This window comes from Gouania willdenowi, chromosome 5 (genome assembly GCF_900634775.1).
Source record: "Gouania willdenowi chromosome 5, fGouWil2.1, whole genome shotgun sequence".
Lineage (NCBI taxonomy): Eukaryota > Metazoa > Chordata > Actinopteri > Blenniiformes > Gobiesocidae > Gouania > Gouania willdenowi.
Window position 1 is genome coordinate 18,941,954 of NC_041048.1, and position 142,521 is coordinate 19,084,474.

Sequence of the window (142,521 nt, forward strand, 5' to 3'; positions counted from 1 at the left end):
AACGTTTACCTGATTATTATTAATTAAAGAGTGAACAGGTTCACATTGTTGCGTGCTGTTCTGCCACACAGAGAGCAGGAGTGTTGCACCGACAAGTCTGTAACAGTACACTGATATAAACGAGATAGGCACATGGTTTTTATTAGGGATGTCCCGATCTGATATTGATATCGGATCTTGGTCCGATATCAGCCAGAAAATGAATATCGGATTTTATCGGACTGCATCTAAAATCTCTGATATATATTATATTTAATTATTCAATTGTAGAATACTGTAGATATTATGTTGATGGTTAAAATGTATGTCACCAATTAGTTATTAATAAATGGGTCAGTTTTTCTCATACCTACTGTTGCTGACTATTGTTCTCTGTTTGAGTAACATTACTTGATCAAGTCTTTTCTAACATTCCACACTACAAAATAAGTCATAAAAGTATGTATGATTCGTGCTGATATCGCATTGGATCATTATCGTATCGACCAATACTCAAGGCTGCAACATCGGTATCGTATTGGAAGTGAAAAAGTTGTATCGGGACATGCCTAGTTTTTATTCACAAATAAAGGTAAGATCATACATGATGTATTTTTTTTTCAGCCCCTAAAAACCCTGTTAAAATGTAAAAAAATAAATAAATGTAATAATCATATATGTCCTATATAATCTTATAATAAATCAGACATGAACCTCTCCACTCATCCCTGGTTTAGAGATAAAAGAAAGCTGCTTGTTTTAGCAGGTTTTCCTTCTCCTGTCCCATACGTGAGAAGAGCAAGTCATTTTCATCCAACGTCAGTGCCTGATCTTTAAATGTTCTTTCTACCCATGATACATCTCACAGGAGTTATTGAAGCAGAAGCAAAGAAAGGGGAGTGCAGACGTCCTTTAACTTTAGACAAATGTCTCTGACAATGAGGCTACTGTATATGAGAATATTGGAACTTATTTTATGGAGATTAAAAAAGTAGTAAAATGTCTTTTGACAGATAATCAACATTTAAATGACAACTTCATCATTAAAATGAAAAGCAATATTTGAGTTTAAAAAGTGAGTTGACTTTTCCTGTGCAGTGTTAAATTAGTTTTCTTGTCTCTACAGGTCAACCTCTGGTGTATGGAGGTAGATTTGTGTCTTTATTATTCAATCCAGGGATCAATGGGGGGGAGATGAGTGCATGTGTTTAAATGGTGGATTGCATTTGGATAAAAGCAAACTTGTAGCGGCTTTCAAACAGTTAAAAACGAAGAATTTGAAATTAATACAAGAAGTAACAAATGAATCGAACAGGAACTGTGCATGAAATACTGTAGAGTGATCAAATCCGTGCAATGTTGTAAAGTGTCCTTTAAGATTACAGCGTAGAGCCCCAGGACAGTCCAGGCTAAGAAAAACTGAGCAATCAACCTTTTTTCCTCCACTTTCTCACAGCTGGTAAAGCTTGAGGGATTGATGGTTTAGCTCCATTAAAGCATTTATAAAAACGACACAACTTATATATGAAAAAACAACAAGAGTTTATAACAATTTTGGTTAGGCTTTGCTAAATAGGGGAAAAAATACATCTGCATGACATGAAATTTCATCCACGATACATCACAATATCTGTGTTACTGAAGAAATTCAGAATTTATTTACTGCACTGAATCAATTTCACAGGAATTTCAAAACATTGTCAATCAATTTCACATGAATGACAACCAAGTAAATCAAAGTATATACTGCACAGTGGCTCTTAAGGTTGTGAGCAATATACTGATGCGACCGAATAAAAAAATCATTAATTCGGAAAACAGATTTTAAAAAAATTAATTCGGAAAACAGATAAAAAAAAATAAATTAATTCGGAAAACAGATTTAAAAAAAATATTAATTCGGAAAACAGATTATTTTTTTTTCATTTATTTGGAAAACGGATTTTAAAAAAATATATTAATTCGGAAAACGGATTTAAAAAAAAAAAAGATTTTTTTTTTTTTCACTGACTTCAATGCTCCATCTTAAAAGAATGTTCCTTCAATAAAAAAGTATATTAATAAAGAAAAAAAGTGTTAAAATGGAAATAAATATTTGACACCCCAAAAATCTGCATTTGAAATTTTTTTCTTTGATTGAAAATGTTTATTAAATTGAAATTTTATTTCAGAATCAGAATCAGAATTCTATTATTAATCCCAGGGGTAAATTGCTTTTGTTACAGCCAGTTAAGAAAAAAAAAATCACAAATAAAAGAATAAAACGTTTCACAAAGACAAAAGAAAGAATAAACGTGAAATAAGTGTATAATTAAGTAAAAGACTGTTGAAAATAAGGATCGGATACACACACATTATATTCATGAAAAAAGTAAGATTTATAATAATAATATCAATAATAATAATAATAATAATAATAATAATATACAGATATTTACAAAAAATAATACAAATGGACAAATATGATACAGTTATTTACAACAATCAAGCTATTTAATTTATTTAATTTGAAAATAATAATTTTGATTGAAGTAATCTTATGCCATATTATGGGTAGGGCAGAGTTTTTTTTTTTGTTTTTTTTTACCTTGGGATTTCCTAAAATGTATAGTGTTTGATAATAATAAAGAATAAAAAATATAGTTTTAAAATGTTTAAATTATTCTTCTTTCTCAAATTAAAAAACACACACAATCTTAAATAACTGCTTTCAATACTTTCACTTTCTCAAATATAAATCTAGTTCAAATAAAATGCAGTATAAAAATGTCACATTTTGTCACGTGTCTCTTTGAGCACTAATTCTGGCCTACTCTGTATTTTTAAAGCAGTAAAACAAACATTATCAAAATCTAATTCTAGGGGGAAAATATGTATTTAAGGTCATCAGAAATGTATGATTTCAAAATGGGGTTACAACCCAATAAAGGTTGGGAACCACTGCTTCATCCACTTTAGACAAAAACAAATACGTTGCTTTAAAAAAAAAAAAGCATTTTTTAAATACACGTTTTCCATGGCAACCGTGACGTCTCTCACCCTATATAAGCGGTTAGAAAGAAAACAAACAGTTTTCCAACAGTCTCCAAGACAGAATAATTTGTGGCGGATGTTTTTCTCCGTCTACAACAAGGAAAACACTCTCAAAAATCACCAGCGACCTTTTCTGATCATCATCATCCAGACATTCTCATATTACTACCTTGTTCTCAAGAAACAAAGTAAGTTTTTTTTTTTTTTTTTTGCACTACAAGCAGCCCGGAACCTTAGTTATTGCACAAGTTCCCGATATACCCATAATACTGATGCACACACAGGGAGACCCAGATGAGACGTTTGCGTTAATTTTTGTTTTAATTAAAACACTGGAGGGAAAACAAAAGCACAGTTGTTTGCACATTGTGCAAGAAATAGTTTACTTTGCTTTTCAGCTCCCGTTAGCACCTCAGTGCTAAACATGTAGCATACAGCTAGCTGCTAGCATAGACGTTATATGGCTGCTAGCACCTCAATGCTAAACATGTAGCATACAGCTAGCTGCTAGCACCTCAATGCTAAACATGTAGCATATAGCTAGCATGGACACTCGGACAGTGGTAGCTACATGCTCCGAGGTTGCCGTGTCTCCAATCCACACTCGACAACATGACAGGGTTCAGAGCCTAAATGAATACGTCCATCACTGACTAATGAACAAAGTCACTGGATAAATGCTTGTAGTGGACAGTCGACCACTCTCGGTGGTGGAGGATGTGGGGCTAGAAACGGTGCTACAGAATATGGGGCGCATGCTAAAATAAAACAGTAACATTTAGCAACAAACCATGTTTAAAAAAACGTATGTGATTTTTTTTTATTGTGTATGAACGTAGATTTGTGTCTTTATTATTTAATAATAAGAATTGAAAAAAAAAAACAACTTTTCATTAATATAAAAATAAAAAAAACTTAAAGCCCGTTTCAATTAAAAAAAAAAAGTTTAATCAAAAATAAATATTTCAATTAAAAAAAACAGTGTTTAAATGCAAAAAATATCAGAGACCCAAGTAATTGCATTTGAACACTTTTTTAGTTGATTTTTTTTATTTTTATTGAAGTCATCTATTTTTCGTATTTGGGCCATGTTATGGGTAGTATATTTGTGTATTTATTATTCAATCAAAAAATAAAACATTTCAATCAAAGAAAAAAAATCAACGTTTAAAGTTAAATATTAAATCTAAATGAGATTTTATTGTGGTACTTAAGGGGAATTTGCATATTACCTAAATATTTAGTTTCACCCATGACATTTAGATTTAACATTCAGATTGTGTGTGTAAATAAGTTTCCCATTGGGGATTAATAGAGTTTCTCTAATCTCTAATATATATATATATATGTGTGCATGTACGCAGTATTTATAGAAACACAGATGTGTATGTATATATAGTATAAATACTGTTATCATATATACATATAGTCTTAGGAAGCAGGATTATAATATGTGATTATTAAATGATGGAGAAGGATTAGATTAAATATGTTTTACGTCTTTCTAGCCCTTTTCATACATTTTATGCTGGATATTAAAGGTAAACACATCTTTCTATTCTAAGAGTCAGTGTTAAAAACTAACTAAACAATGCAGAGAACTGTCCTGTAAAATGTTCTTATTTTATTTTTTTTAGTTATAATGCAAGAATTAAACTTTAATATCCAGATAAGACAATACAAATAAAGGTGATATCCAGTCACATGGCTGCTTATACTGTATTTGTCTGCTGTGTGAGTTTAGTCTAGGTCTGTGTTAAATGTTGGTTCTCATGCATGAGCCTCAGCAGCTTCTTTATTCTCTTTACTTTGTGTCACAGGAGACCAAAGACCATCCTGATGGATCTTTTGGACGAATTCGAGAGCTTCGTCCAGGAGGAGGAGTTGAACAGTCTCCTTCCTGAGGTTGATGATGTGTTGGAGCTCTTTCCAGAGATCGCAGATGTGGTGCTCTGGGCTTCTAACCATATGGTGTCATCTCCTCCTCCTTCTCCTCCTCCTCCTCCTCCATCTCCTCCTCTTTGTCACTATCCTGCTCCACCACCAACTGGACTCCAAGTAAGACATCACCCAAACACATGGAGCCAATCTGGGCAACATCCCAGCATGCATTTGTTCATCCATCAATGAAAATATCTGTTTTAATATTTTTTTCAATGGTAAAATATGTGAAAGCTTGATTATTTTATATATTTTAATAATTGTTAACTATACATATGTGTTTAACTGTACATAGAACTGTAACACAGTTCCCCAGGTTTGCGTTAAATTATGATTGACAATTTTTATAGGATTATCATGGCAATTACAGTTGCAAAGTCAATTATCTGAGCTAAATTACAGATATGACAGTGACATATTTTAAAAAATGCAATTACAATTATAACTACACCATAATTGTAATTAATTATCAAATACCATACAGGTTATAATTATAATTGACACCAACCCTGGTGTTTAGTTTGTTGGTGGATGGTTGATACCATGACAGAGTCTAATATTTATGTTTTTGTGTCTCCAGTCTGACAGCGTTCCATTCCTCATGCCTGAAGGAAACAATTTTTTTCACCTTTTTGGAGAACGGTAAGAAAAACAAACAAACAAACAAACAAACAGACTTGATCGATCACAGATGTTGGTCCACATGTTTGTGACATGATTTCTCATCCAGCGTGTTTATGTTTTTATCTTTGTAGAGATTGCGATGGTGTAGTGGCTGCCATGACATCAGAGGCCGTGGAACCCGTCCCAGTTCCAAAGTGAGTGTCCTTGAGTTGTTTTAATTGTCTTTTTTCTGAGAAACTCTAGATCAGAGTGTCTCATTGCTCTCTCTCTCTACTACTCTCAGCTACTGTTTCCCTGCCCTGCTCACTGTTTGCATTTTGTTTTTCAGGAAAAGAAAGCATAAGGAGGATAAGAGGACGTATATCAAGAAACCTCCCAACGCGTTTATGCTTTTCCTCAAAAGCCAGAGGAAGACGGTACAGGAAGAGCTCGGCATTAAGAACAGTGCCGTAGTAAACAAAGTTCTTTCTGAACGCGTACGTTTGTTTGTTCCTTAATGAATGATCCGTGATCTTCACATTTTTGTCTTCAGTATGTGTGTGTGTGACACTTTGTTATTGTTCATCCACAGTGGAAGTCATTGCCAGCAGAACAAAGAGACGTCTTTAAAGCAGAAGCCGAAGCCAAAGCTAAAATTCATGCTCTGAATAATCCCGGCTGGAGCAACAAAGTGAACTACGTAAGTCTACTCTGCAGAAATGTTTACACATCAACCTTAGAGGTGATGATGCCATGACTGTGGAAGTGTTTTATCAGCTGACTAGAAGTTGCATGTGTCTGTTTTTAGGGGAAAAAGAGTAAAAAGTCCAACGCTAAAGCTCCACCTCTGCCTCCACCCTCCTGCTGATGGGACTGTATAACAAACATCGCTAACAACTAACGGTAAGTCTCATTACTCAAAACATCACTTCATTTCATCATCATTTGATTTTACATTTGTTTCAGCACAAATGTAAAATCAGGTAATCAGTTACTATAAAACAAGACTACTGTGTATCTAAAGTGATGTGCAGACACAGACACACTCTCTAACCACAGGTTTAATCTCAACTGTGTGTTTATTTGTCTTAGTCTAAGTGTCAAACTAATTTAAAGAGAAGAATAATATCAGTCACTTATTGTTTGGATATTGTCGGTACCACCGTATTTTATACTGGCCCAATAAAGACCAAACTGGTCCTAATTTTGCCCCTGAACTAAAAAGAGTTAAAATAATTATATATAATAATGAATCAATAGTTTTAAAACAAAAATGAGGTGCACCTTAAAGTGATGTGCAGACACAGACACACTCTCTGAGAACAAGTTTAATCTCAGATGTGTGTTTTAATGTCTGTCTAAGAGCATCAAGGTTTGCATCAATTTAACTTCAAATAGTGTCTGTGCTCTCCATAGATTGTTTGAATTGCATATATCAGCCATTTAAGATGGTCTTTAACCCTTAGTTTATGTTGTATTCTATCATAGAGACTCACCTAGAAACAAGCCTGCAGTAGAATCAGAAAACTCATCAGCTGTTCTCTATATTTTACTAGCACCAAGGACAACAATGACAACGACAACATCAGAAGCAACATCAACAGCAACTACAACATCAGCAACAACAACAACAACAACAAGGGCAACGTCAACACCAACATCAGCAGAAATTAAGTGTCTTTACTCAAATAATCACTTTATTTTACTTATTGTTTTATTTCAGAATTAGTGTAATCAATAATAATAATCATTTTGTGTAATCAATCACTTAGTTCATGATGACTCAGCTTTTGTTAAATGTTTTACTAGCACCAAGGACGGCAACAACAACGACAGCAGCAAGGTCAGCAGCAACAACAACAGCAACATCAACAACAACAGCAACCTCAGCAACAACAACAGCATCAGCAACAACAACAGCATCAGCAGCAGCAACAATAAGGGCAACGTGATTGATGTGATTGATGTTTTCAGTCGGCCTTTAAGAGTTTGTTTTTTTTTTTTTTTTAATTGCTTTCAAATGAACTTTCTAATGAAATGTCCACAGGGGCAGACCAGTCTAGGATCATGCAGGAGCAGATGAGCGGTGCTGCCATGGCCATGCCTGCAGATACAAATAAAGCTTTCAAAGTATGCTCGCTCCTGTCTTTACATTTGGCTCCTGGAATGTCTGCAGTAGTTTTCTAATAAAATGATCTTCCTCCATTGTATTTCAGGCTGAGTGGGAGGCACTTGAACTCACCGACCACCAGTGGGCGCTGGAGAACGTAGAGGAGGACCTGATGAACAGGGAGCTCGTCTTTGAGGGGATGTTTAACAGGGAGCTCCCCAGTGGCATTTTCTGATCATGGCCTGATCTTTTTTTTCCCTTGAAGCCTTTGAGTTCTTGTTGTTTTAAAAACCAGTATAAAAGTCTGTCAGTTGTCAAAAGGATGCAAATGCTTTTGTAAAAGTCCAATTAAGTTACATTGCTTTTTGTATCTGCCTTGTGTTTTGTATTTTATTAAAACTGATTAAGAGGGTTTCTATTGTGTGCAATTTTCTTTATTTATTCATGATCTAACAATCTCCTCCTGTACAGCGTACATCAGCAATTACACACTATATTTCATATTTTGGAGCCTCACAAACTCTCAGTGAAGTTGACATCAATCAGTTGGTTTGAGAGGAACAGTTTGTTAAACATTGACACGTGTTCAGTTTAATTACATCCTCAGTCCAAAGGCGATGATCTGCTCAGGAAACACTGATCACTCTAAATGCAGTGGTTCTCAACCTTTTCAGCCAGAGACCCCCAAAATAAAGGTCCCAGAGACCGAGGATCGACCCCCACTGTACCTGAAGATGGTTGAACACAGACATGAACATTAAGAACAATCATGTGGAGACAAGGTCATCAATAAGGGGGGATACAGGGGAGAGATTTTTAGGGCCCATCCATAAAGTCAGCAAAATGATGGTCCATTGTTCTATGAATCTATAATAACCACATTTATATCTGAATAATATCCACTGTTATCCAGGAAGTGTATTATTTACACCATAATGTATAGTCATCTTAAAGATGTAAATCCTTGTTTTAATCAGAAATAACATGGGTCATAAATATGAGGTAGTAATAAATAGGTATCATTCTAAGTCCTAATTATGAGATAGAATCTGAAAATTATGACTTCAGATTTTTTTTAATCATTATTTTACTATTCCTAGCTTCTTTTTTTTTTAACTTGCAGAAATGGGCTTCCATAGGATTGGCCATTCTGGAAATGTATACATAATTTTATTGATATGGCCAAATATAATCATAAAAAATAACGTTTACCTGATTATTATTAATTAAAGAGTGAACAGGTTCACATTGTTGCGTGCTGTTCTGCCACACAGAGAGCAGGAGTGTTGCACCGACAAGTCTGTAACAGTACACTGATATAAACGAGATAGGCACATGGTTTTATTAGGGATGTCCCGATCTGATATTGATATCGGATCTTGGTCCGATATCAGCCAGAAAATGAATATCGGATTTTATCGGACTGCATCTAAAATCTCTGATATATATTATATTTAATTATTCAATTGTAGATTACTGTAGATATTATGTTGATGGTTAAAATGTATGTAACCAATTAGTTATTAATAAATGGGTCAGTTTTTCTCATACCTACTGTTGCTGACTATTGTTCTCTGTTTGAGTAACATTACTTGATCAAGTCTTTTCTAACATTCACACTACAAAATAAGTCATAAAAGTATGTATGATTCGTGCTGATATCGCATTGGATCATTATCGTATCGACCAATACTCAAGGCTGCAACATCGGTATCGTATTGGAAGTGAAAAAGTTGTATCGGGACATGCCTAGTTTTTATTCACAAATAAAGGTAAGATCATACATGATGTATTTTTTTTTCAGCCCCTAAAAACCCTGTTAAAATGTAAAAAAATAAATAAATGTAATAATCATATATGTCCTATATAATCTTATAATAAATCAGACATGAACCTCTCCACTCATCCCTGGTTTAGAGATAAAAGAAAGCTGCTTGTTTTAGCAGGTTTTCCTTCTCCTGTCCCATACGTGAGAAGAGCAAGTCATTTTCATCATCCAACGTCAGTGCCTGATCTTTAAATGTTCTTTCTACCCATGATACATCTCACAGGAGTTATTGAAGCAGAAGCAAAGAAAGGGAGTGCAGACGTCCTTTAACTTAGACAAATGTCTCTGACAATGAGGCTACTGTATATGAGAATATTGGAACTTATTTTATGGAGATTAAAAAAGTAGTAAAATGTCTTTTGACAGATAATCAACATTTAAATGACAACTTCATCATTAAAATGAAAAGTAATATTTGAGTTTAAAAAGTGAGTTGACTTTTCCTGTGCAGTGTTAAATTAGTTTTCTTGTCTCTACAGGTCAACCTCTGGTGTATGGAGGTAGATTTGTGTCTTTATTATTCAATCCAGGGATCAATGGGGGGGAGATGAGTGCATGTGTTTAAATGGTGGATTGCATTTGGATAAAAGCAAACTTGTAGCGGCTTTCAAACAGTTAAAAACGAAGAATTTGAAATTAATACAAGAAGTAACAAATGAATCGAACAGGAACTGTGCATGAAATACTGTAGAGTGATCAAATCCGTGCAATGTTTAAAGTGTCCTTTAAGATTACAGCGTAGAGCTCCAGGACAGTCCAGGCTAAGAAAAACTGAGCAATCAACCTTTTTTCCTCACTTTCTCACAGCTGGTAAAGCTTGAGGGATTGATGGTTTAGCTCCATTAAAGCATTTATAAAAACGACACAACTTATATATGAAAAAACAACAAGAGTTTATAACAATTTTGGTTAGGCTTTGCTAAATAGGGGAAAAATACATCTGCATGACATGAAATTTCATCCACGATACATCACAATATCTGTGGTTACTGAAGAAATTCAGAATTTATTTACTGCACTGAATCAATTTCACAGGAATTTCAAAACATTGTCAATCAATTTCACATGAATGACACCAAGTAAATCAAAGTATATACTGCACAGTGGCTCTTAAGGTTGTGAGCAATATACTGATGCGACCGAATAAAAAAATCATTAATTCGGAAAACAGATTTTAAAAAAATTAATTCGGAAAACAGATAAAAAAAAATAAATTAATTCGGAAAACAGATTTAAAAAAAATATGAATTCGGAAAACAGATTATTTTTTTTCATTTATTTGGAAAACGGATTTTAAAAAAATATATTAATTCGGAAAAACGGATTTAAAAAAAAAAAAGATTTTTTTTTTTTCACTGACTTCAATGCTCCATCTTAAAAGAATGTTCCTTCATAAAAAAGTATATTAATAAAGAAAAAAAGTGTTAAAATGGAAATAAATATTTGACACCCCAAAATCTGCATTTGAAATTTTTTTCTTTGATTGAAAATGTTTATTAAATTGAAATTTTATTTCAGAATCAGAATCAGAATTCTATTATTAATCCCAGGGGTAAATTGCTTTTGTTACAGCCAGTTAAGAAAAAAAAAATCACAAATAAAAGAATAAAACGTTTCACAAAGACAAAAGAAAGAATAAACGTGAAATAAGTGTATAATTAAGTAAAAGACTGTTGAAAATAAGGATCGGATACACACACATTATATCATGAAAAAAGTAAGATTTATAATAATAATATCAATAATAATAATAATAATAATTAATACAGATATTTACAAAAAATAATACAAATGGACAAATATGATACAGTTATTTACAACAATCAAGCTATTTAATTTATTTAATTTGAAAATAATAATTTGATTGAAGTAATCTTATGCCATATTATGGGTAGGGCAGAGTTTTTTTTTTTGTTTTTTTTTACCTTGGGATTTCCTAAAATGTATAGTGTTTGATAATAATAAGAATAAAAATATAGTTTTAAAATGTTTGAACTTATTCTTCTTTCTCAAAGTAAAAAACACACACAATCTTAAATAACTGCTTTCAATACTTTCACTTTCTCAAATATAATCTAGTTCAAATAAAATGCAGTATAAAAATGTCACATTTTGTCACGTGTCTCTTTGAGCACTAATTCTGGCCCTACTCTGTATTTTTAAAGCGTAAAACAACATTATCAAAATCTAATTTAGGGGGAAAATATGTATTTAAGGTCATCAGAAATGTATGATTTCAAAATGGGGTTTACAACCCAATAAAGGTTGGGAACCACTGCTTCATCCACTTTAGACAAAAACAAATACGTTGCTTTAAAAAAAAAAAAGCCTTTTTTTAAATACACGTGTTTCCATGGCAACCGTGACGTCTCTCACCCTATTAAGCGGTTAGAAAGAAAACAAACAGTTTTCCAACAGTCTCCAAGACAGAATAATTTGTGGCGGATGTTTTTCTCCGTCTACAACAAGAAAACACTCTCAAAAATCACCAGCGACCTTTTCTGATCATCATCATCAGACATTCTCATATTACTACCTTGTTCTCAAGAAACAAAGTAAGTTTTTTTTTTTTTTTTTTTGCACTACAAGCAGCCCGGAACCTTAGTTATTGCACAAGTTCCCGATATACCCATAATACTGATGCACACACAGGGAGAACCCAGATGAGACGTTTGCGTTAATTTTTGTTTTAATTAAAACACTGGAGGGAAAACAAAGCACAGTTGTTTGCACATTGTGCAAGAAATAGTTTACTTTGCTTTTCAGCTCCCGTTAGCACCTCAGTGCTAAACATGTAGCATACAGCTAGCTGCTAGCATAGACGTTATATGGCTGCTAGCACCTCAATGCTAAACATGTAGCATACAGCTAGCTGCTAGCACCTCAATGCTAAACTGTAGCATATAGCTAGCATGGACACTCGGACAGTGGTAGCTACATGCTCCGAGGTTGCCGTTGTCTCCAATCCACACTCGACAACATGACAGGGTTCAGAGCCTAAATGAATACGTCCATCACTGACTAATGAACCAAGTCCTGGATAAATGCTTGTAGTGGACAGTCGACCACTCTCGGTGGTGGAGGATGTGGGGCTAGAAACGGTGCTACAGAATATGGGGCGCATGCTAAAATAAAACAGTAACATTTAGCAACAAACCATGTTTAAAAAAACGTATGTGATTTTTTTTTTATTGTGTATGAACGTAGATTTGTGTCTTTATTATTTAATAATAAGAATTGAAAAAAAAAAACAACTTTTCATTAAAATAAAAAAAAAAAACTTAAAGCCCGTTTCAATTAAAAAAAAAAAGTTTAATCAAAAATAAATATTTCAATTAAAAAAACAGTGTTTAAATGCAAAAAATGTCAGAGACCCAAGTAATTGCATTTGAACACTTTTTTAGTTGAATTTTTTTTTTTTTGAAGTCATCTATTTTTCGTATTTGGGCCATGTTATGGGTAGTATATTTGTGTATTTATTATTCAATCAAAAAATAAAACATTTCAATCAAAGAAAAAAAATCAATTTAAAGTTAAATATTAAATCTAAATGAGATTTTATTGTGGTACTTAGGGGAATTTGCATATTACTAAATATTTAGTTTCACCATGACATTTAGATTTAACATTCAGATTGTGTGTGTAAATAAGTTTCCCATTGGGGATTAATAGAGTTTCTCTAATCTCTAATATATATATATATGTGTGCATGTACGCAGTATTTATATAACACAGATGTGTATGTATATATAGTATAAATACTGTTATCATATATACATATAGTCTTAGGAAGCAGGATTATAATATGTGATTATTAAATGATGGAGAAGGATTAGATTAAATATGTTTTACTTCTTTCTAGCCCTTTTCAGACATTTTATGCTGGATATTAAAGGTAAACACATCTTTCCATTCTAAGAGTCAGTGTTAAAACTAACTAAACAATGCAGAGGCCTGTCCTGTAAAATGTTTTATTTTATTTTTTTTGTTATAATGCAAGAATTAAACTTTAATATCCAGATAAGACAATACAAATAAAGGTGATATCCAGTCACATGGCTGCTTATACTGTATTTGTCTGCTGTGTGAGTTTAGTTTCAGGTCTGTGTTAAATGTTGGTTCTCATGCATGAGCCTCAGCAGCTTCTTTATTCTCTTTACTTTGTGTCACAGGAGACCAAAGACCATCCTGATGGATCTTTTGGACGAATTCGAGAGCTTCGTCCAGGAGGAGGAGTTGAACAGTCTCCTTCCTGAGGTTGATGATGTGTTGGAGCTCTTTCCAGAGATCGCAGATGTGGTGCTCTGGGCTTCTAACCATATGGTGTCATCTCCTCCTCCTTCTCCTCCTCCTCCCCTCCTCTCCTCCTCTTTGTCACTATCCTGCTCCACCACCAACTGGACTCCAAGTAAGACATCACCCAAACACATGGAGCCAATCTGGGCAACATCCCAGCATGCATTTGTTCATCCATCAATGAAAATATCTGTTTTAATATTTTTTTCAATGGTAAAATATGTGAAAGCTTGATTATTTTATATTTTAATAATTGTTAACTATACATATGTGTTTAACTGTACATAGAACTGTAACACGTTCCCCAGGTTTGCGTTAAATTATGATTGACAATTTTTATAGGATTATCATGGCAATTACAGTTGCAAAGTCAATTATCTGAGCTAAATTACAGATACGACAGTGACATATTTTAAAAAATGCAATTACAATTATAACTACACCATAATTGTAATTAATTATCAATACCATACAGGTTATAATTATAATTGACACCAACCCTGGTGTTTAGTTTGTTGGTGGATGGTTGATACCATGACAGAGTCTAATATTTATGTTTTTGTGTCTCCAGTCTGACAGCGTTCCATTCCTCATGCCTGAAGGAAACAATTTTTTTCACCTTTTTGGAGAACGGTAAGAAAAACAAACAAACAAACAAACAAACAGACTTGATCGATCACAGATGTTGGTCCACATGTTTGTGACATGATTTCTCATCCAGCGTGTTTATGTTTTTATCTTTGTAGAGATTGCGATGGTGTAGTGGCTGCCATGACATCAGAGGCCGTGGAACCCGTCCCAGTTCCAAAGTGAGTGTCCTTGAGTTGTTTTAATTGTCTTTTTTCTGAGAAACTCTAGATCAGAGTGTCTCCCTGCTCTCTCTCTCTACTACTCTCAGCTACTGTTTCCCTGCCCTGCTCACTGTTTGCATTTTGTTTTTCAGGAAAAGAAAGCATGAGGAGGATAAGAGGACGTATATCAAGAAACCTCCCAACGCGTTTATGCTTTTCCTCAAAAGCCAGAGGAAGACGGTACAGGAAGAGCTCGGCATTAAGAACAGTGCCGTAGTAAACAAAGTTCTTTCTGAACGCGTACGTTTGTTTGTTCCTTAATGAATGATCCGTGATCTTCACATTTTTGTCTTCAGTATGTGTGTGTGTGACACTTTGTTATTGTTCATCCACAGTGGAAGTCATTGCCAGCAGAACAAAGAGACGTCTTTAAAGCAGAAGCCGAAGCCAAAGCTAAAATTCATGCTCTGAATAATCCCGGCTGGAGCAACAAAGTGAACTACGTAAGTCTACTCTGCAGAAATGTTTACACATCAACCTTAGAGGTGATGATGCCATGACTGTGGAAGTGTTTTATCAGCTGACTAGAAGTTGCATGTGTCTGTTTTTAGGGGAAAAAGAGTAAAAAGTCCAACGCTAAAGCTCCACCTCTGCCTCCACCCTCCTGCTGATGGGACTGTATAAAAACGCTAACAACTAACGGTAAGTCTCATTACTCAAAACATCACTTCATTTCATCATCATTTGATTTTACATTTGTTTCAGCCAAATGTAAATCAGTAATCAGTTACTATAAAACAAGACTACTGTGTATCTAAAGTGATGTGCAGACACAGACACACTCTCTAACCCAGGTTAATCTCAACTGTGTGTTTATTTGTCTTAGTCTAAGACACGTGTCAAACTAATTTAAAGAGAAGAAATATATCATCACTTATTGTTTGGATATTGTCGTACCACCGTATTTTATACTGGCCCAATAAAGACCAAACTGGTCCTAATTTGGCCCCTGAACTAAAAAGAGTTAAAATATTATATATAATAATAATCAATAGTCTAAAACAAAATGAGGTGTACCTTAAAGTGATGTGCAGACACAGACACACTCTCTGAGAACAAGTTTAATCTCAGATGTGTGTTTTTAATGTCTGTCTAAGAGCATCAAGGTTTGCATCAATTAACTTCAAATAGTGTCTGTGCCTCCATAGATTGTTTGAATTGCATATATCAGCCATTTAAGATGGTCTTTAACCTTAGTTTATGTTGTATTCTATCATAGAGACTCACCTAGAAACAAGCCTGCAGTAGAATCAGAAAACTCATCAGCTGTTCTCTATATTTTACTAGCACCAAGGACAACAATGACAACGACAACATCAGAAGCAACATCAACAGCAAACTACAACATCAGCAACAACAACAACAACAACAAGGGCAACGTCAACACCAACATCAGCAGAAATTAAGTGTCTTTACTCAATAATCACTTTATTTTACTTATTGTTTTTTTCAGAATTAGTGTAATCAATAATAATAATTTTGTGTAATCAATCACTTAGTTCATGATGACTCAGCTTTTGTTAAATGTTTTACTAGCACCAGGACAGCAACGACAACAGCAGCAAGGTCAGCAGCAACAACAACAGCAACATCAACAACAACAGCAACCTCAGCAACAATAACAGCATCAGCAACAACAACAGCATCAGCAGCAGCAACAATAAGGGCAACGTGATTGATGTGATTGATGTTTTCAGTCGGCCTTTAAGAGTTTGTTTTTTTTTTTTTTTAATTGCTTTCAAATGAACTTTCTAATGAAATGTCCACAGGGGCAGACCATCTAGGATCATGCAGGAGCAGATGAGCGGTGCTGCCATGGCCATGCCTGCAGATACAAATAAAGCTTTCAAAGTATGCTCGCTCCTGTCTCTACATTTGGCTCCTGGAATGTCTGCAGTAGTTTTCTAATAAAATGATCTTCCTCCATTGTATTTCAGGCTGAGTGGGAGGCACTTGAACTCACCGACCACCAGTGGGCACTGGAGAATGTAGAGGATGACCTGATGAACAGGGAGCTCGACTTTGAGGAGATGTTTAACAGGGAGCTCCCCAGTGGCATTTTCTGATCATGGCCTGATCTTTTTTTTCCCTTGAAGCCTTTGAGTTCTTGTTGTTTTAAAAACCAGTATAAAAGTCTGTCAGTTGTCAAAAGGATGCAAATGCTTTTGTAAAAGTCCAATTAAGTTTACATTGCTTTTTGTATCTGCCTTGTGTTTTGTATTTTATTAAAACGATGAAGAGGGTTTCTATTGTGTGCAGTTTTCTTTATTTATTCATGATCTAACAATCTCCTCCTGTACAGCGTACATCAGCAATTACACACTATATTTCATATTTTGGAGCCTCAAAAACTCTCAGTGAAGTTGACATCAATCAGTTGGTTGAGAGGAACAGTTTGTTAAACATTGACACGTGTTCAGTTTAATTACATCCTCAGTCCAAAGGCGATGATCTGCTCAGGAAACACTGATCACTCTAAATGCAGTGGTTCTCAACCTTTTCAGCCAGAGACCCCCAAAATAAAGGTCCCAGAGACCGAGGATCGACCCCCACTGTACCTGAAGATGGTTGAACACAGACATGAACATTAAAGACAGTCATGTGGAGACAAGGTCAACAAAAAGGGGGGATACAGGGGAGATTTTTGGGCCCATCCATAAAGTCAGCAAAATGATGGTCCATTGTTCTATGAATCTATAATAACCACATTTATATCTGAATAATATCCACTGTTATCCAGGAAGTGTATTATTTACACCATAATTATAGTCATCTTAAAGATGTAAATCCTTGTTTTAATCAGAAATAAATGGGTCATAAATATGAGGTAGTAATAAATAGGTATCATTCTAAGTCCAATTATGAGATAGAATCTGAAAATTATGACTTCAGATTTTTTTAATCATTATTTTACTATTCCTAGCTTCTTTTTTTTTAACTTGCAGAAATGGGCTTCCATAGGATTGGCCATTCTGGAAATGTATACATAACTTTATTGATATGGCCAAATATAATCATAAAAAATAACGTTTACCTGATTATTATTAATTAAAGAGTGAACAGGTTCACATTGTTGCGTGCTGTTCTGCCACACAGAGAGCAGGAGTGTTGCACCGACAAGTCTGTAACAGTACACTGATATAAACGAGATAGGCACATGGTTTTTATTAGGGATGTCCCGATCTGATATTGATATCGGATCTTGGTCCGATATCAGCCAGAAAATGAATATCGGATTTTATCGGACTGCATCTAAAATCTCTGATATATATTATATTTAATTATTCAATTGTAGAATACTGTAGATATTATGTTGATGGTTAAAATGTATGTCCCAATTAGTTATTAATAATGGGTCAGTTTTTCCTACCTACTGTTGCTGACTATTGTTCTCTGTTTGAGTAACATTACTTGATCAAGTCTTTTCTAACATTCCACACTACAAAATAAGTCATAAAAGTATGTATGATTCGTGCTGATATCGCATTGGATCATTATCGTATCGACCAATACTCAAGGCTGCAACATCGGTATCGTATTGGAAGTGAAAAAGTTGTATCGGGACATGCCTAGTTTTTATTCACAAATAAAGGTAAGATCATACATGATGTATTTTTTTTTCAGCCCCTAAAAACCCTGTTAAAATGTAAAAAAATAAATAAATGTAATAATCATATATGTCCTATAATCTTATAATAAATCAGACATGAACCTCTCCACTCATCCCTGGTTTAGAGATAAAAGAAAGCTGCTTGTTTTAGCAGTTTTCCTTCTCCTGTCCCATACGTGAGAAGAGCAAGTCATTTTCATCCACACGTCAGTGCCTGATCTTTAAATGTTCTTTCTACCCATGATACATCTCACAGGAGTTATTGAAGCAGAAGCAAAGAAAGGGGAGTGCAGACTCCTTTAACTTTAGACAAATGTCTCTGACAATGAGGCTACTGTATATGAGAATATTGGAACTTATTTTATGGAGATTAAAAAAGTAGTAAAATGTCTTTTGACAGATAATCAACATTTAAATGACAACTTCATCATTAAAATGAAAAGCAATATTTGAGTTTAAAAAGTGAGTTGACTTTTCCTGTGCAGTGTTAAATTAGTTTTTCTTGTCTCTACAGGTCAACCTCTGGTGTATGGAGGTAGATTTGTGTCTTTATTATTCAATCCAGGGATCAATGGGGGGGAGATGAGTGCATGTGTTTAAATGGTGGATTGCATTTGGATAAAAGCAAACTTGTAGCGGCTTTCAAACAGTTAAAAACGAAGAATTGAAATTAATACAAGAAGTAACAAATGAATCGAACAGGAACTGTGCATGAAATACTGTAGAGTGATCAAATCCGTGCAATGTTGTAAAGTGTCCTTTAAGATTACAGCGTAGAGCCCCAGGACAGTCCAGGCTAAGAAAAACTGAGCAATCAACCTTTTTTTCCTCCACTTTCTCACAGCTGGTAAAGCTTGAGGGATTGATGGTTTAGCTCCATTAAAGCATTTAAAAAACGACACAACTTATATATGAAAAAACAACAAGAGTTTATAACAATTTTGGTTAGGCTTTGCTAAATAGGGGAAAAAATACATCTGCATGACATGAAATTTCATCCACGATACATCACAATATCTGTGTTACTGAAGAAATTCAGAATTTATTTTACTGCACTGAATCAATTTCACAGGAATTTCAAAACATTGTCAATCAATTTCACATGAATGACAACCAAGTAAATCAAAGTATATACTGCACAGTGGCTCTTAAGGTTGTGAGCAATACTACTGATGCGACCGAATAAAAAAATCATTAATTCGGAAAACAGATTTTAAAAAAATTAATTCGGAAAAGATAAAAAAAAATAAATTAATTCGGAAAACAGATTTAAAAAAATATTAATTCGGAAAACAGATTATTTTTTTTTCATTTATTTGGAAAACGGATTTTAAAAAAATATATTAATTCGGAAAAACGGATTTAAAAAAAAAAAAGATTTTTTTTTTTTTCACTGACTTCAATGCTCCATCTTAAAAGAATGTTCCTTCATAAAAAAGTATATTAATAAAGAAAAAAGTGTTAAAATGGAAATAAATATTTGACACCCCAAAAATCTGCATTTGAAATTTTTTTCTTGATTGAAAATGTTTATTAAATTGAAATTTTATTTCAGAATCAGAATCAGAATTCTATTATTAATCCCAGGGGTAAATTGCTTTTGTTACAGCCAGTTAAGAAAAAAAAAATCACAAATAAAAGAATAAAACGTTTCACAAAGACAAAAGAAGAATAAACGTGAAATAAGTGTATAATTAAGTAAAAGACTGTTGAAAATAAGGATCGGATACACACACATTATTCATGAAAAAAGTAAGATTTATAATAATTATCAATAATAATATAATAATAATAATAATATACAGATATTTACAAAAATAATACAAATGGACAAATATGATACAGTTATTTACAACATCAAGCTATTTAATTTATTTAATTTGAAAATAATAATTTTGATTGAAGTAATCTTATGCCATATTATGGGTAGGGCAGAGTTTTTTTTTTTGTTTTTTTTTACCTTGGGATTTCCTAAAATGTATAGTGTTTGATAATAATAAAGAATAAAAAATATAGTTTTAAAATGTTTAAATTATTCTTCTTTCTCAAATTAAAAACACACACAATCTTAATAACTGCTTTCAATACTTTCACTTTCTCAAATATAAATCTAGTTCAAATAAAATGCAGTATAAAAATGTCACATTTTCACGTGTCTCTTTGAGCACTAATTCTGGCCTACTCTGTATTTTTAAAGCAGTAAAACAAACATTATCAAAATCTAATCTAGGGGGAAAATATTATTTAAGGTCATCAGAAATGTATGATTTCAAAATGGGGTTACAACCCAATAAAGGTTGGGAACCACTGCTTCATCCCTTTAGACAAAAACAAATACGTTGCTTTAAAAAAAAAAAAGCATTTTTTAAATACACGTTTTCCATGGCAACCGTGACGTCTCTCACCCTATATAAGCGGTTAGAAAGAAAACAAACAGTTTTCCAACAGTCCCAAGACAGAATTTTGTGGCGGATGTTTTTCTCCGTCTACAACAAGGAAAACACTCTCAAAAATCACCAGCGACCTTTTCTGATCATCATCATCCAGACATTCTCATTACTACCTTGTTCTCAAGAACAAAGTAAGTTTTTTTTTTTTTTTTTGCACTACAAGCAGCCCGGAACCTTAGTTATTGCACAAGTTCCCGATATACCCATAATACTGATGCACACACAGGGAGACCCAGATGAGACGTTTGCGTTAATTTTTGTTTTTAATTAAAACACTGGAGGGAAAACAAAAGCACAGTTGTTTGCACATTGTGCAAGAAATAGTTTACTTTGCTTTTCAGCTCCCGTTAGCACCTCAGTGCTAAACATGTAGCATACAGCTAGCTGCTAGCATAGACGTTTATGGCTGCTAGCACCTCAATGCTAAACATGTAGCATACAGCTAGCTGCTAGCACCTCAATGCTAAACATGTAGCATATAGCTAGCATGGACACTCGGACAGTGGTAGCTACATGCTCCGAGGTTGCCGTGTCTCCAATCCACACTCGACAACATGACAGGGTTCAGAGCCTAAATGAATACGTCCATCACTGACTAATGAACAAAGTCACTGGATAAATGCTTGTAGTGGACAGTCGACCACTCTCGGTGGTGGAGGATGTGGGGCTAGAAACGGTGCTACAGAATATGGGGCGCATGCTAAAATAAAACAGTAACATTTAGCAACAAACCATGTTTAAAAAAACGTATGTGATTTTTTTTTTATTGTGTATGAACGTAGATTTGTGTCTTTATTATTTAATAATAAGAATTGAAAAAAAAACAACTTTTCATTAAATAAAAAAAAAAAAACTTAAAGCCCGTTTCAATTAAAAAAAAAAAGTTTAATCAAAAATAAATATTTCAATTAAAAAAACAGTGTTTAAATGCAAAAAATATCAGAGACCCAAGTAATTGCATTTGAACACTTTTTAGTTGATTTTTTTATTTTTATTGAAGTCATCTATTTTTCGTATTTGGGCCATGTTAGGGTAGTATATTTGTGTATTTATTATTCAATCAAAAAATAAACATTTCAATCAAAGAAAAAAAATCAACGTTTAAAGTTAAATATTAAATCTAAATGAGATTTTATTGTGGTACTTAGGGGAATTTGCATATTACCTAAATATTTGTTTCACCCATGACATTTAGATTTAACATTCAGATTGTGTGTGTAAATAAGTTTCCCATTGGGGATTAATAGAGTTTCTCTAATCTCTAATATATATATGTGTGCATGTACGCAGTATTTATATAACACAGATGTGTATGTATATATAGTATAAATACTGTTATCATATATACATATAGTCTTAGGAAGCAGGATTATAATATGTGATTATTAAATGATGGAGAAGGATTAGATTAATATGTTTTTACTCTTTCTAGCCCTTTTCATACATTTTATGCTGGATATTAAGGTAAACACATCTTTCCATTCTAAGAGTCAGTGTTAAAACTAACTAAACATGCAGAGAATGTCCTGTAAAATGTTTCTTATTTTTTATTTTTTAGTTATAATGCAAGAATTAAACTTTAATATCCAGATAAGACAATACAAAAAAGGTGATATCCAGTCACATGGCTGCTTATACTGTATTTGTCTGCTGTGTGAGTTTAGTCAGGTCTGTGTTAAATGTTGGTTCTCATGCATGAGCCTCAGCAGCTTTCTTTATTCTCTTTACTTTGTGTCACAGGAGACCAAAGACCATCCTGATGGATCTTTTGGACGAATTCGATAGCTTCGTCCAGGAGGAGGAGTTGAACAGTCTCCTTCCTGAGGTTGATGATGTTGTGGAGCTCTTTCCAGAGATCGCAGATGTGGTGCTCTGGGCTTCTAACCATATGGTGTCATCTCCTCCTCCTTCTCCTCCTCCTCCTCCTCCATCTCCTCCTCTTTGTCACTATCCTGCTCCACCACCAACTGGACTCCAAGTAAGACATCACCCAAACACATGGAGCCAATCTGGGCAACATCCCAGCATGCATTTGTTCATCCATCAATGAAAATATCTGTTTTAATATTTTTTTCAATGGTAAAATATGTGAAAGCTTGATTATTTTATATATTTTAATAATTGTTAACTATACATATGTGTTTAACTGTACATAGAACTGTAACACGTTCCCCAGGTTTGCGTTAAATTATGATGACAATTTTTATAGGATTATCATGGCAATTACAGTTGCAAAGTCAATTATCTGAGCTAAATTACAGATATGACAGTGACATATTTAAAAAATGCAATTACAATTATAACTACACCATAATTGTAATTAATTATCAAATACCATACAGGTTATAATTATAATTGACACCAACCCTGGTGTTTAGTTTGTTGGTGGATGGTTGATACCATGACAGAGTCTAATATTTATGTTTTTGTGTCTCCAGTCTGACAGCGTTCCATTCCTCATGCCTGAAGGAAACAATTTTTTTCACCTTTTTGGAGAACGGTAAGAAAACAAACAACAAACAAACAAACAGACTTGATCGATCACAGATGTTGGTCCACATGTTTGTGACATGATTTCTCATCCAGCGTGTTTATGTTTTTATCTTTGTAGAGATTGCGATGGTGTAGTGGCTGCCATGACATCAGAGGCCGTGGAACCCGTCCCAGTTCCAAAGTGAGTGTCCTTGAGTTGTTTTAATTGTCTTTTTTCTGAGAAACTCTAGATCAGAGTGTCTCATGCTCTCTCTCTCTACTACTCTCAGCTACTGTTTCCCTGCCCTGCTCACTGTTTGCATTTTTTTTTCAGGAAAAGAAAGCATGAGGAGGATAAGAGGACGTATATCAAGAAACCTCCCAACGCGTTTATGCTTTTCCTCAAAAGCCAGAGGAAGACGGTACAGGAAGAGCTCGGCATTAAGAACAGTGCCGTAGTAAACAAGTTCTTTCTGAACGCGTACGTTTGTTTGTTCCTTAATGAATGATCCGTGAATCTTCACATTTTTGTTCTTCAGTATGTGTGTGTGGACACTTTGTTATTGTTCATACCACAGTGGAAGTCATTGCCAGCAGAACAAAGAGACGTCTTTAAAGCAGAAGCCCGAAGCCAAAGCTAAAATTCATGCTCTGAATAATCCCGGCTGGAGCAACAAAGTGAACTACGTAAGTCTACTCTGCAGAAATGTTTACACATCCAACCTTAGAGGTGATGATGCCATGACTGTGGAAGTGTTTTATCAGCTGACTAGAAGTTGCATGTGTCTGTTTTTAGGGGAAAAAGAGTAAAAAGTCCAACGCTAAAGCTCCACCTCTGCCTCCACCCCCTGCTGATGGGACTGTATAACAACATCGCTAACAACTAACGGTTAAGTCTCATTACTCAACAACAATCACTTCATGTCATCATCATTTGATTTTACAATTGTTTCAGCACAAATGTAAAATCAGGTAATCAGTTACTATAAAACAAGACTACTGTGTATCTAAAGTGATGTGGCAGACACAGACAACACTCTCTAAACCACAGGTTTAAATCTCAACTGTTGTGTTTATTTGTCTTAGTCTAGAAGTGGTCAAAACTAATTTAAAGAGAAGAATAATATCAGTCACTTATTGTTTGGATATTGTCGGTACCACCGTAATTTTATACTGGCCCCAATAAGACCAAACTGGTCCTAATTTTGCCCCTGAACTAAAAGAGTTAAAATAATTATATATAATAATGAATCAATAGTCTTAAAACAAACAAAAATGAGGTGCAACCGTAAAGTGATGTGCAGACTCACAGACACACTCTCTTGAGAACAGTTTAATTCTCAGATGTGTGTTTTTAATGTCTGTCCTAAGAGCATCAAGGGTTTGCATCAATTTAACTTCAAATAGTGTCTGGCTCTCCATAGATTGTTGAATTGCATATATCAGCCATTTAAGCATGGTCTTTAACCTTTAGTTTATGTTGTATTTCTATCATAGAGACTCACCTAGAAACAAGCCTGCAGTAGAATCAGAAAACTCATCAGCTGTTCTCTATATTTACTAGCACCAAGGACACACAATGACCAACGACAACATCAGAAGCAACATCAACAGCAACTACACATCAGCAACAACAACAACAAACAACACAAGGGCAACGTCAACACCAACATCAGCAGAAATTAAGTGTCTTTACTCAAATAATCACTTTATTTTACTTATTGTTTTATTCAGAATTAGTGTAATCAATAATAATAATCATTTTGTGTAATTCAATCACTTAGTTCATGATGACTCAGCTTTTGTTAAATGTTTACTAGCACCAAGGACAGCAACGACAACAACAGCAGCAAGGTCAGCAGCAACAACAACAGCAACATCAACAACAACAGCAACCTCAGCAACAATAACAGCATCAGCAACAACAACAGCATCAGCAGCAGCAACAATAAGGGCAACGTGATTGATGTGATTGATGTTTTCAGTCGGCCTTTAAGAGTTTGTTTTTTTTTTCTTTTTTAATTGCTTTCAAATGAACTTTCTAATGAAATGTCCACAGGGGCAGACCAGTCTAGGATCATGCAGGAGCAGATGAGCGGTGCTGCCATGGCCATGCCTGCAGATACAATAAAGCTTTCAAAGTATGCTCGCTCCTGTCTCTACATTTGGCTCCTGGAATGTCTGCAGTAGTTTTCTAATAAAATGATCTTCCTCCATTGTATTTCAGGCTGAGTGGGAGGCACTTGAACTCACCGACCACCAGTGGGCACTGGAGAACTGTAGAGGATGACCTGATGAACAGGGAGCTCGATCTTTGAGGAGATGTTTAACAGGGAGCTCCCCAGTGGCATTTTCTGATCATGGCCTGATCTTTTTTTCCCTTGAAGCCTTTGAGTTCTTGTTGTTTTAAAAACCAGTATAAAAGTCTGTCAGTTGTCAAAAGGATGCAAATGCTTTTGTAAAAGTCCAATTAAGTTACATTGCTTTTTGTATCTGCCTTGTGTTTTGTATTTTATTAAAACTGATGAAGAGGGTTTCTATTGTGTGCAGTTTTCTTTATTTATTCATGATCTAACAATCTCCTCCTGTACAGCGTACATCAGCAATTACACACTATATTTCATATTTTGGAGCCTCAAAAACTCTCAGTGAAGTTGACATCAATCAGTTGGTTTGAGAGGAACAGTTTGTTAAACATTGACACGTGTTCAGTTTAATTACATCCTCAGTCCAAGGCGATGATCTGCTCAGGAAACACTGATCACTCTAAATGCAGTGGTTCTCAACCTTTTCAGCCAGAGACCCCCAAAATAAAGGTCCCAGAGACCGAGGATCGACCCCCACTGTACCTGAAGATGGTTGAACACAGACATGAACATTAAAGAACAGTCATGTGGAGACAAGGTCAACAAAAAGGGGGGATACAGGGGAGAGATTTTTGGGGCCCATCCATAAAGTCAGCAAAATGATGGTCCATTGTTCTATGAATCTATAATAACCACATTTATATCTGAATAATATCCACTGTTATCCAGGAAGTGTATTATTTACACCATAATTTATAGTCATCTTAAAGATGTAAATCCTTGTTTTAATCAGAAATAAAATGGGTCATAAATATGAGGTAGTAATAATAGGTATCATTCTCTAAGTCCTAATTATGAAGATAGAATCTGAAAATTATGACTTCAGATTTTTTTTAATCATTATTTTACTATTCCTAGCTTCTTTTTTTTTTAACTTGCAGAAATGGGCTTCCATAGGATTGGCCATTCTGGAAATGTATACATAACTTTATTGATATGGCCAAATATAATCATAAAAAATAACGTTTACCTGATTATTATTAATTAAAGAGTGAACAGGTTCACATTGTTGCGTGCTGTTCTGCCACACAGAGAGCAGGAGTGTTGCACCGACAAGTCTGTAACAGTACACTGATATAAACGAGATAGGCACATGGTTTTTATTAGGGATGTCCCGATCTGATATTGATATCGGATCTTGGTCCGATATCAGCCAGAAATGAATATCGGATTTTATCGGACTGCATCTAAAATCTCTGATATATATTATATTTAATTATTCAATTGTAGAATACTGTAGATATTATGTTGATGGTTAAAATGTATGTCACCAATTAGTTATTAATAAATGGGTCAGTTTTTCTCATACCTACTGTTGCTGACTATTGTTCTCTGTTTGAGTAACATTACTTGATCAAGTCTTTTCTAACATTCCACACTACAAAATAAGTCATAAAAGTATGTATGATTCGTGCTGATATCGCATTGGATCATTATCGTATCGACCAATACTCAAGGCTGCTAAACATCGGTATCGTATTGGAAGTGAAAAAGTTGTATCGGGACATGCCTAGTTTTTATTCACAAATAAAGGTAAGATCATACATGATGTATTTTTTTTTCAGCCCCTAAAAACCCTGTTAAATGTAAAAAAATAAATAAATGTAATAATCATATATGTCCTATATAATCTTATAATAAATCAGACATGAACCTCTCCACTCATCCCTGGTTTAGAGATAAAAGAAAGCTGCTTGTTTTAGCAGGTTTTCCTTCTCCTGTCCCATACGTGAGAAGAGCAAGTCATTTTCATCCAACGTCAGTGCCTGATCTTTAAATGTTCTTTCTACCCATGATACATCTCACAGGAGTTATTGAAGCAGAAGCAAAGAAAGGGGAGTGCAGACGTCCTTTAACTTTAGACAAATGTCTCTGACAATGAGGCTACTGTATATGAGAATATTGGAACTTATTTTATGGAGATTAAAAAAGTAGTAAAATGTCTTTTGACAGATAATCAACATTTAAATGACAACTTCATCATTAAAATGAAAAGCAATATTTGAGTTTAAAAAGTGAGTTGACTTTTCCTGTGCAGTGTTAAATTAGTTTTCTTGTCTCTACAGGTCAACCTCTGGTGTATGGAGGTAGATTTGTGTCTTTATTATTCAATCCAGGGATCAATGGGGGGGAGATGAGTGCATGTGTTTAAATGGTGGATTGCATTTGGATAAAAGCAAACTTGTAGCGGCTTTCAAACAGTTAAAAACGAAGAATTTGAAATTAATACAAGAAGTAACAAATGAATCGAACAGGAACTGTGCATGAAATACTGTAGAGTGATCAAATCCGTGCAATGTTGTAAAGTGTCCTTTAAGATTACAGCGTAGAGCCCAGGACAGTCCAGGCTAAGAAAAACTGAGCAATCAACCTTTTTTCCTCCACTTTCTCACAGCTGGTAAAGCTTGAGGGATTGATGGTTTAGCTCCATTAAAGCATTTATAAAAAACGAAACAACTTATATATGAAAAAACAACAAGAGTTTATAACAATTTTGGTTAGGCTTTGCTAAATAGGGGAAAAAATACATCTGCATGACATGAAATTTCATCCACGATACATCACAATATCTGTGTTACTGAAGAAATTCAGAATTTATTTACTGCACTGAATCAATTTCACAGGAATTTCAAAACATTGTCAATCAATTTCACATGAATGACAACCAAGTAAATCAAAGTATATACTGCACAGTGGCTCTTAAGGTTGTGAGCAATATACTGATGCGACCGAATAAAAAAAATCATTAATTCGGAAAACAGATTTTAAAAAAATTAATTCGGAAAACAGATAAAAAAAAATAAATTAATTCGGAAAACAGATTTAAAAAAATATTAATTCGGAAAACAGATTATTTTTTTTTCATTTATTTGGAAAACGGATTTTAAAAAAAATATATTAATTCGGAAAACGGATTTAAAAAAAAAAAAAGATTTTTTTTTTTTTCACTGACTTCAATGCTCCATCTTAAAAGAATGTTCCTTCAATAAAAAAGTATATTAATAAAGAAAAAAAGTGTTAAAATGGAAATAAATATTTGACACCCCAAAAATCTGCATTTGAAATTTTTTTCTTTGATTGAAAATGTTTATTAAATTGAAATTTTATTTCAGAATCAGAATCAGAATTCTATTATTAATCCCAGGGGTAAATTGCTTTTGTTACAGCCAGTTAAGAAAAAAAAAATCACAAATAAAAGAATAAAACGTTTCACAAAGACAAAAGAAAGAATAAACGTGAAATAAGTGTATAATTAAGTAAAAGACTGTTGAAAATAAGGATCGGATACACACACATTATATTCATGAAAAAAGTAAGATTTATAATAATAATATCAATAATAATAATAATAATAATAATAATAATATACAGATATTTACAAAAAATAATACAAATGGACAAATATGATACAGTTATTTACAACAATCAAGCTATTTAATTTATTTAATTTGAAAATAATAATTTTGATTGAAGTAATCTTATGCCATATTATGGGTAGGGCAGAGTTTTTTTTTTTGTTTTTTTTTTACCTTGGGATTTCCTAAAATGTATAGTGTTTGATAATAATAAAGAATAAAAAATATAGTTTTAAAATGTTTAAATTATTCTTCTTTCTCAAATTAAAAAACACACACAATCTTAAATAACTGCTTTCAATACTTTCACTTTCTCAAATATAAATCTAGTTCAAATAAAATGCAGTATAAAAATGTCACATTTTGTCACGTGTCTCTTTGAGCACTAATTCTGGCCTACTCTGTATTTTTAAAGCAGTAAAACAAACATTATCAAAATCTAATTCTAGGGGGAAAATATGTATTTAAGGTCATCAGAAATGTATGATTTCAAAATGGGGTTACAACCCAATAAAGGTTGGGAACCACTGCTTCATCCACTTTAGACAAAAACAAATACGTTGCTTTAAAAAAAAAAAAGCATTTTTTAAATACACGTTTTCCATGGCAACCGTGACGTCTCTCACCCTATATAAGCGGTTAGAAAGAAAACAAACAGTTTTCCAACAGTCTCCAAGACAGAATAATTTGTGGCGGATGTTTTTCTCCGTCTACAACAAGGAAAACACTCTCAAAAATCACCAGCGACCTTTTCTGATCATCATCATCCAGACATTCTCATATTACTACCTTGTTCTCAAGAAACAAAGTAAGTTTTTTTTTTTTTTTTTTTTGCACTACAAGCAGCCCGGAACCTTAGTTATTGCACAAGTTCCCGATATACCCATAATACTGATGCACACACAGGGAGACCCAGATGAGACGTTTGCGTTAATTTTTGTTTTAATTAAAACACTGGAGGGAAAACAAAAGCACAGTTGTTTGCACATTGTGCAAGAAATAGTTTACTTTGCTTTTCAGCTCCCGTTAGCACCTCAGTGCTAAACATGTAGCATACAGCTAGCTGCTAGCATAGACGTTATATGGCTGCTAGCACCTCAATGCTAAACATGTAGCATACAGCTAGCTGCTAGCACCTCAATGCTAAACATGTAGCATATAGCTAGCATGGACACTCGGACAGTGGTAGCTACATGCTCCGAGGTTGCCGTGTCTCCAATCCACACTCGACAACATGACAGGGTTCAGAGCCTAAATGAATACGTCCATCACTGACTAATGAACAAAGTCACTGGATAAATGCTTGTAGTGGACAGTCGACCACTCTCGGTGGTGGAGGATGTGGGGCTAGAAACGGTGCTACAGAATATGGGGCGCATGCTAAAATAAAACAGTAACATTTAGCAACAAACCATGTTTAAAAAAACGTATGTGATTTTTTTTTATTGTGTATGAACGTAGATTTGTGTCTTTATTATTTAATAATAAGAATTGAAAAAAAAAAACAACTTTTCATTAATATAAAAATAAAAAAAACTTAAAGCCCGTTTCAATTAAAAAAAAAAAGTTTAATCAAAAATAAATATTTCAATTAAAAAAAACAGTGTTTAAATGCAAAAAATATCAGAGACCCAAGTAATTGCATTTGAACACTTTTTTAGTTGATTTTTTTTATTTTTATTGAAGTCATCTATTTTTCGTATTTGGGCCATGTTATGGGTAGTATATTTGTGTATTTATTATTCAATCAAAAAATAAAACATTTCAATCAAAGAAAAAAAATCAACGTTTAAAGTTAAATATTAAATCTAAATGAGATTTTATTGTGGTACTTAAGGGGAATTTGCATATTACCTAAATATTTAGTTTCACCCATGACATTTAGATTTAACATTCAGATTGTGTGTGTAAATAAGTTTCCCATTGGGGATTAATAGAGTTTCTCTAATCTCTAATATATATATATATATGTGTGCATGTACGCAGTATTTATAGAAACACAGATGTGTATGTATATATAGTATAAATACTGTTATCATATATACATATAGTCTTAGGAAGCAGGATTATAATATGTGATTATTAAATGATGGAGAAGGATTAGATTAAATATGTTTTACGTCTTTCTAGCCCTTTTCATACATTTTATGCTGGATATTAAAGGTAAACACATCTTTCTATTCTAAGAGTCAGTGTTAAAAACTAACTAAACAATGCAGAGAACTGTCCTGTAAAATGTTCTTATTTTATTTTTTTTAGTTATAATGCAAGAATTAAACTTTAATATCCAGATAAGACAATACAAATAAAGGTGATATCCAGTCACATGGCTGCTTATACTGTATTTGTCTGCTGTGTGAGTTTAGTCTAGGTCTGTGTTAAATGTTGGTTCTCATGCATGAGCCTCAGCAGCTTCTTTATTCTCTTTACTTTGTGTCACAGGAGACCAAAGACCATCCTGATGGATCTTTTGGACGAATTCGAGAGCTTCGTCCAGGAGGAGGAGTTGAACAGTCTCCTTCCTGAGGTTGATGATGTGTTGGAGCTCTTTCCAGAGATCGCAGATGTGGTGCTCTGGGCTTCTAACCATATGGTGTCATCTCCTCCTCCTTCTCCTCCTCCTCCTCCTCCATCTCCTCCTCTTTGTCACTATCCTGCTCCACCACCAACTGGACTCCAAGTAAGACATCACCCAAACACATGGAGCCAATCTGGGCAACATCCCAGCATGCATTTGTTCATCCATCAATGAAAATATCTGTTTTAATATTTTTTTCAATGGTAAAATATGTGAAAGCTTGATTATTTTATATATTTTAATAATTGTTAACTATACATATGTGTTTAACTGTACATAGAACTGTAACACAGTTCCCCAGGTTTGCGTTAAATTATGATTGACAATTTTTATAGGATTATCATGGCAATTACAGTTGCAAAGTCAATTATCTGAGCTAAATTACAGATATGACAGTGACATATTTTAAAAAATGCAATTACAATTATAACTACACCATAATTGTAATTAATTATCAAATACCATACAGGTTATAATTATAATTGACACCAACCCTGGTGTTTAGTTTGTTGGTGGATGGTTGATACCATGACAGAGTCTAATATTTATGTTTTTGTGTCTCCAGTCTGACAGCGTTCCATTCCTCATGCCTGAAGGAAACAATTTTTTTCACCTTTTTGGAGAACGGTAAGAAAAACAAACAAACAAACAAACAAACAGACTTGATCGATCACAGATGTTGGTCCACATGTTTGTGACATGATTTCTCATCCAGCGTGTTTATGTTTTTATCTTTGTAGAGATTGCGATGGTGTAGTGGCTGCCATGACATCAGAGGCCGTGGAACCCGTCCCAGTTCCAAAGTGAGTGTCCTTGAGTTGTTTTAATTGTCTTTTTTCTGAGAAACTCTAGATCAGAGTGTCTCATTGCTCTCTCTCTCTACTACTCTCAGCTACTGTTTCCCTGCCCTGCTCACTGTTTGCATTTTGTTTTTCAGGAAAAGAAAGCATAAGGAGGATAAGAGGACGTATATCAAGAAACCTCCCAACGCGTTTATGCTTTTCCTCAAAAGCCAGAGGAAGACGGTACAGGAAGAGCTCGGCATTAAGAACAGTGCCGTAGTAAACAAAGTTCTTTCTGAACGCGTACGTTTGTTTGTTCCTTAATGAATGATCCGTGATCTTCACATTTTTGTCTTCAGTATGTGTGTGTGTGACACTTTGTTATTGTTCATCCACAGTGGAAGTCATTGCCAGCAGAACAAAGAGACGTCTTTAAAGCAGAAGCCGAAGCCAAAGCTAAAATTCATGCTCTGAATAATCCCGGCTGGAGCAACAAAGTGAACTACGTAAGTCTACTCTGCAGAAATGTTTACACATCAACCTTAGAGGTGATGATGCCATGACTGTGGAAGTGTTTTATCAGCTGACTAGAAGTTGCATGTGTCTGTTTTTAGGGGAAAAAGAGTAAAAAGTCCAACGCTAAAGCTCCACCTCTGCCTCCACCCTCCTGCTGATGGGACTGTATAACAAACATCGCTAACAACTAACGGTAAGTCTCATTACTCAAAACATCACTTCATTTCATCATCATTTGATTTTACATTTGTTTCAGCACAAATGTAAAATCAGGTAATCAGTTACTATAAAACAAGACTACTGTGTATCTAAAGTGATGTGCAGACACAGACACACTCTCTAACCACAGGTTTAATCTCAACTGTGTGTTTATTTGTCTTAGTCTAAGTGTCAAACTAATTTAAAGAGAAGAATAATATCAGTCACTTATTGTTTGGATATTGTCGGTACCACCGTATTTTATACTGGCCCAATAAAGACCAAACTGGTCCTAATTTTGCCCCTGAACTAAAAAGAGTTAAAATAATTATATATAATAATGAATCAATAGTTTAAAACAAAAATGAGGTGCACCTTAAAGTGATGTGCAGACACAGACACACTCTCTGAGAACAAGTTTAATCTCAGATGTGTGTTTTAATGTCTGTCTAAGAGCATCAAGGTTTGCATCAATTTAACTTCAAATAGTGTCTGTGCTCTCCATAGATTGTTTGAATTGCATATATCAGCCATTTAAGATGGTCTTTAACCCTTAGTTTATGTTGTATTCTATCATAGAGACTCACCTAGAAACAAGCCTGCAGTAGAATCAGAAAACTCATCAGCTGTTCTCTATATTTTACTAGCACCAAGGACAACAATGACAACGACAACATCAGAAGCAACATCAACAGCAACTACAACATCAGCAACAACAACAACAACAACAAGGGCAACGTCAACACCAACATCAGCAGAAATTAAGTGTCTTTACTCAAATAATCACTTTATTTTACTTATTGTTTTATTTCAGAATTAGTGTAATCAATAATAATAATCATTTTGTGTAATCAATCACTTAGTTCATGATGACTCAGCTTTTGTTAAATGTTTTACTAGCACCAAGGACGGCAACAACAACGACAGCAGCAAGGTCAGCAGCAACAACAACAGCAACATCAACAACAACAGCAACCTCAGCAACAACAACAGCATCAGCAACAACAACAGCATCAGCAGCAGCAACAATAAGGGCAACGTGATTGATGTGATTGATGTTTTCAGTCGGCCTTTAAGAGTTTGTTTTTTTTTTTTTTTTAATTGCTTTCAAATGAACTTTCTAATGAAATGTCCACAGGGGCAGACCAGTCTAGGATCATGCAGGAGCAGATGAGCGGTGCTGCCATGGCCATGCCTGCAGATACAAATAAAGCTTTCAAAGTATGCTCGCTCCTGTCTTTACATTTGGCTCCTGGAATGTCTGCAGTAGTTTTCTAATAAAATGATCTTCCTCCATTGTATTTCAGGCTGAGTGGGAGGCACTTGAACTCACCGACCACCAGTGGGCGCTGGAGAACGTAGAGGAGGACCTGATGAACAGGGAGCTCGTCTTTGAGGGGATGTTTAACAGGGAGCTCCCCAGTGGCATTTTCTGATCATGGCCTGATCTTTTTTTTCCCTTGAAGCCTTTGAGTTCTTGTTGTTTTAAAAACCAGTATAAAAGTCTGTCAGTTGTCAAAAGGATGCAAATGCTTTTGTAAAAGTCCAATTAAGTTACATTGCTTTTTGTATCTGCCTTGTGTTTTGTATTTTATTAAAACTGATTAAGAGGGTTTCTATTGTGTGCAATTTTCTTTATTTATTCATGATCTAACAATCTCCTCCTGTACAGCGTACATCAGCAATTACACACTATATTTCATATTTTGGAGCCTCACAAACTCTCAGTGAAGTTGACATCAATCAGTTGGTTTGAGAGGAACAGTTTGTTAAACATTGACACGTGTTCAGTTTAATTACATCCTCAGTCCAAAGGCGATGATCTGCTCAGGAAACACTGATCACTCTAAATGCAGTGGTTCTCAACCTTTTCAGCCAGAGACCCCCAAAATAAAGGTCCCAGAGACCGAGGATCGACCCCCACTGTACCTGAAGATGGTTGAACACAGACATGAACATTAAAGAACAATCATGTGGAGACAAGGTCATCAATAAGGGGGGATACAGGGGAGAGATTTTTAGGGCCCATCCATAAAGTCAGCAAAATGATGGTCCATTGTTCTATGAATCTATAATAACCACATTTATATCTGAATAATATCCACTGTTATCCAGGAAGTGTATTATTTACACCATAATGTATAGTCATCTTAAAGATGTAAATCCTTGTTTTAATCAGAAATAACATGGGTCATAAATATGAGGTAGTAATAAATAGGTATCATTCTAAGTCCTAATTATGAGATAGAATCTGAAAATTATGACTTCAGATTTTTTTTAATCATTATTTTACTATTCCTAGCTTCTTTTTTTTTTAACTTGCAGAAATGGGCTTCCATAGGATTGGCCATTCTGGAAATGTATACATAATTTTATTGATATGGCCAAATATAATCATAAAAAATAACGTTTACCTGATTATTATTAATTAAAGAGTGAACAGGTTCACATTGTTGCGTGCTGTTCTGCCACACAGAGAGCAGGAGTGTTGCACCGACAAGTCTGTAACAGTACACTGATATAAACGAGATAGGCACATGGTTTTTATTAGGGATGTCCCGATCTGATATTGATATCGGATCTTGGTCCGATATCAGCCAGAAAATGAATATCGGATTTTATCGGACTGCATCTAAAATCTCTGATATATATTATATTTAATTATTCAATTGTAGATTACTGTAGATATTATGTTGATGGTTAAAATGTATGTAACCAATTAGTTATTAATAAATGGGTCAGTTTTTCTCATACCTACTGTTGCTGACTATTGTTCTCTGTTTGAGTAACATTACTTGATCAAGTCTTTTCTAACATTCCACACTACAAAATAAGTCATAAAAGTATGTATGATTCGTGCTGATATCGCATTGGATCATTATCGTATCGACCAATACTCAAGGCTGCAACATCGGTATCGTATTGGAAGTGAAAAAGTTGTATCGGGACATGCCTAGTTTTTATTCACAAATAAAGGTAAGATCATACATGATGTATTTTTTTTTCAGCCCCTAAAAACCCTGTTAAAATGTAAAAAAATAAATAAATGTAATAATCATATATGTCCTATATAATCTTATAATAAATCAGACATGAACCTCTCCACTCATCCCTGGTTTAGAGATAAAAGAAAGCTGCTTGTTTTAGCAGGTTTTCCTTCTCCTGTCCCATACGTGAGAAGAGCAAGTCATTTTCATCCAACGTCAGTGCCTGATCTTTAAATGTTCTTTCTACCCATGATACATCTCACAGGAGTTATTGAAGCAGAAGCAAAGAAAGGGGAGTGCAGACGTCCTTTAACTTTAGACAAATGTCTCTGACAATGAGGCTACTGTATATGAGAATATTGGAACTTATTTTATGGAGATTAAAAAAGTAGTAAAATGTCTTTTGACAGATAATCAACATTTAAATGACAACTTCATCATTAAAATGAAAAGTAATATTTGAGTTTAAAAAGTGAGTTGACTTTTCCTGTGCAGTGTTAAATTAGTTTTCTTGTCTCTACAGGTCAACCTCTGGTGTATGGAGGTAGATTTGTGTCTTTATTATTCAATCCAGGGATCAATGGGGGGGAGATGAGTGCATGTGTTTAAATGGTGGATTGCATTTGGATAAAAGCAAACTTGTAGCGGCTTTCAAACAGTTAAAAACGAAGAATTTGAAATTAATACAAGAAGTAACAAATGAATCGAACAGGAACTGTGCATGAAATACTGTAGAGTGATCAAATCCGTGCAATGTTGTAAAGTGTCCTTTAAGATTACAGCGTAGAGCTCCAGGACAGTCCAGGCTAAGAAAAACTGAGCAATCAACCTTTTTTCCTCCACTTTCTCACAGCTGGTAAAGCTTGAGGGATTGATGGTTTAGCTCCATTAAAGCATTTATAAAAACGACACAACTTATATATGAAAAAACAACAAGAGTTTATAACAATTTTGGTTAGGCTTTGCTAAATAGGGGAAAAAATACATCTGCATGACATGAAATTTCATCCACGATACATCACAATATCTGTGTTACTGAAGAAATTCAGAATTTATTTACTGCACTGAATCAATTTCACAGGAATTTCAAAACATTGTCAATCAATTTCACATGAATGACAACCAAGTAAATCAAAGTATATACTGCACAGTGGCTCTTAAGGTTGTGAGCAATATACTGATGCGACCGAATAAAAAAATCATTAATTCGGAAAACAGATTTTAAAAAAATTAATTCGGAAAACAGATAAAAAAAAATAAATTAATTCGGAAAACAGATTTAAAAAAAATATTAATTCGGAAAACAGATTATTTTTTTTTCATTTATTTGGAAAACGGATTTTAAAAAAATATATTAATTCGGAAAACGGATTTAAAAAAAAAAAAGATTTTTTTTTTTTTTACTGACTTCAATGCTCCATCTTAAAAGAATGTTCCTTCAATAAAAAAGTATATTAATAAAGAAAAAAAGTGTTAAAATGGAAATAAATATTTGACACCCCAAAAATCTGCATTTGAAATTTTTTTCTTTGATTGAAAATGTTTATTAAATTGAAATTTTATTTCAGAATCAGAATCAGAATTCTATTATTAATCCCAGGGGTAAATTGCTTTTGTTACAGCCAGTTAAGAAAAAAAAAATCACAAATAAAAGAATAAAACGTTTCACAAAGACAAAAGAAAGAATAAACGTGAAATAAGTGTATAATTAAGTAAAAGACTGTTGAAAATAAGGAACGGATACACACACATTATATTCATGAAAAAAGTAAGATTTATAATAATAATATCAATAATAATAATAATAATAATAATAATAATATACAGATATTTACAAAAAATAATACAAATGGACAAATATGATACAGTTATTTACAACAATCAAGCTATTTAATTTATTTAATTTGAAAATAATAATTTTGATTGAAGTAATCTTATGCCATATTATGGGTAGGGCAGAGTTTTTTTTTTTGTTTTTTTTTACCTTGGGATTTCCTAAAATGTATAGTGTTTGATAATAATAAAGAATAAAAAATATAGTTTTAAAATGTTTAAATTATTCTTCTTTCTCAAATTAAAAAACACACACAATCTTAAATAACTGCTTTCAATACTTTCACTTTCTCAAATATAAATCTAGTTCAAATAAAATGCAGTATAAAAATGTCACATTTTGTCACGTGTCTCTTTGAGCACTAATTCTGGCCTACTCTGTATTTTTAAAGCAGTAAAACAAACATTATCAAAATCTAATTCTAGGGGGAAAATATGTATTTAAGGTCATCAGAAATGTATGATTTCAAAATGGGGTTACAACCCAATAAAGGTTGGGAACCACTGCTTCATCCACTTTAGACAAAAACAAATACGTTGCTTTAAAAAAAAAAAAGCATTTTTTAAATACACGTTTTCCATGGCAACCGTGACGTCTCTCACCCTATATAAGCGGTTAGAAAGAAAACAAACAGTTTTCCAACATTCTCCAAGACAGAATCATTTGTGGCGGATGTTTTTCTCCGTCTACAACAAGGAAAACACTCTCAAAAATCACCAGCGACCTTTTCTGATCATCATCATCCAGACATTCTCATATTACTACCTTGTTCTCAAGAAACAAAGTAAGTTTTTTTTTTTTTTTTTTTGCACTACAAGCAGCCCGGAACCTTAGTTATTGCACAAGTTCCCGATATACCCATAATACTGATGCACACACAGGGAGACCCAGATGAGACGTTTGCGTTAATTTTTGTTTTAATTAAAACACTGGAGGGAAAACAAAAGCACAGTTGTTTGCACATTGTGCAAGAAATAGTTTACTTTGCTTTTCAGCTCCCGTTAGCACCTCAGTGCTAAACATGTAGCATACAGCTAGCTGCTAGCATAGACGTTATATGGCTGCTAGCACCTCAATGCTAAACATGTAGCATACAGCTAGCTGCTAGCATAGACGTTATATGGCTGCTAGCACCTCAATGCTAAACATGTAGCATATAGCTAGCATGGACACTCGGACAGTGCTAGCTACACGCTCCGAGGTTGCCGTGTCTCTAATCCACACTCGACAACATGACAGGGTTCAGAGCCTAAATGAATACGTCCATCACTGACTAATGAACAAAGTCACTGGATAAATGCTTGTAGTGGACAGTCGACCACTCTCGGTGGTGGAGGATGTGGGGCTAGAAACGGTGCTACAGAATATGGGGCGCATGCTAAAATAAAACAGTAACATTTAGCAACAAACCATGTTTAAAAAAACGTATGTGATTTTTTTTTATTGTGTATGAACGTAGATTTGTGTCTTTATTATTTAATAATAAGAATTGAAAAAAAAAAACAACTTTTCATTAATATAAAAATAAAAAAACTTAAAGCCCGTTTCAATTAAAAAAAAAAAGTTTAATCAAAAATAAATATTTCAATTAAAAAAAACAGTGTTTAAATGCAAAAAATATCAGAGACCCAAGTAATTGCATTTGAACACTTTTTTAGTTGATTTTTTTATTTTTATTGAAGTCATCTATTTTTCGTATTTGGGCCATGTTATGGGTAGTATATTTGTGTATTTATTATTCAATCAAAAAATAAAACATTTCAATCAAAGAAAAAAAATCAACGTTTAAAGTTAAATATTAAATCTAAATGAGATTTTATTGTGGTACTTAAGGGGAATTTGCATATTACCTAAATATTTAGTTTCACCCATGACATTTAGATTTAACATTCAGATTGTGTGTGTAAATAAGTTTCCCATTGGGGATTAATAGAGTTTCTCTAATCTCTAATATATATATATATATGTGTGCATGTACGCAGTATTTATATATACACAGATGTGTATGTTTATATATAGTATAAATACTGTTGTCATATATACATATAGTCTTAGGAAGCAGGATTATAATATGTGATTATTAAATGATGGAGAAGGATTAGATTAAATATGTTTTACGTCTTTCTAGCCCTTTTCATACATTTTATGCTGGATATTAAAGGTAAACACATCTTTCTATTCTAAGAGTCAGTGTTAAAAACTAACTAAACAATGCAGAGAACTGTCCTGTAAAATGTTCTTATTTTATTTTTTTTAGTTATAATGCAAGAATTAAACTTTAATATCCAGATAAGACAATACAAATAAAGGTGATATCCAGTCACATGGCTGCTTATACTGTATTTGTCTGCTGTGTGAGTTTAGTCTAGGTCTGTGTTAAATGTTGGTTCTCATGCATGAGCCTCAGCAGCTTCTTTATTCTCTTTACTTTGTGTCACAGGAGACCAAAGACCATCCTGATGGATCTTTTGGACGAATTCGAGAGCTTCGTCCAGGAGGAGGAGTTGAACAGTCTCCTTCCTGAGGTTGATGATGTGTTGGAGCTCTTTCCAGAGATCGCAGATGTGGTGCTCTGGGCTTCTAACCATATGGTGTCATCTCCTCCTCCTTCTCCTCCTCCATCTCCTCCTCTTTGTCAATATCCTGCTCCACCACCAACTGGACTCCAAGTAAGACATCACCCAAACAACATCCCAGCATGCATTTGTTCATCCATCAATGAAAATATCTGTTTTAATATTTTTTTCAATGGTAAAATATGTGAAAGCTTGATTATTTTATATATTTTCATAATTGTTAACTATACATATGTGTTTAACTGTACATAGAACTGTAACACGGTTCCCCAGGTTTGCGTTAAATTATGATTGACAGTTTTTATAGGATTATCATGGCAATTACAGTTGCAAAGTCAATTATCTGAGCTAAATTACAATTTAATTACAGATACGACAGTGACATATTTTAAAAAATGCAATTACAATTATAACTACACCATAATTGTAATTAATTTTCAATTACCATACAGGTTATAATTATAATTGACACCAACCCTGGTGTTTAGTTTGTTGGTGGATGGTTGATACCATGACAGAGTCTAATATTTATGTTTTTGTGTCTCCAGTCTGACAGCGTTCCATTCCTCATGCCTGAAGGAAACAATTTTTTTCACCTTTTTGGAGAACGGTAAGAAAAACAAACAAACAAACAGACCTGATCGATCACAGATGTTGGTCCACATGTTTGTGACATGATTTCTCATCCAGCGTGTTTATGTTTTTATCTTTGTAGAGATTGCGATGGTGTAGTGGCTGCCATGACATCAGAGGCCGTGGAACCCGTCCCAGTTCCAAAGTGAGTGTCCTTGAGTTGTTTTAATTGTCTTTTTTCTGAGAAACTCTAGATCAGAGTGTCTCATTGCTCTCTCTCTCTACTACTCTCAGCTACTGTTTCCCTGCCCTGCTCACTGTTTGCATTTTGTTTTTCAGGAAAAGAAAGCATAAGGAGGATAAGAGGACGTATATCAAGAAACCTCCCAACGCGTTTATGCTTTTCCTCAAAAGCCAGAGGAAGACGGTACAGGAAGAGCTCGGCATTAAGAACAGTGCCGTAGTAAACAAAGTTCTTTCTGAACGCGTACGTTTGTTTGTTCCTTAATGAATGATCCGTGATCTTCACATTTTTGTCTTCAGTATGTGTGTGTGTGACACTTTGTTATTGTTCATCCACAGTGGAAGTCATTGCCAGCAGAACAAAGAGACGTCTTTAAAGCAGAAGCCGAAGCCAAAGCTAAAATTCATGCTCTGAATAATCCCGGCTGGAGCAACAAAGTGAACTACGTAAGTCTACTCTGCAGAAATGTTTACACATCAACCTTAGAGGTGATGATGCCATGACTGTGGAAGTGTTTTATCAGCTGACTAGAAGTTGCATGTGTCTGTTTTTAGGGGAAAAAGAGTAAAAAGTCCAACGCTAAAGCTCCACCTCTGCCTCCACCCTCCTGCTGATGGGACTGTATAACAAACATCGCTAACAACTAACGGTAAGTCTCATTACTCAAAACATCACTTCATTTCATCATCATTTGATTTTACATTTGTTTCAGCACAAATGTAAAATCAGGTAATCAGTTACTATAAAACAAGACTACTGTGTATCTAAAGTGATGTGCAGACACAGACACACTCTCTAACCACAGGTTTAATCTCAACTGTGTGTTTATTTGTCTTAGTCTAAGACACGTGTCAAACTAATTTAAAGAGAAGAATAATATCAGTCACTTATTGTTTGGATATTGTCGGTACCACCGTATTTTATACTGGCCCAATAAAGACCAAACTGGTCCTAATTTTGCCCCTGAACTAAAAAGAGTTAAAATAATTATATATAATAATGAATCAATAGTCTAAAACAAAAATGAGGTGTACCTTAAAGTGATGTGCAGACACAGACACACTCTCTGAGAACAAGTTTAATCTCAGATGTGTGTTTTAATGTCTGTCTAAGAGCATCAAGGTTTGCATCAATTTAACTTCAAATAGTGTCTGTGCTCTCCATAGATTGTTTGAATTGCATATATCAGCCATTTAAGATGGTCTTTAACCTTTAGTTTATGTTGTATTCTATCATAGAGACTCACCTACAAACAAGCCTGCAGTAGAATCAGAAAACTCATCAGCTGTTCTCTATATTTTACTAGCACCAAGGACAACAATGACAACGACAACATCAGAAGCAACATCAACAGCAACTACAACATCAGCAACAACAACAACAACAACAAGGGCAACGTCAACACCAACATCAGCAGAAATTAAGTGTCTTTACTCAAATAATCACTTTATTTTACTTATTGTTTTATTTCAGAATTAGTGTAATCAATAATAATAATCATTTTGTGTAATCAATCACTTAGTTCATGATGACTCAGCTTTTGTTAAATGTTTTACTAGCACCAAGGACAGCAACGACAACGACAGCAGCAGCAAGGTCAACAGCAACAACAACAGCAACATCAACAACAACAGCAACCTCAGCAACAATAACAGCATCAGCAGCAGCAACAATAAGGGCAACGTGATTGATGTGATTGATGTTTTCAGTCGGCCTTTAAGAGTTTGTTTTTTTTCTTTTTTTAATTGCTTTCAAATGAACTTTCTAATGAAATGTCCACAGGGGCAGACCAGTCTAGGATCATGCAGGAGCAGATGAGCGGTGCTGCCATGGCCATGCCTGCAGATACAAATAAAGTTTTCAAAGTATGCTCGCTCCTGTCTCTACATTTGGCTCCTGGAATGTCTGCAGTAGTTTTCTAATAAAATGATCTTCCTCCATTGTATTTCAGGCTGAGTGGGAGGCACTTGAACTCACCGACCACCAGTGGGCACTGGAGAATGTAGAGGAGGACCTGATGAACAGGGAGCTCGTCTTTGAGGGGATGTTTAACAGGGAGCTCCCCAGTGGCATTTTCTGATCATGGCCTGATCTTTTTTTTTCCTTGAAGCCTTTGAGTTCTTGTTGTTTTAAAAACCAGTATAAAAGTCTGTCAGTTGTCAAAAGGATGCAAATGCTTTTGTAAAAGTCCAATTAAGTTACATTGCTTTTTGTATCTGCCTTGTGTTTTGTATTTTATTAAAACTGATGAAGAGGGTTTCCATTGTGTGCAGTTTTCTTTATTTATTCATGATCTAACAATCTCCTCCTGTACAGCGTACATCAGCAATTACACACTATATTTCATATTTTGGAGCCTCAAAAACTCTCAGTGAAGTCGACATCAATCAGTTGGTTTGAGAGGAACAGTTTGTTAAACATTGACACGTGTTCAGTTTAATTACATCCTCAGTCCAAAGGCGATGATCTGCTCAGGAAACACTGATCACTCTAAATGCAGTGGTTCTCAACCTTTTCAGCCAGAGACCCCCAAAATAAAGGTCCCAGAGACCGAGGATCGACCCCCACTGTACCTGAAGGTGGTTGAACACAGACATGAACATTAAAGAACAGTCATGTGGAGACAAGGTCAACAATAAGGGGGGATACAGGGGAGAGATTTTTAGGGCCCATCCATAAAGTCAGCAAAATGATGGTCCATTGTTCTATGAATCTATAATAACCACATTTATATCTGAATAATATCCACTGTTATCCAGGAAGTGTATTATTTACACCATAATGTATAGTCATCTTAAAGATCTAAATCTTTGTTTTAATCAGAAATAAAATGGGTCATAAATATGAGGTAGTAATAAATAGGTATAATTCTAAGTCCTAATTATGAGATAGAATCTGAAAATTATGACTTCAGAATTTTTTAATCATTATTTTACTATTCCTAGCTTCTTTTTTTTTAACTTGCAGAAATGGGCTTCCATAGGATTGGCCATTCTGGAATTGTATACATAATTTTATTGATATGGCCAAATATAATCATAAAAAATAACGTTTACCTGATTATTATTAATTAAAGAGTGAACAGGTTCACATTGCTGCGTGCTGTTCTGCCACACAGAGAGCAGGAGTGTTGCACCGACAAGTCTGTAACAGTACACTGATATAAACGAGATAGGCACATGGTTTTTATTAGGGATGTCCCGATCTGATATTGATATCGGATATTGGTCCGATATCAGCCGGAAAATGAATATCGGATTTTATCGGACTGCATCTAAAATCTCTGATATATATTATATTTAATTATTCAATTGTAGAATACTGTAGATATTATGTTGATGGTTAAAATGTATGTAACCAATTAGTTAATAATAAATGGGTCAGTTTTTCTCATCCCTACTGTTGCTGACTATTGTTCTCTGTTTGAGTAACATTACTTGATCAAGTCTTTTCTAACATTCCACACTACAAAATAAGTCATAAAAGTATGTATGATTCGTGCTGATATCGCATTGGATCATTATCGTATCGACCAATACTCAAGGCTGCAATATCGGTATCGTATCGGAAGTGAAAAAGTTGTATCGGGACATGCCTAGTTTTTATTCACAAATAAAGGTAAGATCATACATGATGTATTTTTTTTCAGCCACTAAAAACCCTGTTAAAATGTAAAAAAATAAATAAATGTATATATCTAATAATCATATATATCCTATATAATCTTATAATAAATCAGAGATGAACCTCTCCACTCATCCCTGGTTTAGAGATAAAAGAAAGCTGCTTGTTTTCGCAGGTTTTCCTTCTCCTGTCCCATACGTGAGAAGAGCAAGTTATTTTCATCCAACGTCAGTGCCTGATCGTTAAATGTTCTTTCTACCCATGATACATCTCACAGGATTTATTGAAGCAGAAGCAAAGAAAGGGGAGTGCAGACGTCCTTTAACTTTAGACAAATGTCTCTGACAATGAGGCTACTGTATATGAGAACATTGGAACTTATTTTATGGAGATTAAAAAAGTAGTAAAATGTCTTTTGACAGATAATCAACATTTAAATGACAACTTCATCATTAAAATGAAAAGTAATATTTGAGTTTAAAAAGTGAGTTGACTTTTCCTGTGCAGTGTTAAATTAGTTTTCTTGTCTCTACAGGTCAACCTCTGGTGTATGGAGGTAGATTTGTGTCTTTATTTCTCAATCCAAAATTAATTTGGAAAATGGATTAAAAAAAATATTAATTCAGAAAACTTATTTTTTTTTATCGACTACAATGCTCCATCGTACTATAGCCTAACCTCAGAAAAAAAAATCCATTTTTTTCCCATTTTTGGTTCATGTCTGATTTATTATAAGATTAAATAGGATATATGTGATTATTAAAAATATACATTTATTTATTTTTTTACATTTTAACAGGGTTTTTAGGGGCTGAAAAAAATACATTGTGTATGATCTTACCTTTATTTGTGAATAAAAGCTAGCGATGTCCCGATACAACTTTTTCACTTCCGATACAATACCGATATTGCAGCCTTGAGTATTGGTCGATACGATAATGATCCAATGCGATATCAGCACGAATCATACATACTTTTATGACTTATTTTGTAGTGTGGAATGTTAGAAAAGACTTGATCAAGTAATGTTACTCAAACAGAGAACAATAGTCAGCAACAGTAGGGATGAGAAAAACTGACCCATTTATTATAGCCTTACCTTAGGAAAAAAAAATCATATTTTTTCATTTGTATGCCTTACTATAGCCTGTGGCCGCTAGATGGCAGTGCTGCGCCACCAAAACAACAGCTTTCAGCAAGTATACAGGCATAAACACTATGTATAAGTGTGTTTTTTAGATTTAATGAGTCCACTAAAGCTATCAGACATGTTCGTTTCACATAATATGAAGACAAAGAGTACAAAGTGTTTCAAACTTGTTATACCTACAGTAAATAATCACAATCACCTCATTAGTTCTTTTAAACATAAGAGTCTTTATTGTAGAAGACTGTGAATTATACGTGCGTTCATGCAGAAGTCTCAACATTTTGAGCTATTGATCTATATTCTTTAGTCTTTCCTTGGGGTGTAAATCGTGGTTATATTCAATTAAAATCAAGGGGACGACTTATCCAATGATGCAAACTATTTGTCAATGTTTTTTCTCCAACAGTCTAGAGGGTAAAATATTTCTAAAGGGTCAAATAAATGAAAGTCTGCATAAAAGGAGTTTATCATATAAAGACCTAAAATTAGCTTTAAAACGTCGTAAAAACAAAACAAAAAAAAAAAAAAATCCTACTTTGATTCAATTTATGAGCGAGACGTATTTGTGAATGACTCACGTGGATAAGGCGTTGACGCAGCCCAGCGTCATGACGTCAGAGGGCGTGTCTCAACAGAGGGCAGAAGGGACTCCACGATGGGAGGTTTGTGTCTGTTTTAGGACCCTTAAATGTTCACTTCTGTGTGTCGTGTTTGTTTCTCCGCGCTTTGGTTGTCACGTCCACTGCTGTGGGACTATTTCACAGATATTTTCACAAAGCTCACGAGGTGAAAGGTTGTCTTTGTTTACTTTAAAGACGGGGAAATGTCCCTCTGCTGGTGATGTTGTCGGAAAAGTTCCTTACGTCAGGTTTGACAGGATAAGAGTTGGATATGAGACAATGTCTCACCACATAAGCTTAAAATGTGTTGGTCGTGCATTGTTTGCTGTTTACGCACTCTTTGTGTAGCCCTAGAAGATCATATTGGGGTACTAGAACAAAGCCTGTTCAGTGTCAGTTGTCACCTGGATCCATCTTTGACTGACTTTGTGTTGTGTGTTATTGTGGATCCACAGATAGTTTCTGTGAGCAGCTGATAGAGGACACTTCATTCCTCAGAGCTGAACACAGACTGGACACTGAGCTGCTGGACAAACTCATCCTGCAGCTCAACAGGATCTACCCACAGATCCTCTCAGACAAGGAGGCCACCAGAGTGAGTCCCTCACCCCAAAGTCCAGCTTTATTCACCTCCATAGCAGAGATTCATGTCAGTATTTAGAATGATCAGAGCACTGATATATCCTAGAGCTGGGAAATATATCGAGATTAAATTCTATTTTGACGATACAAAAAATGACAACATCGCATATATCGAAACAAGCCCCACTACAGAACTCACTCACACGTGCTGTCCCTCACAGGAGAACAAGACTAAAGTGGCACATCATTTACAGCTGTTTTGTTAATAAACGTCCCATTGTGTAATTTTTTCTACTCATTTTGTGTCTTTTGCGTATTGTTGTTCTTTGGTGCATTTCTCCATTGGTTTGTATTTTGAAAATTTTCATAGGTTATTTTTTTTTGTGTGTATTTTTGTTGTCCCATCGTGCATGTTTTTCTCCTTTTGTGTATTTGTTGCCCTTTTATGAATTTGTGTTGTTCTTTTGTTAGTTTCTGTTTCTGTAGTCATTTTTTTTGCTGACTCATGTTTGTGATACACGCACAAGTTATTTAATTTAACCAATCTTTCGTTAGCGTGTGTGGCATTTAGAATCAGCAAATTTCACCTAGAATTGTCTTTTTGGCTAAACTTTATTTGAATTAAAATATCAAGATTTATATTGCATTTCACCATTTTGAGCAAAAAAAAAATCAAAATATGAATTTTATTATAATATATCCTACTCAAATAGACGTACTGTTACTTGATTGAAATTGTACTCCATTACTAGTACAACTAAGTCATACATAAAATACTCAAGTACAAGTAAAAAGCAGCTCAAATTCATTTGTACTCAAAGTAAAAGTTACTCGTTACTTCCACCCCCCATGTTTATTTCTGGAAATAAATTTTGCCCTGGTTCCCTTGTAAAATTTAAAAAGGAAGAGATGAAATCTTGCACGATTGGAACTTAATTTATTTTCTGTGTATAAAAAAAAAAAAAAAAAATAGTCAAAATGTACCATTCTTTTTTTTTTTAATAAAATAACAATGAATTCAATTCAAACATTAAAAAAAAGCTCAGGCTCTACGTATTGCTAAATGTATGAACTCTAGAACAGTGCCATGTCAAATGTGCTATGTGGGTAACAACAGAATAGGTGGAACCCACAACCTGAACCATAGAAAGTGGCTGCGTGTTATTCAGAAAAGGCACGACTGAGAACATCTGGATATAGACCTGAGGTCAGCAGTTTATGAAGAGACCATGAAACAGAAATTAAAAAAAAAATAATTATCACAGAAAATACTAATATACTTAGTCACAGTTGGGTGTAGAAATGTAATAAATTACTTAAGTTCAAGTAAAATGACTGATTTAGAAACAAGTACCCACAACAGCAACTCAATTACAGTAACACTCATTACTTTCACATCTGATAACAACCATTGGAGCATTACCACAGGAAAGAACTAAAGGTTTTTGTTGTTGTTTGGTGCATTTTCAGTCATTTTGCGTGATTTATTCCCATTTATTTTTCCATTTCCATTCTCCTATTGTGTTAATGTATATTTTTCTGTTATTTTTGTGTGTTTTGTTGTCAACTTTTGATTATTTTAGTTGTTATTGGTGTAGTTTTGTAGTCATTTTGTGCTCTGTAACATGTACATTATTTTTAAGATGTTTTTCTCTCTCTCCACAGTGCTGACTAAATCCTGTATAATCCCCCAAAAACTAAATGCAAATTCAACCTAATACAGAACACTATATCATATTCGGTTCAAAGAGTAAAGATCTTGTTATTGTCTCGTGACTTTATTCAGTTTAGAAACGTGGACGTCTCTACGAGCGCTCGTGTGGGCGAGCTGTTGATCCACCTGCAGAGGAAAGGAGAGGAAGCATGCAAAGAGTTTTATCGAGCGCTTCACCTTCACGTAGAGGAGGTTTATTACAGCCTGCCCACACGGCTGCGCCTCAGAGGTGAGACCTGCTATCATGTTATTATATGCGAGTATGGATATAAAATGACGATGGCGTATTAGGGCCACATTCAAATATTAAAAAAATACTGGGCGCTGCGAGATTTTAGTCGTATTATTTCGAGAATAAAGTTGTATCTTAATAAAATGGTCATTTTATGAGATTCATTTAATAATATTTCAAGATTCAAGTCATAATATTTTGAAGTATAAAGTTGTAATATTATGAGAATAAATTTAAAATACAAACAGGTTCTTGTTTGTTGCGGTCACTCGTGCGTCATGGAGAATGTGGAGCATTCCATAGAAGTAGTCGATTTAAGGGCTGTCGCTGTTGGTTACGTTCACTTCAACTGGGAATTCTGAGCGCCATACCATCACGAGTTTTTTAAGATACGTCTTTATTCTCATGAAATTATGACTCTATTCTCAAAATATTACAACTTTAATAGAATTACGACTTTATTCTCGAAATACTACGACTTTAATCCCGTAGTGCTCAGACCTAATATGTTGTCTTCCAAAATAATTTGATCCATGTGTAATGTTTAATGTTGCTTCCCAATGTGTGGCAGATTCAATGGATCCTCTCGCTTTTCCACCATCTTATCAACAGAGACATGTTCTGAATGAAAGAGGTGATCTTAAAGCTGACTAACAAATGACTTCATGATGATCTCGTATTAATACACACTATTTTTCCAGGTCCAGTCTTCTACGTCGGCTGCTTCAGCTTTGCTTTGGGAATGGCTTTACTTTATTACTATGGCGGTAATTTATCTCTCGTTTGTCTACACATTAAAACCTATATCCACCCGTGTGGCTAACCCCCCCCCCCCCCCCCCCTTTTTTTTTGTTGTTATAGAAACCAAAATGTCTGGAGGCAGCCGGGCCCTCGGGATGGCCGCTCTGGGCCTGAAGAAAAAAGCTCAGGAGGTTCTCATATGGTACTCTGAAAAGGGCCTCAGGAAGTAATTTACAGGTGCTCAGGCAGTGCTGCACCAATGAAAACCACCTTCTCCAAAGCGATCACCTTACACTGCAATGCAATACCACAGCACTGTTAGAATGGACCATATGTGTCCAGCTCAAGGATTGGGATCCAAATTTGATCAGTCAGAGCATCTAATCTGGCCTGCAGATTGTTTTTACAAAGAGTGGAAATGACAGGGAACGCATTGGTCACTAAGAAAAATGATATTATATTGACGTACTATTTATTTCCAGATACCGAATGGTTTGGATCGTAGTTGATTGAGAATATGTTGCCTTATAAGATTGTTGATTGGGCTTTTTTCAGGTTGGCACACAAAGGAAAAAGTAGAGCCACAATCAGCCCCTGGAATACAAGAGTTTGAGACCATTGCCTTAAATTCTAGCGTCCTGTTGTCAGATTTTTACAGGTAAAGCTACTGGTGCTGTAGGTGGCAGTGTTGTTGTGTTATTTGTATAAAACTCATGCAAATACCTGCAACATATTCATTTGACAGGAACAGATATTCTTAGCAGAGCTGTTGTATGGGATTCTGCTCTGGTGTAATGCTAGTTTTTATTATTCCAGTAATTAACAAGTGGTACAAGTTATCAAAAATATTTTTTTATTTGCAAACAAGATACATTTTTTATAAGAACATTTAAAAAAAAAAAACATAACTTCAAGCTGCCATATGTTGTATCCACTAACTGTATTTATACAATACAGTAAATTACATATTTACAGTTGAATGTTGTGACAAACTACAATAGCTCCCATTGCTTTATGTGGTAGTTGGTTACAGTCTGTCTAATAACAGATGACTAGTTTTACCTTTTGACGCATACATGTCTAATGTTTTGGGTTGCACTTCTGCACAGAGTATGCAAAATGCTTCTCAAAGAAACAATATCAAAATCCACCATTATACAGTATGACACCACTTCACACAGATGGTCAGAAATCACTTATGGGAAGATGAACTGGCAAGTTTGATTCAAACCAGGATAAGCCTCTTCAAAGTGTAAATGCAACCATAAAGTTTGAGTAAATGTCCACTTATATTTAGGTTATGATTAAAAAAATGAGTGTCATGGTTAGGTTTGAGGACATCTGGGAGCTTGTAGATTTTAGATCCAGGTTTGATTATCATGTAGTGTACATATTTATCAAAAGTTTCTACACTGAGTTTAGGGGTGATGGGGTTCATGTTTATTTGGTTTCTAAATTGTCTGATGTCATGACCTGTCTCAGGTGTGCCTTGTTTTTTGGCCAAAGTAAGATTATTTGAACACTCTGATCCTTAACAGCATGAACATGTGTACTAGAAGGTGGTCCCAATTTGTATTAAATATGTAAACAGTCTTTCTTCTCTCTTTTTTTTCTTCTAATATAACCAGCCTTCTTAAACTGCATTAAAGCCATAAACATGAATATTTTTAAAATCACTTCAAGCTCCAATAAAGGGAAAATTTTCAATAAAAATATGCCGTTTTGTCCATTGACTGTTATTGTATATATATGTGGATATATGCTTTGCATTTTTAGTCAGTTGTTGTTTTTATGTTTGGATTTCTCTGTTCTGTTTCTTTTGACTTGCTTTGAAATTTGTGGTGTATGTTAACTTGATGGGTACATTTGATGATCATTTTCCTTGTGCTGAACACATATTGCACGCATTGGTTTCCCTCTGGGGTCAGATTGACCCCAAGAATAAAATGTGTTTGTAATATTTGAAAAATAACAGGAGGGTTAAGTACAATTCTATTATGTTGACATACAGTACTATTTATCCATCCATCTGACCTGCTTGATCTTTGTCAGGATCCAGAGATTCACATTCTGTTTATTGGCAGATATTTGCACCGAATGGTTTGGACCTTAATGGATTGAAAATATGTTTGATTTTTTTTGTTTTTTTCCAGTTTGGCACACAAAAAATAGTAAATTGGGGATCAGCTCCTAGATGACGATAGTTGTCAGATTTTTACAGGTAAAGCTTCTTCTGCCTGTGGTGTGGTTTGTTAACCTGGCTCTAAAGAACACATAGTGGGCTGGTGGACTCATTGGTGGAGTTTCTGCCCAGTCTGTCAATGCTTAATCCATCCAGATGTGGAGAAAAGACAGTTACATTATGAAACACTTTCCACCCTCTACAGAGGCAACTTCAGCTCCTTCTATCTAGCTGTGGTCTGCTGGCCCCCAAGAACAAAACAAAGGGGTACAGACAGAGTTTTGTGCTTTCAGGAATCTACCTTTTAACTTAGCACTAGTTAAATTAGCTCTCTTTATCTCTGCACACGGACACTTTTAGTGACAGCTGCATTAGTTTAATTGGTGGGATGTTGTTTTATTTGTATTTTATCTTCCTGATGTTGATCCTGTGAGGTTCTTTGTGTTATTCTTGTATTTTTCATGTCTTTTTCCCCCTATGTTTATTGTTGGACCTCTGTATTGATCCCGCAGAGGGGAAATGTGCAGACATGACAGCTCACATCATATAAAGTGCAATAAAAAGTCAACAGACGGCAACACACAGAAAACACAAGACACCCGAAAAATAGTGCAATGAAGATAAAATAAACAATACAATAATAGAAGCTTCGTATATATAAACAGAAATCGAACAAATTAAAAGTATAAAGGATACTTTTATATACATATTTTATTTTACCTCTTGGTACATATTATTTATGTATAATGGATAAATAATAATACATAAATAATATAGTACATATTATTTACGTACCAAGTTATGAATTTTATATTTTGATCATTATCAAAAAGCGCACTGAGATGACTTTGTTGTAATTTGTGCTGTACAAATAAAGTTGAATTGAATTGACATAAAGAAACCTAACCTTTTACCTCTATCGGTATTTAATACTTGATGTGTATTTATGTGGGTGATAGTGTTGTGTTATGTATATATTTATAGATTAGGGATATTTAGGATTACTTAAACTGCTGAAAGTACTTATTCAAATACCTGCAACAGCATAGGAAGATTTTTTTTCCTGACACGTGGGTGCCCTCTGGTGGCTTTAAAAATAATTTCATCACAACGGCGCTTATTTTCTTCTCATTTCCAAATAGTTTTCATAATCGTTGCTCCATGTAATAATAATAATAATAATAATAATAATGAATTGGCTGTATTATAAATAGTATCTTGCGTTTAATTAGGTAATTGTACAAATATATCTGGCGATTGTGTTTTTGAGAAATCACGTGACTCAATTGACGAATGAGGTAGCAAGGCATCGCGCGGTGCATTATGGGTATTATAGCAACTAACTTAAATAAATGCACAAAACAACGTTGTTTGTTGCAATACGAACACCAATAATGAGAATTACATCGCACGAATACAAAACGAAACCAACATAATACTACTGTGGATACCTTTTTGGTACACCGTGAGTGAAAAATATGCTCATCCGTCGCTGGTATATAAGCGAAGTATTCTCACAATATTGTTGTGTTGTATGAAAGGAGAGAAGGTTAGCACTCCCCTTGACAAGGATGGAAATGGCCCCTGTGGCCTGCAACACATATACGGTTAAGGCACTGCCACCTACTTCGTGGCATCTCTAACCAAGTTTTTTTTTTTTCAATTCCTCTCTTTGCTTTATAGTAAAACTTGTTTTGAACACAACTTAGAACAGGAAGTGTGTATTAAGCATTTCCCCATCTGAAATTTTTTAACAAATAGAAAAGATTTTGAATTTATTTTAATTATTAATCTTTTTTTTTTTTTTTTTTTTTTTTTTTTAACACAATCTTAAATAACTGTATTTCTACTATACTTTTACTTTGTGAAATATAAATCTAGTTTAACTAAAATGTAGTAAATTTTTGATCTTGTGTGTGCACTGTTAAGCGCTTTATTTTGTTAATGTAGAGGAGCCAAACGTTCTATTATTGGAATTAATCAATCACTGAAGCACTCAAAATAATTAATTTCACACTTGTTGTGATCTAAAGCCTTAGATTTACTGGGAGACAAAGAGCAGAACCAATGTGCTTAGGTGATGCCTTCCCTCAGAGGAAACCTGAGAAGGAAAATGTGTGGTTTGTGTCTTCATTAATTCCTCTGAATCCTTTACCTGTGTTTTCCAGGTAAACTTTGAAAATCACACAAAAATACGGCCGAGAGTGAAAAGTCTTGTAGCCAGAGTTAGACATGGTTTTTGAATGTGTTTTGTCGTTACGAGCGGAGGTAGCTCACCGCGCGGCGCTACTTCAATGTATGTTGCGATCCATGTTTCTGTGGCTTCCTGTACACGTTATTAGTATGATTTATGAAATGTATTAACAGTATTTACTTTTTGAATGGAATTACTGAAATGATGTTCTAATTTTATGACCAGCACCTGTATATCTGGTTAATGCCTGTGAGGAAATTGATGTGTGAATGGGTGAAGGACCATATTGCTGTGTTTAAAGTGGATTGAACAGACTGTGAACTAAACAAAAGGACATTGAAACAGACGCACAATTGTTAAAAAAAGACAAGTTGAGTTGGATAATGAAAGTTTACTAACTCCATGTAATAAAACAGATGAAACCTGAGAAGGGAAAAGTGTGGTTCGTGTCTTCATTAATTCCTCTGAATCGTTTACTTGTGTTTTCCAGACACTGAACCAAAATGTTTTTGTTGCTGTGGTCTGTAAGCCCTAGAACCCGTAACAGTTGCTTCAATGTCTAAATATTCTCTCTCCTGTCAGCATCACATTAGATCCACACAATGATCCTCCGTTTATTGGACAGCTCGTGTTCTAAGAGATCTGATTGATCAGGAGGCAGAACTTTAGCACTCGCTAAGATCTTAGCCAGAGAAGAACCTGGTGCAAACCAGGCTATAACCAGCATAAGTTGCCATGGTGATTTAGCTCCGTAAGACGTTAGCGAGCTTCGTAGTCCAGGACACACTGATTAAATCTTGGAAGTTAGCGTGAGAAAAGGTCATCTTGCTTCGTAACATACCCCCCTTGTGTTAACTCTTGTCTTAGTGTTCCAGGTATTCATGCTCATGTCTCCACCTCCCAGTAATGTCAGTGTGTTTGGGTCGTGACTGGTTAGCTGCCTCATGTCTTGCATCCATGGGCGACCATGGATCAGGTGGTAGTGGGTCGTCTTCTGATCGAGAGGTTGGGGGTTTGATCCCAGTACCTGACCATGTGTCGAAGTGTCCTTGGGCAAGACACTGAACCCTAAGTTGCTCCCAGTGGTCGACTAGCGCCTTGCATGGCAGTCCTGTCCCACTGGTGTGTGAATGTGAGAGTGATTGGGTGAATGAGCTGATATGTAAAGCGCTTTGAGACTGCTTCAGTGTGGTGATAAAGCGCTATATAAATCAAGTCCATTTACCAATTACCATCCAGGTGTGGCCCCCACCCAATCAGACTTCCTGCACTATTTAGCAGAGCGCTTGGACACTGAATGATTGCTGGTTCGTCATTGATGTCAGCCTCCTCGTGTTCTGCTGTGTTTTGTTCCATGGTTTCTTCGTGCCTTTTTGGGTTTTGTTATTAAAATATACTGGACTCACCAACATTCTCTCTGCCTGCTGCCTCCACCTGTCTCTGTATTTGGGTCTGCATCCACACAGCGTGACAGAACGAACCAGCCATGAGTGGACCCAGCGGAGATGAACCTGGTGGAATGGGATTACCTATTGGCAGAGCTTCCTCCTGGAGGCTAGGGTGGGCAGGATTCAACAAGAGGAAGTTCCTGCCAGGGACCCCTACCTGGGCACTTGACTGGCCTTCGGAGGACCCCGGAGCCTCCAAGGTAAACGCCCGTCTAAGAAGACAGCCCAGCCCTACAAGGTCCAGGCTAGCGTCCCCGACTCTCCTAGCTTCCAGGCTAGAGTCCCTGATTCTCCTAGCTTCCAGGCTAGCGTCCATGATTTTTTTTGTGTGTAGTACCCTGGCCTGGACGCATTAGCGCCACCTTCTGCGTCGGAGACTAACTTAATAAAAATTATCCTCGCAGCTGCTCAAAACTTACCTATATACACACACATTAAAATAATATATAAATAATATGAAATACATTTTGTCTTCCACTAATGTTGAATGCATTTCATATGTGACCCAATCAAATTGTTACTGGTGATTACAATTTACTGATTATAAATGACTGATTACTATTTATTTGTTATAATCTATTACGTATTTGGTGAAGTACCCTGAGATCTGATTGTATTTTAGCATGTGTTACATGAATTCAGTTTATCTGTAAATAATTCCGATTTAAAACAACAGAAATAACAGGACTTTCATTCTTAGCATGTACTTACTTAATTCTATAAAGCTGTACTTAAGAAATGTTTTTACGTTATGTTTACTTATAAACAAATATAGTTCCATTTACTCAAAAGTTATTAGTTAAAAATACTTAAAAAGCCAGGACATGCTACAAAACTTGACATAAGTAAGTTAGTAAGTTGTGTGTGTGTGTGTGTGTGTGTGTGTGTGTGTGTGTGTGTGTGTGTGTGTGTGTGTGTGTGTGTGTGTGTGTGTGTGTGTGTGTGTGTGTGTGTTCCTAATCCATATCACACTTTACATCCACTGTTTACATAAATGTGCGTGAGTTGGTCTCCTGATCCCCCCACCCCCCCACCCCACACACACACACACACACACAGGTTATATAAAGTCGACCTCCGTCACGCACACAAACACACCGCTCCAGGGCTTGGTGTGCGTGTGGTTGTTGATCACAGCAGCACCATGATGGTCATCGTAGACCTGCTGCTGATGCTCCTGAACCTGACCTTCTCCATCCTGAACGCGGTCATCCAGACCTTCCTGCGGCCTCGGCTCAAGTGCGTAGACGGAGAGCTGTGTCTGATCACGGGGGCCGGGGGGGCGCTGGGGCGGCTCTTTGCCCTGGAGTTCGCCAAAGAAGGCGCAGACTTGGTCCTGTGGGACTGTAACTCTGACGCCAACGAGCACACCGCCCGATTGGCACGGGAGCTGGGCGTGCAGGTGCGCGCGTACACGGTGGATCTTTCCAAGCGGGAGAGCATCTACGAGGCGGCGGAGGAGGTGCGGGCGGACGTCGGGTGCGTGTCCATCCTGGTCAACAACGCCGGGGTGGTGGCCGGACGCAGACTGTTGGACTGTCCTGATGAGCTGCTGGAGAGGACGCTGCTGGTCAACTGCCACGCGCTTTTCTGGGTAACGCATCTTTTACGCACGGACACTTGACATCCACAGCGCGCGACTTCCTCTATAGGCGCCAAACAAACTGGCTCAATCATGTACCAGTGTGACACAGATTATGTAACAACCATCCTCTCCTCTGGTGTGCGTCAGTGTTTGTGCAGCCATGTGTGCACGGATCAGGGATCAGGGATCAGGGATCAGGGCGACCTGCCCCACAGCAGCCCGCCTGGCCCACCTACACTCTAAGAGCAAAGGACCCCACATAGGCATGCGAACCTACATCTGATCCGCTTACTGCCTCCATCATAGAAAAAAAAAAAGGATAAACAGTTCATTAACATCATTCATTGGGCCGCAGCCCCAGGTGTGGCCCCCGAATGAGGGCCAACCTCTGAAATGTGTCAATCGCGCACTGATGCAACATAATTAAGGGTTCGAATCCCACCTCTATCCATATCTCGCTGCTCTAAAGCAGGGGTGCCAAACTCATGTTTGTTCAGGGGCCAAATGAACCAGTTTGAGTTCAATTGGGCCACAGACTTTAGGTTGGAAAACAATTCATCTCAAAATAATTTTCCCTACACCGACTTCCTTCTACATAACTATGTATGGCACATATATTATCTTAAGTGACAGATACCTCCGGATCATCACTTTAAATTGTATTGATTTTGTGCCAATTTCTGTTCTGAAATAATGTGAGGAAAAGTGGAGGGTTTTGGAGGAATTGAGAGTTCTTATAACAATTTTCGATTAAAAATGACAGCCATCATGTGATAGAGGCTTTGGAATAATCCAAGTCCAGCAAATATTACGTTTATTGAATTTGTGTATTTGGAGGGGCTGAAATATCTTTGACTAAACTAGTGCATAATTTTACAAACAATGCTTAATGTTTTCTCTGTCATTTTTACTTTCTCCTACAGGCTGAATTGGATTGTTCCAAAGGGCCAGATTTGGCCCCCGGGCCTTGAGTTTGACACATGTGGTCTAAAGATTGACAATTTTTCAGTAAATATTTGACTATAAAAACAGCACAACATAAACACCACATTATTACCATGTAACCCAATTTTCAATTACTTTTTTTGTTTTTTTTTTTAGAATTGATTTTATTTTTCCAAATCGTTTTACGCGTGGCTGGAAACTACACTGAACAAAAAAAATAAACGCAACACTTTTATTTTCCCATTTTTCATGAGGTGACCTCAAAGATCTAAAACATTTTCTATATACACAAAAGACCTATTTTTCACAAATATTGTTCACAAATCTGTGTTCGTGAGCACTTCTCCTTTGCAGAGATAATCCATCCCACCTGACAGGTGTGGCATATCAAGATGCTGATTAGACAGCATGATTATTGCACAGGTGGCCACAATAAAAGGCCACTCTGGAATGTGCAGTTTTGCTTTATTTATTGTTGATTGTGGCCTGTGGAATGTTGGTCCACTCCTCTTTGGCCATTCAAGAACTGGGATGTTTTCAGCTTCCAGGAACTGTGTCCAGATCCTTGTAACATGGGACCGTGCATTATCATGCTGCAACATGAGGTGATGGTTGTGGATGAATGGCACAACAATGGGCCTCAGGGTCTCATCATGGTATCTCTGTGCATTCAAAATGCCATCAATAAAATGCCACCTGTGTTCATTGTCCATACGTCTGCCCATACAATACCCCACTGCCCCCATGCATGGGCCACTCCATCCACAACGTTGACATCAACAAACCGCTCACATACACGACGCCATACCCTGAACAGTGAAAACCCAGATTTATCCCGGGAAGAGAACACTTCTCCATCGTGCCAGACGCCATTGAATGTGAACATTTGCCCACTCAAGTCGGTTACGATGACAAACTGCAGTCAGGTCGAGACCCCAATGAGCAGATGAGCTTCCCTGAGACGTTTTCTGACAGTTTGTGCAGACGATCACGGAGGTGAACATGCTGGATGTGGAGGTCCAGGGCTGGTGTTGTTACACGTGGTCTGCAGTTGTGATTCCTGTTGGATGTACTGCCAAATTCTCTGAAGCGCCTTTGGAGACGGCCATCTGTAGCATTGTGCTGTGTGATTAAACAGAACATTTTTAGAGTGGCCTTTTATTGTGGCCAGCCTACGACACAACTGTGCAATAATCATGCTGTCTAATCAGCATCTTGATGTGCCACACCTGTGAGGTGGGATGGACTCTCTCTGCAAAGGAGAAGTGCTCACTAACACAGATTTAAACACTTGTGAACAATATTGGTGAGAAATTGGTCTTTTGCGGATATAGAAATTTTTTTTTTAGATCTTTTGAGTTCAGCTCATGAAAATAGGAAGCAAAAACAAGTCCTTCTGGAGCCGAAAAAATACCATCTCAATTAGGACAATAGTGTATAAAAGTTGATATACAGTTAACATTTTCTATATTTTATTTTAAAACTACAAATAATAAATTTAATTTGATGACACATGATCCCGTCAGTCAACACATGCCAATTTCTAATTTCTTGCCACATATCAAACATGCATATTAAGCGGGCACGTTGGCAGTTAAACTAAATTGTCCCCACACAATTAAAATCTCCATCTTCCAGTTTTTTTTTTTTTTTTGGTTTAATCGTCTTACCAGGCATTTAAAACTTAAGGTTAGCCACAGATGCAAGGAAAGTTGATAGGAGGCAAAGTAGGAAGGTGGCAGAGTTATTGAAATGTGATTTATTTTTAAGTTTAAGTCTATAGGAAGTCATTACAAAACAGTCAAAGAGCCACAGGTTGCAGAACCACTGCCATATATTATACTGATAACTTTTTTTTTTTTTTTTAGCGTAGTTTTACTGCGGTTGGCATCTACGGCAAGGAGCATTACTGCCCACTAATATAACTTTGAGTAGCCTACTGTGTTTTATTTAGTTTATGGTATTTCATTTCTTGCATTTAACAATTGATATAAAAACAATATTTTATACATTTTATTTTGTGCAACATTAAAATGTTTGATATGTTTTATTTTCTAAATTTGGGGCTTTTCCCCCCACTGTAGGTTTGGTACCACAATGACTAACTTTCTACTGTTTTTTTTTTTTTCTTAATCAACTTTACTGGCAGATATCACCACAACCAACTCATTTCAGGAATGTTTGATCTGCACATGTTATGTATACTTTGTTCACTTTACCCTCAAAATGTTTTAAATTCCAGCCATGCAAATATTACAAATCTCAAGTGGCAAATATTTTTATTGTGTAAAAAATTAAGCACGAAAGTGCCAAAAACAGTCCCTGAAAATCAAGACCTCTATTCCCAGTGGGAATTTAAACTCATTTAATTTCTCCCCACAGATGACCAAAGCCTTCCTGCCTCAGATGAAAGTCAAAAACCACGGTCACATGGTAACGGTGGCCAGTGCTCTGGGATTGTTTAGCACTGCCTGTGTGGAGGTACTTTATCACAAACTGCGGTTTCACAATCAAAGACAACCATTCACCGTGTCCTCATTCTACTCCTCCAGGATTACTGCGCCAGTAAATTTGGAGCCGTTGGTTTCCACGAGTCACTGACACACGAGTTGTTGGCAGAGAACCTGAGCGGCATCAAAACCACTTTAGTGTGTCCTTATATTGTCGACACAGGGATGTTTGCAGGCTGTGAAATCAGGTGAGACAACACTAACCTTTGCAAATTTTGATGCAAATATCAGTAAGTCAAGTGTTTTGTCATGTGACGTCCACCAGGAAGGAGCTCCGTGGACTGATTCCTCCTCTGGAGCCTCTCTACACAGTGCAGCAGGCCATGAAAGCTATTTTAGCAGAACAGCGAATGATATGCATTCCTCGCCTTATGTACATCCCCTTCCTTACAAGAGCGTAAGTATTGGACCACGTATTTGTATTTCCTTTAAGTATGACACCAAACCTTGTGCATTGCATTGCTAAACTTACGGTTGCTTCTTTTCTTTCAAAGGTTGTTACCCTGGGAGGCCAACGTTGCAACATATCGCTTCATGGGCGGTGACAAGTGCATGCTGCCCTTCATCAAGAACATTGAAATGAAAAACTCCAGTCATGTTCAATCACCTTTAGACTCCTCAAGCCTCTCACAGCCAGGCTTATTTATGGACAAATGCAAAGACCAATAGCTGATTTACACATCTGTGAAATTTGACACCAAAAAAAATTCAGCAGTGTACTGTATATTGTCTACTTTGTGTTAGAGTTGTATTTATTAGCTGTGAAAAAACCTTAAATCACAAAGACTGTTAATATAAGATCTATACAAGTGCCTCTTTTTTCACAAACTGTGCAGAAACGAAGCTCAAACCTAGACAAACTTACGAGAAACAATCAAAGGAAAAAGCCTAATATTTGCTTTGATGCATGCGTGATATAAGCCTTTGTCACACAGCAACCCAAAGAAAGTCATGAATCACCAATCACCTTCACACCAGGACTTTAAAAACAGTAAAAATAGAGAATCTGTCGGAGCAAAGCCTGAATTGATCAGGGAAAGTGATTTTTTTAATTTTATTTCTCTGGTAAACAGATATCTGTCAAATCACAACAAGTCTGTCACGTCTCACAGGTCTATTGTTTGACCTGCGGAGGGAGATGATCACATCAGTCTTAAACAAGCTGCACCGTGGCAGCGTGCAGGTATCCTTGGAGGAACTTCAGAGCTTCTGCATTTAGGCTAGTGCTCAGCATAGAAGGAACCTGCAACACAGACAAAGAGCCAATAAATTAGACCTTTGCTAATGATCATTTAAACACACTGCTTCATTACAGGTGGAGGTAGGGATGCATGATTATGGGAAAAACAAGAATGATAAATAGTCAAATTTACTCAACAATGAATTTACTCTGGACTAACTATAATAATACATTGTTACAGACTCAGAGTGCATCTCCTTGAAAACAATTACAGCGTATAAATAAAAGTTAAGATAAAACTTAAGCCTATAGGTTTTGGGCAAGAAACACCAGCCTGTCAACATTTTCTGGCTTGATTGTCTGCAGGAGATAAACATGGATTGTGTGAAGCAACATTAGCTTTAGCCTTTAATGTATTTAATGTATTTGAGTTTGCGATGGTTTTTCAGGTGGTTGAACCGATTAGTTGTGTTACCCTGTGGCGCACACAACTTTGCTACACTTTTTACACATGACCTGAAGTCAAGATTAGGGATGCTCATGGTCAACCAGTAGCAAAAACTTTAACCGATTAATACTAATTAACTGGCTTTACACTATCAGGATTTTTGGGCCAATCACCGATCAGTGAGCTAAAAAACAAAAAAAAAAAACGATCACCGATCCGATCATATGAATTTGGGTTGTTTTTTAGGTATCGACCGAATTCCTTCGGTACTCCTGATACAGATTCACAGAAAATCAAACTCTACATGTTTCAGGACCTAAACGCAGCCTTGTGACTGTGTGGGAGTGGAAGAGTTAAAGAATTTCTATGCAGGACCTGAACATAACATTTGTTGATAGTGTGTGTGGGCACTCGACCAGTGTGAGGGAGCATTTGTGACCAGAGCAGATCGATTATAAACTGTATGCCATTGTTGAGTGATTGGCAAAATAAACGTTGCAGCTGTGTAATTAAACCGGAGTCCCGTGTCATACTCAATGACTGCTGTGAATCAACTACAAGAGAGTTGGAGATGATCTACTAAATTATATGGTAACACTTTACCTGAAGTTTTATACATAGGGCTGTTATTACGCTGTCATTATTATGACATGACACCTGTCATGAGCATGAATAAGGTGTCATTAAGTGTTGTTGGTTACCATAACCCTACTCAAACCCTCTAGATCCTTCCACCTAACCCAAAAAAATGCCAACATAGCTCCAAAGGTGTCATAATTTAGCGAACGACACTTATTTACATGTAACTTATGTCAGTCAACTCATGGGGGTGTGCAGCCCTAGGTGGGGGGCAGCACATACCCGTCCAGGACAGGCCGTAGAGAGCTTGTGCAGCGACTGGGCTAGTAGGATTTTTGGATTTCCAACAATGTTGGAAATCGGGTCGTGCTCTTTCTTGCCCGCGAAGGCCAGCTGTGAGAAAGCCGTCTGATATCCGGGTGTGTCTTCGATGTCGATGAAATGCTCATCGTCTGGGATGCTGTCGTCTTCTGGTAACTCAAACAGGCCAATGAGGGCCTGCAGCAGTGGAATCCTGCACAGACGCAGTCAGAGAACCAGCTCATTAACAGCATGTGTGTATTCAGATCAAACATTCTTATTAGGAATTACAGATACAAACTGAAAGAATCAGATGGGCTTTAGTTTACAATACTGAATGTTAAATGGCTCGTATACAGCACTTTGAGGGTTATTTAAACAGTTCAATTCCTTTCCTTGTCAACAACAATAAGAAGAAAAAAATCCACCGCTTTACACATTTGTCATCCAGTAATTTGGATCCCAATCTTAACATTCAAAAACTCCCTACAGTAAGTTAGATTTAACTATTAAAGACATTAAAGGCGATCCATTTGGGAAACTACAAATATGAAGAAACAAAAGCGATTTCAAAACATTTCAGGAGGCTTGAAATATTTTTCACAAGTTTCCATAATTTAAATCCCCCCATCTCTTATTTCTGAATCCAAGTATAAAGCATAATGATAGAACGAATGAGGAAAAGACACATTTTCATGAATCAAATTTGAATGAAACAATATTTAGTGCCAATATAAAGCTATATTTCCATAGTTTTAGTTATTTCTGGTCATCTCCCACCTGGTGTAGGACCAAGACTGTTTATTGTATTTTCAGTTCATGTTTTAATGAAGATAATTTACTTCATCATTATAATGATTATCATTAACTAAAAAACTACTTTATAAATCCCCAGTTTTAAATGCTTTCATTTGTTAATTTTTAACCCTCGCTCTCATGTATCCCCTGTAGTGCATTCATGTACACCCTAGGTTGTACACGTACCCCCATTTGAGAAACTCTAATTTAAATGACAACGAACATGACATGAACCAGGTTCATCATAAAAATATGTAAATGATGTCAGGCTACAAACAGATCACTAAAGTGGGCATCCCACTTCACTTCACTGCCAACAGCAAAGCATTGTGGGTACAAATGTCCTTTAAAATGACTGCAACATTTGAGCCAAGTTGGCTACAATCTGAGGATGATTCTATCAAGACAGAAGCCTGTATGACTCAGCACACATGCAACAAAGCTTTTAGATGCAATAATAATATGCCTGCAGAAGATCCAGGAGATGGTGAAAAGCCAATTAAAACCAAGTTCTCTCCATCTGCGGCCATCCATCCATCTTACCACAGTTTGGTGTACTCCGTGTCCATCATTGACGGACACTCTGTGAGGATCTTCGTGATGCCCACAGCACAGATCTTCTTCTCAACTGGTCCCGACACTTTCTGAACCTCAGGAATGAGAATTTTTTCCAACACCATGCCGAACATTCTGCAAGACAGAAATACAGAGATGTGTTTCACCTTGGCTTTAAATCAGCATTAGTTTAACAAGTACCTGTTCTATTCATGTTTACAATATCACATTTTATGTAATTCAAATAAATAATAGATGTGCATATTCAGTTAAAAAAAAAAAGTTTGTGAACATTTTTATTCCTTAGAACAATACTAATGGGAAGCAGATTTTTCACTTGATATCCGTTTTAGATGTACTTTTCTCCACATTTCTTTAAAATATCGTTTTTATTTATTACACATAAAACAAGGATGTGCGGCTACTTTCAGCATTTCTGGAGCTGTTACTGTGGACTTCAGTTACACCAGAAGTTTTCAACCTTTTTTGGGTCTTGATCCAATTTTCATAACACAAATTTCTGGCAAGGTATTTAAAATCAGATTTCTTATACTGTGTTACAAATACAGAGTAGTAAGTGCACAAAGTGAAAATCTTTGTTCAGATATTGTTATACTGCATTTTATTTGAACTAGAATTATATTTGAGGAAGTGAAAATATACAATACAGTCGTTTAGGATTGTGTGTGGAATTTTAATTTGAAAAATAGTTATTATTTGAGCTTTCTGCCTCTTCCTGCACTGTATATCTGTTCCTGTGATATTGTTTTTTTATTGTGCATAATAGATAATTAAAAATAGATACAAAAAACATAATATAATTTTAATCAGTAATTTATTTCAGGCGACCCCATTTTATTTCCAGGTGACCCCAAGGTTAAAAAACCCAAAGTTACACACATGACATGCTGCTGCTCACTAGAAATGAGATCACCAACAGTCCATGATGGAGGTTGACTGTCCCTTCCTGACGACCACTTTTTTTTTTTTTTACTCCTGGCTTCTTAACAAGGAGTTATGACAAACGTCACCTGACGAAATCCCTAGTATTACACAATCTAAAGCTTACAATTTAAGTTCACTACATGGACTCACAGAGTTTAAACAATAGTTTAAGAAGCAGGTAAATGATGAAAAAACTGGACCTTACTTGAAAATAGCACTGTAGAAACAACTTCTCTTTATGTAAATGCACAATTGACTGGAAACTTCCATGACATGTTAAACTTCATTAGGAAAGCAGACTTACTTTGGCTGGATGCCATCTAAGATCTCCTGAAGAGCAATGGCTCCGTACTTCACACAGTACAAACAGATGAACACCAAAAAACCTGTTAGAGAAACATTTAAACCGTAAGGTTCCATGGGGCGACCATGGCTGGGGTGGTAGAGAGGGTTGTCTTCTAAGCAAGAAGTTGGGGGTTCAACCCCAGTCAATACTGGTCTATGTGTTGAGGTGTCCTTGGGCAAGACATTGAACCCTAGATTGTTCCCAGTGGTTGACCAGTGCCTTGCATGGCAGCTCAGTCTCACTGGTGTGTGAATGAGCTGATATAGTAAAGCGCTTTGAGACTACTTCAGTGTGAGGATAAAGCGCTACATAAATCAAGTTTATTTACCATAACAAAAAGATCTGAACAGTGGAAACGACAACAGCAAGTTTGGTTGATAACAACATTGTGCATCTTGTCTGTTCCATTACATTATAAGCTGTGTAACAGTGAAGAGGACAATGAAGTGCTTGTACTAACTCTTGATGAATTTGGTGGTTTTGGAGCTCTGGAGCCTCTGGAAGAGCAAGACAAAAATCGGTTTCTTGTACTGCATGATCGATTCCCTGAGAAGAAAGTTATTCAAGTTATTAATGTCACCAAAAACAAGCTGAGTGATAACTTAGTGAGGAGTAATAAAATCAACACATACGGGGGCATGTGCTCGATGATGCTGTTGAGAAGGTAGAAACCTTGGTGATCATTGGCTTTGGAGGCGATGAGCTTCTGAAAGACTCCAAGTAAACCAGGCTGACAGAGAAATGAAAGAAAAGTGAAACCAAAACAGGAGCTTAACAATAAAATAAGACAAATAGCAATTCACTTTAGTTCATCCAACTGTGTAAAAACGTATAGACCTAAAAAAGCTGTGCATTAATCCTGAATACCCTGAAAACTCACAATTTTATCCACTGCAGAGGTGGCAATAGTAGGACTTCCTTTCTCCAGGTAGGCCTGAAGGAGACGCACCAGAGGGGGAATGTTCCCAGTACGCTCCCACAGCACAGGCTGCAGCAGGTGGGGGAATAACGCCATATAGGAGGTGGGAATAGAGTTGGAGTGGATCTCTAGTAGGAGAGACATGACCTGGAACACATAGGGAAGAAACTCTGCAAAAAAACCAAATATAATTAGTTTAACTCAAATCAACCTGTGCAAAATAATTTTGTGACTAATTATCCCACCCTGGACGTCAATCTGAAGAATCTCAGTGAAGACGGGGAAGAGCGCTTCCTCAAAGCTACTAACGGTGGCAGGGTTGGCCTTACAGGTGATCCGCACCGACAGGCAGAGCGACTCAAACAGGTAGTGGTTAAAGTGAGGCTTACTGGGATTCTGAAAGGGTGGGAAAACATGGCAACATTAAACTTACAACCACCACCCCAAAGAAAACCACTGCCAGAAGAAATAGTTGGCTACCTTACTGACGAGGAGCAGTTTCTGAGTGAGCTGACCAATCAGTGTTGGAATGTAGGGGACAATGGCCTCCTGCAGCAGGGAGAAGCTGCGCATAATGGCTTTAAAAAAAAATAGGGATACATGAAGTGTGTGTTGAGTTTATAGACGTCTAAGGAACTCCTACAAACCTTTCATAATGTATTCATTCTCTGTGGAACCAGGAAAAGTCAGTGCCTTAAACAAGTTAATGAGCAGCTGCTCAGTGAATGGTGCCATTTCTGCAGAGCTGATCCTGAAAACCAGAGGTGAAAGTAACAGATTACAAGTACTCACGTTCCTGTAATTGAGTTGCTTTTAGTGATTTAGAATTATTCTCAAAAAAGTACTTCTACTTGTACTTAAGTACATTTTAAAAGAAGCAAAGTAATTTGTCACATCTCTACACCCAACCTTTACTGAATAAATTATTATTTTTTTGTTTTAAAATGATCAACAGACATAGTGAAACTACAAAAAATGAAATGACCAGATATCAAATGCTTCACATCATAGCCGACCAACCAGATTAAACGTAATGCACGGCGCCAAAACAACATTGAATGCTGATATTTTCTGTTTTAGAGTTCATACATTTTGCTATACTCAGTCTGAGATATGATATGGTATGGTGGGGAACACTATTGTGTTAAGAAGGCTGTGTTTCTGGTCGGATGTATTTTGGTGTGACTCAGTGAGTACACTGTGATGTCAGAGGGCTATAGAGAAGTGTGGGTGAATGCAGAAAAGTTTGGGGTTCCTTGCTGAACACGCCGCCTCCGACTCCCGTTCATCGGCTCTACATTATCCAGAGAGTGGCCAGACAACATCGTCGAAGGGCGTTTCTGGATTCACCCGAGCTGTGCTCGGATGAGTCGCATTCAATGCTACTTCCGTCTCTCTCGGGCCCAGTTTGACGACCTGCTAACCCATATCGGCGATCGCATCTCCATCTTCCAGCAGAAGAGCGCCTGTCGATCTGTCTCAAGTTAGTGTTTTTTTCATTATTCTGACCTTGTTACGGTTGGGGAAAGCTCCTGATTGCTCGACGCGTTGCGATATGCCCCAAAAGTTTCAACAATCCCAAATCTAGCGTCAGCCGCGTTGGAGGCGCCGGACATACATCAAAAGTTTGAAATCTCCAAGCTTCAAAACGTGTCGCACAGGAGTCGTGGGATGAGCAGCGGATCTCTCGATTGTGCATGTACACCTGATGCTTTTGGTGTGAACGTGTCATGAGTGTACTGGAGTCCACACTCACATGGTGCTGTTGTTGGGGCCTCTCATAGTGAACAGCCTCTCCAAAGCGTGAGCAGCGTAAGTGTGCTGCACCGTGCTCTCAGCCTGCATGTGAGCGATGAGCAGAGGAACCGCCTGCAGCAGCTGCTCTTTAGGAAGCTGCAGCAAAGCAAAAACAGAAGCAGCCTTTAGCCACAAACCCTTGTTGTTTAATGAGCACCAACAAAAAGGTGTGTGTGTGGGGGGGGGGGGGAAGAATGCCTTAATACCTGACTTCTGAAGATCATGACATACTTAATGGCATCAGCCTTCAGCACCGGGACCTCGTTCACTAAACATCAAAACATTTCATTTGAATCAATTTCAGCAAATATAATAAAATCAACGTAGAACTACAATTAAAGAGTAGAAATGATAAAAGCAGGGGGAAAAACACGTAATTATGTGGGTTTTAAAAGACGTATATTTCTGTGGTACATCAAGGTTTTGTTTTGTTTTTTACCATTGGGGGATTTTAGGTCTGGTAAAATGTGGTTCACAAAGAACTCAGTCAGATTCACCAACTCATTAGCTTGTGTTATTCCATGCTGTGGGAAAGGGAAAACAAAACAAAAAAAAAACAGTTAAAAAAAAAAAGCACAAAAAAAACATTCAAAAGTGTATTGCTCCATATTTCCCCACCTTCTGTGTTTGGGCTTTGGATGCGAGCGATGTGACCAGGTAGATGGCAGCGTCTTTATGTTTCCAGCTGCTTCCGGGGTTTTTGGCGTACTCTGCAAGCATGGAGCTTACATAACCGGAGAAGATGGCAGTGACAGGTCCCTCAAAAAATTTACAAAGCCCTCTGACCAAGTCACACGCTGCCCTACGTCGTGTGTCAATGTCTGCGAACAGAGGGAAAAAGCTTCACTAATGGCACATGTTGAGTAGTTTTAGGCATAATGGACAATAATACAGGTACCAGAGTTGGGATCAATTACATTTTTCAACTAGAATTACGTCTTCAATTATCCAAGGTTAATTACAACTATGAGTACGATGACCAGCATTTTTTCCAATTACAATGATAATTTTTCCACTGAAAGTCAATTACAATTACTGAAGTTCAAATTCAATGGGTCACAATTACTGAGCTTTTAATAAATATCCCCATAAAATGTAACCTTCCTCTTGTGTTAACTTTCTGTTTGCATCTCTTATGATAACAAGTCAGTGTTTTCTGTCAGTATACCCCTCAATTTTAATTTCTTAAAAAACAAAAACCACATAAAAATGCTAATATTCTGAGGAAACATTTAGGAAGTCCTACAACATATTTTTGGCCAGAATATTCCATTAAGATGCACAACACTTTATAAGGGTGATTTACTGGAAGGAATGACAGGACATGATAGATACCTGCTGAAAATACGGATTGTTTCAGCAAAGAAAGCAATAACTTGTAAATTATTACAAAAAGATGCACCTACAGTAGATAATTGGGTTGAAGTTATCAAGCAGATTCATGAGATGGAAAGATTGACATTTTTACTATGCCTACAAAAAGACTTGCACATTGCAAAATGGATCAAACTAATGTTATACTTTCAGATATGAGATCACCCCCACACACACACTACCTGTGCACTGTAATGAAACATACTCAAAATGCTGTACAAACCCCCATTTACCAAATACTGTCAGAATGTCCCCAGTTTTTTGTTTTAATTAAATTGTAGTTTTTATAGAATTTCCATGCCAATTACAATTACAAAGTCAATCATCTTAAAGCTGGGGTACTCAAATTATTTTCTTTAATAAAAAAATGATTCTTATTAGCGTCAATAGTATATCGTTTTTATTTATTTATATATTTATTATTTTAGTTAATAAAACCCCGGAAGACAAAATGTTGGCGGTCACCCCCTCCAGCTCCAATAACAGGATTTAGAGAAAGGAGGGGTGAGCAGAGCCCACGAAGGAGCCTCCTTATTGGCTGCCACAATTTATAGTGAAGCGCGTGCACGGTGCAAACACGTACCCGCGACGATGACATTTATTTTCGGCAACAAAATACGAACTAGGAGATGCTTGGATGCAACTTCAGACTGTCAACCTGAGCGTGTGCATGTTCAGCACTTCCAGGGGAGGAGACTGGGAGGGATAATCAGAGTGGGGGGTGGGATTTACGGTTCAAATTCAGCCATGGTTCAAGATTCAGGTAGTGCAGCTTTAATTCAATTACAATTCAATTATGATTACAACAGCAACATATGTTTTCAGTTACAGTTATAATTATGCTATAATTGTTAGTGATTATCAATTACACAATTACAATTATAATTGATCCCAATCCTGACAGGCACAATCACGACTTTACAGAAAATCATAAATGTAAACAAGTTTGAAGCATGTGTTACCAGATCCTTCAAGATCTCTTCTGATATATTCCTCCGAGTTATCTTCAAAGGCTTCTTCATCTGCACCTATGATGACAATACAGTCACTGTGGGTTTGTAATATATGGAGGAAAATTCCTACACTTACTTCTAAACTCCATGTTAGGCACAATGACCTTCTCACAAATGCTAGTGAGTGTGTTCTGGTCCTCAAACAGGTGCTTATAGTGTGGCCTTTCACACACCGAGGCCAAGAACTGGATAGCATTGCTAACAAGCTAACAAAAAACAAAAAACAGGTGCACTGTCAGTGTAGCAAACAAGAAAACACCCCTCTAAAGCTCACCCAGTGCCCACTGCTCTCACCAGGTCATATTTGACTTCCTGGCCCGTGGAAACTAAAAGGTTCCAGATAGCCGTGACAAAGCGTGGCAGGTACGGCTGAAACTCCTCGTCGTACTTCTGAGCATAAAGAGCAGCGTTGTCGCAGATCTGAGACTTCAGCAACTCCAGGAGGCCAGCTTCCTCCTCATCCTAAGAGTTGGAGACGGTGAAATGAACCAAAAACATATTCATGAGCTGTGTTGGACCAGGAGGACTGAAATATCCAGGGCTCTACTCTAACATTTTCTCCAAGGAGCACGTCTAATGCTAAATTAAAATATTTAAAAGCACCAAAAAAATTTTCTGCATTGGCGGAATTAAATCGGCAGCCTATCACGTTTATGATTTACATTACAATTTCTCATATCTTTCCCCATGAACAAAACACAAAGGATATCAGTTCACGAACTGCTTTTGTAAGGGCTCAAAATGTACTTTTCAAAAACCACTTGTCATGTCTGGCATGTTAGGATTTTGTTTAGAAAACCCAACTATATATTATATATCACTGACTAAAATGTGTAACCATCTAGTTCTAAGTAAGTATAGAACAAGTGTGTGTGTTACTGTTGAAGCTCAACAAGATGTTTGTTACCAAAAGTATAACAGTATTGTGTTATACGGACGCATCTACCGACCACAGAGACCCCGCTCCTCAGCCACAGTCAGAGATAGACATTTTATTACTAAATGCCAAGGAAATTACCAATCTACAGGAAAATAATTCAATTACATAGGGTTAGGATCAATTTTTTTCCAGTGTCTAGTGCAACTGGCTGCCCCCAAAGTAAACACACAAAAATACACAAAATGACAGTGAAATACACAAAAAAAAAAAAACAGACTAAAAACATTCAAAATCACTCAAAACACACAATATGACTACAAAAATAGCCAGAAATTTATGAAACAACAAAAATACAAAAAAATAAAACAAAAATCTGTTTTGGACAAACAATGTTTGTTGAATTTACATTTTGCCATGTTGTTAAAAGAGATTATCTGCAACCACGTCACTGTTTTGGAGTTGGTTCCGCTGTCGTTACTGCATGATGTCACGGTAAATTATATATATATATATATATATATATATATATATATATATATATATATATATACAGTATATTTTTAAAAAAACAAATGTTACCATTTATTTTGAAACATGAGACTAATTACTATGATTCTTATTACGTGTTAAAATTTCAGACTTTTGAAACATTGATTTCAGACATTGTAATGACAATTAGGCCTTATTTTTAGATTCATGAATTCAATGCCTTTTAAGACTTTTTAAGGATCAGTGGGAGGAACCCTGAGTGTTCTCCCTGAAGGAGGCAGAGCTTTACTGTGCTCAGGATGAAAGCAGGGTTGGGGTAAATTATAAATGCGTAATTGATAATTCATTAAAATTATGGAGTAATTGTAATTTTAAAATAAGTGGTTGCTGTTGATATCGGAATTAAATTGTAATTGAGCTTAGATAGTTGACTTTGTAATTGCCATGAAAATTCTAATCAAATTGGCAATTGACTGGGAAACCATGTTACAGTTCTATGTAAAGTTCTACATAAATGGAGTTAACAATTATTAACATATGTTTCATATCAAGCTTTCCCACATTTTACCATTTCATTATTATTTTTTTTTAAATCTAGGCGTATACTGACACAAAAAAGGCAAGGCCCACACCAAAAAATATTAAAACCTATATTTTCATGGATTAATAAGCGTAACAAAATAACCAATAGATAGGAAATAAATATGAGATTAGATATTTGTTTTTAGTGTATTTTAGTAATTTACAGTCGATTTAGTACCTGTTATAAGAGATGCTAACAGAAAGTTAACACAAGACAATAACTTTTATTAAGTTACTTATTTCAGACTCAGCACTTGTGATTCATTATTTGCATAATTGAACTTTAGTAATTGAGAACGTAATTGTAATTGACTTTCAGAGGATAAAAAAAAAATTGTAATTTTATTGAAATTGGAAAAAAAAAAATGCTGGTCACTGTAATCGTAATTGAATTGTAATAAACCATCGGTAATTGAAAACGTAGCTGTAACTAAAAAATGTAATTGACCCCAACCCTGGATGAAAGTGTAAAAAGTATTTGGAAGCACAAGTTAAAATAAAATTTAAAAAAAACATTTAATTTGCAGATGTTTTTTAGTGGCAAATGCAAGTGAGATGATCTGATAGCAAACAATTACTCACATTTGTTTGTAAAAGCTTATTATCCAACATTAGAAGGCCGTGAAAGTTGGTCATCCAGGTTTCCATGTTGTCCTCAAAGAACTCCGGGAGGTCCTGAGAACATGTAAACAAAATTAATATTGAAGCAACAATGCCTGTGAGTTTTAATCATAAAAAAAACAGATTATAAAATAAAATGCATTCAGCTAAAGCCTGGTTAATAAACTGACCTGAAAATTGAGACTGTAAAAGAGCTTGGAGATGAGTGTGAGGGATGAGAACAGGACCTTTAAAGCGTTGACATCTGTTGCATGAGTCTGACACAACTCAATCGTGGCCTGCGGAAACATCATTGACGTTATGAGAAACACCATTCTCATTACAACGTTAATATAAGTTTGTTGGCTTTCAAGTGGATTTTGGGCAGTCTTTAAATAGAGATTCATCTTTTAATTATTTAACTAGTTGACTCGTCACACACATGTACTTCTCCTTTGGTAAGAATTGGGTCATTTTTGTAAAAGGAATTGCTACTTTTTAAAAAGAGTGCAAAACAGGTGATACTCGCTCCTAAAATATTTATTTAAAAACTCATTGTAATTAATATTATCATTATTTTTTTTTTTAAATAGAAAATTGCATTTGTTTCACATCAATCTTAATTTAAAAAAGGGGGGGGGAAAGCCATTGATTTAAACAGGGCCCAGGGGTTTAGGCATTTTATCCCTAAAAATACATTTTTAAATTTTATGAATATTCTTTAATTAAACATTCTAATAAATTATTTTAGAAAAAAAATAGTCTGCTTTTTGTCTTTTTCTTTAAAACATTGTATCGCATCGATCTCGCTGAAGAAATATTGTATTGTGAATTCAGTGCATTGTTCCACCCCTAGTACAGGCTTTTAATGGTTGACTAAACCTTAAAACAAAGTTGAAACTCTCAGGAAAAATAAAGGCAATAAGATCTTACACACCTTGAACAGCTCCGTCAGTGGCAGAGCAAACGTACTCAGCACTAGTTTTATCTCAGTCCAGAGTTCATTTGATTTGAACTCATGACGATACCTTTAAAAGCAGAACACGTGAGGGTTTTCTGTACATTAAAACACATCTAGTCTGGATGACATGAGCTGTACCTTTTAAAAAGAGAATGAGCCGTACGAAGAACTCCATTTATGATGTGGAAATCACCGCTTTGGAAGCGGGTCACCATCTCTGTGAGCAAGTCGGGCCATTTCTGAGGGAAGTCTTCTCTTCCTATGATACTGATTGCATCACTTAACTGTGGAAACAAACATAAATTCTCGGTTACTGATCAATAATATTTCATGCCTGGTGATGGTGTGCGTGCATATACCTGCTTTTGAATCTGTTCAGGGCTGCTCAGCATCAAATTCACTATGTTTGCTTTGATTGCTGTTCGGTCTGCTTCTGAGATTTTGTTGGGCTCATCTTCAATCTAAAAGAAACAAGTATGAGAGGAAAATGTGATCTAAAGCATAGGCCAAGCATTAATAGCAGGGTTCTCACCAGCGCTGCTGAGTGTAGGGGCCCCAGACGTTGTAATTTTGCTTCCCTACAGAGCAATAGAGCCCCCCATGCTCAGTTTTCAGCAACATAAGGGGGATTTTATGTAGTTTTTTCCTTTTTTAATCGGTACCGTCGTAATAATTGTTGCACAATTGGACACAAAAGGGACTTCCAGGCGTGCACGGATTGTTTAAACTCTCTTTTTAATCTCCATAACCGAGAAACACATACATCAGCCGCACCGTCAATTTAATGCTGACTGGTGATCTGATCGGATGCTTCTGTCTTTAGCCGAGGACCAGTCGCCACTTAGCTGCCCCCGATGCTGCCTGTGTACTTACTCTGCTTGGTAACCGTAATTACCGTCCATTATAAACAGTGTGCTTCAACCAGACGTAGTGTATAGCGCACATGAAGCTGCTCAAGTCAAGTCAAGTCAAAGTGTTTATTGTCATCTGTACAGTTAGAAACACGTTTCCCTGTACAATGAAATTCTTGCTTTGCCGACCGCCAGTGAATGCCTACGTAATAAAGGAATAAATAATAAAGGAATAAATCGAGATAAAAGAACTATAATAAATACAGTGGCATGCAACACTGTTATTCAACAAAACCTGAACATTAAATACAAAACACCTGTACAATTAAAAATACAAATATATTAGCTATACAGAGGAGAGGTGATATATACAATGGTATGTGCATAAAAGCTGTTTCATAATAGAGAGACATGGTGTTAGCTGTGCATGGGCGCATCTAAAGTGCGAATGCAGGTGGTGTGCAAAGTACAGTGGAGAAGGGGGTGGGGGGTGGGGGGGGGTGAATGAATAGTTCATTAGACTCCAATCACTTATTTAGGAGTCTAATGGCCGAGGGGAAGAAGGAGTTTTTGAGTCTGCTGGTCCTGCATTTCAAACTTCTGTACCTCCGGCCTGAGGGTAGAAGTGTGAACAGTCCGTGTTGGGGGTGAGTGGAGTCCTTGATGATGGCGGCAGCTCTCCTGTGGACTCTGCGCTTGTAGATGCTCTGCAGAGAGGGCAGCGGAGACCTGGTGATCTTCGTAGCAGTCTTCACTACTCTCTGCAAGCGTTTGCGGTCCATGACAGTGGTGTTGCCGTACCACACGGTGATGCAGCTGGTCAGGATGGGCTCAACAATGCAGCTGTAGAAGTTGCTGAGGATCTTTGAGGACATCCCAAATTTCCTCAGCCTCCTCAGGAAGTACAGCCGCTGTTGAGCTTTCTTCACCAGCTGTGTGGTGTTGAGGGTCCAGGTGAGGTCGTCTCTGATGTGGACCCCAAGATATTTGAAACTGCTCACCCTTTCCACTTCCAGCTCCTGGATAGACAGTGGCTGATGAGGACGCCTCTCCTTCCTCATGTCCACTATCAGCTCGTCATGTTTCCAACTCACAATGGATCAGATTACATGCGCGCCCACGGACTTGAATACCATCTGATTGAAACATGTTCGGGCTTAAAGAAACATCGGCTTCATTCTGGTCGGACAGGTTTGGGCCGTGTTTTCTCGGACCGGGCCTTCTTTTTATCGTCCCGATTAAATGTGTGCATCCGATTTTGCCTAAAAAATAAATCTCAGATTTTTTACAGAAAAATTTGACTTTCGATTCATTTTAATGCACTTAAAAACGACTGCAGACAATAGATATATTGTCAAAAGTGCAACTTTATTGCTGTGATTGTCCTCAAGAGTTAAAATGCATAAAACAACCCCCCCAAAAAACTAAATGACGTTCTGTCATTCAACAATTTCAAGCAAAGTCAGAAAAAACAGTGGTGGGGAAAAAAAGGAAATTTTTTTACTTTTTTTTTTTTTTTTTTTAAATCGAATTTGCAAAAAAAAAAAAAAGTTTCTCTACAAATTCGATAAATTCATTATTTGATTCGGTGGGCCAGCGGCAAAACCAAACCCAACTTTAGATTTACTAAAAGTTAAAAATGTGGCCCTCAGAGTTAAACTTTTTAAAATTGTCCATGCCACGCGATCCCCTTATGCTGTGAAAAATTCCTGATGAGAACCCTGAATAGACAGATGGGTTAAATACAGAGGTCATGTATGTACCCATATGTATGTAATTTTCATTTATTGTCATGATTAATCACTATATTTACTTATGCCGATAGAATATGGACTTGGTAAATGGACTTGATTTTATATAGCGCTTTATCACCACACTGAAGCAGTCTCAAAGCGCTTTACATATCAGCTCATTCACCCAATCACTCTCACATTCACACACCAGTGGGACAGGACTGCCATGCAAGGTGCTTGTCGACCACTGGGAGCAACTTAGGGTTCAGTGTCTTGCCCAAGGACACTTCGACACATAGTCAGGTACTGGGATCGAACCCTCAACCTCTCGATCAGAAGTTGACCCACTACCACCTGAGCCACGGTCGCCCATAAAGTAAGATTCAATCATCCTCTTAATGAAACAGTAGTATTGAACAGGGTAGTTTTAGGGATGCATCGAAATGAAAATTTGAGGCCGAAGCCGAATAAAATATAAACGCTTGGCCGAATACGGTTACGTTTTTCACTATTTTTAAATAGTGCATAAATAGCCTATAATACATTTTTAGACAGGTTTGTTTAAAGAAAGTAAATGTTTATTGAATATTATGACATTTTTTTTTAAATATTCAAGTAGCCTTTGCTTTTCAAAAAAAAAAAAGCACAACAAAGTTTTTCATTTATATTAGCCCTTCAAATAAAACAAAACATGCATTCAAAAAAGCTAAAGTGCATTAAAGGGGAGGTATGATGAAAAAAAAAAAAAATCACTTTATAATGGTTTTGCTACAATGATATACATCACGTTAGCCTCATTCAGAGGGACAGAGTTGAAAAAGTTCTGTTTTCTCCCTCCCTTGTTATTCCACATTTTGTAAAAACAAAGTGATCTCCAAACGGGCGAGTTGGATTTTGCCCACGTTGGCAGGTGACGTCACCTAACACGCCCCCTAGAATGTCAGCTCCTCTTTCTGCAACTACCTAACAGCTAAAACAAACACTGCTGTTCAATATAAATGAGGGCGATGTTTACGGATTTGTGGCTGACAGCGCTAACAAAGGACTCAGTTGTGGAAATAGACGGTTTCCAACGTTTACGCGGTAACGGAGAGCGGTAAGGAGAGAGTCTGGTTGTGTTTGTGTGTGGAAAGGAAGAGCTGCTGCTGGTTCTGTAGCAACGCTCACACACTTTTCTGACTCAAAATCACTGCACACTGTCTGATTGCGTAATACGCTACTATTCGGCCTTGTTTTTAACTCGCAAAACCGAATGCTGCTTTTTTTGCATTATTCGGTCAGATATTTGGTGTATCCCTAGGTAGTTTAACAGTTACAAGGAATGTAAATAATGAAAAATTGCTCAAATTGAGAAAAAATAGATTTTAAAGTGCCATCCATTTACACCAATTGATGATTTAGTTAAACAGCTCACAACATTTCAAATCATGATATTTCTGTGGACACCAGACTACAAGCACAATATTTGTCAGGGATGTTTAACAAATGAGCATCATGCCAACAAGTACAGACAGAGATAACTTTGCAGGGTGTAGTAGGGCTGCACATTTAATCAAATTTTTAACATGATCACGATTGTTTGCCACAATTAAATTAACCTGATTGTCAGGAATATTAATATTTAAAAAAAAAAGGCTTTGCACTCTGTAATAGTGTATTTATGTATGTAGTTAGCCTTTGTTACATTTCAAATTCTTAGGTTGATTTTTTAAAATGTATTATTATATCTTTATTATAATTCCCTTTTAAAGCTTAATTTTGCACTAAACTATATTGTTTGTTTAAAAGTGGTGCATTAAAAACACAAATTCCCCCCTAATATGATAAATAATTGTGATTATAATTGTGATTTCAATAATGATCAAAATAATCATGATTATCATTTTGGCCATAATCGTGCAGCTCTATGGTGTAGTGTTAATATTTTCCTAATCCAAAACCATGACATTAAAGGGTATTTCATACAGTTATCACCATGTATCAAACGCAGAAGCAATAACGATAAAAAAAACAACTCACAATTCGCCAGTTTCGTTTGATGTAGTTCTTAAATGTAACAGCTGAACAGACACGAATGACATTATCTTGAGACTTTTCCAACAGAGTGAGTAGTAGTAAGGGGTAATTCTGGTTTCCCTCCACAGATTCAAGAAACTTTTCAGCTGTAAGAGAGAAAAAATACATATATATACACTTTATGCAGATGAATGAAATATAAAACGTGTGAGGAAACTTGTCAGTAATAAGAAAGCTTTAAAAAATAAAAACATTTAGGTTCTACCTGGTCTTCTGACTGCTGGATCTGGGTCCAGAGTTTTCCTGAGGAACTCTGTCAGAGTTTGTAGGTTGGCATCATTCAGATCCATGCTGACAACTAATGACAAAGTAACAGGTGTGTTAATATAAACACGTCTGAAGGAACCCAATGTTAACCCACAGCTGTTTAAACTTGGGTTTACACAAAATATTGGCAACACTACAGAATTACAGACATACATACTGCATGTGTGCAGCCCAAATATAGCTAAACAATGAATATTGAGGTGTGTAAAATAACAGATGCATACCAAATGAACATAATATCTTTCTGATGAAACATGGACACTTCTGCTACAAAGCCAGGATGAACTATTTGGACACAGCCCACATTTTGGCTTTAGCTGAATCGCTCCAATGGCAACAGCTAGCTAGCTAAAGGTTGCTTGGAGCACTCAAGTTTGAATAATAGCACATGGCGGCTAATATATCTTTCCAACAGAGCTGTGTCAACGATGAACACAACAGTGCTGCCCTACAGAAAAGGGAAAGATTAGTGGTAAAGGCTAGCCAAGTGCCACCACCCGGTGCTTGCGGTCTTTAGCACGTTCGCGCTAACATGCTAGATGCTAACCTGATTTAGCCTATCCCAACAACGTCATCCGTCAGCATAAAAGACACATTAGTCCCTGTAGGAAGATGTGATGAGAACAGAAGCTCCGTGTGAGGTTTTACCTGTGGAGTTTTTTTTTGTTTAGAGTGAATGCAAACACCCTACAGCACAGACTGAGCTCAGTGGCAGCTTTCAAAGAAACTGCGCGGTCAGTCCTCTGCGCATGCGCACATAGGTCCACATGCTAAGCCACGCCTCCACAGTTGTTCTTGAACGATAACAAATGTCAGCAGGTGAGTGTTTTCTACTGACCAGAAAATAAGATTTAATATGAAAGTTAATAACTGTGTGTGTGTGTGTTTTTTTAGAGCGTCCTAAACCCTAGAACATTAATTTAAAAAAGTTTGTATTTGTTTGTATACACTGCAAATAAAAACAGGTGCTGTCAGAATACTTCATATTGAACTGATGACATTCAAAGGGGAATGAGTTGTTAATGCACGTTTATAATAGCATTGTTATGACATGAAAGGGGTGGACCTTATGTGCACCTCTATACTTTTTTAGTTTCAGTTTATTTATTTGTTTCAGTCTCACAAAAAAATATTCAAACATAAATCACAATTTAAAAAATATAAAACAAGACTGTAACAGGCAGAAGAAAAAATGTTTATATGCCCGACATAAATAATAACAATCCAAGTTACCTTCCTCAATAATATACACAAAAGAAATGCAAGCATTCATCAAGTACATTTTAGATGCCTTTTTTCAAATATATATATATATTTATACATGTATATATTTTCTTTTATATACAACATTTACCAAAGAACACAAACATGTTTCTAAGACTACTACTTCACATAACTCTCTAAAATATATTGTATTTCTTTTTGAAACTAGTGTGTCACTCATTTTTATTTTTTTATCAACATTATTCCACAAATTAACCCCTTAAACAGACAGAAATAATTGTTTTATTTCTAATTTTGTTTTTGGTAAAATAAACATAAATTAATCTCTTAAGGCTGTATTTGCTGGTCTGTAGTGAGAAGTATTTCAGAATGCCTTCTGGAAGTGTAGTTATTATAAATAAATACCTTAAAATTTCACAACTTTTGATTTAACAAATAATGAATGTTTACGGTCATAATATCCTGCTTTGTTTATCAATTGTACATCTTTTTTTTTTTTTGCTTTCAATAAAACAATGTAATTTACTATGATCTTTAAAGTGGTTCCCTAGAGTTCTAGACAGTAGGTCATACTGTATATGGGAGTATCAAAGTACAATCAATTGTAAACAAGGAATTGTAATCATAATTCCTTTGTTAATCCCAGGGGGAAATTGCTTACATTACAGCTACTTAAGAAAAATCACAAAAAAAAGAATAAAACGTTTAACAAAGATGAAAGAAAGAATAAACATTAAATAAGTGTATAATTAAGTAAAAGACTGTTAAAAATAAGGATCAGATACACACACATTACAGTAGTAAAAAATAAAGTAAGATTATTATTATTATTAATAATAATATGATAGATATTTACAAAAAAAACACAAAATGTACAAAAATGATACAATTACAACAATCAAGCTGTGAGGTTACAGTGATTTAATTAAGTAAATCTTTAGTTTTATATACAACACCAAGTGTTTTTGAGATTTTTGTCTTTATATAATTTATATGTTGCCTCCAAGATATTTACAGTCAATTATGACTCCAAGAACTTGGTATCAAAGACACGCTCAATTTTATCTCTATTTATTTCAAATTGTATTACTTCAAATACCTCATTTTTGGTTCCAAAATTCATAAATTTCGTTTTTGCAATGTTAAGTGATAAGTTGTTCAAATCAAACCAGCTTTTAAGCAATGTAATTCATTTTTCTATTTTTTTTTTTTTTTTTTTTTAAATAAAAAATTCATTTAATTTATTTTCCAGAACAAATTAGGGTTGTATCATCTACAAACAATAAAACAAAATGAAGAGGTTTAATACATCACAAAGATCATTAATAATACAAATTGTAAATAGTTTTTTATTTACTTATTCTTTAATACTGATTTGTCTCAGAATGAAAACACTGGTGGGGGGAAATGTGCTTTTTATTAGGGGACACTGATAATAAAGGAAGAAACTTATTTATTATTCAGCAACTGTGCAAATAATGATGATAATAATAATACAGACAAATGAACTTGGTCAAATCAAATGTGTCCTTATCTTCGTCACTGTCCCTGACCTTAAAAATACAATCATCACAATAATCTTTTAATCAAACTTTGTACATTTGATTTTCATCTTTCCAATTATTAACGAAAGAAATCATGATAGTTCTTTAACTGAATAAATCAAGCCAAGCACAATACATTCCTGTTTTATTTGAAATAACGAAGGCCTTGGTCACAGAATGACAGTCAGTAACAATAAAGCACTTAGAACAGTGGAAATTAACAGCAAAACAGAAAACAGCCTCAACACAGCAGGCAGCTTGTAGGAAAACATACAAGTAATTTTTACTTTTTTAAATGACAACACAAAGTAAATACTTTTAGAGAGTTTAACTCTTTTCCTGTCTCACAGGTTTAGGAATGCTAATAAAATCAACATGCTACACATTGTGCATCTGACGAATGTTTAGGGTGTCCCGCAGCATCAGGTCGCGGAGACGCCAAAGTGCATCTGCCATCGTCTTGTGGGCCCCTTTGCTCTTTAGCCAATGGGACGGTAGGCGACTCTCTTGTTCTTTAGTTAAACGCACATCTGTTTTCTTAACTGCAGAGCAAAAGAAACCATTACATGTTTATTTGCAGTGGAAAAACCTCCAAATCTCCTGCATAAACAGTGTCAACAAACAATTATTGCGGCTTACTTTAATAAGCAGGAAATACATACAGTTTAGGACATGAACAAGAGTAATTCTTTCATAAATGCAGATTTCAGGACTTCCTATGAACAAACTGTACCTGAGAGAGTGTGGTCCCATTTGCTGACAGTGGAGGATTCCGGGGTAAGTCCTTCAATATAACGGAGGTATGTCTCAGAGTGGAGCAGTCGTTTAGCTGGTGGGGACACAAACATTGGGGTGGAGGGCTGCTGTGTGGCTGCTTGACCCAGCTGGCCATGTCCTGGGTATGGTGGTGGGGCCTGCTGGCCAGATCCCAACAAACCCTGGAATGAAAATTAAAAGAATATCATAGTTTTACAAATAAGAATTAGACTGCGTTCAATCCATACTGTTGTGGCGGTTTTGGATGAATGAGATGGAGTCAAGCTTTAGGGTCACTGGTCAGATGTGGACACAGAGATTATTTGTCAAAGGGTGTTTGGAAGCAGACCAGTCTGGGATTCGAAGGTAAACAGGCTTTCAGTGTGTGTGCCTCAGTGAATCTGATGTTGTTCCGTGCTCTGAGGGTTTTGTATGTTGCTGATAGCGGGAGTCATAACAAAAGCAGAGACATTGGTGAATGTTATCAGTGTACAATGGCATCTGGCCTGCTTAGGGGAGTGTGACCAGAACTTACCAGGAGAGATTCTGTAACCACATATCACATAAAATCATCAAATTGTACAACATCATTCATAAATCATTAAACACGGGACGGGATGTTAAATTTGTCCTTTGTGCCAAAAGATTAAATTCAATTCAACTTTATTTATATTGTACAAATTCAACAAAGTCATCTCAATGCACTATCACAATATAAAATTCATAATAAGAAGGAAAAAAACCCAACAAGTTCCACGTGAACAAGCTTTTAGCAACAGTGGGAAGAAACAACTTCCTTTTAACAGGAATAAATCTCCAGCAGAACCAGGTTCAGAGGTGGCAGCCATCTACTTAGATGGTAGTGACATGAGATTTACCATTTGAGAGTAGCGTAGGAACTGTATCTCAGATGTGGGAAAGATGTCAATTTTGGGACACATCGTTATTAGTGTTCCTTTGACTATCGACTCTGAGGCTGGTGTTAGGAACAATAGATGAATTTCTACGATTTGACACTTTTGCAAAAACAATTACACAGATTTTTTGAGGGCAGTAAAAATATTTATTTTGCATGTTAAAATACAGCTAGCCACTAACGGCAGCCGTCAACACACACGGAAGTTGATCACACGAGGAGCACCAGTAGATTCACTACACCACCTCTGTTTCCTTTATTCACATATAGTGTGTGCTTTTTCGTAATATCCATTTTTTTTGTTTTGATTTATTTATGCATTAATAATGTTTCTAAAATGTAAATGTCAAAGTCCCAACCCCCTGTCTGTGGGTCCCCTCTTGTGGTGAGATTAAAACATGAAGCCCTCGTCCATCGTTTTCCCGTAAATAAATAAATATCCAAATATTATAAAACAGAACAAGATTTAATTTTAAAACAGAAAAACACTGCTTGTCTGGTTTTTGATTTTCTGTTTTGGTTTTAAGTCAGTAAAACAAAATAACCACACCGTTTATTTGTTATTTTCATTTGGTTTTAAAACAGAACAAAGAACAAAGGGGACACAGATTCTCTTGCGTCATCTTGAAGCAAAGATGTCAACAGGGAAAAATGTGTGACAAAAACTTAATTTTAGCCCCATTTTTTTTTAAAAACAAAACCAAATATTTTATGTTATTGGTATTACGTGTTCATATTTTTGCTGATTTGCTTTTGATTAGTGGGTTGTAGTTGTTTTACAGTTGTCTACCTGTGATCCAAGGATGTTTCCTGCTCCTGATCCACTTCCCATCCCATTGACACCTGAGAACAAAATCAACATCGACATTAGTCAAAAAGTGGATTATTTCCTAAAGTTTAATGTGCCACCGATCATTTTCATTACCGTCATGTTTTTTTGTGTACCAGTCTGTGTGCACGTGTGTGAATGTGTTTTTGTGGTTAATGCACATCCTATACATGACTGCACTGCACGCAGGTGTCTGTGTCCATGTGTGTGTGATGCTGCTCGCGCCCCTCGTCCACTCTGGAGTGTGTGCACACCTGTGTTTGTGTAGAGGATGTTAGAGGCGCGCAGCAATCAAGAGGAGAAGTGCTGAGCATTAAACCAAAAATAGCAATTTCTCCAAATAAAAACACCTGAAAATTAAATACTGCCGGGGGACAACAGGGAAACAAGAAGTAATTCATGTTTGAAACAGGGAGGTGAGGAGGGAGTATGGTCGTTTCCTTACCAGCCTCACAGGTTTTACATACTGCAACATTAAAGAAATGGCAATTATTTTACAATAATTAATAACTTGTTCGCTTTTTGTTGCATAATCTAAAGTAAGGAACGGAGTGCTCTCCACCAATGACTAATTGCTAATGTCACAATTGAGTCAACAAATGCCTAAGTTGTCAGCCTATTGGTACAGGTAGCCCCTCCATTAAATCAGATAGTTGAACAGGAAGCAACTGCATGGCATTTGGTGCGGCTATGAAGGCATTCTTACCAAAAAAAGGCATTCCAGGAAACCCAGTGGTAACGGGCAGGAGATGTTGGGAAAAGACCGACATGCTTGTGTGATGGAGTGGGATGCCAGTCATACTAACCAAGCCTTCAGCATGGCCCTGCAGGGGCACCATAGCTGACCTGTATGCATCCATCATACCTTCTCAGGCAAGGACGGTGGCAACACAGAACATGCAGTCAGACATGCATTCACTACAAGCATTCATTAATGTTAGTGTAAAGAGATAAGAACACAATCAGCAGGAGTTTAATAAAAATCAAGACCAAAATTTTAAAATTGTTGATGCAAATAATTTAGTCACATGCACTGCAATGGGATTTTTATTTTGGGGATTTTTTGAAGGTGCACAGTAGACCCCCAATTAATGATGTTTTGCTGTTTTCCTTGAACTCTCTCCTAGGCAGGAAACAGTCACTAGGTGTATGAGCCAACTTTTTGACTTATCTCTTTTTTATTATGTCTTGATGCGGTTTGTCGTCATCTGGATAGAACGTATTGTAAGGGCACAAATATTCAAAGGGGCTAAAATATGGGTCAAAATGTCTTAACTCACGTATCCCTTATTGGAATTAGATCTTCTGTACAACATTTAGAACAAAGCCAATGAATTTAATAAAAAATAGCAATGTAATTAAAATGGTTAATGCAAACATGCCAGCATGAGGATGTTAGTGAAGCTTTAACGTATACATTATTCTAGCAGTTCAGCTTCTTTTTCCAGCCTCGTGATGCACACCAGGCATTTATCTGTATCTATGAGGGGTTACCTGACACAGGCGTCATGTTGGGATTTATCATCCCCATGGGAGTTGGGGGGGGCACCACCCCTATCAGTGCCCCTACTGGGGTACCTGCTCTAGGGGACATCAGGTGCTGGCCCCTCTCACGCTCCTGCTGCTCGGCCACTTTCGCTGCTCGCTCTACAACACAAAAATCAGGATAGAAACTAAATAATTCAAAGTGAGGTTTCTCAGTTCTCACGTTTTTCAGTTCTCTTGAGTTCTCACCTTCGTAGTCGGCTTTTCTTGAACTGTCCAGGCTCCTCCACTGTGTGCCAACGAGACGGCTCAACTCACCAAAAGAGAAATCTGGATGCTGAGCCTTGATGACCGCTCGCATCTCACTACTAAACAGGATGTAACCACTCATGTTGATCTTACGCTTTGATCCTTCCTTCTTTGAAAGCCCTTTCATGGCTTTATGTGTAGACTGGAACCAAAACATATTAAGGAAAGTGAGGACAGACACAGTCTTCCATCATTAATCTAAACCAGGGGTCTGCAACCTTTATTCTGATAGGAGCCATTTTGCCTCTCATCTAAATTAAAGTCCTTCTGGAGCTGAAAAAAATGCCTTCTCAATGTTCCTTTAGTTGATGTTTTTCTAGGGCTACATAAAATATCTTTAATTTGATAACATAATCATGTCGGTCAACACATACTAGTTGCTCATTTCTTGCAACATATCAAGCATGCATGTTAAGCCGGCACATTGGCATTTTTCCTCACACAAATAAATTCTCTATTTTCTTCCAGACTAGTCTTTTTGTTGTTTTAGTTATCTTACCTGGGTTTTAAAACTTAAGGTTAGCCGCAGGTACAAGGAAAATTGATGGTCTGTAGAAGTTTTAGGAGGAGAAGTAGGGAAGTAACAGAGTTATTATTGCACACTGCGATTTATTTTTAGGTTGACAAATTGTTATATTCTGATTTTATTTGGTGTCACTGTCATTCATCATTAATACACTCCGTTAGAAATAACAATTCATTATTTTAATATATTTTTTAATAGCTATAAGGAGCCATTGCAAAAGAGTCAAAAATCCACATGAGGCTCCAGAGCCGCAGGTTGCAGACCCCTAATCTAAACCCAACTTATAATAGCTTTGCCTTAACCAAAGCCATTACCCAAAACACTGTTTAATTTATAAACAAGAAACCAGGGTTGGGTCAATTACATTTTTCAGTTACAATTATGTCTTCAATTATCAATGTTCAATTACAACTCAATTATGATTACAGTGACCAGCATTTTTTCCAAGTACAATTAAATTATAATTATTTTCTCTTGTGTTAGATTTCTGTTAGCACCTCTTATGATAACTGGTCCCAAATCAGCTGTGAAATACACTAAAAACAAATATCTATCATCTAATTTCTGTCCTATCTTTAGGCTTCCTAATCAATGAAAATATAGCTATTAATATATTTAATAATTCTTAACTACATGTGTAGAACCGTACATAGAACTGTAACATGGTTTCCCAGTTATAAATATATTATAATAATTATAAATGACATTTAAAAAAAACATTGATTCCAATTACAATTACAAAATCAATTATTTAAACTCAATTACAATTTAATTAATTACACCATCATTTTAATTAACTATCAATTACGCAATTACAATTATAATTGAGCCCAACCCTGCAAGAAACACAGTGTTTTTAAGTTAAAAAACACTTAATGGCTGGAGCATTGATTCCGACCTGCGGAGGAGTATAAGCCATGAAATCCATGTCACTCGACATTGAAGACTGCATCTGAGGGAGAGAGTGGTCTCCTAGCATGCCATCATCATCACCAAGGTCTTCAAGCTCTTCATCTGTCATGTCAGCAAACTTAGCCTCCAGTTCTTCAATCTTCTTGTTGAGGAGAGGTGATGCTTCTTTCTGGGGAACAATAAGTTTTCTGTAAAAAAAAATAAAAATAAGAAAAGAATTATACTGCCAGTTTGAATATTGTCCCAAATTTTGTAGAACTTGAGCAAGGTAACTGTAGAAAGAAAGTGAGAAGGTTGTTCACCGAAAATAGTAGATTTCATCTTCTAACACTTTCCCAGAAAGACAGAAGCGCTTAAGACCTTTGAATTTCTTCATCTGCTTCTCACTCTCAATGTAACGACTCTCACAGAGCAGAACGTTCTCTTCAGGCACTTCAGTGGGCCGACATGACAGGTAGTCCTTGTAGGACAACACAATACACTTTCCTGTAGGGTGGGTACAAACACTGTTTATTCATTTTGGGACAGCGTCCATGAAGCTGTAAAACTTCAGCAACAACATCTCACCAACAACAATCTGGCTCCTTAAGACAAAATATTACAAATATTGAATGGCTTTGCTTTATTCCCTTTTTTTTTTTTATCAATGCTTTGATTATTCCTTTCGGATGTAACACAACATCCCTAATATTAGACACAGCCAGAGAGTTCCTCTCCATCTACTCTTTTATTGGTACACAAAAGGCATTTGGCAATAACTGCAACCAGGAATTTTCATAAAATATGAATTTCTTTTTATTCACAACACCCAAAAAAGAGGAAAGCAAAAAGACCACAACAAAAACATTCACATGTAATTCTTCATTGTAAAAAATAAAGTGTCAAGATACAGAAAAGTACCTAAAATGCAGGTCATGGGACAGGTTTCCTCTAAGTTGCTGAGGAACACTTCCTTCTTGTAGAACATTTTGGTGGGTTCATGTTCTGTTTCCTCTGGATGAATAAAGATGGGGCCAAAAAAGTAGCCTGTTCCATCTCGGATCCACAATTTCTCAATCCTGCAAGTTAAGCCAAAATAAAGTTTTGGTGATTTGTAAACCGTATCATTGGCAGGTGTGTGCAAGCATCAACTCTACCTCGCTACTCTGTGGCGCACGAGTCCATGAGAACCGATGTAAACATAATCTCCCACTTTGAGCCAAATGTTATTGTAGCACAGCTGCTCATAGTACTGACCACCAGGCTCCCCGTTGGTCATTTCCAATGGCACGTCCTCCCTCTCCTGCCCGCACAAACAAAAAGTAAAATTAGCAACACCTGTGTGCTAAAGTATATTGTGTACTTTGAACTTAATTAGTCTGGCACTTTGTTTACCTTGTCTACGATACCTTCTGACATTTTGCCTTCGTCTATGATCTCGACTGGTTTCTCTTCCTCCTTAGTAACAAACATTGAAGCTACGCGGACGACAGGTAGAGGCACATCTCTGGGAAAAAACCTAACAGAGCTCAGAGGCATGGCCCACAGTTTGATTTTCTTGAAGGACTTGGACTTGGCAGAGTAACGTGACTCACAGACGTAGACATCCTCTGCTCTGAATCCATCTGGGTGAAGTTTAAAGTACTCCTACGCCCAAACAAGGAAGAATCAATCTTCATTTAACTAACAGTACATCAGAAAAACGCTTGATATTACCTTCACAAACATGACCACACATTTGCCCAGAATTTTGCTGAGTGAAGCTTTGTTGTAATAGTCACTTTTAAACACTTCCTTCTCCAGGAATTTTCTGGTGGCCACATGAAACGTTTCATTGGGCCTGTAGAACCAGCAGCCATAAAGCCACTTCTCCCCTGTGTTGGAAAGTCAGAATAATTTGATCTGCCTATGTTTCATTATAAAAAGTTCAAGTTAATCTTACCTATTTTATATTCTTCTATACAGCCCTAGGTTAGCTTTCCAATGAATCAAATCACTAACATCATGTTAAAAAGCCTTCTTACTTTAGCTTGTCTCAACCGAGTAGCTAAACAATTTCTCTTGAAGAATTATTTGAACTAACAAGAAAGAAAACTGACCTGATTCGTCTTCCCATAGTCTTTCAATGTAGATTATATGAGGCTGGAGGTTAGGCTCCGCCGGCTCCACATACACATAGTCGCCAACATGGTACATGCTGTTTTTAAAGTGACAATCTTGGCTGTAAGTGCGCTGATGGCTCAACAGCCATGACCCTCCATCAACCTCTGGAAATGAATACAATATTTCAGTAAAACAACGAGAGTACACAATGATTTCAATTGAAGTTTTACAAACCTTGTCAAACTAATAGGCTTTCATAAAAAATAAACAATCACCCTTTTTCTCTTCCTCTCTCTTAATTTTGTCTTCCTCAAACTCCCTGGGAAGTTTCTCTTTCTTCTCCTTCTCTACATCATTGTGCAGATGTTTGGAGGTATAACTAAGAGCAGGAGACATCAAGATCTCTCCATTTTTGCACAGCTCATCTCTGATCCGGATGAAGAACTGCTGGAGCTCCACAGCATCCTCAAAGATTTCAGAGTCAGTCCTGTGACAAAACACTTGATTATAACACCCACTATGGCTTTATTTTTAGACAATACCTGTTGTCTTTATTGGGTATCTAATTGTTAACAATGCCAAACCTGTTTAATCGCCTGGCCTTTTCGATCACTTCGAACATGTGGTCCTGAAATACATCCAACCTTTTGTAACGCCCTTGATCAACGTTTTTTCTGATTATCTCAAAATTGAGCGGAGGCTTCTCGGGGCTTGCAGGATCAACAGCAGGGATCTCAGCAAGAGAGTCACTGTAGCAGCGTCCCTCGTCGTCTTGGTGACCAATCACTGAAACAAACAGGCTACGGATCAGCTCCTGGATGAGCCGAGGCACGTCTGGCAAATGAGCGTCCTCTCCTCCGTCCAGGTCCCGTCTGGTCTCCAAGAGCACCCGATGTAGCAAAAGAGCATCGCGGTAGATCAGAGACTCTGGCTCATTGTATGTGCAGGCATTGTTGAACATGAGGACTAGGTCCTCCACCAGGGCATCCACATCCTGGTACTTATTGGCCAACATGTGGCTTTTGATCTTCTCCATGTCCACAGGTTTCTTAATGGCCAAGTAGTAATCAGGCAGCTCAGCACGCGACGGCAGCCGCAGGAAGATGGTGCTCAGGCGACGTCCTCGTTTATCCGTGTAGTTCTTTACAGCTTCATAAAGTTCATTCAGTTTTTGCTGCAAAGGTGTTAAATACTTTGACTTCTTCAATGTTATGTTGTTCTTTCCTGTACCCAAACAAAGAGCATGCACGTTACCAACAACCTACGAGTATTCTTTAAAAATGTATTTCGATTGATAAGTTACTGGTTGTGAAACAAACTTATTTTCATCTTTGGGTACGCCATGTCGTCATCATCAGTTGCTGGGCCAAGTTCCTTGCGTCTGTCTTTCATGATCTTCTCAAGGATGTCAGCATCATTGTAGACCTACACAAGAAAAGAGCAATATCTTTTTTCAATGTCTATCTCAGTGGTTCTCAGTCTTGATTGGCTCAGAATATTATAGAAAACAACTATAGAGCATAGTGATGGAATGAATGAGTGTTACACACATTTTAAAGAATCTAATTTTGTAAAAAGTGGAATTTTTTGAACAGCATGAACAGATTCATTTCCACAGTTTTTATCTTTTCCGGTCTGTGGGAGATGACCAGAAATGAGTCTGACCCTTGTATTTTCAGTTCATGTTCACGACTATCATTTTAAACCAAAAATACACATTTTCAAATCCTCATATTTTTTATGCTTTTATTTGTTAATTTTACACTATCTCTCTCAAGTACCCCCTGTCGTGCAATCGCATACCCCTAGGGGTATGCAAATTGGGGTATACGTACCCCCATTTGATTAACATTGGTGTATTTTATTTGCCACTTGTTCCTGTAAAAGGTTGCAGGGGACCGCTGGAGCCTATTTCAGCTACATAACACGCAAAGAAAGTGGAGGGAACACCCTGGACAGCAGGGCAGTGAGACAGAATTGCTCATCAAACCAAAGAACAATTTAAAAGAACATGAATGCTTTCTTTTGTCATCTTTAAGTTACAATTAGCTTTAACATAAACACTTTTCAAATAGTGTTTGCTTATGTACGTTTTGACATGACTGTGTTAAGATGTACTTTTTTGTCAATCAGCTCAAATTGTTTTAAATAATTATTGTTTTGTAGGTTAAAGTGTTTTATATATTGTGCTCCCGAGTTAATGTTGATTATTTATTATTATTATTTATTGAGTTGATTTAATTATGTTTTTTAGTATCAAACGGGTCAAGTTCAAAAAAAAAAAAAAAAGAAAAAAAGAAAACTTCTGTGAATGCAACCATGTCGGAAATAAACTGAATAAATAAATAAATAAATAAAAGTTGGTCAAAATTATATCCAGCACTTGTATATACAGTATGTATATATTCATCCTTTATATTAATGATGATGATTATTATTATTGTTATCATTATAGTGTTTCTGGTTTGTTTGTTGGTTTTTTTTCGCACCATCCACCAAGATAAATTTCTTGTTTTGTTTTTAAACTGTACTTGTCAAATAAAACTGATCCTGAAAATGTTCATAGTTTAAATAAGTATTTTTTTATTTTATTTTTTTAGATTTCAGGCAAATTGATGCACTTTAAATCTTTTCTGTTACAAACTAAAAAAGCAATGTAAATAAAGTTAATCTTTGATGGAAGTTGATCTATATTTCTTTCCTTTTTCTTTTTTGTTGGTAAAGATACAATGTTATGTAGAGGTTTACAAATTATACTATTTATAGCCGCGGCGGAGAGTGGGGGCGCGCAAAATATTTTCTTCTTCCGGGGGGGGGGGGGGGCGTAACGGAAAACAATTGAGAAGCACTGCATTAACAGTCAACTCCTGTGGACTCCTGTTCCTGATTAAAAAAAATAACCTTTTGGTGTTATGAAATTCCCAAATGTCCTGAATCTTACCCGAGATCCTTCCTCATTATAATGTCTAGCATTGCGAAACATCCGCTTCATGTCTTCCACCATTGAGTCTTCCGTCGTGTACTTGTTGGTGCGGATATTGTGCTCGATGGTTCTGAGGTCCATTGGTTCCACGATGACTTTGTAGTAATCAGGATAGTCTTTCTTTGAAGGTTTGACCATGAAGAGATCACACAGTCTGCGGCCAGTGCCCGATTCTCGTGCCTCAGTTACAGCTGCAAAGAGAGCTTTCATTCGGCTCTTCTTTGTTTTCTTCTTATAGCTGCAAACAGGAAGTAAGCACATGATCGTCAAAAAGTTACTGTAGTTCTTTACCATGAAGGAAAAGTCTCTGATACATATGAGTAGGTGAACCTTTTTCTTATTGTGCTACTGGTGTCAGATGTGGCAGAGGATAGCATGCTGTCCCCATCATCATCTTCTCTCTGTAAAAGAGCCTTCTTCTTTATCTGGAACCAGAAGTTCAAGAGCTCTTCAGAAGAACATTTATCCAAACATACAAAGCTGTAAACTCATAACAGGAAGGATTTCCACACTGGCCTGTTGGATATGCTGAAGTTTGAGAGCACGCTTGTAGATGGAGGAATGAGGGACATTGTAGCGTTTGGCATTATCAAGCATCAACATCAGGTCTGAGTCGATGTGTTCAACACTCTCATACTCGTTGTTCTTCATCTTGTTTCTGTGGGGAATTACGGGTTCTCACATTTGGGAAGGAGGGAACAGAAAAAACTGGACTGTACAGTGAGTGTGTGTGATGCCACATTTTCTCATAAGACAAGACAAAATGTTGGTGAAACACAAAGTCATTATCAATGAAAACATGAGAAATGAGAATATAATAACAGCATATACAGAGTCATGTCTGTAAATAATATCCCATTTAATTTGGTTATCATGAGCAGATGCAGCCGTCAATCAATGTGCTTACAGGCAAGATACCATGCCTCATTGTTACCTGCATGTTTCACACGCGCGCACACGCACGCACACGCACGCACACGCACGCATCTGACACCTCTTGGACGTCTTATTAAACCACGCACAAATAGTGTGTGGTTTCCTGCTTAGTGTAATTTGTATTCTTATTGTTCTCATTGCAACTGTTTAATCTATTACATAATGAGGTCCAAAAAGTAAATTATACATATTATTCAATCTACTAATTGAGTCAAGAAATGTAAAGTATGGGAAATAAACTTTACAAACCTTCAAAGCAAATTTTTACTTTTAAATTAAATATCAAATAGCTCTAAGGTTCCTTAGGAGAGCTCTTCTTCTCTGCGTCATTGTCTACTACAACACCCCAGAGTTGGAACTGTCACCCCCTGTTGTCATAGATTATTTTTCCGGTCACAACTGTTTTTATCCTCTTTCAATAAACAAAAGCGGGTTACATCGACAACTTTACCTTTTCCTAATTATTTAGAGCATCCAAAAGCAGCAGAAATTGGCATTTTCACAGAAAAAACTGCTAAATGATCTAAAAAGCAGACTGAATGCTTGACTCCAACAGAAAACAATGGGATGTTTACAGGCAAATGGAGCTGTGACAAAATCAATCCCGTGATTTCAAGATGGGGGAACACAGACTTTAAAATGATAACATAGTCCCATTTTTAAAAGTTGATCAAAACAAACATGGTGCAAAATAGTGCATTTTGTTAGGCATAGATCTTCTAATAAATACATTTCAAAGGTTTTAGGCCACATTTGCAAAAACAGTGGAGGATCCCTTTAAAGTAGCTTAGTTATATTAAATGGACTTGCTTGAACTTGCTTTAGTTAACAATAATAATTGAGAACCTTTACAAATACTGCTTTTTTTCTAAAGACCATCATAGTAACGCACATGAAATACACTCAAAAGTCACTACATTAGGCAAACATATTAAACAGTTTAACAAAAACATAAACAGCCAACAAAATGCCAACAACTAAATGCATTCAGGCATATATCCATGTTCCATCCCAATTATTGAAAATGGGAAAACACAGAGCCTGTTGGTTAACTTACATTATCACACATGATTGACCATCTCTAGAGGTTTAAAGCAAATGGTCCAAAAAGGACGAGAGAAAGGCCTGATGGTTTGTGATGGCAGTAAATTATATAACTACTCAACAACAACTAAAGTATGAAAAAGACCATCTCTGACCACACCAGGTCCAATTATCACAACAAAGTCAGAATTAAGTGTCAGCAACATGAAAGCATGGATCAGTGCTGCACTGATGGAAGTTTGATAGTGTGAAGTGTAATTTAATTTTCTTTGGGACATTCTAAAGCCTTTAGTCATAATACAGCACTATTTAAAAACCGTCCATCTCAACAGCCACAGTGTACAAATATTCTAATGAATAATTCCAGGAGCAACACACCATGTCAAAGATTTAATAAACTTAAATGTGAATTTTGAATTTAGAGAACCTCTGAGGCCATTTTGTTTGCCCAGATTTTGTCAATTTGCGATCATATGTTATGGTGTTTCTGAATAACATTAATACTACTGATGTAACTCTGAATCAGATTCCCTGAAGAATATACTGTACCTCCATATCTAAAGCAGATTAAAAAGTCCTGACAGCCAAATGAAAGACACTACCCTGGCTTAGCAAGATGTGAGTGTATGTTCACACAAGACCAATACATCCAAGTCAGCGATTCTCAACTGGTGGGTCTGGACGCAAAAGTAGGTTGCTGACAGCTGGTCAAAAATAAGTAAATACTTAATGTCTCTCATGTCTTTTATTTTGAAAGAAACTTTTCTTTTGACAGGCATGCTGTGAAATGCATGATTTCAACAGCTATTTTTGAAAAAACTACATTTGGTTGGTTGAACTCAAAAAAAAAAAAAAGAAAAAAAAAGTGGGTCACGATTTAATGACCGTGGCAAAATGTGGGTCTCAGGGTGAGACCAGTTGAGAACCCCTGATCTAAGTTATACAAGTTCTGTCTTACTTGATTTGATGGAGGCAGATGGGCTGGCTAATCTGGTGATAATAGTCAGGGTAATCTTTTCGTAAAGGCAGCTGCAGAAAAGGCTCAGAAATGAGCTGGCCCTGACTGTTCCTGGCTCCTCTCACGGCCTCATAAAGCTGGAAGATGGGATTGGTCATGTCCATGTTGGAGGTCATGCTCTCTGCCTCAGACTCCCCCTCGTCGTAGTGGACCGACCCTGAGAGACAACAGAGCCGTTACTAATGCTACTCACGCAGATTCTCCGACATAGTCTGACTGTGACGGGAACGTACCAGAGAGTATTCCCTCCTCATCACTTTCATACTGAAGGGCCATGGTGATCGCAGAGAGCCGGTTTCCTTGAGCGCACCTTTTATTTCTAGCACCAACAGAACATTAATGTAGCACTTAAAATCACAACTCAGCATAACTGTTCTGAGAGGTACCGGATACGAATGCTGGACTTGACTGGTTCACCGTGTTCAATCTCAGACTTCTTTTGAGCAAAAACTTTCTTAATGGTGTTTGCATCCTAAAACACATTAAGTTGAATATAAGCCAGTCAGCCGTTAATCATTAATAACATGCCTCAGACATAACCCAAGGTTTACACTGACCTTAAACACCTGTGAGCCAGGTTCATTATACGTTTTGGCATTTTTGACCAGCAAGTCTATGTCTTTAGCCATGGTGCTGACACTCCTGTATTGGCCCAACTATAATTAAAACCATTAATAACAACATAAGCATAAACATAACTGAAACATTTCTCAGAGGAATTTTAATTCACCTGAATTTTCTGAGCAATGATTTTTAGATCTATTGGCTCCTTAATGACAGCATAATAATCCGGGTATTGCTAGTGGGAGGAAAAGAACAAAAAAAAAAAAAAAAGATCAGCATTAGCTGAGAACATTGTCGATCATGTTTTAAGTCAAATGAATCATTCTGAACGCACTTCTACCATTTTAGAGGGAAGCTTCTGGAACAACTCGCTGACCAGGTGACCTGAAGGATCTGTATATGAAACTACAGCATCAAGAAGCTGCTCCAGGACCTCCTTCAAACAGCCACCTGCACTCTAATAGTAGAGAAACAGAATGAGCAATCATATTTAACCATTCTAGGGTTACAGGAACATCAACTGACAGACCTGAGGACAAAGTATAGACACGAGGATGGTGCCATATTTAGCTCAACATTTCTCTATTTCATCCATACAGCTCTATTACAACATATTTTTTTCCTCTTATTCACCCATAATCTGATTCCACTTTTCCAGCAATCAGGGTGCTCATATTACAAGCACTATCAGGGTATTATATTACATAAATATAATACACTCTCTAACTACATTCATCATTACCCTTCACTAATTCAACAAAAAACTTTTAGCTTTAAAGTAAGGCTGGAACAAAGATTAAAAACAACAAAAAAAAAAAAAAAAAAGAGAGTTAAAAATGTCACGCGCGCCACCTATGCTGTGAAAAATTCCTGGTGAGAACCCTGTATATTATATTATATGTCATATTATAAAGATTAGAATTTTAAAGTATGGGACACTTGCAAAAATAGGCAAAAAATGTTCCCCATTTATGCACTATGTTTATTAGTATAACTTTAACTTCCTGAATACTAAATAATTCTCACTCTGTGGTATTCTAACCACCTTATATCACTAAGTTAATCATGGGATGCAGTAGCATAACGCACACCTTTGGAGTCCGTCTGCGTTTGTGTAATGATTTAAATCAGGGGTGTCCAAACGCGGTCCTGGAGGGCCGCTAGTCCAACAGGTTTTCAATGTCTCGCTGCAACAACACCCCTAAACTCCTGAGGCAGCGTTGCAGAAAGTCTGCTGACGAGCCTCTCAGCTGTGTTTGAACCAATGCAGAAACCAGGAGAACTAAACTTGTCGTAGTTTCATACTTCATGGAGTTCTTCATCCGTAGTTCATGAATTTGGTGATGCTATGCTTGGGTCCCAGGAGTCACAAAGTTTCTGCTTCTGTTTCTGAAAATGTTTTGGGAACCACAGCTTTGTAACACTGGTGTTATTGAGACTAGATATTAGGGCTGAACGATTTTGGAAAAAAAATCTAATAGCGATTTTTTTCCTCAATATTGCGATTGTGATTTAATATGCGATTATTTTTTCAAGGGGCTCGTGTCATGTATTTTTCAATGAACACAAGCAATAAATGAATCTGTTTCATAATAAACAATTTCAGATTCATTTATAATTTAAATAAATATAAAATATACATTTTAAAGCACAGATTACAACAATAAAGCAAACAAATCTGTGGCTTTGCCTCTTCAACTTCACATTTCATGAAACATGTGGACTGCACTTCTTAAACACTCTGTGAACTTAACAGGACAGCACAAGACAAAAAAAAAAAATGGCAGCCTTAGCGATTAGAAAATTGCGTTTTATGACATTGCGATAATATCGCAAATGCAATTAATCGTTCAGCCTTACTAAATACGATCAAGCTCATGTAAAATCTAGTATCCCATCAAGTGTGGCTGATTAAAAACTACATGTACATTTGATGAGTGGATACAAAACTGCCTGTGGTCTAATTATAGTTATTATAATAAAATGAGCGTGAGTGGAGAGTCAGAAATTATCTGTAAACATCACCTCATCCTCAGTGGAGCCTCCAGGGTTGTCCTGTGTATCATACACATCTTCATAATCCTCTTCATCTTCTCCACGCTGAATAAACTCATTTTTGGTACGTAGGTAAAGGTCCCATAGCTTACAGGCTGCCCTGTACTCAGGGCTCTCTGTCTATAAGGCAAAGTAGCAACAAATAATATGTTTTTCATTATATAACCCACATATATGAATTAGCTTAAAAACTCTTCCTTTATATAGTGCTTTGAGATGACTTTGTTGCAATTTGCGCTATATAAACAAAGTTGAATTGAATTGAATATATAGGTTTTTACCTTATAGTATGTTTTTGCATTGTTGAACAGTAGCTGAAAGTCACTGGTTAGCTGCTCAACGTCATCATACTCCTCCATCTTTAACTTCTGCTGGATCTTCATCATGTCAATAGGTTGGGACACCACGTGATAGTAATCTGGTTGGTTCCTGCAAAAAAAAAGTTCCAGCGCTAATCGTTTCTATGGCATCATCTTTTTAAATTCATAGTAAAGGATTTACCTTCGCTTGGGAGCTCTGATGAACAGCTCACACAACATCCTGCCCTGGTCGTCCTTGTAATCTCTGATTGTGTTGTACAGCTCATGGCATACAGCAATCTGCAAGATCATAAAACACTGGGAATTAAACCCACACCCTATCACCCGAGAAAAATTGCCACCAATGCTTGTGGTGACAAATTTCTGTCAGATCTTGATGAATGAAGAAAGAGTTACTGAAATGTGTACAATTACAGGATCCACTGTTGGAATGTTTAAGGCCCTTCTCCGCTTTCTTCCAATTGAAGACACTAACGATGAAGTCTGGTTATCGTCAAAATTTCCTCCACTCACACTGCTAGACGGAGACGTCGCCCTTCTCCTTTTCAACGCCATGAGGAAGCCCTGAATGAACAAATTCAAAAGTAACAAACTGCAAAACAGAGGAAATATTCATTTTGGTGATTGAATAGATTTCCTACAGAGACATTGTTCAGCCTCACTGCTTCAGCTGTGCACTAAAAAAACCCTGATAGACAGAGGTTAATAATAGTTGTGTTGACTGTGTACCCATTGGTCTTTAGACAGGAAGCCCTGACTGTAAATATTAAAAACACAGCTATTCTAAAACAGCCACTGCAGAAAGTAACTTCCATATTACTCCATATTTGTTCTCTATATTGAGACTCCACTGTGAACTCATTTTATTTCTGTTTTATTTGAATAGCACCAAAAAGCTAATGGCTAAGATTTTGAAGTGCACATTGTTAAAAAAAATGTGGGTATATTTACTGTCAAACTATTTTCTAATATCTATGTTAGATCAGTGGTTCCTATTATAAAATATATATATATATATATATATATATATATATATATATATATATATATATATATATATATATATATATATTACCTTTATTTAACCAGGAAAGTATTTTCCACTGCAGGAGACATTGTAACTGTAGGCTTGTTTTTTTTTTTTTTTTTTTTTTTTTTTTTCAAAAAAAACTTTCTGCATTTATTTGTTGTTCTAAGCATAAACCTCAGTTATGTTGCACTAAAGTCAAAGTTGGTTTAAAAGCCACAGGCAGGTTGTATGTTATTTTTTATTTTAAGTTGTTGGCACATGGCATGTTACAGCTAATATTTTGAGTGTAAAATATGCCAATAAAATATATTTCATACATAATGTTCTCATGAAGGTGTACACATTTACAGATTATTTGTTTCTTAAGTCATATATATATATATATATATATACACACACACATAAAAAATCACAATACTCGACTTATACTTTATTATCGGTATATATCGTATCATATCATATCGTGACCTATGTATCGAGATACGCATCGTATCGCCAGATGCCAGGCAATACACACCCCTAGTGGTTCCCAACCGTTTTTCGGGTCGTGACCCCAGTTTTATATTACAAATTTCTGGCGACCCCAGATATTTTTTTCTCTCTCTAAAATTTGTTTTTTGATCACATTTGTTTTACTGTGTTACAAACACAGAGTAGTAAGGCTTAGTGCACAAAGTGACGTTATGTGCCATAAACTGCATTTTATTTGAACTAAATGTGTATTTGAGAAAGTCAAAGTATAAAATACAGTTGTTAAGAGATTGTGTGGTGTTTAAATTTGAAAAAGAATAATAAATATTTAAGCTCTTTGAGCATTCTTCCTGCACTTTGTCTATTTATGTAATTTTATGGATTGTTTCAATTGTTCAAAATAGATAAATAAAAATACACAAAAATATAAAAGATTAAAACAGAAACGTAAGCAGTAATTTTTTCTTCGAGCATGGACAAGAAAACTAAAAAACAAATAGAACAAAAAAACGGTGTACAAGGAAACTCCAACAGAGAAAAACCATCAGCGATATTCATATGAATATATAAGATCTATGTACACTGTATTGATACCAGACGATTCAGGTGACCCCACATGGTGTCACGACCCCAAGGTTGTGTTAGATTATTATCTCCGCCAAAGAAGGTATATATAATTTTGCCGGGGTTTATTTATTTGTTTGTCTGTTAGCAGGATTACTTCAAAAGCACATGTTTTGACAATTTAACCAATAAACCTCACACCATAAAAGATTCCATTACATTTTAGAGGGGATTTGGATTAATATACTAGGGCGCCATCTGCTGGAGGGGCGCCAAATTGCATCCCCCATTTTTTTTTTATATATATATTAATTTAAAAGGACATAATAAACGTGAAACACACTCTTTACAATCACTATACATGTTTTCTCTTAATTGAATAGTCATATTAAAAATCTGTAACTTCACTTGCTAATCTTCTGTCCATATTTATTTTATTTTAATTCTTGTTCTATTCTATATCATTCTATTGAGTTGTTTGCACATTGTGTTCTTTGGTTTTAAGGTTTGTGTTACTGACTAGTAAAACCAAACAGGAAAGTAGAAATGTCCTTGTACTGAAACTTATATCTTATTTTAACTTTTGATTGCATTGCTTTTGGATTTTGCACCATTTTTGTTATTGTTCCCTCGAGACATTTACACTATACCTGTAGGTGTTATATTGTATTATAGTGCATTACTCTACATTTTAAAATAGGTTGTGTTTTTTTTTTTTTTTTTTTTTCAGTGGTTTGTTGTGTCGCAGAATTACATTGTTTTGTCTAGATATTTAAAATAAATAATGTGTACACACTGTGTATAGACTTGCAGAATTTTTTTTAATCTATTTTTATTCATTCATGGAGGGGGGCACCGAATGACCTCAATCCGGCCCCTGTTGTTGAGATGTTCCAGTTAAGTATTTATTACTTGAAATTACATTTTTTTTTCCAACTTTGAATATTCTGTATATTACACAATTTTGATGTAAGAGAAGTATTTATAGCTTGAAAACTTTTTCTTTCTTTTTTTAACTTTGAATTTTATTCTTATTACACAGTTTTGATGTAAGATAAGTATTAAGTAATTTCGTCTCGGGCGCCAAAAAGACTATAGGGCCGGCCCTGGGTTTCATGCATGATCTTTATGAAATTTCACTCAGTTATGGTAAAATTATTGAGTGTCTACAGATGTTTTCTGTCAGACTCATCACTGACAGCCAGCTGCTGTCACCTCACATAACATTACCAGCAGCGAACCAGTGTGCTGCTGGTCGGCCTGGCCAAGTGGTGACGTTACCCTGCCGACCAAATGTCACCGAACAGCCGCCTCAGTCCTCCCGCTGTGAGGGTGCTCACAGACTGTCCGCTCTCCCGCTCTCACTGTCACCCAGTGCGGACGCTGCTTACACTGGCTAACGTTAGCTGCGCTCCTCGGTTAGCCCCCAGATATCACCCGGACGGAGCCGACACAAAGACATCAGTGTAACGGACACGGACGGTGCACAGCTGCCGTTAGGTGTGCACCGGAACCGCACAGACCGTAAAAGCCTTCATTGCTAGCGGCTGGCTCGGCTCAGAGCTTACCTTGTGTGAACGCGAAGATTTAACCCAAATTTCTGGACTGTCAAAGCAGCCAATCACTAATCGATTTTACATTACAAGACCGAAGCATCAATGTCGCTGTGATATATTAGACATTTCCGGACATGACCTTTCAAAATAAAACAACGTGGAACCAAAGTGCATTTTAGGTCACTATAAATATCCCTGCACGCCCTTTTTACCCAACACGTGCTGGTTTATTAGGCTCTGTGGGAGTGAAACATTTAGTTTAAATTACTCGTTGCCCTGGCGTGAGAAAGCTCAAGTTTTAACCACGTTTACAATGCTCAGTGATGATCTAACTTCCTGTTCACAAACAGTGATTTACTTTTTCTGAAGGCCTGAACTCCCTTGGTTTGCTTTGCTTATGGTCAAATGTGTCTTGGAAAGACTTTTTGTTATGATTCTACGATCATCTTCTGTTTTTGTGTGCAGATATTTTGCACCATGAGCACCATTATATCTTTCCAACACCAGCACAAACCTCCATTGTGTGTTTCTTCTCTCCAAGATAAAGCATCTTTTCTGAAACAAATCCTTGTTTTGTTCACTCAGACATTTGTGCTCTCTCACTTTTTCTCCTGATTGGTTTTCGATGAGCTGTTCCTGTGATGCATTGCGTACGTTTATTAATCCAGCTCAGCCTGACAAAATTATTCTCTGCATCTTTCCCTCGGCTATCTCAACTCAGGATCTTGGATCATACACAAAACACAAACCTCCAGTGCTACATCATTTTACTATTAGAGTTGGGCAATATGTCGCGATTCAAGATATACTGAGTTTTCTATTTTAGCAATATAGAAAAAGACAATACTTGTTTTAATTTACACAAAAACACAGTACAAATAACATCATACAAGTGTTTATTATTATTCTTAGAGTACAGTCAAAGTCTTTACAACTTTTTCCATATTTCTGAGCTACAATATATATTTTATAGCTTATGTTGTATCAAAATAGTCGTTTTAGGAGTCGCTGCTTTTGTTACTTCTCAGAACAGCGTAAAAAGCACTGTTAGATGGATTTCTAAATGCATTCTAACCCAGACCTTCTCCTAAACAAGCCATACTACAGAACTCACTCACACGTGCTGTCCCATAGAGGAGATAAAGCCAAAAAAGTGGCACATATTGTGCAGCTGTTTGTCAATAAATAATCCTGTCTGGCATTTGTCACCAGCAAATTTAACCCAGAATTGTCTTTCTATATTGAGTTAAAAATATTGAGATCAGAAAAAATATCAAGGTGTGAGTTTTGGTCAATATCACCCAGCTCTATTTAGTATCAATACTTTTTAGGGTATAAATATTTTTGACAACCCTAAAAGAGACTGGATTTTACTTTGAGCTCCTGTAATACAGTTCATTATTCAAACAAAGATAATTATGATGGGTTATGGTCAATTTAAGACTTTTTTAGATAAATAATAGTGTTATTGATGCAAAGTCCACTTTTATTCTCCTTATATTTACAAATACGAGGTAAAGCTGCCTCTGTCTTGTTTTAAGGATTGATTTGCTATTTGAGAACCAACAACTGTAAGTCTGAAGGGCTGTAATAAAATCCAAGTTTGGGTATGCAGCTTTAATTTTGCTGCATAAAAGTGAAATTTAGATGTGCATGTGACAGCAGATTTAGCTCAACTCTGCAAAATTAAACATTTTATTTTGGCAGTTTTAATAATGAAAAAAAAAAAGTAATGTAAAGTAGTGATGAGTAATGTGAGCAGAATATGTCATAATGGCAGGACAGTATATACTCATATTAGTGTAAAGAATTTAGGAAAGGTTCAGACAGTTTGTTGATGCAAAAGTAACAACATGCTTGACTGGGTGCTTTGTTGCCAGGTAAACTTTTTTTTGCACAGGGTTAGTCCTTTTAGTTCTGGATTTATCAGCATAACACAAGAATTTTAGACAATTCTCTGCTCCCAACTTTGTATAAAAGTTAGAGGACAGTTTGCTCCAACATTACTGAAAATCATTTCCCAAAGAAATGCCAATGAATACATTAAATAAAAACAATAAATAAGCACACATGAGGTGATTAATTGAAAAAAAAAAAAAAAAAAACCTACAATGCGAAACGAATGAATTGTAAATTAATGAGTGAACTTTTTTCTGCCTGGCCACACCTGTGTTTATGGTGGTAAATCTCCCCTGTCTTATACTGTGTTGATTTTGCTGTTGTTTGTGATCTTAATTCCTGTATTTTTTCATAATTCCGATACATATTGCAGTTAAAAATAAAAATAAAAAAAACGCACTGTCAGTTTTTTTTTTTTTCAGTATTGTGCAGCCCTAATTATTATATTATTATGTTTAAGGTTAAAATGTATGTAACCCATTGGTTAATAATAAATGGGTCAGTTTTTTTCATACCTATTATATTATTACTATTGTTCTCTGTTTGAGTAACATTAATTGATTGAGAGTCTATTATAACACAATAACAAAATAATAAATAAAAGTAAGTGTTATTAATGCTGATTTTGTATCGTCAATTCAACTCCCACACATTACCAATAGATGTTGTTACATGCCCCACATGTACAGCTACATGCACATGCTAAAGTATATCTGAGTGGAGAGTGGATATTTACAAATTTACACTGTGTGTGTGTGTGTGTGTGTGTGTGTGCGTGTGTGTGTGTGTGTGTGTGTGTGTGTGTGTGTGTGTGTGTGTGTGTGTGTGTGTGTGTGTGTGTGTGTGTTCAGAAGAGCCACTGTACTTTATACACTTTGTTTTACTTGGCTGTCATTCATGTGAAACTGATTGACAATGTTTTGTAATTCCTGTGAAATGGATTCAGTGGAGTAGATACATTCTGAATTTCTTCAGTGAACACAAATATCGCGATGTATGGTGGATGAAATTTCCCGCGATATATCGATTATTGCCATATCGTGATAATATTGTTATCGTGGGGAAAAAAAAAAAAATCACAATATATCATATCGCGAAGTACCTGGTGATACCCAGCCCTACTTCACACAAACCGGACAAACACTCACCATGACAGGCTCCCATAATCCCACTGTCTCTCAGCTTTCTATTTTTTTTTATTTTTTTAAAAAAAATTTTTTTTTCAATTAAATGTGTTAAAAAGGATTAAAAAGTATTACTTTTTGTGTCCACTGTCTAGTTATTGAAATAAAGAAAACTGAATCTAGTTAACGCTGCCTTCTCCTATCACAGTCAAACAGATCTTCCATGATTTGTCGGTCTACCGGGCCACAAGAGGGCTCTAGAGAATCCAAAATATCATTCTCCGTTGCATTTTTTTCTCGTAATTTGGATGCTGCCCTTTTTTGCACACTATAAAAGTAACCGTGAGCAAAAAAGTGTGCTTACTGATGCTTATAAATACATGAAGCTAACCTGTAGCTCTTGTACAGCTGTGGTGCAGTACTCGGGAAGTCCAACCTTTAAAAGGTGGGGAAAATGCCCTTTTAAAGGAGCATAGGGTAGGGTCTAGAAATCAGACTCCATAGTGACACCATGGTGGTTAGTGTAACTGCAGCCATCAGACAAGCCACCGCGGGGGCGTGCATCAACTGTTTAGGACTGGAGCACGGCTGATTAGATACTATGGATAGAGGATGGATACCCGTCCAAAGCCCGATGGCACCGGATGGGTCGGGTTCGGACAGATACTTATAACAGGTGGTCGTGTTCGGTTACATAGTGTCGTTTGCGCGCAGCGTTCTTCCTTTCCTTTTGCAGCGGCTGTAGCGCTGAAGAATGCACCTTCAACTCTAATGCTGCGTTCACACCAAATGCGTCTTCTGCGACACCGGACGCATCTGCCATACGAAACGTACCGCTGGGTCCGCAGGATAAAAAAATGTCCCCATTTGCTTCATACGCACGTCTGAAACGAAGCCCCGCCCACCAGCGACACATCCAACTTGGTGAGTTTCACTGCCTGCTGAAGCGAGGAGCTCCGCTCCTTTTTCTCTCACAAACATAAACAACCAGTGAAAAAAGCCGGTGTGATTATCGGCTAATGCTATCCTAGCTCAGTGCTACAGAGATAACTTTTACCTGCTACTACCACCTCCTCGCTGATTCTCCTCCACACTTAATCCTTCCTAGTCTGGTCCCGGTTATAAAGGCCGTGTCATACAGCTCCAGGTGGTCACACACAGCTTCTACTCCATGGTTGAATGGGTGAACAGACTGGTGTCCATTTTGACGTGACGTCATTGCCAACAAAGAATCTGATTGGCTTTCGTCATGCGAAACGGTCGCAGGAGTTCAATATTTTCAACTCTTGCGAAGGTGCGGATGTGCAAATATGCGTAAAATCGGGAGCAGGCTCGCATGGCCAAAGCACTTGACGTGCGCACAGGAAAGATTCCGCATCTTGGGATGCATCTATCCATTGACTTTGTATGTAATCTGGACGTACGGACATTTTGTGACGCATCCGGTGTGAACGTAGCATAAGAGCAGGATCCCAGTGGAGTGAGGATGGAGCAAAGGAGGACAATTATACAGGAATACATTGTTGAAACATTACCTTTTCTGCCCAATAACATGGATTATCCTTATCTTTGATACATGGATTATGTAAATAGATTCAATGGGTCGCTTGCGTGCACTGCAGGGCATGCAAGTGTTTCACTTTTGCTTGTTACCCATGCGCTGATCTGATGTTGACATTAACAGTTGTTTGTTAATAAAATCGGTGCTTACCACTAAAACAAATGTAAATATGTTATTTCTTTATGACTGCTGGGTCGGAATAAGGATGTGAAAATGCGGCCCGATCCACACTCTAACTGTGACATGGTTATTTATTTACTCGCCAATCATGTGACTGTTTACTGCAAGACCTGTGCACATGCCTCTGCATTCATCTGTGGAACCAAACAGTAGTTTAGTCCACTGTGCTTATCTTCTTTCAGTTTCCAAACCATCTTCTTCTCAATCTTTTTTTATTTTACGCACAGGGCCGTCTCTCCAAGCCGTCAAGAACGCGCACTAGCGTCATTTGAGTTTGAATTTATTTCATTTAAAACAGGGACAATACATATTAACGAACATATATATGTAAATATACAAGATTATAGCATACGTCTGCAGAACCGTGTGGGAAATGTGTGCCCGGAACAGCAGTAGAAAATGTGTCAGACAATCTGTTCAAGGCAATAGGGACAAATGTGTGTGGACTCATTCTCTCTGGTTGTGAGCGCTTCATCACCCGTTAGCATTAAAAGACTTAAAATGAATGTTTATTTTTTTCCACAAATCCATATGCTCCTTTACTGTGCATTCTACCTAAATTATAATATAAAACACAACGTAAAATATATTCCACAAATAATGTATTGCTTTTTCCAATGTTGTATGTTAGATAGGAATTATTTTGGGGCCAAAAACTAAATAAAAAACAATAAAATTGAAAAAAGTAGAAGATGGACTAGCGTTAGTGAAACATACTTTATTGAACCTGCAGGGGGCGGTAGAACAGAAGAATAATAATAACTACTGCTCAACAAAGAAGACCAGGACCAGGAAGAAGCGTGTCTGTACTCTGTAGCATCCATGTTTCTGATCGTTCACTCATTCATTTCCACTTTACGTGTTCACGAACTCATTTGTGCACCGAGCGAGTTCTAATTTTTATTTTTATTTTAATCAGGCAGTTAACGTGTCGCACTTTTCTGTCACTATATAAAAAACAGGCGCTGCAGCCAAAAACCAGTGGCAGCTAAAGCTAAGGTGGGAGAACGTCGTCAAGTCTTGCGTGTGGATGAAAAGTTTGGTGAACGCGGACATGATCAAGGAGAACCAGTGGAACATCCCTCCTAATGCTCCAGCCTGCATGGAGAAGCAGCTCGGCTCGGCTCAGTACAGAGCAGGTAGGAGAGTCTCAACACGCGGTCACTGGCACTGATAGGGCCGTGTAGACACGTTTGAGAGGGTAGGGGCTCCAAGGGAAAAATGGAGCAGAACTAATGTTTATGTTTCCAGCTCCTCTCCTTACAAGACATCTCTGTAGAACGAAATACACTAAAACACACTTATAGTGACATTTCATACCTTTTTAAAATTTTAAACACACCTATGAATCAAGAGATTGCCAGTCTATCCGTACACAGCGCCCCTCATTGGCCAGTTTAGGTGACGTGATAGGTGCACCACGTGACTTAAAGTTCTGTCAGTTTTATTTTAGCTCATATTTATTTTTTTAGCTAACCCACTAACCCTTTTGTTTTAGCCCTAACCCAGGAAACACCTTATGTTTTTCTTCTTCATATATGTATTTTTAACCCTAAGAGAGAGCGGAGGGCGAGGAGAAGGCACAGACTGCAGGAAAAACTATGTATATATATCTTTGGTTTCTAGATCATCAGTTTACAGCTACTTTGTTTTATTTATTACTTTGGTCCAAACAGACAGACTTCCTCACGCACACTTAGTCAAAGAGGGGTTAAGGTGCAGGTGGATTACTGTGTGATTAAGTACTGTAGTTTCATTTCCACCGTACCTTTCTTCACAGACGACACACTGGTTTTGGGTGCCTCCAGCCTCACAGGCAGGAACTGGCAGGGGTCCCTGTGGATCTACAGTGACCCTGAGCAAGCCCCCAACGAAGGTTTCTGCAAAGCGGGTGTGCAGACTGAGGCTGGCGTGACCGACGTCAAATGGATATCTGAAAAAGGGATCGTTGTTGGATCTGATTCAGGTGTGTTGCAGTTTCATAAGCTCTCAGTAGGGCAGAGATTGGAGTTTGCTGCTGAAACAGGATTCTTGTGGACTTTGCAGGGGCCTTGGAGCTCTGGGAGCTCACTGAGGATGAGCGTCTGCTGGTAAACAAGTTCACCAAACAAGACCATGATCAGATTGTTACTACAGTGAGCCCAGTGGCTGGAGCAGGAAGTGTCATTACTGGCAGCATGGACTGCAGGTTGAGACACTTTGTTACACATTTGGCTTTGTCATTTAATAACAGAAGTGTTTGTTTCTTCTGTTTCAACCTTCAGCTTGGTTACTCATTTGAACTGCTTTGCTTTGTTTTGTTTTGTTAACTTATTTTTTTCAGAATTAAAGTGTGGGATTTGAGTCAAGAAGCAGTTGTTACAACCTATAATGGTAAGATAACATCTAAAAAAAAAAAAAGCATTTTCAAACAACAATGATGCCCATTCATTTATGATTATATTTTTCTTTACCTGTAATCTAAATATTCAACATCATTATACATGACAAAAATGTTTAATATTAGTATAGTCTACAATTCTCTATGTAAATCTGTTTTAAAGCACAGCAGTTTTTTTTTTTTTTTGCTTTGGTTTATGTGTCTGTTATAAATATTTTTACATCTGTTAATTGCTGCAAGTCCAAAGGGTAAAATATAAGTCTTAATACGTTAACAGATTGAATACTGCTATTCATTATTTTTCCACACACATTGACAGACTTTCACAGCAGTGTCACACACAAAAGAATCAGTTTGGTTTCAGTCATTGGTCTGCCAGCAGGACAATTACCCAAAACACCAGAGAACGGTTGAGAACAAAATAATGGATGACTTTAATATGAAAAATTTGATAAAATCCTGCAGTTTCTCACAAATAAACTGATGAAATTGACTAACCTCATGTTTGAGAAAGTGGAAACCCCGAGTGCGTCACATAAACAAGGCACAGAAATAATACAACAGTCATCAGAGCATGATGGAAGTAAAGTATGACACATACTCATCTTAACTACACAAACTAATGCACAGGTCGTGGAAAAAGTGAATTAGTTTTTAATTAAAACCGCATTTTTAGTTTGTCATCTGAATGTTGTTGCATTTCTGTTCTCTGTTGCAGTACATCAACGATTAAATTCATTTTGTGCACAACAATGCAAATAAGTGCTGTAAATCATATGAACACTTTCTACAAAATTATTAGAACCATTGTCCAACAGTTTGTGAAAAGTTATGAAATATATACAATGCTTCTGTTGTTCCTTTAGCTCACACGCAACCAGTCAACTGTGTTGCCTGCAGTCCCACAGACGACTCCCTCTTCATCTCCTGTGGCCACGTAAGCTGCTCATCCTCTGCTTGTGTGCACAGTCGATGTAAAACAGACTAATGTTGTAGCTGTAATGTATCAGTCAAGCAGTCATTTCCCATCTCACTCTGTTAACTCGTGACGCTCACCCCTCAGGATGGTCGTGTGCTGATGTGGGACAGAAGGAAACCTGACAAACCTGCCACTAGAATAGGTAAAAAAAACAAACACTGTCACATTTCTGTGTTGTGCCGTTGATTGTATTTAATACACTTTAGCCAGGGTTTCCCCCAGAGCTTTAAGCCTTACTTGTTTATTTATTTAAAATAGGTTTTTTTTTTATGGTTCATCTTTTTCAAGATGTGGATGGAGCTGAACATTGTTTTTTCACGAGGAGTGGCTCATCCCACCTTCTATATATCTTTGCTCAGAGCTGTATGCTTGGTACCGGGAGGTCACACACAGCTCTGCTCGTCACAGTCTACCTGAAGCTGTGACGAGTAGCGATACATCACGCACCGCTACTTTGTTAAGACCAGACATCCACCCAACAAAGCAAACCAGTCTAGCTTCCTCCATCAGATCCACCCAAAGTTCCCACAAACACGGTGATCGTGCTTTACTAACTAAGCTAAGCTAATTTGTGTAAATTGAGTTGCAAATTAATACTTATTGCACATTTTTGTTTGCATTATTATTGGAGAAAGATTTCAAACGTGACTGTTATTCGGTACTGCTTTTGTATTTAAATAGACACAGTTGTGTTGAGATAGTTAAATTTGTGTTTTATATATTACATATACACACATAAATTAGGTTTAGTTTGTTTCCTATACAGCGGTAAAAAAATTGTCTAGTAAATCTGTTCTTGATATAGTCTATTAAATTTGTTTGGTATTTTAGTCGACTAAAATAAGACAAATTAAAACAAATCAGATGACAAAATCTTGACTAAAACTAAAAAGAATTTTAGTCAAAAGACTAAAACTAAATAAAAACTTTTTTGTCAAAATGAACACTGATATGGTATTAAATAGGCATCGTTTATTAAACAGTGGTGATTTTTATTGAACCCCATCAGAGATATTGGAAGGAAAATATAATTTTGCCTTTTCTGATCAGAAGTTTAAAGTGTATTTAGTATTAATTAAAAATACAAAGCACGTGATGTCCACATTATATATGTTTATATTTCTCAAGCAGATTATCCAATCAGAGAGCAGAATGAGTCTCTCATTTAGGTTGCCAGTTTCTAATCCAGCCTGTTTGGGCTTTTTTTTTTTTTTTTTAAATGACAAAATTCACAAACAAAAAAAATAGCACCACACATTTGTTTAAATGAAAGTCAGTACAAAAATAACTAGTCATACGAAATACAAAGACTTTCTCTCCCTAAACCCCAGCAGGTGGATTGCATGAGTAATCACTGTTTAGAGCTATAATATAATAATATATAAAACTATACAGCATGTGTCACAGGCAGGTAATATTCTGGCAACAAAAGTTAGATTGTAATGACTTTATAAACCAGTAATAGTGCAAACTATATACGGTGCCTTTAATGCACAACACGTGGGAGTTATGTTTGTTTATGTAAATGTTTGTTTTTATTAAATTTGTTCAATAAAAAGTTCACAAGAAGTAATTATAATTTCAGTGTAAATAAGTCACACCAAAATACACAAGTTTATTTTTGATAGCTTCTATTTAAATGTATGGGGAAAAAAACCCTCAAACTTGTCTCACATACATTTTTGAATTACACTTCCTCCTTTTGCACTGACAGTTATCCTTAAAAACAGTCCTATAAAGCAGACTTATGATAGAATCATCATCAACATCATTACATGTGACTTATTTTGGTTGAAAAAATTTCAGTCAATTTATTTCTTTTTTGCTTCAAACCCTGGGCTAAAGAGATGTAAATCACTGTAGCAAAACCATTATAAAGTATTTTTTTTTATAATACCGCCTCTTTAATAAAGAAGCCCATATAATGTGACCTTCCTCTTGTGTTAGCTTTCTGTTAGCATCACTTATGATAATGGGTCAGTTTGACCCATGTCTTAAATCAGCTGTAAAATACACAAACATTAATCATCTCATTTGTTTCACACTACTTAGTTAGGCTTTGTAATCAATGAAAATATTGGTAATGATTTTGGTGTGGGCGTCTGAGACTTTTTGTCAGTATACCCCTTGATTTCAATTATTTTAAAACCGGTAAAATGAACCTGAAGAGGACAGACAGGTAATGGGAGAAGTTGACCTGAAATATATTTTAATAATTATTAACTACGTATGTGTAAGTCGTAGAACTGTAACATGGTTCCACAGGTTTGCTTTAAATTAAATTGTAATTGACAATTTTTATAGAATTTCTATGCCAATTACAAAGTCAATTATCTGAACTTAATTACAATTTAATTATGATTGCAACAGATGTTTTTTTAAATTACAGTTACGTCAATTGTAATTCATTATCAATTACTGGATTACAATTATAATTGACCTCAACCCTGTAAGTCACTATATGAAAAGGTGTACAATTAGAAATAAGAAGCCAGATATTTCTTCTGTCATTAAATGTTGTACTTGTGCCCCCCCCCCCAGATGTGGAGTCCCCCAGCTGCTCTCCCACCACAGCTGCTTGGCACCCCCATCACCGCAGCACTATTGCTTTTGGTAAGTCTCACCAGCAGCACAACAGGAGAATTTAAAACATTTGAGGTAATCTTGACCACTGTTTGTCAGGTGATGAATTGGGCAGAGTGGCTGTGAAAGATTTCCTCGTAACAGAGCCAGCTCGGACAGTGAACGTCCACAGACGCAGAGTCAACGGCCTCGCCTTCTCCACACACAGGTAAAACTAATCGAAACAAACTCTGGTAGATCATTCACAGCATGGTATTAAATCAGGCCTTTTGTTTTTATCCTAGTGCCTCCCTGCTCGCCTCAGTTAGTGATGACTGCTCTCTTGCTGTTATGAACTCTGAGATGCAGGAAATGTGAGTTCAAGTGTTTTCATCAATGTTAATCATTTCACTGCTCTACAGATAACCATAATCTAACTGTCTTCACTCAGACTTAGAGATCGGCGACACCAGGACTTTGTCAAAGGCATATGCTGGCGCCACAGTGACTCCAGCAGACTCACCACAGTGGGTTGGGATCATCTTGTGCTTCACCACACAGTGGATGGAACCGCCGGAGACAGCAGGTCTTCCTGAAGCCACCCAACACTGAAGAAGCATGGTCGTAGTTTCATAAAGGATCACTGGTTCTACTTTTTAGAATTCATGGGAAGGCTGATTATAAATCACATGTTACTCTTTGGTTTGTTGTTGTGTATGTCACAATACAGATGTCTTCTGTTTGCGGCTTGATATGGTAACTAATAAATCTATATGCAAAGGATGTTGTGCATATCTGAAATGTACCCATATATGAAAATGCTTAAAATCAATGATCTCCAAAAGGAAAGTCAAGTCTAAGGTTAACGTCAAACATGGAACTCAGTCTGCTTCGGTCTTGATACAAGTTTATTCTTCTTACACTGTATGACTCTGCTTAGCTGTGCTCTTTGTCTCCAGAGACCTAGATAAAGACCTAATATACTCGCTGAGTGATGCCTCACATTTAGACATTCTTTTGGCTTTTAATTGGTTAATTGCAAATATTTTACAATTGTCAAACATTTTACAAATATGTATATATAAAGTGCAACAATTCACGCAGGAAGTGAGACAGGTCACTGAGGGGTAGGAATTGTACGCTGCAGTTTTTCAGAGAAACATTTATTGCATATTTTAATATTACAAATTATTTTCTTCCTTACCATTAATAAATACCCTGATTTGCCTAAACAGGCTGAGGAAATTTAGTATCAACCCAATAAAAAGATAATAATTTGGACACATTGTCAAAATGCATAAAATATCTATGCTTTGTAATTAAAGCACCACACTCTTCAACCTCATTTGTATTCATGCCATTTGAAAATAAAGCCAAACCAAATATAATTAAAGTCATTATGACTGTTTTACATGAACAAATGTGAGCAACATTAGAGCTAGCACTGATGCCCTACTGCAATGTGGCTGCAATCAAAGAATGACCACAAGTCTTACATGAATGCCTTATAAATGTCATATTTAGTGTGAAAATAAAATTACAGCGTTGTGGAAGGCCCTAATTTTTCTGTCACATAAATCATGTATGTATTACTAACAAGGTATACAGATTAATTTAAACACTGAACAGTTTCATTCCTCTAATATTACAGCCCTGACAGAACAGACTGCCCAAAAGCAGTACGTCTCAAATCACGGACCTAACAACTGCCAGAAGTAGATTTTAGAGTTAGGAATTCCCTTAATGTGTTTTAGTCTTTACATACTATCTACGGAAGTACTTAGTATAGCCCTTACCAAGTTTAACAATTTGCCAATCTCTGAGCCTTTTTGTCCCAATATGTGACCAACAATCCTCCATCTTCCTTACCCTCCTATCATTCAGGATTAAATCAAACTGGAGCCTATCCCAACCTGTTTTTGGTGTTAGGTACACCATAGACAGGATGTCTGTCCATCTCAGCCACACACCACACTTCTGTAGTTAATTCAGAGACATCTACATACACGTTTTGGTAATGTCTGATTATATCAGAAAACCATTCAACAGACCCTCAGGGATGATAAAGACAGCACCAGAGGTTGGATGCAGTGATGCCTTCCACTGGTAAACCAAGTGGACTGGTGAGTTTATTTACCAAGTTAAATGTTGGTTGCAAACATTTTAAAAGAATACTGTACCACGATGATACATGTCATCACATTAATACAAAGTCTACTGTAATAGAAAAATATTTTTTTCATCAACGAAAGCAAAACAGAAAAAGTCTGTGAATTTCCTTTTGATTGTTGGAACTGCTTCAGCTAACTTATACAAGATGTATGTAACAGTAAATAGTCTTTATATAATAAGGCATCAGATTAAACAATGAAAATGACATCAGGAACTGTTGTATTTTATGATTATGAATTATTAACAATCAAAGCCCACATATTTAAAGCAACTCGACCGATTAATAGTTGAAACCAAGTTAAGTCATGTAAGATGTATAGCAGCAGGTAACAAGTGTAACACACAGAAATGGGACATAAAATATTGTTCAGATAATTATAATATTATACAATTATAATTTAACTTACAGGTTGGTTTTGAGGTTTCATTCAGAAGTTTGTCTCCACAATTACCACGTTCTATTAATGTACAGTTATACATTCATGTGTATTGTGCAATGGCACTGCAAAGATCTCTAAGGATCTTCTCTCCTAACAACACTTATTGGATTTTTGGTTCCAGGCCGAACTGTAAAAGTCATACCGTACTGATGCTTTGACTGCTGCTGTGGTCCATTGCTGAAAAAAAAAAAACTTACTGTGAGTCAAAGAACAGACAAATATTTGGATAAAATCAGGTCACATCTAATGATGGTGGACATCTCACCTGGTGGGTGGACTTTTCAATGTTGAAGACTCTTGTGGCTTTCTCATCATTTTGTTTTCCAACTCCCTCATGTCAAGTGTTGCTGATTTATTCACAGCAGGGGGCTTGTTGGGTGGTGGTTTAGTTTTGCTTCTAACAGGTATGGCATTTTCCTCTTCAGGGAAATTGGTTCCCCAGTCATCAGAACTGGGATCAGCTTCTTTTAGCTGGGGCATCTTGTGGTCCATTTCCAACATCTTCTTTTGTAAGATGCTCAGGAGGGTGACCTGACTGGGAGAGAGATGGGATGGCAAATGCGTAGGAGCCAGCTTTGGAGCCGTCTGGGCATGTGGCTTTAGTTTAATATTAAAGTCTGGAGGTGGAAGCTTTGGTGGAGGAGGGGGTGCTGGTTGTAGAGGAAGGGGTGCCAGTTTTGGGGGAGAGGGTGCTGATTTTGGAGGAGGTGGTGGAAGTGAAGCAGGCGGTGAAGGGCTCAATACTGGCATTGAAGGCTTTTTGGATGGAGGGTCGGGAGGTTGGATTTTTGGGGGCGGCTCCATGAACCCAACGTCATCAAATTCAGGGGGTGGAGGAAGGACCGGTATATTCAACGTCTCTTTTACCTCCTGTTGTTGTGAAGGTTGCAGTTTTGTTGGTCTTTGTGTTGCATATTGCTGTTGCTCAAACACATTGTTCTCATTTGGGGATTTAGCTGCAGACCCTCGACTAAAATCTAACAGAGAAGATGGCGTCTGACCCTTAACCAGCGTAGAACTTCCGTTTTTTTCCGGTGATTGAAGTGTTTGTGTATGTTCCCTCGAATATGAAAACTTTGGGCTTTCTTGTAGCCTAACTTCTGATGATGAAAGCGATGAGGAAGACCCAGACCTGGGGGTAACAACTAACAAATTGGGACCTAACTCATGAATGCTTGCACTCAGGCGGTCACTGCTCTTGTCTTCGTGTGGCAAAGAGTTTACAGATCTGTGTTTCTCCCTTTCTTTGGCTGCCTTCAAAAGAGCCAGTGGAGAAGCTACATGTCCCTCTCGTGAAGGACTGTTTTCACTTTCCTTCAGATCACGTAGTTTACGGTCCAATAATGGGCTGTAACTGTGGCTGTGGCTCTGAGGCACATTGAGTTTCTCTGTTTTGGCATCTAACTTTGACGGAAGACTGTTCCCTTTAAGTAACTGTTGAGAACTGTGCAGTGGAGATACTGGTTTCTGTGCTGTAGCAGGGGGTATTTTGACTGGTTTGGGAAATTGCAGGTTATCCTTTGGCTCCTGAAGAGATCCTTTCCCATCAACCTGTGCCTGTGCGTTATAATACCCAGAATCCTCCAGGAGTAACTTCTGCCTTGGCTTTGCATCATAATCCTCTTGACCACGATAGAATATGGTCTTTGGAACATCATAGAGCTTTGCAGCGTTTTGAGGATTGAAGGTGGAGAGTGTAGCTGTGCGTGCAGGCGGTGGGGGAGCAGGACTGTGAGGTGGAGAGTCTGAGACAGAGGACATTCTTGTTGGCTTTGCAGGAGGTGTCTTGTAACCCTTGGACCTTTCGAGAGTGGGTTGAGATGGAACATATGAATGCTGAGGAACTTTGGCATTTGGTAGACTATAAATGGGGGTGGGTGATGCAAAGCCATTGGATGGAATTTTTGGTGGAGCCATTGCTGGTGGGTTTGGGATGGATATATCGTTTTCCAACATGTTAGGTTCAACTGGTGCTGGTATGCAAGGAAGCTGAAGGTTTGCTAGCTCTGGACTGTTAAGGTCTCCCATGAAATCAGGGGGAGGAAGTATAAAGGTCCCAGGAGGAGGTGGAGGTGCCACAGAAGGAGGAGGAGGAACAAATATCTCTCCTTCTTCAAGATCAGGCACAGATATGATGGATCCATTAGAAGAATGATTTCCACCAGCTGTCAGAGAAAAAATAGAGTACGACATAAGTCATTCTGTACATCAGTGGTGGCCAACACATCGATCGGTAGATCACTAAGGCATTTTGTGTCAATCACGCTAGTGGACCGCATGTCTTCATAATGAATGAGAATGGAACGGTCACGTATACTAAAAATGAAACCTAACAATTCCACTTCTGACCTCAATTTGAGGGGACGCTAGTGCACTAATTTGTTTATTTACAACCTGTTATATTAAGTAGAAGAAGACCCTCCTCCAGCCCAAAGACGCTCACAGACGATCACAGTCACACCAGCACAAACAGGTACATTTATCAGCAGCATCAGACAACCTAAGTGTTTGTAAGCCATGGAAGTTCTTCTAAAAACAAAGTGAGCTACAAATAGTGAAAGTATCTGCGTGCTACTGACTGGGACCGCTAAATGTGGTTTTTATTGTGGTTTCATTACCCACACACTCACTGGCTCTATAACTCCATAATAAGACATGTAGTCAGTCACCGTCACTTCGTTTCCTTCTGGATTCTTTGATTCCTCAGTGTTTTCCATTGTTTAATTCGGCTTTCCGTAAGTTTTCCTGATTTTACTTCTCAGTTGTATGAACATCAGCCTCTCAGAAAACTTAATACAGGTTAATACAGGTGAGGCATTTGTGCATTCTGATTCAGTGCAAAGATTCAATTCTTTAACCTGGGTCTTTATGAAGTGAGCAGCTGTGTTTGGAGCTTTTGTGGATTGATAAAATGTGCATATCTATATCTATATCTATATAATTCTGCTATAACAGAACTGTGAGATGATCTGAGATAAACAAACTGTAGACCATCACACTTTCACACAGTTTTGGTTCTGCCATGATGAAATGGAAATACTACATTTTACTGTGTATATTTTACAAACTTTAGTTTAAAAATATTTTTATTGATTGTATTTACATTACTTTACAGTGTGGAATGTTAGACAACAATAGTCAGCAACAGTAAAAGAAAAATTGGCTCATTTATTATTAACCACCAATGGGTTACATACATACATTTTGATCTTGAAAATAAGAATCTTCCAAAATTCCACTAATAAAAAATACCTTGAAAAATAACCTAAAAATAAAACAATATATATTATAATCGAAATGTTAGATGCGAGTCAATCTACATTTTATGCTGATATTGGACCAATATTCAATATAAATATTGCGACACTTATAGGAAACGTTTGTTTATGAAGAAAATACACTAAAATGAGGGCTCTGATATAAACAATGAAGCTAAAGGGGGAATGAAAGAATACTACTGCCTGTAAAGATTAGAAAATCTGCACCAACTACAGTGAAATAAACGCCTTTCAAGATATGCAACCACTCCTGATATGTAAATATGCTTGTCATTTGGGTTTCACTGGTTGAAATTTGTCTGGCAATCTTGAGCAATCACCCAGTTAAACATTTACCCACTCTGCATTTCGTCCTTGACTCTGACTGTTGTGATCCATCAACTGAGGCAGATTAAAGGCACCACGACATATCTGCACCTTCACTTTGAATGACAGATTTCCTCCTTTGAGCCAAGGTAAACTGAAAGTACATTTTAGGAAGTGGTTAATGGCTCACCTGAACCGTTGATCCTTAGACCACTTGTAGGAGGAAGGACAGGAACCTTTGGCACCGGGACTGCAAAACCTTGAAAACTGTCAAATGAGGACTGTGAAACAGAAATGAAACAGTGACAGCAAGATTAATTTTGTTGATTCACATCATAGAAATTTCAAAACAAAACTCAAATGCATACAAATTACATAAGGTATAGTATTGTAAGTAATTTATCTAAATGCATAGCGCTTTACGCTTCATCTTGTAATCAACTAATTTGATATATTTATCTAATTATATAGATTTTTGTAGGTCAAGTTAGGTGACCACAGATTTAGTCAGCTTTAATATGTGAGTCTAGATAACTGGATGGAGTAAAACTAACTTCAATATGAAGTTGAGATCAAAACTTTGACACAAAACAAATGTATTTATTTTTATTACAGCCTGAAAGTAGTGTTTTTTATTGACTTCCTTTTGCACAAGTGTCGCCTTTTTGTTGACAACAAACCCTAAACAGGGATAGTTATATGAAACAATATTCTCACATGTTTAATATTGCGCATTGACACCATATTTTCAAAAAAAAAAAAAAAAAAAAAAAATGATAAATGTGTAGCAAGTGTTAAAAAAAATCTCGAGATAAGTGTACCATTTCCGCTTCTGAAGTATTCAAAATAAAACTTTTTGTTGGCATGATTTTGAGACATTTAGTATGCCAGTAATAGCATCAAAAAAGGGCAAGCCAAATACAAATGTGTATACTTTGAAATGGAATTTAGGAAAGTGAGAGGCCCAATATAGCTAATGAAGATCACAAACGAGTACAAAAGACAGTCTTTGTCTGCAAAAATAAAAGTCCTTTGACACCTTTTATAGGGTCTACTATACCGACAATGGAATAGGTTAAAAAGATTCAATAAGAATTAAATAACTGATAAATGATGGTCAGGGTGTGGGGGTTTCAAAGTAAGGACAAACTCACTTATTTAAATATTTCAACAAGGGCTAAACTATATGCAGCGTAGTATTATCCCAAGTTTAAGATGTTGATTTTAAAACAAACAATGTAAATGAACAATTATATAGAGACCCTTTCCAAAAAAATAGAATATCATGGAAAAGTTGTTTAATTTCCATAATTCCATTCAAAAAGTTGAACTTTCATAGATTCAGGGCCCACAATTTAAACAATTTCAAGTGTTTATTTTTACGTAATTTGGGCTTCCAGCTCATAAAACCCACAAAAACAGGATTTCAAAAAAAATTAGAATACTGTGAAGAAATCACCATTTACTTCTCAGTTTTTGCAGAAAAAAAAAGAGGAGAAGACGGACTGGACTGTTGATGAAAGTAAAGTGCGCCTTTCATTTGGGAATCAAGGTCCAAGGGTTTGGAGGAAGACTGGTGAGGAACAGAACAAAACCCAAGCTGGTTGAGATCCAGTGTGAAATATCCACAGTCAGTCATGATTTGGGGTGCTATGTTCTGTTCTGTTCCTCACCTGTTCCAAATGATGATTTCTTCACAGTATTCTACTTTTTAAAATCTTGTTTTCGTGGGTTTTATGAGCTGGAAGCCCAAATTATGTAAAAATAAACAAATAAATACTTGAAATCGTTTAAATTGTGGGCCCTGAATCTATAATCTATGTAAATTTAACTTTTTGAATGGAATTATGGAAATTAAAGAACTTTTCCATGATATAAATTTTTTGGAAAGGGTCCGTAGATTGGTTTCAACTGATACCAGGAATGAGGTGAGCTTATGTTTGATTTGTAGTAATATCTGCCCCAGGAAAGCAAAGTGCTGCCTAAAGATGTAATGTGCTCTAACCATTCAATTCCTATTATCACTGTTTTAATGATACCACCAAATAACTCTTTTGTCTACTACACTGACTTACACATTTGTCATTGGGATGAATCAGTGGATACACCTATATTTCTCACATTGTCTAACATTGCATCTAGGCTTGGCCGAGACAATGACAGGCTGTCACTAACCCCACTGTAACATGGTGGGAGTGTGTGCGCGTGTACACTTGTGTATTTAAGACTTCCCCTCAAAGCTAAAGTGACACCAAAAATAAGCCGTGTTGACACAATAAGAGCAGTAGGTGCCCTTTAAAAACAGCTGAATATCATTTGAAGAAACATGTGTTTACGTCACAGTCTCGCTGAATTAATACAGGCCACAGCAATAGTTAACTACAGAATCAATGAAACAGTATTTCAGGCATACCGACGGTGCGTCATCTGTTCTTTAACAGACACCAAGACATACTAGTGCAAGAACAGTTTGACACACATCTGAATGATTAAGATTCTGTCTAACATTCATACAGCCACAACACTGCCTGAGGGTGTGCCATCGAAGACACTATGTGACCAAGTTTGAGTTCATTAGCTGGTTCTTCAAGCTATGACTCACTTTGATCCAGTGAAACACTTCCAGCCCTCCTGCACCGTGCTGCAGGGTGTGCCAGGTCCACATGCCACAGGCACATTCACAGAACACTCCCAAACACTGAGGCGGGGTGTGTGAACCACAGTGGAGATGGGTTTCTCACTTAAATGTGACAACATAATAAGAGCTTTCATTGGGAATGCTCATGTGATATGAATCAATCTTTTAAAATAATGGACATTTGGTCGGATTAATAAATGGGTCTAAAATAGACAACACAAAATAAATAAATAACACAATTGGAAATATTTATTCAATGTATTTTGTATGACGTACAACAGTTTAAGTTTTTACTATTCCTTATATGCTGTGGACTGCAGAATAAAAACTAGTTTTATACCTCTGTACCCTGTAAACACACAGGGACATTTAAACTAAAGGCCACTCCTGGGACTTTGAACAATCCCACCATTGTAGGACACTCAATGGACAATTTAGTGCCCCAGTTACTAAAATAAGCCTTTTGTAATGACACTAATAAATTACTTAGTGTGCGTGTGTGTTTACATCCATCCTAGTAAGATGATACTTTATTGGTCCCACAATAGGGAAATACAGTGGTTAGAGCAGCCTATCTACAGGAATAAGGCAGAAAAAAACAACAAATACAGAAAAACAAAGCAAAATGATTTCTGATCTGCTTATTAATAAAGGTGCAGTGTGGCAGTATTACTAAATTACTGTTTGCTGGCTCACACTGGGCTGTTTCAAGGCTTTAACTTATCCAAAGCCTCCATAATAAGTTATTACATACATTACGGAATGTATGTTACAACATGAGCACAAGAAAAAAAGCAAAGGAAGAGGATTCCGTACATGTAAGCTAGTGTTCATCCAAATTTACTACTGAAGTGGATTGTGTGTGAGTGTGTACGTTTCACTGCCTTCAGTCATAAAAGTTTTTGTAACTCTGAACAGAAGAAGTGGGAATTGAGGATGAACGGATAGTTGGATTATGTTGTCTAAACATTCTTGACTGTTTCACTCAGTTTAACATAATTAATGTTAAATCTATGTGCTGTAAATTAGATTTGACAAACTCATGGCCCGTAGGCAAAATCTGGCCAAGACTAACTCCTAAAGGCTCCCAGGCACTGCACAGTAGTTGCCCACAGCTATTCAGGGATCAGTTAAAAGCAAACTAATGTCACATGTATTGAAATGTGTGTGACATATTGTGGAACAAAACCTATTAAAGCTGCAATATGTAAAATCGTGAGGCGCTCTACACTCCGCCCTCGCCGCCTGAAAAACTCACCAGTCTTCTTGGGAACGCTTGCGTGCACAACTGTGGAACTCTTTGCGACTGTTTTCTCCAAAGAGACTAGTAACAAATGTCAGCACTTTATCTTGTGTTATTGGAAAGTTTTCTGATGTTATAGAGACGTGAAAGCTCTCTGCTCTGAGGACAGTAAGAGGTTCAGAACTGCTCCACACACACAAGCAGCTGGCTAGAGCAGACACACCCCACACTGCAAATGAAATGGGTCTGTTCTCTGTCTCCACCTGAGATAATGTTTATCTTAGTTTTACAAGCTATTTATTCCGTTTTGTTATCAGTAGCTGAAAATAAAAGCGATATCTCTAAATGTCGACAAAGTAAAATTGCACTTTGGACATCTTTCAATTGAACGTTGTTTTGGGTTGGAGCCTCGCAACTTCCGTGAAATCTCATCCCGCGAGACTTCGGCGCAGGAAGACGGACGCTCAGAACCTCCTTGTAACACTCCATATTCCTTTGTTGTTTCAAGCCTAATGTGGCAGTAATATACAAGTATAATGATAAGAAATGTCCCGGTCTCCTCTACTACCAACACGTACCGCGTCATGTTTACTCAGAGAGGAGTGGTCATGTGACACATGCGACACATTCCAATACCGAAACGTGTGAAATGCCTCCTCATGATAAAGTTTTTTGGGATATTAGAGTATTTTTTCGAAGTTTGGGTGTTTCCATTATCAATTTTTATTGCGCTATTTAGTTTTTGCACATTTCCGAGGGTAATGGAAATGCAGCTACAATCTCTCTCTGATTCAGGGCGGACAGCGCACTAAGTGAAAGCAGATCGCACGCAGTCCGCCACATACCAAGTCAGAGGGACTATTGCTTCTCCACCTTGGCCTTCCTTTTTCCTCTTTGCCGTGAAACCGCTGTGCCAGAAGCCACGTTAGAGTCTTCAGATGAATATAAAGCCATGGGACTGTCCCTACTCTCAGATCGGTAACGCGCATAGACTTTTGACGAGCAGCTCGAGCAGCCAATAGTAACGCTTAAAACAGCTCATAGGCTTGCCCTGTTGGTAGAAAGATCTCTGATTGGCTGAAGTCCAGCGTCATACTTTCTAAAGCTCATTTACAGAGCCAGGAGAAAGAGCAGAGATTCACTGTCCACTCAGAACACTTTGGATTACAATATGCTCAAAGATGATTATGGATTTTTAGCAAATAAAACCAAAAAAAAGTGACATAATGCTCTCCACCTCAGTTGCACACCTGTAACATATCATTAGACGTTTACAGTACTCACAGAATGGTGGTTGACTGTTGGCCTGGCTCGCACACTGGCTGTACCCGACTCCAGGATGGCAGGCGAGTCCAACACAAGCGCCATGTTTTCTGACCCTAAAAAAAAAAAAAAAAAGAGAGAGGTGTCTTTTATTCTACATCAGGTTCAGGAGAGCAATAACACTTGGTTTTCAGTGAATCAAGGACAACACAAAAACTTACAAGACAATAACAATAGATGGGGTGTGGCAGGTCTAAAATGTATAAAATGAATGTATGAGGATTCATAGGATGGGTTGAGGGGTGGTTTGGCTCCGTTTTAATATTTTTTTTATGGCTTTTTCATTTATGTTTTTAACCTGTAAAGCAATTTTGATTGTCACAATATTTGTACAAAAAACACTTTGTGAATACAGTTTGGTTGATTGACTGATTGTCAAGTAGCATAATAAAAACATGCGAAAGTCTGAACATTTGACAGGATTTTAAGTAAGATTGTATTTGTATCATGTATTGTCTACATCTGCTTCTACCCCTGCACCATGGAACCACGGATAGAAATTAGCGTTGAGCTAAATCTGGTGTATTTACAACTTCGGCTGTACATTAATACACACTGTCCGACTCAAATAAACAAATAAATAAAATATAGCAAAATAAATAAGGCAACTTCTGTAAACATTTTTTAAACACTGCTTAACAATTGGGTTTTTTGCATCTTGTCAATTCTTCAACTATTTCAATAATAATATTAAAACATTTTTTTTTGTTTAGTTTTGATTTTAAAGAAATTTAAATGAGGTATTGCATAACACACGTAACAAACCAGTGTACAGTCTTTACAACCTCTAAAAAAACAACTTAAAATACCCAAGCAGTCACTTGAGCTGTCAAAAAAACCCTACAGTGCATTCCTCTGCTAGACACTTCAGGGCTGCTCTTATTGTTTGACCAATAAGTAACTGATGTCAGTGAGAGCCTCTTAGTCTGCCTGCTCTTTCAGCACTCTATGACAACACGTTACCTCAGGGCAGCAGAACGATTTACTGAGCAGCAAAAACATTTTTACAAGATTGGGAAAATAAAAACGATATTGTGTCAGTCCAGCGTAACAAGGAACCGTGTTGAGCAGAACTACAGCATGAGTAATCTGCTTTGTTCTCAAACCAGTCTATCCAAATGATTACTTTCCCCTCAGTGCCATTTCCTGATTTAAATAGACAAATCTTCTCCCTCCGGTTGCACCTTTGCATACAATCACACTCCCTCTATAATCTGTCCAGTCAAATGGAACTAATGCTACTTAGAGCTGGACAACATATCTGTAAAACGATATCTGTGTGTGATAACGGATACGGTCCCAAGCTTTGTGAGTTGCCATAGTTACGCAAGTACACAGCAGTTTCAAATGTATTTCCCTTGTATAGGCTAAATGAACTGAAATTTTCTGATTTATTATTAGGTTCAGGTCAGTGCCTAAGCATTTTTGTACCCAATAGGAATAGAACACTACCTTCAGCTGAACCATCACTGTTGGTGCCAATAGATAAATTATAGGGATTGGATTGTACACGCTCACGATACAATTCGATAAAGATGAATAGACTTTCGATAATAATAATTCACATCAAGTGCAATCCACTATCTATGCCATACTTTCCTGAGCCATATTTATTTATCTGACCAACGGGTCAGTTTATATTTTTATATTGCGAGTTATGGTAATGTATATAGTGTGCTCAGTAGTATTATAAAGAAAGTGTCTATTGATATGGAAACGTATCAGTAGCCCCCGGGTCTATGGGTACAATTGTGCCTGAGTTATCGCCGTGTCAGGATGGCCGAGGGGTCTAAGGTGCCTGACTCAATGATTCTCCCTTCCGCTGCCGTGGTTTGAATCCTGCATTTGTCATACATATTTTTTCATTTGAACATATTTAACACGGCAAATTCGACCTTCGTATGCATATACGAAAAAACATTTTAGGATATTTCCTGGGTTAGGGCTAAAGTAAAAAGGTTAGCGGGGTAGTTAAAAAATTAAATATGAGCTAAAATAAAACTGACGGAACTTTAAGTCACATGTTGCACCCATCATGTCACCTAAACTGGCCAATGACGGGTGCTGCGTACGGATAGACTGGCAGTCTATTGATACGTTTCTGTATCAATAGCCATGGCCTATTATATATTTATATTTATTTTTCCAATATTTTATTTAAGTGTGTCGTGTCATTCCTCATTCTTGAAAAGCACCTGAATTTTGTTGTATGTGCTTTACAATGACAAAAAAAGCTTCTATTGTAATCTATTCTGATGACACAATAGTTTTGAGAGATTATTACTATTTTTTTAATTGCAGTTTGGAAAATATCCATGCTGTTAATTGACTAACTCTGGATACACTTGACAAAACATCTCATGATGTTCTAATATAGCAACATCTTGTCTCAGTAAACTCATGATTCATGATCATTTAAGGGTGTCAATTAATTTTTAGATTTTAGTAGTGGTTTCAAAACTAATCATGTCAGAAAAACAAGCACACAGAAATCAGATAAGAGTACGTGTAATCAATATTAACAGGGCAACTTTGTGTAAGGCGATTGAAAGCATAGCGGCCTGTTGGCAAAGAGCTTGCGAGCCAATGCTCAGCCCATTCATTTTGTGTAAACAGAAGTTCCCTACAAAGGTCCAGCATGGTTTGACCTGACTGAGCGGTAACTCGCTATCAGGTCTTCTCCAGCTGGGTATGATGATTAATTCATTAGATTCAGGTGTGGTAAATGGCGTTTCACATGTAAGATAACTGTAAGTACAGTAGAAAACACGTCTGCTTATAATTTAATTTATTTGAAATTATCTAGCTCACATAACCATCAAGGCAGGGTTATCGAAATCCAAGTGTCTATTGTTAGGGAAACGTATGAATAGCCATGGCCTATAGAAATTGATAGATTTAATCAATTTTCCATTTATGGCTTGATGTCGATTGATAAATCTAAAAATCAGTCATTCAATACATGAATTCTCCCTTGTGTAATGCAGGGCTGTGGGCTCAATTCTAAATTCAAACATTAATATTTTTTAATACTGCACCAAGTTAGAGTTGGTTACTCGCATCTCTTCCATATTAAAGTAAAATTGGTACGGTGGATGCAATATTCTTTACCGAATCGAAAATCGAGGCCCTTGTGAATTGCAACCAATTAGGGAAATCTGAATCGATACCCAGCTCTACTAATCAAGATTCAAGTCATCTAAAAACTGTTTAAAAATCGAAAGTTTTTCAATCCAAACTTCCGATTCTTGAATATCAGTTGGAAAAAGTTGGAAACTTCATCAAAAGACACCGATACTGATTGAAAGATTAAAACACCTGTTTTTTTTATTGGGTCAATCACATCCTGTTGATAACGGCTGTAAACATGAACACTGAGCTGCAACAATGAAAGAGTTTCCGAAAGTTTCAAATAGTTCCAGCGGGTCTGTTTTTTTTTTTTTTTTTTTTTCTCCACACACTGTATTTATAATAGGAATATACTAAATGAGTAAAATAAAAATAAAAAAGTAGGCAAAACGACAACAGAAATGCATAAAAAATATACGAAAAGGCTGTAAAAACACACAAAACGACTCCCAAAAACATATATTACAAAAAACACACACCAAATGACAACAAAAAATATGAAAATGACTCAAAATACACAAAACTAAATATTTATACAAAGAATACACTAAAATAACAAAAATGCACAAAACGACACCAAAAAAGATACAAAAATACACAAAATGACTCCAGAATCACACTACCATAGCAACAAAAACAATAATTATACAAAAAAATGCACAAAAACACAACTGAAAGATACAAAAATACACATAATGACTCCAAAAAAAACAAACAAAAAAAAAAAAACAGACATTACAAAAACTACGCCAAACGAAAAAAAAATATTAAAATGAGTGAAAAAAAAAACTAAGCAAAACATTTATCATGCGCATGTCCCATAAATTTAACCAGGGAAATCGCACACGCTATTTTACTTTGCACCCGCACATAAACCCCTTTATAACACTACAGAGTACAGAGTATGTACATCCAACCTTCAAACACATACTCATTTGGCCATAATTGACATCTCTACTTAAGCTCCTCCCACTATATGAATACATACTTCTGTTAAATAAATCTATGTATTTTACTGTGGGATTCACTGGAGTCGTTTAGGAAAGAGAAACAAGTCTTTAACGCGTCAGTCCAAAGGTCGTGTTGTACCTCAGTAAACAGTTCGTGTTAACATTTTCCATTAGTAAAGTGGTTAATGGTTCCCAGTACACTACTCACCCATGTCCTGCATTTTGACACTGGTGTCGAAGAGGGACTGGTTCTTCCGACCCAGAAAGTGTAGCGGTCCTTTCCTCATGGTTGTGGTTTAGCTAATGGTAATGGATACAGCAGTGACCATGGGGACAACGTGATGACCAACAGGTAAATCCCAGCTGAAAAGCACTCTGTGTCCGACAGGTGCAGCTCTCCTGGTAGGTGTGTGTAGGTAAAGTGTCAGAGTGGACGGAGAAATGAGTGAAATGTCCGCCCAGCTTGCTTTCACTGAGCCTCCGTCTGAACACACCCCCACAGCAGGTGAGGCCCAGCCCTCTCTGACACACACCTGCACCTGCACTGCTCTGTAGGGAGGAGGTCCCACTAACGGGACGCTCTCTGCTCTGTATGGCACATGGTGGACTGCAATGTTATTCAGCTGGCGGGCCGCGGGACACGTGCGGCCCAACAATAACCCAGAGGTGGTCCCAGCATGGGGTCCATCGAAAAAAGCTGGGAAAAAAAACAAAAACAAACACCTGTTATTAGAAAAAATGCTAGAATTTCCAATAATCTTGAAGGCAACATAGTGTCACCGTTCATAGGACACTTTTTCCAATTTATTGTCTTTCAGAGATATGAAATAAAAATGTTATTTTTTCACTTAATCTTTTTTTTTTTTTTCTTGTTATGTCATAGATTATCGCAGATTGATTTCTGACCAACATATTGATAATTGCAGCATCGTCAATCATTATCGTGAGCTTTGTATCATGAGGTACCCAGAAGTTCCCACCTACTAATAAGGCTGTTTCTAAAGCACTGACTGTTTAATTTGGACCAGGTTTATCAGGACATCATAGATTTTATTTTATGGTCACCTGGGTGAAGTAAATACTGTGTTAAAAATACACATCATTGATTTGTAGTAATATTCAACAACAAAAACAATAATAACTGGTCCTTAATCTTATTTATCTCTGGCATCTAACAGCTGTTATTAGAAAAATTGCTAGAATTTCCAATAAACTTGAAGGCAACCTTTTATGCAGTGGCCTTTAGTGAAGCAGTGATAAATGGGAGCACATCTTTTTATAACTCTGAGACATGTTGTTAGTGTTAACTGTTTTAAAGATGCAATTCGTAGAATTTTCTACTTTTAAATATATCTTAAATACCTAAAATAAAATAAAAATGAGTGCAATATATCACGATATTACGTCGCACAATTCCCGGAATGATTCAAAATGCAGCTGTGGATTTCTTTATAAATTTCTTTATTTTTTACTTTTATTGAACCAAGAAAGTCTTTTCCACTACAGGAGACATTGTAACTGCACAAATAAGTGCTCTGAAACCTGGGCATGTTGACCAGCTTGTGTTTCAAAAAAAAAAAAAATCTAAAAAGAAAGTACTAACTTTCTGCATTTATTTGTTGTTCTAAGCATAAACCTCAGTTAAGTTGCACTAAAGTCAAAGTTCGTTTAAAAGCCACAGGCAGATTGTATGTTATTGTTTTATTTTAAGTTGTTAGCACATGGCATGTTAAAGCTAATGTTTTGAGTGTAAAATATGCCAATAAAATATATTTCACACATAATGCTCTCATGAAGGTGTACACATTTCGAAATAAGTTGTTTCTTAAGTCATATATATATATGTATATATATATATATATATATATATTTTAAAAAAAATCACAATAATTGCCTCATACTTTAATATCGGGATTTATCGTATCTTATCATATCGTGACCTATGTGTCAGGATACAAGTCGATACCATGTCCTATGCATTGTATTGTGTAGCTCAGAAAAATGCTGTGATTTCTTTTTTCATAGTTATTTTCACAAGCATATACAACAGCAGAACGATCACTAAAAGGGGGCATTTCCCCCCCCCTCCCCCCATAATATATAATGTAGAACATCATAAATAATAACACTGCTTAATTTGAGCAGTATTACTCTCTCCTTCTTTTAGTTACAGGGTTTGCTGAACAGCTGAACATTTCAAGCTGCATTTTGGATTTATTTTGGCAGGTCCAAAATACAGCTTTCAAAACTTATGTTACAGAAATGACAAATAATAATAATAATAATAATAATAAAAACAGTGTTGTTGGTACATTTGTTTTCATTCAGCGTTGGAAGCTGATTGTGATAAAGCGATGGGTAAAGTGTAAGTAAAGTGACAAAAAAATAGTTACAGGTGACATAAAATGATCCAAAAGTGGTAAAAATGCAGCAATAAAAGAGTGAAAAGTGACTAAAATGGGACAAAAGCTTCAACAGTGGCAAAAAAGAGGAAACGGGTGGTATATAATGACAAAATCCCTCAACCTTTATATTTATCATTATTGTTTCCTTGTTTTTTGTTTCGCGCACCGACCACCAAGTCAAATTCCTTGTGCTGTCTTAAAAACTGTACTTGGCCAGTAAAACATTTCTGATTTCTAAAAAGGTAGCTTATTTGGATAAAAATGGTTAAAAAAGGGACAAAAATTGGATAAAAGTGTAAAAAAGAACTTGCAAAAATGGACAAAATAATAGGGGAAACTGATATTTATTGGCAAACGGTAGCTTAAATTTGAAAAAAGTGTCAAAAATGTTGAAAATAATACTTAAATAGTGCTCCTCCCATGTTTATTTTTGGTAATAAATCTTGCCTACATGTCTTGCATACAGTAAACATTGCATGTATGAACTTAAAAATAAGAGATGTGTTTAAGTAATACCAGAAAGTTATTTTGCACGATTTGAACTTAATTTATTTTCCACAAAGGCATCTGTATAAAATGAAAGGTTTGTCAAAATGTACAATTATTTTTTAATTCAAGTAACACCAATTAATTCAATTAAAAAAAACAAAAAACAAATTCAGGCTTTAAGTACAGTATCGCTACATTTATAAACTCTAAAACATTGCCATGCAAAATGAGCCAAGTGAGAAACAACATAATAGCTAGAAACTCCAACCTGAACCGATGGAAGTGGCTGGGCTTTGATCAGAAATGGCACGACTTAAGAACATATGGATTAGATAGATAGATAGATAGATAGATAGATAGATACTTTATTCATCTCCAAGAGAAATTCACAGGATTATGTGGCGTGTACCTTCATAAACTGTTCATAAAGTTGATTTAAAAAAAAAAACTATGAAACGGAAGGAAAAAAAAAAAATTCCAAAAAATAATGATTTACTCAGTAACAGTTGGGTGTAGAAATTTAACAAATTACTTCTTTTAAACTTTACTTAAGTACAAGTAAAATTACTGATTAGAAGTACAAGTACCCTTAAAAGCGACTCAATTGCAGTACTTGTAATTCGTTACTTTCCCCTCTACATCCATCTTCTGTCTGAACTCAGTGTCACAGGGATCTGCTGTTTTTCTCCTGCAGCTCATGGTGGACATAACACCCAGACAGGGTGCCAGTCTATGGCAGGGCCACGAGGATAAACAAGCATTCACGCTCTCATTCACTCCTACGTGCAGTTAAGAGAATCCAGAGAAGTCGGGGTACCCTAGAAAAACCCACACAAGTGAGAGAACATGCAAACTCCAGTATAATCAGAGGAATGACGTGAGTGATTATGGTACAATGATCATTCCCACTTTATAGACTTGTAAGAACAATACAGTAGGTCCAAATGTATGGGCAGGAACCCCCAATTATTTGAGAAAAATCATGATGAAATGAAGAAGATCAGTCTATTACAAACCAAAATATAATGTTGTCAATAATGAGAGATAGAGGGATTTTATTTTTAATTTTTATAAATGCTCCAGAATCAGTATATTGATCTATATCCCCCTCCAAAGTGTAATTTAATCTTCCATGGCGTAAAGTTTGTCGTATTTTTTCAAACTCCTTTTTGTACTTTTGAGATAATTCTACTAACAATCAAAGAAATACATAAAAGAGGGTTCCATCCTTGGCAGAGGTAATAAATATGCTGTTAAATCATGGTCAACAGCATTCTCACTGGTTTGATCCCATTGATGGACCTGGGGCAGTCCACTTCATTCATTGTTGGATTTTTCAGTTTCAACCTTTCCAAGTTTGTTTTTGTTTGGAGAGAAAAGTACTGCACTGTTGCCTCCCCTTCTGCAATCGGGTCCTCAACACACCTCGATTTTTCTCAACCCTGACAAAACCTTTCAAAATGATTGACTGTTTGATGGTTTTTTTTATCAGGACTGAAGCTGTGTAAAAGATTCATGCAGCAAAAAGGAAATTAGCCTGTAATCTTTGGCTAAGATCCTTATTATGGGGCAACTTATGTGATAAATAAAGAACGGCTGTGTTTGGTTAAACAGACTGCTCAACTCCCTTTTATTAGTGTACACACAGTCCTATGCTGCACACAAAGAACACTGATATGACTATATCACACAGGAATAGCGGATTTATAGTGAATAGAGGCTTTTTGAAGGCGCTGATTTTGATCTGTACTGACTCAACAACTTAAATTAAACTGAAGCGCTACGCTGCAGTATCTGGCACTTGGCGATCCATCACATTCCATGTATTGATTTGTGATCTAACTGACGTGGAGACAAATCAACACCTCGTTCTCAAAGATTATTTTACAGTTATTGTACAGTATATGACCCGATTATACAGATAGAGGGCACTTGTATCAGAGGTGTAATTTTAGGTTAAAGGTCATACAAGACCAAGTTTCATCTGTGGTGGACCTGAAATTTGAAAAAATGTTATATCATTACATACTTTCAGATCACACATATTTAACTAAAGTGGAAATGAACAATATTGTTCCCACAATTTGGCTTACATTTTTTTCTTTTCTTTTTCAAAACCTTTTCTGTTTTTTCACTAAAATGTGCAGGTAGTTCTTCACAGAAATGTTGTCACTGTTTGTTGAGAGAACAATATATTGTTTACTGGAATATTGCACTGTAATGGTGTCACTGGTAAGAAAGACCCTATTTTTTATTTACAGAAAACACAATATTGGAGATACTTATTCATTTACATTGGTATGTTGACACTTATTTACAGAAATGTTGCACTAAAATAGTGTCACTGTTCATAGGACATTTTTCAATTTATTGTCTTTCAGAGATATAAAATAAAAATGTTATTTTTTCACTTCATCTTTTTTTTTCTTGTTATGTCATAGATTATCGCAGATTGATTTCTGGACAATATATTGATAATTGCAGCATCGTCATATCGTGAGATAATCGTTATCGTGAGCTTTGTATCGTGTATCGTATCGTGAGGTACCCAGAAGTTCCCACCCCTACTAATAAGGCTGTTTCTAAAGCACTGTTGTGTTTAATTTGGACCAGGTTTATCAGGACATCATCGATTTCATTTTATGGTCACCTGGGTGAAGTAAATACTGTGTTAAAAATACACATCATTGATTTGTAGTAATATTCAACAACGAAAACAATAATAACTGGTCCTTAATCTTATTTATCTCTGGCGTCTAACCTCAATCCTAGGGTCTCTAATTGACTGGGAAACATGTGACCTACGTAAGCAGATAACTGTCAAGATAATGCAGAAGAGCCTTTTCCAAAGAGGATCAAGAATCTGCTGAGCTGACCTCTGCAAGCAACTTCATAGAGGCATTAACTCACACTTTGTTCACCACTGCCTTGGAGTTTAGTAGGTTTTGTTAATGGAGATACACACAGCCAATATAATGTTTTACCTATAATGCTGACATGATGTCACTCAAGTGTTGGGCCTGGCAGCAAAATTACATCCAAATATACAAACAATAGTATTTGCGATCTGTGATGTCACATTGAGTCATTGAGACCTTAGAAACCATATATTTAGTTGATGCTAAGTTGTGTCTAGAAGTGTTACGTAAGTAAGTATCTAGTTATAATACACTAACTACATTGTGCTGTAAACATTTGTTTGACAAATACTTGCAATGTGGAGGTCAATCTACGGCCACCCCATCTTCGCACAAACAGTACATCATACAAAGATTGTATCTGAATCCAGTTTTCTACTGTCACTGCGTCGCTTTAAAGCCTTCCTGTCACACCTCTCCCTTGTTGTCGTGGAGACAAATCAAACTGGTCCATCCAGTTCCTCTGTCCTTCATGTCGATCGGTGCTCGCTGAAATGTGAAAAATGTGCTGGCATTAAGCCTTTAATGTTTTACCTTTGTTACAGTACTCAGCAGAGGACACAGCTTTGCCTTCGTCGAGACACACGTTAAAGTAGTTAAACATTCTTGAAGCTCTCTGGCTTATTGATCCATCTTTTGTGCTAGGCAGTGATTCATTTAGATGTTTATTTTGATGTCTGAAAATAAAGTCATAAACCTACTTTAAAATGTGAGGAAAGGTTAATGGTATGTTATGTGATAGTGGCAGCTTTCTAGAGTGATGGAGGTGAGATGGTGTAATGTTTATATACCAACTTATCCATGTTTTATGCATGATGACCTAAACATGTACACAATAGAATGAGAAATGAATGATTGTTCTAGTAACTGAAATAAGAAGAAAAACCTCCTATGATTCCCTATGGTCTACAACAGTGTTTCTCAAATGGGGTACGCAATGGGACTACTGGGGGCACTTAAGAGAGAGTGAGAGAAAAAAAATAAACAAATGAAAGCATTCAAAATATGGGATTTTATGTTTATTTTGAGTTAAAAATGATAATCATACTAATTATTACCAGCAACTCACACAACAACAGCACAAAAATAAAAGAAAAATATACTGAATAATAAAAAGAACAGACAAACAACAAAAAAAATACACAAAATGACACCAAAAACACACGCACTAAGACAGAAAATAACTTACCATTACCAGCAACACACAAAACGACAACAAAGACTCACTAAATGAGAGAAAAATACACAAGATCACTAAAAAAATAGCCAAAAATAAAAGAGAAACATACAGAATGACATAAGAAACAACCAAACGACACCAAAAACACACATACAGAGAGAATAATTGAAATAATACCAACAACACACAAAAATGACAACAAAAACACACAAAATAAGAAAAAAATATATACTGAATAAAAAAAAAGAATAGTCAAACAACAGCAAAACACAGAAAATAATGAAAGAAATGATCTTGATTAGAACATGAACTGAAAATGCAAGGTTCAGTCTTGGTCCCACATTAGGAGGGAGTGACAGGAAATGATAAAAACTATAGAAATAACTCTATTGAGGAGGCATTAAATATTGTTTCATTTCATTTATTCTTTAAAATGTGCGTTAACAATTGTTCATTCAATTCGTCATTATGCTCTATAGTTGTTTTTTCACAGAATTCAGGGTAAAATGTTGTAGTCTGACAAAATGGGGTACTTGAGCCCAAAAAGTTTTAGAACCACTGGTCAACAATGCTATTTTAATGCAGGTTTACTGAAGTCCTAAATCATGCAGTCGGTTTCGTAATGTGTACTGTATGTACCTCTGACGGTTATTGCGGCCACAAAGCTGTAAGCACATTTGCATTCCTTTGTGATGAGCTGTCACACATCTAAATTAGATATAAAACTGTTGTTATCACAGCCAGAATTATTGTGTGGAGGAGGGTTGTGTACTTTTGCTGGTGCAGCTCTTTAAAATATAGGACTGTAAATAGACCCATAGGGGAGCTTCCATTTTTCATTGACAAAAGAGCAAGAACAGAGAATTGTCCTAAAAGGTACAATACGGTGCCTTGTATTGGTTTATTGTGGAGTTTGTTGTCATTATTAGACTTTCTGTGCTGATAACATACTATGGTATAATTATTCACAGCAAATAGAGTTGAGAAAAAGTCTGTGACTGTACTACTCCGGTACTTCTCTCCCACCATCCAAAAACATGTAGGGTACATTTCTGTTAGGTTGAATGTAATCACTAACTTACCCATAGGAGTGAAAAGGAGTGTGTGCGTTATTGTCTCTCCATGTGTGTTTGCCCTGCGATGGACTGGCATATGGTGTATAGGGTGAACCACCAGGTGAAAAAAAAACTAAATATAAATAACCTAACAAGACAGCTGACTCTGAAGAAGAATAAGTGGGTCAGAAGATGATGAATGTATTTCTTTTCTTCAGTCACTATACAACATACAGCGAGAGAGGGTTTCCACAATGATGGCAGCTCAAGTTGTCATTAAATGTGTTATAAAACACTTCTTTAGACGGCTGTTGATTGTTATTTAAACAAGTTACTGACTGTAACTACATTACAGTCAGTATATATTATATTTGTATGGTCTCGTCCTCCATACCTGTGGTTCCCAACCTTTCTTGTCTTGTCTACCCTGTGAGTCTTTTTGTGAGCAGTACCCTCTCACTCATACGTGTTCATGATTCTCCAAAAGTAGAACATAACACAACTGAATATTCAACGCAACCCGCAAGTCATTTTATTTCATCTACTTAAATTAAACAATTAATATTCAGGCATTATATTCTTTTTTAAGTCAAATGAAACATAAAATGATGTTGCCTTCAAAGCAAACAAAATGGTAAACATAAGAAATAATATTATAGTAACATTTGTATTATTAATACTAATATATTTTGATTATATTGTTATTAAAGAAAATAAAGTTGAAATAAGAAAAAGTAATATAAATACATAAATACAAAACAAATAATTAACCTGTCTGTGTTATATATGTTTTATGACATTTACCACAAAAGGAACTTCTTTGAATATGTCCCCTTTAAACACGTATCTAAACTTTAAAAACAAGTTATTGGGCACACGTACAATTTTATTGACGGACTTGTGAAATAAATATATAGAATAATTTTTATTATCTTGGAAATAAATTCTTATTTTTTCCACGTACCCCCTCTAATGTGCTCACGTACCCCTGGTTGGGAAACACTGCTCTATACCTGTCTATCCTGTACAGGGTCCTGACCCATGACATATTTGCACAATCTTTTTTCTATTATTCCATTTTAGGTTTAGTTCAACTTTGTTATTGTTACAGTTTTGGGGTGTTTTTCTTGCAAAGTGCATATGACAATAAACTTATTGAATCCTAACAGTTTTTTTAGCTAATGTCACCTAAGCTTGTACACATTAGATATAAATGTACAGGGTACTAGGAAAAGATGTAAATATGTTTATACTACAAACGATAAGAACAATGCTAGGGTTTACTCTACAGCAGCTCTACAATATAGTGACTGACTTTACAACATTAATTCAATAACATAACATAAAACTCAATGAAAGCTCATGAAACTTATACAATAGGGTTAATAAAAACCCAGTTGAAAACATTAATGTTTTTGAAGAAACATATGAACAAAACAACATTTAAAGTAAAATACATTGAGGCTGTATTGATTTTGTTTTGTTGCATCCAGGTCAAAGTGTAGTGTAGGTTGCATTGTTGCCTCAGTTGGCAGGCTGTGGGATTAAGGTATTCTGAGCTGTCAGAGGTCACTTCAATCACATGTAATATGTTTTCCCTATGTGTGTGTGCAAGGCTTTTCTCTGTCTGAAGGTTCTGACTTTAGGTGTGTCAATGTGGGCCTGTGTTTGTGTGTCTTTTTGATCTAACCTTGTGGTAAACGGGTGCCCTGTCATAGGTTTACCCGGCCTTACGCCCCAATTCAAATGAAATATACTTCAACAGTTGTGAGCCTGATCAGGATAAGAAAGCTACAGATGATCAAAGGATGGTCTGCATGAAATATAACATGAGAGTCAGCTGATGCTGTCAACAGGATTTCTCTACTGCTCTTAGGTGTTTTTAATTAGTCTTCAACGACGAGCAAAGTGGATTTCAGCTTCTGAGCTGTTCACACAGAGTTATGATTGGCTGACCTGCTGAGGGGCAGCAGCTGCTGGCACTTCGTATCGCCAGTTCTTCTAAGCTATGCGGACGTGGATGCTCGGTGGATACGTTGCTTTGTGACTTCAATTATTCTAGTTTAATCTACAGCCATGGGGAACGCTGAATCATCTAGTATGAAAGAAATGCAAGCCTGTGAAAGTCATCAGTGGTACAGGAAATTCATGACAGAGTGTCCGTCGGGACTTCTCACCTTCTACGAGTTCAAGAAGTTCTTCGGCCTCAGAAATCTGACGGAGGCATCAAACGCCTACGTTATGACCATGTTTTCAACGTTTGACATGAACGACGTAAGATAACTCTCTGTGGTCCATATACCGGTACACTTCTCCTTGTGTGTGTTTATAAATGAGAACAAGATCACCATGGTAATAATTACTGTCAAACTGTTAATTGTGTAACTGGGCTCATATGTACACCGTCTCCTGTAAAGATAGTTGCTCACAATATTTTTACTCATATTAATCTGTTTAGAAGAACTTAACCTATTAGGGGAGGGGCTGATCCTATTGCTATTGATGCTGCTTACACAACTGATCCACAAGGGGCCACCTGCTAAAGATGGAGTACGTGCATAAAGGGATGGCTTTTTTGCCTGCAGTTTTCACTCCTTCTCCCTTTTATAATACTGTAATTATAGTTTTATTAAATCAAAACCTATTGTGTTGCTCTGTACTCCAGGACGGCTTCATTGATTTTATGGAATATGTGGCAGCTCTGAGCCTGGTGCTGAAGGGTGGAGTGCAACAGAAGCTTCGGTGGTACTTTAAACTCTACGACATAGACGGGAGTGGCTGCATCGATCGAGATGAGCTGCTCTTGATTTTTAGGGTAAGCCTGTGAGGCCACACAACATATCAACACTTCATTTCTAGATAGTCCCAGAAAATTTAAATGAAGGTGGTACACAGGTACCTCAAGCCGAAACAAGTCAGACTAATACACAAAAACACACAGCCTTTTCTAGCTTCATGGGGGCTCTATGCAAGAAGTTGTTTGGTTTGTCTCATGGGCAATAAACAAAGAAGCCTTTCATTAGGGAATAACTAAACCCCAAAACCAATGTATTTGGGTATAAAGTAGTGCTGTTGATTGATCCTGGTCCAACTCTCAACATTTTAGTCAAAGTATTTCAATTTGGCATATTTAGTTGTAAAATGTTAGAGTGACTGGTATTGGCTGAGAATAGGATCCTGTGACATTATGGGACCAACTTGCGTCACAAATAAGCACTTTTAGCCCCGCCCCTTTTATAAAAACTAGCACCTGCGGGCTCTACAATCTGTGGTGAGTAGGTTGGATTGAGAGAAGAGTGAATAATGAGTAATGAGTAGCTAGTTAACATAGCATAGATTGTTCAGTCAATTTTAGAGCATACACTGGGCGTGTCTTAACTGCTCCAGGAGCCACGCCCTTAATCAAGGCATTTTTTGAATTTCCCTTCTAGTGGCAGGTCAGGAGAAAGCAGGGGTTTAGTTTCTCTTTAACAATAAACATCTTAAATTTGAAGAAAATCTCTATCTACAGTTCTGCTCGAACCCAACTTTAAGTCACTAAGTTGCATTTAGGTGCACTAAGCCAGAAACGACTCTGCACACACACACACACACACACACACAGAAGGGAGAGACCTACGCACGTGAGCTGAAGGTTGACACTAAGCTGACATCTACTGGTTGAACATGTCACAATTAAGCAAAGCAATGTCAATTTCTAACAGCATCGTCTTTTTTTGTTGCCATGTTCAGTCCATTGAAGCAATCAATGGAATTCCCACTGATTTGTCAGCAGAAGACTTTACCAACATGGTGTTTGACAAGATTGACATCAATGGTGATGGTAAGGCCAGATTATTGATCATAAAATGGTCTTAGAATGGTGCATCATATCTGTAGATACACTACATGTGTGTCTGAGACTAATATGTCCACACTGTTGTCTGTTATTTCTGCAGGTGAGTTGTCCTACGAAGAGTTCATGGAAGGAGTCCAGAATGACGAGATGCTGTTGGCGACACTCACAGAAAGTTTAGACCTGTCACACATTGTCAAAAAGATTCAAGGAGAGATAAAGAGCAACAACTAGTATTCTATCTGTTTGGACCCTGAGGCGTTTGTGTTTGAGAGAGCCAGAGCTGTATGGTGACAGCAAGGACTCTCAGGAAACCTTGAACTCTACCACCAGGACAAACAGGAGACACATGGATTTATTGATCACTTGGTCAAGCACAGTAATTGACTGTTGCCAGTGGCAACACAGCAACACCTTTTTGAGCTCACTTATCCTGCTGTCACGTTTGACCTTGACCTAAAATGGAGTGCACAGAAGAGGGCTATTCTATTTAAAAACCATCCACTGGTACCGGATTACTGGGAATGTGGAGTACGGCTGTCTTTGGTAATGGACTCATTTGTTTGTATTTAAAACCATTGTTTGCTATTTTCTGTTGAAATGAATCATTGCTTTATGATTTCTGTAAAGCAGATGTTCTCAACTTGTGGTTCAGGACCAGTTTTCAATGGGCCGTGGGCACAAAAAAAGGAAAACATTGTGTTGTGCTCTTATTTTCAAGGGGATTTGTCAATGCAGCAGGGTGTTGATTTTATACTATTGAAAAATATGGAACAACTTGGTTCTACAATACAACTCTACTATATAGTACTATTATTATTAGCCTTATTAATAACATAAATGATAAAAATTCAGTCAACCTAAGTAGCAATTTTTTAAGAAGCAGATCATTGAGAATGAAAACAAATAATTCTCTGCACTTTTTTTTTTTTTTATGCTGACCCTGTGTTAATATTCTGTTATAATTTGGGTTTCAAACTGCTCCATCTATTTAAAGAAATTATAGCATTTGGGTCAAAGCTTGTTTTCAGGGATGTTTTTTGAGTCCCAAAGCCATAACAGAGGAAAGGTACAGCTCTAGAGAATGTATTATGTGCCATCACTGCCTGTGTTTGTATCTTCCACATAGTACAGATTAAAAACACCCATTGTTTATTTTTACAGTTTTATACTTTTTTTTAAATAAACACCTGCTTTTTTCATTGTTACAGTAACTTTTACTATATATCTTCAGCAAATGAAAGATAGTTTTAATGGAAACAGTTATATACTGTAATGAAAATGTATTGTACATATATTATGACTTGAAACGTGCGTTTTTAAATGCCATTGATTAGCTTGTTCTTCCTGTTTTCTTCCACCCAACTAAAATTAATTATGCACTTCCAATATTAAATTCAACGTGCAATTACCATATCACAGAAAGTATAGGTGTGGGTTATTATTTTTATTTTATTTTTCATTAGAATTCCATCTTCATCAAATTCTTTAGGTGCTATGCAATGAACTGAGATTATCGGGTGTTCTTTACCAATTTACACCTGAGGAACCCTTTTAGTTGATTTTCATAATACATATGCAGATGGTGTTCTTCCCAATGTATTGTTCAATATGACCCTTATATTTGAACGTATATGCGTTTGCATGAGTTTATTGCAAAACCAGCAATAAACAAATCCTAAATTTTGCTTTTGTGGATTTATTTCTTCATCTGCACATCAAGCAATAAGTAAAGGAAATGAAGCAACCATTTGAAATCGATTCAAGATGTAATACTGCTGGGATTGAGTAAATGTATGAGGGCACAAGGTGGAAACTAGAGGTGTCCCGATCCAATATTGATATCAGATATCGGTCCGATATCAGCCAGAAAACGAATATTGGATTTTTTTGGACTGTATCTAAAATCACCGATATAAGCTCACCAATAAAATGTTCTGCTCCAGCA

The 142,521-nt window shown here is 36.5% G+C and overlaps 12 protein-coding genes and 1 non-coding gene across 21 annotated transcripts; 10 read left to right on the forward strand and 3 right to left on the reverse strand.

The window, feature by feature from the left end:
- The first annotated feature begins 3,048 nt into the window (after positions 1-3,048).
- Positions 3,049-7,968, forward strand: LOC114463358 (transcription factor 7-like). 3 transcript variants are annotated; one of them, XM_028446872.1, is made up of 10 exons: positions 3,049-3,200; positions 4,833-5,070; positions 5,534-5,595; positions 5,709-5,771; positions 5,906-6,053; positions 6,149-6,256; positions 6,365-6,459; positions 7,113-7,513; positions 7,604-7,686; positions 7,773-7,967. In XM_028446872.1, the coding sequence occupies exons 2-7, from the start codon at positions 4,852-4,854 to the stop codon at positions 6,422-6,424; spliced, it is 660 nt and encodes a 219-aa protein (XP_028302673.1). In that variant the 5' UTR covers positions 3,049-3,200; positions 4,833-4,851; the 3' UTR covers positions 6,425-6,459; positions 7,113-7,513; positions 7,604-7,686; positions 7,773-7,967. The 3 variants fall into 3 exon arrangements, with proteins under 3 accessions (XP_028302673.1, XP_028302672.1, XP_028302674.1); XM_028446871.1 differs by lacking the exon at positions 3,049-3,200 and adding an exon at positions 3,281-3,817 and having other exon boundaries at positions 7,773-7,968; XM_028446873.1 differs by lacking the exon at positions 3,049-3,200 and adding an exon at positions 4,472-4,553.
- Positions 7,969-13,862: 5,894 nt separating this feature from the next.
- LOC114463364 (lymphoid enhancer-binding factor 1-like) lies at positions 13,863-15,266 on the forward strand. The gene is made up of 6 exons (XM_028446881.1): positions 13,863-13,902; positions 14,362-14,423; positions 14,537-14,599; positions 14,734-14,881; positions 14,977-15,084; positions 15,193-15,266. The coding sequence occupies exons 2-6, from the start codon at positions 14,383-14,385 to the stop codon at positions 15,250-15,252; spliced, it is 420 nt and encodes a 139-aa protein (XP_028302682.1). The 5' UTR covers positions 13,863-13,902; positions 14,362-14,382; the 3' UTR covers positions 15,253-15,266.
- Positions 15,267-21,255: 5,989 nt separating this feature from the next.
- Positions 21,256-24,041, forward strand: LOC114462982 (transcription factor 7-like 1-A). Its single transcript, XM_028446175.1, has 7 exons — positions 21,256-21,263; positions 22,442-22,679; positions 23,140-23,201; positions 23,313-23,375; positions 23,508-23,654; positions 23,752-23,860; positions 23,970-24,041. Exons 1-7 carry the CDS (start codon positions 21,256-21,258, stop codon positions 24,039-24,041), a joined length of 699 nt encoding a protein of 232 aa, XP_028301976.1.
- Positions 24,042-29,551: 5,510 nt separating this feature from the next.
- On the forward strand, positions 29,552-34,473 carry LOC114463357 (transcription factor 7-like). Of its 4 annotated transcripts, none has more exons than XM_028446868.1 (10): positions 29,552-29,703; positions 31,338-31,575; positions 32,039-32,100; positions 32,214-32,276; positions 32,411-32,558; positions 32,654-32,761; positions 32,870-32,964; positions 33,617-34,017; positions 34,108-34,190; positions 34,277-34,471. In XM_028446868.1, exons 2-7 carry the CDS (start codon positions 31,357-31,359, stop codon positions 32,927-32,929), a joined length of 660 nt encoding a protein of 219 aa, XP_028302669.1. In that variant the 5' UTR covers positions 29,552-29,703; positions 31,338-31,356; the 3' UTR covers positions 32,930-32,964; positions 33,617-34,017; positions 34,108-34,190; positions 34,277-34,471. The 4 variants fall into 4 exon arrangements, with proteins under 4 accessions (XP_028302669.1, XP_028302668.1, XP_028302670.1 ...); XM_028446867.1 differs by lacking the exon at positions 29,552-29,703 and adding an exon at positions 29,786-30,322 and having other exon boundaries at positions 34,277-34,472; XM_028446869.1 differs by lacking the exon at positions 29,552-29,703 and adding an exon at positions 30,977-31,058.
- Positions 34,474-38,655: 4,182 nt separating this feature from the next.
- LOC114463359 (transcription factor 7-like) lies at positions 38,656-43,434 on the forward strand. Of its 2 annotated transcripts, none has more exons than XM_028446874.1 (10): positions 38,656-39,215; positions 40,231-40,459; positions 40,915-40,976; positions 41,082-41,144; positions 41,279-41,426; positions 41,522-41,629; positions 41,738-41,832; positions 42,490-42,875; positions 42,966-43,048; positions 43,135-43,434. In XM_028446874.1, the coding sequence occupies exons 1-7, from the start codon at positions 39,202-39,204 to the stop codon at positions 41,795-41,797; spliced, it is 684 nt and encodes a 227-aa protein (XP_028302675.1). In that variant the 5' UTR covers positions 38,656-39,201; the 3' UTR covers positions 41,798-41,832; positions 42,490-42,875; positions 42,966-43,048; positions 43,135-43,434. The 2 variants fall into 2 exon arrangements, with proteins under 2 accessions (XP_028302675.1, XP_028302676.1); XM_028446875.1 differs by lacking the exon at positions 38,656-39,215 and adding an exon at positions 39,680-39,951.
- Positions 43,435-46,547: 3,113 nt separating this feature from the next.
- Positions 46,548-51,580, forward strand: card19 (caspase recruitment domain family, member 19). Of its 2 annotated transcripts, XM_028446877.1 has the most exons (6): positions 46,548-46,619; positions 47,033-47,172; positions 48,946-49,102; positions 49,677-49,739; positions 49,807-49,872; positions 49,967-51,561. In XM_028446877.1, exons 1-6 carry the CDS (start codon positions 46,613-46,615, stop codon positions 50,074-50,076), a joined length of 543 nt encoding a protein of 180 aa, XP_028302678.1. In that variant the 5' UTR covers positions 46,548-46,612; the 3' UTR covers positions 50,077-51,561. The 2 variants fall into 2 exon arrangements, with proteins under 2 accessions (XP_028302678.1, XP_028302679.1); XM_028446878.1 differs by lacking the exon at positions 47,033-47,172 and having other exon boundaries at positions 46,565-46,619; positions 49,967-51,580.
- Positions 51,581-53,555: 1,975 nt separating this feature from the next.
- Positions 53,556-53,683, forward strand: LOC114464144 (U6atac minor spliceosomal RNA). Its single transcript, XR_003674168.1, has one exon. It is a non-coding gene; the product is annotated as a U6atac minor spliceosomal RNA (small nuclear RNA).
- A 3,080-nt stretch (positions 53,684-56,763) lies between these two features.
- LOC114463353 (retinol dehydrogenase 10-B-like) lies at positions 56,764-61,842 on the forward strand. The gene is made up of 5 exons (XM_028446859.1): positions 56,764-57,264; positions 60,583-60,681; positions 60,753-60,898; positions 60,976-61,107; positions 61,205-61,842. The coding sequence occupies exons 1-5, from the start codon at positions 56,815-56,817 to the stop codon at positions 61,377-61,379; spliced, it is 1,002 nt and encodes a 333-aa protein (XP_028302660.1). The 5' UTR covers positions 56,764-56,814; the 3' UTR covers positions 61,380-61,842.
- cse1l (CSE1 chromosome segregation 1-like (yeast)) lies at positions 61,733-80,168 on the reverse strand. 2 transcript variants are annotated; one of them, XM_028446825.1, is made up of 25 exons: positions 80,052-80,168; positions 79,342-79,434; positions 79,080-79,222; positions 74,836-74,937; positions 74,615-74,760; positions 74,453-74,543; positions 73,707-73,814; positions 73,498-73,590; positions 71,259-71,426; positions 71,041-71,170; positions 70,914-70,979; positions 69,196-69,398; positions 69,017-69,101; positions 68,784-68,845; positions 68,537-68,673; positions 67,428-67,531; positions 67,261-67,358; positions 67,026-67,176; positions 66,742-66,950; positions 66,494-66,591; positions 66,322-66,407; positions 65,820-65,901; positions 64,559-64,705; positions 63,200-63,431; positions 61,733-61,953 (listed from the first exon to the last, which is right to left on the reverse strand). In XM_028446825.1, exons 2-25 carry the CDS (start codon positions 79,424-79,426, stop codon positions 61,864-61,866), a joined length of 2,916 nt encoding a protein of 971 aa, XP_028302626.1. In that variant the 5' UTR covers positions 79,427-79,434; positions 80,052-80,168; the 3' UTR covers positions 61,733-61,863. The 2 variants fall into 2 exon arrangements, with proteins under 2 accessions (XP_028302626.1, XP_028302627.1); XM_028446826.1 differs by having other exon boundaries at positions 79,951-80,077.
- A 1,865-nt stretch (positions 80,169-82,033) lies between these two features.
- LOC114463327 (protein polybromo-1-like) lies at positions 82,034-102,664 on the reverse strand. The gene is made up of 29 exons (XM_028446819.1): positions 102,540-102,664; positions 99,321-99,470; positions 99,088-99,185; positions 98,868-99,015; positions 98,557-98,706; positions 96,872-96,988; positions 96,698-96,766; positions 96,525-96,623; positions 96,354-96,439; positions 96,201-96,286; positions 95,908-96,124; positions 93,486-93,627; positions 93,300-93,394; positions 92,928-93,207; positions 91,306-91,411; positions 90,571-91,210; positions 90,262-90,473; positions 89,983-90,150; positions 89,600-89,757; positions 89,279-89,530; positions 89,041-89,186; positions 88,805-88,962; positions 88,207-88,390; positions 87,891-88,092; positions 86,407-86,608; positions 86,251-86,319; positions 84,634-84,686; positions 82,905-83,109; positions 82,034-82,713 (listed from the first exon to the last, which is right to left on the reverse strand). The coding sequence occupies exons 2-29, from the start codon at positions 99,459-99,461 to the stop codon at positions 82,550-82,552; spliced, it is 4,647 nt and encodes a 1,548-aa protein (XP_028302620.1). The 5' UTR covers positions 99,462-99,470; positions 102,540-102,664; the 3' UTR covers positions 82,034-82,549.
- Positions 102,665-108,069: 5,405 nt separating this feature from the next.
- On the forward strand, positions 108,070-114,762 carry wdr77 (WD repeat domain 77). Its single transcript, XM_028446858.1, has 11 exons — positions 108,070-108,093; positions 108,254-108,430; positions 109,072-109,257; positions 109,338-109,479; positions 109,615-109,664; positions 110,538-110,608; positions 110,735-110,792; positions 113,192-113,263; positions 113,333-113,441; positions 113,518-113,586; positions 113,664-114,762. Exons 2-11 carry the CDS (start codon positions 108,322-108,324, stop codon positions 113,806-113,808), a joined length of 1,011 nt encoding a protein of 336 aa, XP_028302659.1. The 5' UTR covers positions 108,070-108,093; positions 108,254-108,321; the 3' UTR covers positions 113,809-114,762.
- On the reverse strand, positions 114,337-129,191 carry LOC114463338 (extensin). The gene is made up of 5 exons (XM_028446840.1): positions 128,900-129,191; positions 124,574-124,668; positions 119,599-119,689; positions 116,090-117,989; positions 114,337-116,001 (listed from the first exon to the last, which is right to left on the reverse strand). Exons 1-5 carry the CDS (start codon positions 128,976-128,978, stop codon positions 115,899-115,901), a joined length of 2,268 nt encoding a protein of 755 aa, XP_028302641.1. The 5' UTR covers positions 128,979-129,191; the 3' UTR covers positions 114,337-115,898.
- Positions 129,192-138,814: 9,623 nt separating this feature from the next.
- Positions 138,815-140,807, forward strand: guca1ab.2 (guanylate cyclase activator 1Ab.2). Its single transcript, XM_028446176.1, has 4 exons — positions 138,815-139,012; positions 139,404-139,553; positions 140,471-140,561; positions 140,677-140,807. The coding sequence occupies exons 1-4, from the start codon at positions 138,815-138,817 to the stop codon at positions 140,805-140,807; spliced, it is 570 nt and encodes a 189-aa protein (XP_028301977.1).
- Positions 140,808-142,521: the final 1,714 nt, after the last annotated feature.

Coding starts and splice junctions, on each gene's coding strand:
- LOC114463358 (XM_028446871.1), top strand. Junction 5,071..5,533: donor CACCACCAACTGGACTCCAA/GTAAGACATCAC, acceptor TTGTGTCTCCAG/TCTGACAGCGTTCCATTCCT. Junction 6,054..6,148: donor ACAAAGTTCTTTCTGAACGC/GTACGTTTGTTT, acceptor GTTCATCCACAG/TGGAAGTCATTGCCAGCAGA.
- LOC114463364 (XM_028446881.1), top strand. CDS start 14,383: ATGCCTGAAGGAAACAATTTTTTTCACCTTTTTGGAGAACG. Junction 14,424..14,536: donor TTTCACCTTTTTGGAGAACG/GTAAGAAAAACA, acceptor TTATCTTTGTAG/AGATTGCGATGGTGTAGTGG. Junction 14,600..14,733: donor GAACCCGTCCCAGTTCCAAA/GTGAGTGTCCTT, acceptor TTTGTTTTTCAG/GAAAAGAAAGCATGAGGAGG.
- LOC114462982 (XM_028446175.1), top strand. Junction 23,376..23,507: donor GAACCCGTCCCAGTTCCAAA/GTGAGTGTCCTT, acceptor TTTTTTTTTCAG/GAAAAGAAAGCATGAGGAGG. Junction 23,861..23,969: donor GGAGCAACAAAGTGAACTAC/GTAAGTCTACTC, acceptor GTCTGTTTTTAG/GGGAAAAAGAGTAAAAAGTC.
- LOC114463357 (XM_028446866.1), top strand. CDS start 31,294: ATGAGCCTCAGCAGCTTCTTTATTCTCTTTACTTTGTGTCACAGGAGA. Junction 31,576..32,038: donor CACCACCAACTGGACTCCAA/GTAAGACATCAC, acceptor TTGTGTCTCCAG/TCTGACAGCGTTCCATTCCT. Junction 32,762..32,869: donor GGAGCAACAAAGTGAACTAC/GTAAGTCTACTC, acceptor GTCTGTTTTTAG/GGGAAAAAGAGTAAAAAGTC.
- LOC114463359 (XM_028446874.1), top strand. Junction 40,977..41,081: donor TTTCACCTTTTTGGAGAACG/GTAAGAAAAACA, acceptor TTATCTTTGTAG/AGATTGCGATGGTGTAGTGG. Junction 41,427..41,521: donor ACAAAGTTCTTTCTGAACGC/GTACGTTTGTTT, acceptor GTTCATCCACAG/TGGAAGTCATTGCCAGCAGA.
- card19 (XM_028446877.1), top strand. Junction 47,173..48,945: donor CAGACAAGGAGGCCACCAGA/GTGAGTCCCTCA, acceptor GACTTTATTCAG/TTTAGAAACGTGGACGTCTC. Junction 49,103..49,676: donor CACACGGCTGCGCCTCAGAG/GTGAGACCTGCT, acceptor AATGTGTGGCAG/ATTCAATGGATCCTCTCGCT.
- LOC114463353 (XM_028446859.1), top strand. CDS start 56,815: ATGATGGTCATCGTAGACCTGCTGCTGATGCTCCTGAACCTGACCTTC. Junction 57,265..60,582: donor ACTGCCACGCGCTTTTCTGG/GTAACGCATCTT, acceptor TTCTCCCCACAG/ATGACCAAAGCCTTCCTGCC. Junction 61,108..61,204: donor ATCCCCTTCCTTACAAGAGC/GTAAGTATTGGA, acceptor TTTCTTTCAAAG/GTTGTTACCCTGGGAGGCCA.
- cse1l (XM_028446825.1), bottom strand. CDS start 79,426: ATGGATCTGAATGATGCCAACCTACAAACTCTGACAGAGTTCCTCAGG. Junction 74,938..79,079: donor TCAAACGAAACTGGCGAATT/GTGAGTTGTTTT, acceptor TGTTTCTTTTAG/ATTGAAGATGAGCCCAACAA. Junction 66,951..67,025: donor TCTTCAGATTGACGTCCAGG/GTGGGATAATTA, acceptor GTTTTTTTGCAG/AGTTTCTTCCCTATGTGTTC.
- LOC114463327 (XM_028446819.1), bottom strand. CDS start 99,461: ATGGCGTTGAAAAGGAGAAGGGCGACGTCTCCGTCTAGCAGTGTGAGT. Junction 86,609..87,890: donor TGGCTTATACTCCTCCGCAG/GTCGGAATCAAT, acceptor TTTTGGTTCCAG/TCTACACATAAAGCCATGAA. Junction 84,687..86,250: donor CCTGATGTCCCCTAGAGCAG/GTACCCCAGTAG, acceptor TTTTGTTCTCAG/GTGTCAATGGGATGGGAAGT.
- wdr77 (XM_028446858.1), top strand. CDS start 108,322: ATGAAAAGTTTGGTGAACGCGGACATGATCAAGGAGAACCAGTGGAAC. Junction 108,431..109,071: donor CTCGGCTCAGTACAGAGCAG/GTAGGAGAGTCT, acceptor CTTTCTTCACAG/ACGACACACTGGTTTTGGGT. Junction 109,665..110,537: donor AGTTGTTACAACCTATAATG/GTAAGATAACAT, acceptor TTGTTCCTTTAG/CTCACACGCAACCAGTCAAC.
- LOC114463338 (XM_028446840.1), bottom strand. CDS start 128,978: ATGAGGAAAGGACCGCTACACTTTCTGGGTCGGAAGAACCAGTCCCTC. Junction 119,690..124,573: donor CAACAGTCAACCACCATTCT/GTGAGTACTGTA, acceptor TCTGTTTCACAG/TCCTCATTTGACAGTTTTCA. Junction 117,990..119,598: donor TCTAAGGATCAACGGTTCAG/GTGAGCCATTAA, acceptor TTTCTCTGACAG/CTGGTGGAAATCATTCTTCT.
- guca1ab.2 (XM_028446176.1), top strand. CDS start 138,815: ATGGGGAACGCTGAATCATCTAGTATGAAAGAAATGCAAGCCTGTGAA. Junction 139,013..139,403: donor CAACGTTTGACATGAACGAC/GTAAGATAACTC, acceptor TCTGTACTCCAG/GACGGCTTCATTGATTTTAT. Junction 139,554..140,470: donor AGCTGCTCTTGATTTTTAGG/GTAAGCCTGTGA, acceptor TGCCATGTTCAG/TCCATTGAAGCAATCAATGG.